The sequence below is a fragment of the Myiozetetes cayanensis genome, unplaced genomic scaffold (genome assembly GCF_022539395.1).
Source record: "Myiozetetes cayanensis isolate MyiCay16 unplaced genomic scaffold, myiCay2020 scf3, whole genome shotgun sequence".
NCBI lineage: Eukaryota > Metazoa > Chordata > Aves > Passeriformes > Tyrannidae > Myiozetetes > Myiozetetes cayanensis.
Window position 1 is genome coordinate 46,243,994 of NW_026087521.1, and position 144,179 is coordinate 46,388,172.

Consider the following 144,179-nt stretch of genomic DNA (forward strand, 5'->3'; position numbering starts at 1 on the left):
GTTGTTAATTTGAGATCTGTAATTTTTTTTGCAGTTCATTACTTCTGCTATTTTTCTGTCTAGGAAAAAGTGATTAAAAGAGACAGAGGGATCAAGGTGCTTTAGACTTGTCCATATGAAGAAATGGACTGTCCAAGGAAGGGTAAATGTACTTATATTGTCTATTCACCTTGTTTTAAAAGAATTAATGTTATAGTTTTCTGACTTGATTTTTTTTTTAGAGAATCAACATTGCTACTCTTGTGAATCTGTTTTAAATGTGCAAATCATGATTCATAATTAGGTAGTATGCTTGCTAATGCTGTTTTCGTAAGTAGAGATCTTTTATTAAGGTGTATTATGAATTAAATTTCTTAAATTTCAACAGAATAGTGGTGTTGCTAAATTATAACCTCCTATACTGAAAGCAATAATACCTCATATCACTATTTAAGTATGTTGTACTATGCAATTATAAGGAGGAGGAAGCTGAAGAGGAGATTAAGTACTGAGAAAATACTTCTGTTTTACCATATTCTCTATTAATTCTTTATTTGTTTTCATCAAACCACATTTCCTTTTAAATGGACCCTGAATCCAAAGCGTTGGTCATGTTGTTTGCCTAATTCTACAGAAATTTGCATTGTATATTACTCATGTAAAATAATCCTAATCTCAGTCCTTAAAATGATGTGGAATTTTTTTCATCTGTTTTTTCTTCAAATTGGTGGAAAATATTCTTAGATTTTCCTATGCTGTAATAGATGTGAAAGTCCACCTTTTATATAGACTGCAATTAAATAGAGAGGACACAGGGTAGGATTATAGTATGTCAAGAGGACAGAGAAGGGAGTTGCCTACCTGTGACCAATGAATAGCTTGAGTGAGCTGAACAGTATTACATTATATCTAAAGACAATGGAGAAAAGTAAGTGATCCTTAAACTGGTAATAAAGCACTTGTTTCTGAAACTGGTGAGTGACAATTTAAAGGCACAGTGTGATGAGGAATAGGACTAATTTTTTTCTCTTTATTTTGGTCTGTGGCTTCTATATTCTTATGTGTATTATGTTTCTTTTATGTGAATTATTCGAGTTCTTGCTTTTTGTGTGTATCAAACCTGTGCGTGTTTGCACAGCACATGTGGCATGTGCTTTTGTTTGCCATTTTTCCAGGAACCCCTGATCGTGAGTCACAGAATCATAGACTATTCAGATTTTGAAGGGACTCCAGGATCATAAAAGTCCAACTCCTGGCTTCACATGGGGCAGCCTCAAAATTAAACCATATATCTAAGAATTTTATCCAAACACTTCTTGAACACCATCTGACTTGGGGCCATGACTTCACTGGGGAGCTTGTTTCAGTGCTTAGTCACTTCTTCAGTTAAAACCTTTCTCCTAAAAGTCATAGAATACCAGGTTGGAAGGGATCTCAAGAATCACCTGTTCCAACCTTTCTTACCAAAAGCACTGTCTAGACAAGATGACCCAGCACCCTGTCCAGCCACAGTGTCCAATGCTGTGAAATCCACCACTTCCCTGAGGAAGTTATTCCAATGGTTTATTGTTCTCATTGTGAAAAGTTTTCCTCTTGTGACCAATCAGGATCTCCTCAAGAGTAACTTGTATGCATTACCCTCTGTCTTTTCCATGTGACTGCTTATAAAAAGTGCTATATTTTTTGTTACATTTTAGCTTTCTTTCACAATGGTTTAAAAAACCTGATTGTTTCTAGAAATGCTATATTCTTATATTACAGCACAAACAGCAGATCCTTTGGGTAAGAAAAGATGAAGAGTTTGAACTTGCACATATTTATCTGCAAATGTGTGTGTATATAAGTATTCATATAAAACACAGTTTTATGTATATATAATACTTATATCATTAAAAACTGATAAATATAATACTTACGTCATGAACTGTGATGATAAAAATGTGCTAAAACCGGAATGGAGATTCCAGAATAGCCAGGTAACTTTTTGTCCTTAAAATTCTGGTGGAAAAGCTACTATTTTACCATTTTCTTTACTGCTACAAATTCAGTAGAGCTGTTTTTCATTAAAAGAAAGAATAAGGGAGAAATAAAAGTAATTGAACACAAACCCTTCTCAGTGGGATTTTTTTGACAGGGCTTACGGTTAGATTTCAGCTGGCACGTGCATTGAGATGTTGGTTTGTATTCTGAGGTGTGCTCTCTGTGCTTACCATAGTAAGCTATTGAAATCAAAAATTGCTTCTAATACTGTTTAGACATGAGATAACTATCCCACTCTTAGATTTGGCTGAATTTGGTCAATGAGTTAAAAAAGTCACTGTACCTAGAAAAAAACCATGATCTTATTAAGCCTAGTTTCCTCAGAAATCAGGCCGAAGTGTTAGTTTAAGACAAAAAGATACAATGCTTTTAAGAAGGAAATGTAGTAATATGTTTAGCATTTAGATCAGTGTTTTCAAAAAGAACTAAAGATTTTTCTTGGGCTACGAGTGAGAATTGATTGCTAGTGGATCTCATCTATAATTTGTCCGTTGTCTTCATTTATTTTGATACTTGTGAATTTGTAACATAGGCAATGACACTTTAAAACAAAATGCTTCTCCTCCTCTTCTTTTTCTCACTGATTTTGTTTAACTTCAGCTGTGTTGACAGAAAGGAGTTGGAAGGAAGGGAATTTGGACAAATTTATCTCTGTCATAATGGGAGAAGAAAGGCAACGAAGAACTTCTAATGTTTTAACATGCATTAGAATGTTAATAGACAATTATCATAATTCAGTGAAAACATTCTGGTTTCTAAGTAGTGTGCCAGTTTTCAAAAACCAAGTATTCCTTGTTGTCTCTTACTTGAAAGATATAAATCAATTTGTCTACTAAATCCAGGAGCTGCCAAAGCACATGTTTTATTTATCATGATATATCCATCTATTTGTCTTTTCTCTTACTGCAAATGTGGGTTGATTTGAGATTTAAAATTGTTAATTTTCTACTCGCTCTCTCTTCACTTGAATGTTCTTTATTTTCATGTGCAGTCAAAGAAGCATGAGTATAGGCTTCCATGCTGTGCGTGTAAATAACTCCTCTAGCAACTGGAAAGAATTAAAACATGGCATTAGCAGCAATAGCTGCATTAGCTGGAATGGTATACCGAGGATATGTTAACTGATAAACTTGTATCTATTTAAGAAAGATCTAATTAGATACTTTTGTTACATAAACTAAACCATATTATTATAATAAACAATATATAAGATAATGAATAGAACAGGATTTTTTATAGTGTCATTCAAATAAGATGACTTGAAGGTAATTTCTACATTTTAAGCATTTAGTTTCATGAGATTTCCTAGCAATTCACCAATTATACTGCCTCAAATGTTTGCCATTATTAAGAAGCATTTAATGTACGATTAGATCAGTCATAAATATTTTATATGGAGAAAATATATGATTTCAGGTACTTCCCAACATCTTAATGTCTGTAATTCTGTGCATCTGCATACAAATAAAAGGAATGCTCTATTAGCATATTGCACTCCTACTGCATCCTTCTGTTTTGGGTGAGCCAAAGTCATCTAGAAAAGTTTTCGGTGGACTTTCCTTCTCTTTCGCTGCTACTGTCATCTCAGCAGCCTTTAAGTCAAGTTATGGCTGTTCTCAGGCACCTGAAGAGCTGCCCTCGACTGTTTGTAGCGTGGTTGTGCTTGGCACTGTGAGGGACTGGTTCTGCAGCCTCCTTGTTGTTTTTCTAGGCAGCAACCTAGAGAGACCGGGCCAACAGATATGGAGACCACTATGACAGATAGGTTTGGGGTTGTTTTGTAATGAAAAACCACAGTGTTAGGATGTTCTAAGTGATGGTGTGGGACTTTGAGGTGTTGTGGTTTGGAGGTGCTTTTGCTCAGTACTTAAATCACCTTTTGAACTATTTCACTGTCAGTGCATTCGGTGTTCCTTCCCAGGGAAGACAGGTTTTACACCATGGCAGTCCCATATGAGTAGGGCAAATCAGTTTTCGCAAAGGGGAAAGTGGAGAAAAGAAAACTGCATTTTATCTCATATTTTACAGCCTATTATGGCAGGATTGCTACAAACATAAATATTTTAATTTTTGCGTTTAAAGGAAAAAAACCCCAAACAATGACCCTTCTGAGGAAATGAGACATATTCTACAGTGGTTTTTTTCCCCTTCATCTTCTTTGCTGTTTGTAGTCAAGGCCTCATCTCTCCTGACTAATTTTTTATGACCCAAGCAGCACTGCCCAAAGTTTCTCTCTCAGGGGCTTATGACGTATATTTGAGTTTTAATTCACCTGCAGCAGTCCAGGCATTCCATGGGTTGGTGACCACGTTTGTAAGTACACCCCATCTTACAGCACATGGACCTTAACAGAGGAACTACTGATTTGAGTCCCGAGCAGGAGCTGGCCATGGGCAGCCAGCAACAGGAGCAGCCTGGTATGGAGCTTCCAAGAGAATGGTCACTGTTTTACGAAGAAATAGCACACCTCAGAAGAGATGCTTGGTAAGATTGCTCTGCTGTGTGCTTTAGGGCTGTTCTTCACTGTAGAGGTTTCATAAACTTGAAGGAATCATAGTGTCTGCTCTGTAGCCTGCCTGCTCCGTTAATTCTCATGCTGTCTGAGAACAAAACAGTGGTGTGGGTATATTCTGTTGGGATCATATGTTAACTAAATTTCCTTCAATGACTTAAACCAGAAATAATGCTAGCTGTTAAATGGAGGGAAATAGTATTTCACAGAGCCATTTAAAACTGTTTAACCAAATGGAATTAACAATAATTTTTTTGAAGGTTGTTTTCTAATTTAGTTCTATCCTCTGTTTTCTGCAGTTTTGTGCATCTGTAAATTCTTCCAAGCTTTTTTTTTGTTGACAGGCAATATTGGTCTTCATTTGAAAGTCTGATTAGTTTCCTATGAGATTTCTTGATATATAGTAAAAGTGTAGTTATAACTGCAGCTTAAAAAATCTCACCTTGACTGTTTCATTGCCTCAGAGATAACCTTAAAAATCTGTGTGATCCACATCCTACCACATGGGTGTTGAAGCAACAGCACTTTTTAAAAAAATTAACACAACTTTTAAGAAAGATAAGGGACTAAAATAATAAAAAATAAAATCTTCTTATGCAGAACATGGGATTCTAGTGTTTTTAAAATAGTTTTAGCTGTATACTTTGCAACAATTTCTTTTAAATTTTATTTTCATTTAGCTATGGATTCCCCTTAGATGTCTATACTAATACAAGCAGCAGTCCCCATTCAGTGAATACATAGGAGGCTATTATTAAGTTTAAGGGTATAAGTGCTGCCTTTGCTTTTTTCAGTCTCCTTTTTTTTGGCAAACAGGAATTGGAAAGAGAGAGAGAGAATAGGCTGTCAATATCCTTTCCTGATGTTTAATGAAAAGCCATTAAAAGTCCCCAGCATGACAGAATTTATTTCCTTCCAGCACATACAAAAGAAACACAAGGTTGTTTACAATACCACCATTTTACCATTTACCTCCCATTTTTCTCTACAAGATAAACACAGTATTTCTTGTATAAAAAGACAATTTCTCTTCTTCATAAACCCCATAAAGTAATAACAGCTATTAGTTCCACTGGTACGAGTTCCACTGGTACTAATGAGCTTCTACTGATTTCATCTTGTGGTTAATTTTACTTTGGAGCCTTGGAAAGACATAAAGTTTTCACAGGTTTTGTGCCTGAGCTCTTTCCCCATGTTGGCTTCTCTGGTGCATATATTCATGCCACAGCCTGTCCCTCTTTAGGGATGTGTACTTGAGGTCTCTCCTTTTCACCAGAAGTCTCTTTTGACAATACCTATGGCAATAGTGTGTTTAACCTCTCCACCCCAAAGTTAAATTTCCTCAAAACTAACAGTTCACGAAGTGATTAATGAGAGCAGGCTAAAAGAGCAGATAGTATCAACTGCATTAACCTGTTTAGCTCAGAAACTAGGTTTAAAAAACCCATAAAAATTAAATATAACCTCTAATGCTTCTTTGCCATGCAATATAGGAAGTGGGAATAGTTCACAGTAAATTATAGTTCTAAGGAAAATGTATGCCATTATAATAAATGTGATATAAATAGGTAGATAGGCTGGCTTTCAATGCTGCCTATTACTGAGTCATTGTCCAGCCCCAGATTGGCTGTACCATAGTGAGTCACGAATGAGCAAATTCTGGTGGGTCTCAGAAATTGATAGTACAGCATGTTTTTAAAACACTTCTTTCTTTCTTTTAGTAAAATGGTAGAAGCTGAAACTAAAGCAAGAACAGAAGTCTCCTCCTTTTCTCCTTGAAATTCTTTTGGAAAGAACACTTTTGACTCATTTTACAAAGGTTATGATGAGGCAGATGCAACCACCATCTTAATTAATTAGAAAAACTGGGGAACTATCTGGGTTTAAATGTTGTTTGAGCCAGAAGTTGGAGATCAGCAGTCTCATCTGTGATGGTGCTTGTCTGCATGTTGGAAGAGCTCGTAACTTTTGGTTTAATTTTTCTAATAAAAGAACATCTTTTTGAAACTCAAGTCAGGAAATGGAAAAGTGAAGGTTCTCAGGGTAACACTAGCTCAGATTCTTTACACAAATAGATTTATTTTTTTTCTGGTAGATCTCTAATGCTTATTATATTACCATTTGTTTTGCTGTGCATGGAAGAAATTTCCTTTTGCAAGGTATACAGTGCCTTCTGTACACTGTCAATAGCTAAACAGTACTAACAGCAATGATTAAAGGATCAGATATACAGCTTGGCAAAGTTCAATTAGTAGAAGTAGGTTTTCATTTCCTGAGTCTTGATTGTGTGTTATATTGATGTAATCCTTATTTTAACTGTGTATATTTTTTGAAATGTAAATATAAACCAACACATCCAGAAAATGTCATCAAGCGTGAGTGAAATGTGCTAGACTGTGTATCCCTCCAATGCAAAAACAAAAAAGCAAGGAAATAAGCAGCTAAGTCAATTGATACCCTGTGCTTCACTCTGGTCTGCATCTCAGCCTTATCTTCCTTCCATCACACAGAGCTCACATATTATCCCCCCTCCCCTCCCCAGAAGTACTTTTGTAATCACCTACAGTTATTATTTGCCTACATACTGAATAGAAATTATAGAACTGACATTTATAAATTAAAACTGTCACAGAGTTATACTACATTTTGTGTAGTTCTGCTCATGAGTTGTGCTGGCTAGTGGAAGCTAGACAATGAGATCACAGAGGAGGGCTTTCTAAAGTTCCTGTTGGTGTTTTTCTGCACTTTGAGGACTGAAGATTTGTCCTCAGCATTGAGTGTGCTGCCCTCTGCTGCTGCGTCTCTGCTCATTGTAACCTCTTCTTATGGGGAGCATTCCTCATTCGGGCCAGGAACCTCTTTGCAAGACCCGGGCTGATGGAAATGAGGTCAAGCCAGGACCAGTGGGTGAGGATCAGCAAGGTCCAGGTGTACCTAAAGCATAGCATAGGAACAGGCCAAGGGCTGCAGCTTAAATACAGCTCCTGAGCTGAGGGCAGAGGCAGGTTTCTTGCAGCTCTTTTCCCAGCAGCCAATCCAGTGGTGTTACTGGAGCCAGCCTTAAGCACAGGCAGCTAAAGCCCAGGACGGGTTGGGGCAAAGGTTGCAGGATGCCTCTGTGCCTCACTCAGAGCTGTGACATAACCTGTCTCTGCAGAGAGGGGTGTATTGATGTAAACAGAGTTTAATGACTGTGTCTTCCTTCCCTGCTGAGAAACAGTGAGAGAATGGAACAAGGACACGTGGAATTGGCACCAGTGGGAAATTCTCCCAAATAGCATTTGACTCTTATCGGTCACCTTTGCAACCTATACAGTGAGATTTCCTATCATCAGAAGAGCAAACATGGGTCTGAACATTGCAGATTTGATGATAATTCTGATCTTAGTGACTAATTCTGTCAGAGGAAAGGGAGGAGGTGACGTCTTTTGTGGAACGCTAGAAAACAGAGGTGAAAGGAAACTGAGCTCGAGAAAAGTCAACTTTGAGAATGCTTTAACATTCTCAACTCTTGCAGTATTATAACTCAAGAAATTCTGCATTGATTTCAGAAAGTAACCTCCCATCCAGTATTTGACACTTTTGCTGCTCCCTGAAATCGTAAATTTTCGCTTCCTGTCTTAAGCTTAATGAACTGCAATAAACAGCCTAAATATTTCACCTTTCTTTTGTCATCTGTTTTCTGTAGGAGTTGGGAAGCTGTGGAAAAGTGGATAATTGAGAAACCTTGCTTCCTTTGCTCATGAATGTGAATGCCAACAGTAGCTAATCAATGAGGAGACCAGCAGACCTGCATCTGTGGATTTTTGTTAAGCAATGGAAGGAAGAAAAGAGAAAAAAGTGGTTTTCTCCTTTGTTTCCATTGGAAAAAGAGCATCAAGTAGGCTGTGATGTAACATTATTAATATCAGTCATAGAAGAGGATATATTAAAACAACGTAATTCCTGATGTTCAATGAAGATTGGCTAATTGAAGGTGCAGTTGTTAAAAAATGTGCCCTCAGGACTCTCTTTGTCGCTGTAGTTCATCTTATGGGGTGGTAACTTTTGTTTCTTCTCAATATTAATACGGTGATTCATTTTATTTCCTAAAAATGAGTTAAGGGTGGTGACTTTCTCTTTTTAAAGCAAGAAAGCAGAAAAAAATGTTAGAAAAGGACAGGTCTAGAACTGTTATTTGGGTATCTTTCAGTCTTTGAGGAGGACCCCTGCGGTGTTATATTCAGAGACATTTATTCACTGTCTCTAAGTGAATCGTTTCTCAAAGATCTAAATTTCAGTTGTCAAAACTTTCTCCTTTTAGATGTAGCAACAGAAGACTTTAAGGCCAAGGGAATAACCTTTGGCTTGAATTTAAATGCATATCTCCAGGGCTTATAAACTCAAATCAGGCTACTTTCTGCCCAACAGATTCTGCAGGTAATATAATTTAGTTTAGAAATTCTTTTCAGAGCCAGCTTTGCCTGATCCACCACCACACACATACTAAGGTGAAAGAAGAAACATCAGTACTCCAAAATAAACCTCAGTACTCCAGACAGAAACTTACAGCATTGATTCCTGGTTTTCTCCCTACATCAGTTTTGCTTGTCTTGGGCAACTGGTGCTTGTTTTCACCTCTTTTGTAAACTGAGTTACTCATAACTGTCTGTCTTGGTTTCATGGTAAACAAAGCTTTCACTGCAACTTTGCTTCTTTTGCTTTGGGGGTTTGGTTTAGAATTCTTAAAGTATTTTTCTGTTTCAGAAGAGGAGGTCTCTGAAAACATAGGCAAGTCACCACAAATTGATGCTGAATGACACTTTAGCTGGCTGTGAGTATGCTGAGGAGCTGTAACATTAGGGTTGCATTTGTGTGTATATCTCTGTATAATATAGATCTATGTATAGAGTCCTGGTTATGGCCGGTGTGCGAGCATGTGCATACACACACGGTCTTCTCTGTGGGGATGTTTCTAATTCATGAAGCATAACTTTTCTCCTGCACAAGAGGTTTCTGGAACCATGCTTGTTCATAAATATCATTAAACATTAAGGAATGTTAACCAAATGTCCTTGTAGGCATTTATTATCATTTTGGTTTCAACTGTGTTGTGCATACGTTGTGTTCATCTTAATGTAAGGACTTCTGTAGCATTGGCTGGTGTTAGATATCAAACAGAAGATGACCTTCCCAGGTGATCTGCTTCTCTTTCTCAGAAAGCTAATGTTCTGAGAGAAGCTTTGCTCAGAGTTCCAGCTGCAGTGCCACAGCAGTCACATAATACTTTCAAGAAATGGAATACTGTGGGGAGCACGTGTTAAAATGCTTATGAGGACGTATAAGTGCCACTAACTGAAAGAAATGGATCAGTTCTTTTTACGTATATTGAAAAGGAGCAGGCTAAAACAGCAATTCATCCCATCATGGACAGCACAACCGCGATGTACTATTTTACCAGACTGGAGAACTCATCCTATCCAAGTCTTTGCATGTGTCACACTGTGGAGTATTTTTTTATCCAGCATACACATTAAAAAGGAAAAAAAAACCAAAACAAAAAATGCACAACGCTCAAGGTCAGTCAGTCCAAATAATGACAGGCAATACAAATGCATTTTTATACATAAACAGAAAAGGAGTGGGGAAGGTCTTTCTCATTATGCCAAGTAGCAGTCTGGCTATGATTTAATGCATTTGAAATTAAGTCTGTCTCTTCATCTGTACATTTTTACTGGGTCTGCAGAACAGACTGGCAGACAGGGTGAGCAGATGCTTCTGGTTGGATCAGGATAAAATTCTTTGTGCTGGCTTTTTGGTCTGATAAAATCTTTTGAATCTTTGTGCAGGATGACAGCAGCAGTGTGCTTTAGGTGTTTTCCAGAGGAAGCGTTGGACCAAATAAGTCTACTGGTGTGTTGTTGTAGGGAGTCTGTAGAGGCAGCTTCTGTTTAAATGTCTCTGCTTACTGCATAGGTAAAGGACAATTAGGAATTCGTGTGACTTTAATATCGTTCTCCTTCTTTCCATTTCCTCATGACCCCTTAAAATATGTTTAGAGAATTCTTGTCATTTTTTCATGCAGTCAGTACAACATCTGGTCCTTTGAGGATTTACAGTATGTGAAATCAACACCTTATTTCATAAGTAATTCAAAAAAAGGAGACTGTGGTTTGGTGTTTTTTCTTCAGAATTAGAAGAAGTGACCTACTTTCACCTCCTGCTGTCTTATATGTGTGAGTGTTCCTGGACAGTTCTAGTGGTAAGAAATTTTATCAATAGTCAGGCTCATAAAATCTCAGATCCCTGTTTCTATTCCATAAGGAGGCCCTGACTGTAATGACCCTTTCCCAAAAAGTATAGAAAACGTGTTTTGCAACCCGCTAGTATGAATTGGCATCTATCATACTTCAACAGGTAACAATAAACACGTGCCTCCAGAATTACATGAGACACAGTATAAACAAAATTGTGTTTGGAATTATGGCTGGATATCATTGACTGAAAATATTAGAAGTGCAGTTCATTACTGTTGATGAGAATAATTCAAAAGTTTAAATTTTTGCTTTAAACCAGAAAATAATCTACAATTCCTGAGAAGTGATTATGCTTACTTTAAAATCAAAATAAATTTAATTTGATGGAAAGGAGCAAGGAATTAAAAAAACAAAAAACAACAACAAAAAAGAGTTTAAAAATGCCCTTCTTGGTAATTCTCTATATGCATGATTTATCTTTGTTCCCCCTTTTTTTGTTCCTTTTTTTTTTTTCTTTCTACTTAGAAGCTTTGTTATCTGGATCTTTAGTTCTTTCTGCTCCTTTCATATCTTAGATGCTCTTTCAGCAAGAGTTTATGGCCTGTGAGCCAACTGCCTTTTTCTTCTTTAATTATGGAAGCTGAAGGCCACTTTGTCTGCCCTGAGTGCTTAATTGAAGGAGGACCATGCATGCTTTTTTGTTCCTGACTAGCCTGCCAAGAGTATGGTGCACTGCATAGAAGGGACAACAGCTTCTTTGGTGATTTCTTTTTAACTAGCATCCTGGAGTAAAGAGGGAGCCAATAAGGTGATTATAGTACTCTGTCCCTTATTTAGGAAGGATTGTGATGGCCTAGTCTAGGTTAAGTATATGTAGAACATTCTTCAGTTTTAATTTTACATTTGCAGAAGACAGGGAAAGTACTTTTTTTTTTTTTTTAAAGAAGTTCATTTAACATCTCCTGTGTCTGTCTCTCCCATACTAAAAGGGGAAAGAGGTTTTATTCATGAAGAATTTCCCAATTCTCTACTCTTTCATCACTAAGTGGTATTTTTCTCATTAATTTATTTTGAAAGAAGTGTATGTGTGGTCACTGCAAGCTGGTTGTTTGGCCTTTTATATGCCATCCCTATGAATCAGCTGGAATATGACTTTGAACAATTATCTCTATTCAAGTTATATTATTTATTTGCCTTTGGTTAGGATATTTGCCTGATTTGATATCTGAGTCATTGTTTTATAAAAGGCATGTCTTTAAATAAAACCATTAAATACAGTGATAAGATTTCTAAGCAGAGAACCATATTGGAATTATTCTTACAGTATTTATGCTAAAATGACAATTAGACACTCTAATTCTACCCTAAGATACTTGCTAAATTGTTAAGATTGAGCTTAGCTCTGACTTTTCAGAACATACAGATCTTACAAGTGAGTCATGAAGGGTGAACTGTCACATATCAAAGCTGAATTATTGCATAAGTTTATCCTTCAGTCGTTCTCTTCTGATCTTCTCATACTAAGTCAGATATTTCCTGTTGTGATGCCTTTTATTTTCCCAGGAACAAACCCAAGGATGCCAAAGGAAGCTGTGGTTGCAGTTTAGTGACAGAATACAAAAAAAATGTGATAATTAAGTTATGTTATGAATATTGGTTATAAATTATGTTGTCTCATGTAAGCACTTGGGGCTTCTGTTGTCTTTTTCTTTCTACGGTATCATTTTTTCACAATATTGGAAGCTTGGCCGTGTGCAGAGATTTTCTTATCTGAGGATACCAGCTGTTTACTGGAGGTTGAAACTAGTTGTTCCTTTCTCAAGCAGTGTCTGTCACAAGGAGACAAAAATGTGTGTATGACTAGATTTGTTTTCATAATGACAAATGTAGTTAGGAAATTGATTATAATAATAGAAACCTGGCTTTGAAAAGCAACTTGAAGATGCGGTATGGATCCGTTATGATTATTTTAAGGCTACTGAGAGTATTTCACTTATGTAGATAATGTTTTCAGTGTCTAGCAGTAATGTTAATGTGAGAAGCCAATACTGAGAGTAGGGTGCACGCTTTGCTGATATTCACCCAAATTATATGCTAACTACTTAATGTATTATTTCCATGGAATGAGTACAGAGAATGCAAATGTAATATAAAGCTGAGACATTAATCTTCTTCAGAATATACAAGTTTCAGTACAGAAGTGCAGTAATCTCATTAGACTTTCTTTGAATAATGTTGAGAGAAGATTTTGAATTGTTGCTGGTTCTTAGAGGAATGAACAACAGTTTGAGAGTCAGCTTCTATCAGATTTGGGCTATGCTTGAACTGTGTTTCAAATCCCAGCCTTGAAATATGACCAAGTCTATGCTGGAAGAAATCTTCCTTGTATCAAGGGAGCACTACCTTAGTATGACGTAGACAGGGACTCGACTGTGTGTCATGCTATTCCTTCACTCCTTCAGGTGGTCACTGTTGCTTGCTGTTACTCTGTATTAACTGACCAAATTAAGGGAGCATCCTCTCTGTAGTTATGGAAGAACTCTCTGTCTCCTGAAATCACAAACTACTTGGTGTTTATTTTACACACTGTGTGCATGGTACCTAGACAGGTCAGTTACTTCAAATTCCCTCAAGGCTTTGATTATGTTTTCAGTACACTGCTACCATTTTTGACAGTCCTTCCACCAAATGAGGAAATGGAGCAGGTGTCATTTAAGCAAAAATAACTCAACCCAAACAAACAAAAAAAAGTATGCGACAAAAGTAAAATTATCTTGGTCTGCAATTATGTTAATTTGCCTTTTAGCATACCAGATTTGTAAACTTTCAAGTTCTCTTGGTTCAGTGTGGCCTTTATACATTCACTTATGTGGTTGTTTTGCTCTCCTGACAAATGTAAGAGGGAGGCAAGAGAGGCAGTGAAAACAGCGCTAGGGAGGTGACAAGTATATTTTAGCATGAGGTTTGCTTTCTGTGATTTAGTTTAATTAAAATCAGTAAGGAAATCTCTTTTGCTGCTTTGGACATTATTAGCCCATGCAAAACTTTGCCATTTCTTCTCTTTTCTTTGCCTGACATATTTAATGGATGTGGGCATAAATGATTCCATATCCTCAGGAGAAGGAAGTGTTGTTGATTATTAGAAGATCCAATTTTCCCTGGAAAAAACCCAGACTGCTCCTTACTTGATCCTAATTCCTAAGTATGTGTGAATACCTTGAAAGAAATACCACTTTATTTTAGATGAGAAGACGAACAGAATGTCTTCAGATTCTTTGCAAGTTGAGTCTCTCTCATTTTAAGAAGACCCCAAGACTTTGTCAGGTCTCTGCTCTTCTTAGGTACTGCAACATCAACTTTCAAGGCACTGCTTGGGATATTTGGATACACAGTCTTGGGCATGTAAGACCTGAGGTACCTTATGGGTTTGTTTCCAATTCTGTAGTCCTGTTTTGCCTAATGAGTATAAAGCTGCTTTGGAAGGAAGATGGGGGTGGCTGTAGGTAGAGTTATAGGTGATTGTCTGTGGATTCTTCAACACTGGTTCTTGCAATTCTTTTACACAACGATGCCTCCAAAACGCATTGAAGAATTAAGGTAATATTACTATGTTTAGCTTTGCATGCAAGGGGAGATACAGTTGTATATAAAAGAATTCAAACAGAGTTGTTATACTAACATTTAAATCTTTTCTTTTCTGCACAGCACCACTGTGGGTGTGTTACATAAATTGCCACAATGGAGTGTATTTCAGATCCTTCATCTCAGAGGGCATCTTGTCATTGAATGTGACACATTCACCTGCCCATCACTTCTGCAGCAGCATGTGTGCTAGACAGGGTACATCCCCACGAAGTTAACAACAGGAACAGCTCTTTATACAACTGACTTTGGAAAGACTTAGTAATCAAGTCACTCTTTCAGATGGGAGCAAATACCACAAATAGATCATTCTTTCTGTCCAAGAGAACACCAAGTGCTTTCCGCTTTGCTTCAGAAAAGAGCAAACTAGTTCCCTGAGGGATATTTTTCTACTCAGTAGAATCCAGCATCGCCTCCACGGGCACTTCTCTATTCTCCTTGACCCACAGGTAATCACAGAACTCTAATATTAAAAATTATCCTCAAGTTCTTGAATGGATCTAGAGAGGATTCAGCATTTTTATGATTATCAATACTTACATATGTCTCTTCCACCTCTGTATTTTTTTTTAAGTCTGAGGAAGTGGAAATAAGACAGGTGTTCTGTTGACCATTTCTAATATTGTTTGTCTAGAGTGTTTTTTTTTTGTTTTGAGAATATGTTCACATTTCTGTAGTTGCCTAACTTTTCCTTGTTCCAGTTTAATACAAACTCTGTAAGTTGTTGAAGGAGGAACTTGACAGTGTGGATGTGTGCTTGCAACTTCTCAAAAAATTCCAACTATGGGTCAGAGACTTCTCCTTCTAATCAGTGACAATGTACATAACCTTTCTGTCTGCTCTAAATGTTCTTGTCTGCAAAATGAGGTTTTACGTGCCTGACTCACAGGCATGTTGAAGCTTAATAATTGTAGGTAATAAATACTAAATATTATTTTAAGAGATCTATTGTTTTCTAAAATGATCAAGTTTGGATCTTATTTCACAGCTTTATGCGCTAAGCTTCAGTATTGACTACTTTAGATTTTCATGAAGCCTCTCCTGAATTTAATAAGGGATTTAACAAAATAACTCTTGAAAATACTTAGGATTTGTCTTAATAAAAAAATAACTTGTACTTGCATAAAACTCATAGAGCTGTGCACATTATCAGAGTTTTCTTGAATGACATAGTCTTTGAAATGCAAATGTTGTACAGGTCTTCCTCGTCCAGAGAATATATGGTTGTTGTTTTATTACCATATGTAAAATGTTTTTCTGCAGATATTTTCTTAAATTATTTTCTTCAGACTCCAGCATAAAGAAAGAACATCATTTAAAATTACACTCACGTGGCATTCTTTCAGCATTTCATAAGTAAGAATAAATTACACAGTTGAAATGGGTTCTATTTTTTTAGGTTGGGAGTGCAAAAAGTAAAATGTTGGGGTTTTGGGGTGCCTGGCTTTGCCCCTCATAGTGTTAAATCATGTTTCATCCATTTCTCAGCATTCCTTGGAAGATAAACATTGCATTTCTTTGTTTTCTTGTTTCAAACCTGCTACAAAGAGATCACATTTTTTAAAAAATCAGAGGTATTACTGGAAAATTTTATCAATAAAATTAAAATATGGAGTATAAAAACAAGGAACAACATGTGTTCTGCACAGTTTAGAGGACTCTAGGAGGAGCTTTCTGCAGATACCTTATGTATGTATATTTTAAAGTTAGCCATGTTTGTATGTGTTTGTTTTGAATGTGATTTTCCTTTTTCTCTAAATACTGTTCTTGTACTTTTTCTCAAGGCCACTTCTTGCTATTGTAATATCTAATTAAAATAACCTTACTTGAGTCAGGGATTCTGAGAAAGTTCCTCCCATGAATTCTTCCAATCTAAAGGTTGTCTAAAGCTCCAGGATGAAAATGTGTTTGAAAGTGTCATTCTGTCATCTGCTACAGTATAAACTTCTTTGGTAGAGTCAAAAATCGTCTGTGTAAGACACAGAACAATCTTGGGGTTCATGTCAATATTCTGGGATTCTCCCAAGAGCTAAGAATCATCACAAATCTTGTTTTAATGTCTGCTTTCATTGTTAGGAATGTTTTTGACCTTGCCTGTGTAACTACACAACCATATATAGAAAACAATAAAATAAAACCCACCACAACTCCCTTCATCGTAATCCTTCGAACACTCTTCTCAGGCAGGAAAAAGGGCAGAGGACCAAAGAACATGGTATGTATGAATCGTATTTCTGGATACCCTTTTAGAAGATGCTCAGATGTTTTAAGTCAGCAGTTTAATGTGTGGGTACTTGTGCCAAAATTGGTGGTAGTGGTGATTGCTTTTAATGCATGCATTGTAGTAACTTCAGATAGTTGTATTCACACCTATTGTAGATGAAGGTACAGAAGTAGTCATGCATAAGCACACACTCATGTAATGTTCGAATAGACATGGTCTAAAAAGGGTTTATCTCTTGGTAGTTGTTGATTCCCAACCATGATGAGGTGCCCTTGTATCTTGGTGCAGTTGTTAGGTACAACAGTAATGGAATTAAGGTTAGTTGTCTTCTAGCAAAAATTTGTAATGTCTGAAAACAGTCCTTCTAAAATGAAAAATAAAACATGTTTGAGGATTTTCTGTGTAGCACAGTTCTGTCTCTCCATCTACTTGAAGGGAGAGATCTGTGTGCAAATTTTCTACTGAACTGGCATAGGCAGTTAGTTATGTCCTTGACGCCTAGCTGGCACTCTTCGAGATGCATCTGATGCTTACATTCATTAGGGAAGATTTTCAGCAAATGGTTTTATATCCACATATTTTAGCAAGTTGAGATGTCGCTGAAAACAAAGTGGTGAAGGACTTCCATATTCTCTGACACTGACCCAAATAAAGTGAGTGTTTAACTCTATGAGCTTCAAACTAGCTCTGAATGATTAGTCTGACACTTTGTGCTGCAACTCCTGTACTTTGGTAATTTCTTTTCTTGTTAGGAAGCAAGTGACTTCTTAGGCTTCAATTACTGTACAAGAGAAACATCTTTGTGATCTTAAAGATAGTATAAAAGGCTGCTTTATTTCTCTTTCCAAATATATGTTTAAAGACCTCAGTGGAGAGCTTTGGTTGTTCTTTATCAAGAAATGGTGGATACCTTAACTAGGGAATTCCTGATGCTACTGGCTTTGATGCTGGTAGGCAGAAAATACCCTACTGGCTTCTAAAGCTGCTGGGTAAATAAATCAAGAACTCATTTAGACATGAGAAAATGGAATAAAGATGCATCAGGGGAAGTTCAGATTGGGCATTGGGAAAGTTTCTTCACCAAGAAGGTGTTTGGTCACTGGAATAGGCTTTCCTGGGAACTTGTCACAGCACCAAGCCTGTCAGAGTTCAAGGAACATCTTGATGAAGCTCTTAGTCATCTGATTTAGTTATAGGTAGTCCTGTGAGGAGCAGTGAGTTGAACTCAATGATCCTCATGGATCCCTTCCAACTTGAGATATTCTATGATTTAAGACTGCAGAGTTTTTGACTGATTGAACTAGGACTGTACATTTTAAAACATTTTATATTCATGTATCATGGTAGGTTGCAGATTTTCAGTCTTCAGTTAAACACACTTTGTGTGGAGGATAGTCTTGAAAAATGAGAGAAAATAGCAAATTGTTTTCCCCAGAAGGAAAAAATAAGAAAACACTACATGAGTGAAACAAGGGATGTTTCTTTTATCTTTTAAAGGAGAATATGATCCCTCCCTATGTGTCCAGGAAAAATATTTTTTATTTCTTTTGGGGGTAGTTTGCGGGCTGATACATGGAAACTAGTAATTACATAGTCTGTTTCTTTGGCTACCTAGTCTGCTGCCCAGCCCCTTACCCCTCTAATCTGGAGGACGAGAAAAAGGGTCTCGTTGATGAAGAACAGTTGAGGAAGAGGAATTCCCTTTGGATTTTTTTTTCCTGTGTATTTTAATAAATAAATGTGAGATCTAAAAATGTTGGACTCTACTGCCTAAGCTAAAAGACAAATAATGTCTGCATGATGTCCACCTGCAGAGTGTGACAGGAGGAAGAATTGTCACACCCTGAGCTTGACTTGTTTTTCTTATTTGATGAAGAGAATGAGTGAATGTCCTGGATGCCCGTCAGCTGCATGATTGAAGAATCATTTATATTAAAAGAGATTTAATCTAAAGTGTGCAGCCACAAATATTTACTTACTTAGATAGCACGTTCCTGTTGTATTTAAGAGTTTTCTCAAAGGAGAATGTGCAGAACTGTGTGCAAAGAACCATGAAATTCTTTTTTTTTAATGTAAACTGTTAGCTCTGTTTAGTCCCAAACAGTTAAAAAAAAAATACTTAGCTTGTGTTTTACTTCTAAAAAAATATTTTCATGAGGGTTCCTTAGCTCAGGTGAAGACTGTGGATAAATTCATTAGTTTTATACAATCCCCATAAAGTCAGTTGCCTTGTGAATCTTGCTGGAACTATTTGAATATCTTATATATGTAAAGTTTGGAAAGAAAGTACTGTGAGAATATTACTAAGTGTTCTAGGTAGGATGAAACTTGATTTCAGTGATTTTTGTTTTGCAAATGACATGTTTTTCATCCTTACTCTAAAAAGGAACAAAATCTTTTTTTTTTTTTTCCTTTTTAATGAGTTATTTTTAAGGAGCAGGATTCCCTACTTGTTGCACAGAAATTCTCCAAGGTGATTCACGGTTTCTGTTGAGGTATGCAGGCTTTTAAAATAACTACAATGTTTAAAGGGACTGTAAAAGTTGTACTCCTATTGGAAAGTCAGAGTTCTAGTCACTAATGTTTAGAACGGGTTATTTTTTTCCCAATGCTTGAAAAATCTGCACCAAGACAGTATTTCTCATCGTAAGTCATATAATGTTGATTACTTGAACACAGTGCTTAATTCGCCCATTAGATGGCCCTTGAGATGGTTCTGATGGAAAATAAGTATGAAGCGTAGGTTCAGATTTCGTTGGGTTTGCTACAAGTGACAGTTTGGTGGCTGCTTGCCAAGGGGTAACAGGACCTTCGGGAGCTCAGCTAGCCCATCCTCTTGTCCCAGGGCAGCAACAGCTGTGTCTGCATCTTTCCAAAAACTGCTGCATCTGTGTGTATGAGTTTTGGCCAGGACCACTTGTGCAGTATGTTAGTAATCTACATAATCTTAGTAACTGTCAGCTTTTGATTTAAAATCCCTATTGGTAATTGATTTACATTTAGTCCTCCACTTACACCATGCTGCTAACTCTTTCTTCCAATAAACTTTTCTGAAAGTATTAACATACTTTATGCTCACAGTTAGTGCCTGTTTAGTGGATGCAGATGCCTAATGGTGAATTTTAATATCCCAACAAAAAAAGTCGGTTGTATAATTCCCCGTATAAATGATGACAATAAAATAGTTTTCTGTAGATAATCTGTAGATAATACAAAAGTAAGTTGCCTGCTTTTTCTCCCCTTTTTTTCCCGATCAAATTAAAATATCTGCTAATCCCTAGTGTATTCTGTAGGTTTTTAAGATATTTGTCCCTGTAAATTTTTGCATTAACTTAGCCAATTTTGTATGAAAGTAAGGAAACTCATCATTTTTATAGTCATCTGGAAAATTTCCAACTCAACAAAAATTTAATATTTTTATCTCTACATGTTAGGAATTCAGTATTTTGAATAAGTTAGATCATTTCTGACTCACATTATAGAAAATCCCATGACAGTGAAGCAAATGGCTAGAGTTAACCACACACTCAATTCCTGTTAAGCTGGTTGAAAAAGGGGTAGGGGAATATTGTGCTTGCATTCTCCAATCTAAAGACTACATTTTTAAAGGCATGATAACTGAATAGAGGTGTTTACTTAGCTGAGTTCTGTTTTGTTGAGAAGATGATGGTCTCATTTGTTTAGCAAGGGGTTAAACAGAAACTAATCCTTTAGGCTTAGTTTGAAAGGTGGTTATCTTTCCAGCAAGAGAAAGCATTGTTTGCTTTGCCAGAAACAGTGTAATTGTTTCTTAAACCATCATGCTCTCTAAATGGATAAACTTCTTAGAAAGAGGAAGGATATAATTGGCATAAGCAATGTCTTTAGAAGATTCCAAAAACTAATAAAAGTGCTTTCATTTATGTCTGACAAACATAGGCATTTTGTGTGATGTAGGTTGTACTAAAGCTTTTTGTGAAGAGATTATTTTTTGTGTGTGACAACTGCTCTAACAGAAGCATCATAGGTTATGGGGAACGGAACCGTAGTATGGTTGGCTCAAGTTAATTACATTTATTCAGATGAAATACTGTTCTACTGTACTCTTCGGGACAAGCAGAGAAAATACAGAAACCTTTTTTAGCCAGTATTTATCTATTTCAATTCTTTTTGACAGTTTGTGTTGCATGTGTGCTTTAGCTACAGTGCCTTTATATCGACAGTTGGTAGCACAAGCCTTTTAAAGCACAAAGGGTAGCAGTACTTCAGCCAATCTGTGATAAAAGAGAAAAAATGAAATCACTATGGAAACTGCAGGAAGAATCTAAAAGCTTTCTTTATAAAGTAAACGTCTGATGTTTGTGACTGCGGGGGCAAAAAATTCATAAATCTGTACGATGCTATCATCTCTGATTTGTTATCGCAGCAAATGCCAAGTCTAAGCAGTCTGACCTTAGCCTTATTAAGTGCTTTCTTTTCAGATACAGTTATTATTTGACAATAGAGAGACTGCAGTGCTGCAAGGAGGAAAACTAATATATTTAAAATGTGTGTGTGTCTGTGTGTCATGTGCGTCTGTGTGTGTGTATATATATATAACTATCCATCTTTTTTACCCCGTGAAGCTTCTGGAGTTGGGAGGGCTGAATGTTGGAACTCAGGGACTACTATTCTGAGCACAATTGAGAAAACTATGTTTCGTCCCATTGCATGCACTTGTCTTTGATCTCAAATTGAAAATCTCTGAACCTCTTCCTTCAATCCGAAAGCAAATAAATACTGAGAGAAAAAAAACCTCTCTCCTCTCAGCACATAGGGCCTTTACTACTGAAAAATGAAGGTGGGTGTAAGAACTCTGATGAACCTGTTTGGACAACAGACAGCAAAAAAATACCTGTCTCGGTGGAGGAGTTTAAGAGCACTGCAGAGATCATCAGACAGTGCAGAATATCTTGGCTCACACAGGCCATTCTCTTTATCTCAAAACAATACCAGCCAAGCTCCTCTGTACCTAAAACTGAAGAGCTGCGGGAGCAGAAGGACAGTAGCTAATACAGCTTTTAAATGTGAATCTCCTTATCTTACTAAGAAAAATAAAAAGAAAAAAAGAAAAATAAAGATAAATACATGAATTCAAAGCAAGATAAGATATCTGGTGAGTATTTTTATTCCATTTGGTTTCTTTAGATGTAAGATTTTTTTTTTAGTCATATGTATCTGCTCTAAACAATTTTAGGGCTTGAATGAGTGTGCAGTTTTTGAGAAGTTTTCTAATTATGGAAAAATTTCATGCCTGTTTTTGCATTTACAACTTCGATAGCTTTTGGATTTCTTTGTTTTGTTGTTGTGCTGTAATTAGTGTGCAAGCTTTGCAAGTTTGATATTTCAAGATGCTCTAAAGAGCACTGTTGTTCCCAGGCTCTTGGAATATAAACATACCCACTGGTAATACATAGTATTGTATTTTATATATATATATATATACACAATAACAGGTTTTAATATTTGTTTTAGTATGACAGTTTTAAAATATACTGATAACTACTCAAGCCAGGCAAGTACTTTCTGACTGTTTCAAGCTCTAAAAACAGTGTGAATATTTTAGCTCTTATTCAGTAAGTTTATATACAAAAATTTAATCTGTGACAGATGACAGCATAAAGTTATTTGTCCATGAATGTAAGAGGCCAGAAGAATTCTTGATTATATTCTGATTTTATTGGTGAATGCTGCTATAGTGTGTGCTTATGCTATTAACAGATTTCAGGTTAACAGTAGAAAAATACAGACAATACAATTCTGTCAAAAGCAGGTCAGTCTTTCAGTAATAAATATAAATCTAAAAAAAAGATGTATTTTGACTTATTGGCTTCATTGCAGCTTTTTATGTGTACAATGAAAACCAATTATCTGTGGAGGAAATTTGACTTTGTGGAATGGAATTAAATTGCTTTTTAAAGGCTTCCTTAAGCAGTACTAGCTGGAGGGAAGTCCAATAACATTTTAGCTCTGAATTGTAATGACTTTGCTACATTAATAAATCAGGTTGTGTTCTGACTTTTATCAAAAGATTCCAAGGAAGAAAGCTATCCACAGCAGGTTGAAGCTACAGGGGCAGTCCTGACTTGTTTTTCTCCATCAAGCTACTTTACTTCAGAAAGTGGACCTTCAAAAACAGCAATTCCCATGGATCAGTGCTTAAAACGGTAGGTCCAAATCCATCAAACATTATTAAAACAATTGATAAATATTAACTCCTGCTAACGAGTGAATTGTCAAACTGGAATATCTGTAATGCAGTCTGGCTATTTAAATCACTGTTCTTAAGGAAGCAAGGGGAAAAATTCTATTCATGTTCATCACATTTGGGGTGGTGCTGGTGTTGTTTTGTGGGTTTGGCTTATGTTTTGTGGGTTTTTTGTTTCTTTTATTATAAAGAAAATACCTTGTTCTGTTTATCTCTTGTCTTAATATGGAACTGGGCACAAGATTGATCTAAAAAGTAAACTTTTTCAAAAGAGATGTTTTAATTCACTCTACATTGTGTGAATATGTCCTGTTGCTGCAATTCATGTACTACTGGTTAGCTAGGCAAGCATTTGGGCTCAGTGTTGAATGCAGTGAGGTTTTATAAAGTATGTATTTGGGGCTCAGAATCTGAAGCGTTTGCTTGAAAAGTGTTTTGGTCTGTTGATATTAGCTCTAAAGTAATCAGGGAGGAAAAAAAAAAAAGATACTGCCATTTTTCCCCAACAGAACACAAATCAAAAGTAGGAGGAAGGTGAACTGGTGAAATGCACCTCTGATATTGGTTTCCTATGCTTTTATGCAGAATGTTTGTAATTATCTTGCTGCGTCGTAATCCCTGACATTTGCTTTCACAAAGCATCTAGTGGAGAATGCAATACCCTAATTATGTTTCTGTGAAAGAGTTGAGAGGAAAAAAAAGTTGTGCTCTTTAGCACAGCATTTTAAATGAAAGCAATTTCATTAATAATATACATACAAAATTTTGGGAAGGCTAAAGATACTTTATCAACTGTAATTCCAGGTTGTTTTATATTGCAGTGTACAAACATATCTGAACATATTTTAATTTTAAGTTCTTTTCTGAACTGTGTGCTGTAGTTGCCCACATCCAAAGCAAAACAGGCACTGGCTCCAGACTAAATATTTTTATATCTTTGTGTTTTCTCTCTTACTTTTCCCAGTATTTTCTGAGATAAATGAAGTCTAGTTACCACATTTTAAATAAACTATCTTGATTTTAAAAAAAAATTAAAAAATCAGTGCTTTCTCGTATGATGTTTTACAGTAACTTTTACATTAAGGAAGCAAAGATTAAGAATAACAATGAGTTAAATTTTGAGTTGCAGCTCATGAAGATCACCTCATGTTATGTTCTTTTATATAGGGAAGTAGCCATAAACAACGTGAAGTTGTAAAACTGACTTTTGATCATGGGGAAGCTCACTTTTTATAGATAGGTTTCTCCACAAACTGAGGCAAAAGGTTAATTGAGGTTGCATATTTGAATACATTATGAGCATTTCACGTCTATTAGACAGTTACTGAATATCTGGTATGAATAATTTCTAAATACCAAGTTATTTACTACAGAACCATTAAAATGGAATCTACAAAGGAAAATGGATACGTGATACTGGTATGTGTCTTTGTTCACAAAGTGGGACTGTGTGGGTTAGCTGAAAGAAGTGACTCCAGCAGTCTGTTCTCAAGCAAATTTCTCAGATGCAGTATTGTTATGCAAGACGTACCTGGCTTTCTTTTTGCTCTCCTTTTGGGAAATTCATTAAACTGTTCAAATATCTTATGGTACGTGAGATTAGTTATCCAATATTGTGCCCATAATGCCTGCTTCTAGTAGATGAGCAGTACAATGAAAAAAAAAAAAAGAAAAAGAAAAAAAGCCTTGCTTTTCCTCCCCCTTAAGCAGCCCCTCTTTTCCATCCCCCACTGTACTTGTGTGGGGTTTTGTTGTTTTAAAAAAAAAAAAAAGAGAGAAAAAAATCAGTGCCAATTAGTGCCAATCAGTGTAAACAAACACCACCCTTTACATAAATCCCATAAATATGTACTTTATAGCAAGACATCTGTTACTGGTGACTTGGCTAGGAAGAGTGGCCATTATCCCACTCAGGGGTGACCTCCAGAGATTTTGAAAGCCTTTGGGCAGAATACTTCTCTCCAGTCTTGCCTCAAAACCCGAAAAAAGTTGTTTCCCTCACGGATGCAGCCTGGGGATTGCTTCAATAAAAGCAGGGAGAGTTTCTGAGGAAGAAGAGGAGGAGATCATGCCTTCATAGCAAGCACCAACTTCTCAAACTTCCCAAGAAGTGCCCAGCTCTGACATAGGCTCCTTTCAGAAAGTTTTCCTTCTCATCCTCCTATAAAGTGGTAATTACTAATGCTGTGTTGTTTTTGAATGGTGTGCAAATTCATATAGATACCAAGCCAGCAGCAGATGAGGACGTACCAGGATAACATGGCACTGGAAGACACGTGGGACCCTTGATTCAAGGAGAAATATCCCAAGGTTATCACATTAGAAAGGCCTAACCAGAGGTTTAAATCAAATATGACCAGGAGCTTGTCACATGGTCCTTGCTGGGGCTTCATACCACGCTTTCCCTGGGAGTGTTATTGGTGGTCTCTGTTTTTCAGTGGTATATGTGTGTGGGGTAGAGTAGATGTTCCCAAGCACTAATGTGTACTCCACAGTCTTGTGTTATTGCAGCTTCATGACCACATTCTCACCTGCAAGGGCTGGTACAGCTTTGTCATGCTGTACACTAGCAGCAGAGGATCTTCCTGGCATGTATTTTCCTAACTTCATTCAGTGGCAGTAGTTTGTTGCCAGTTTGCTCAAATAGAAGGGAAACTGGTGCATAATGCTTCAAAATTCATACTAAATTAATTTTTTTATCTAAGAACACTATTAATTTGTAAACATACTTATAACTGAAAGGTTTTTTTTCCTACCTAATGCCAGGCATTGACATAAACTGATGAGTCCAGTGAATGTGTCTGTCCTTAAAGACTGATATTACAGATGATTTGAAAGAGATACTCTGGAATTAAACAGCAATGAAGTTTCTAAATGTAAAGTCCTGGTTCTTTACAATGCCTTTGGTAGTCTAGAGGTATTCTGCCACACAGGACTTGTTACACTGAGTAACACTGATTTGCTTTCCTTTTTGTCTGCTTGTTTCCTCGCTGCACTGGAAGAATTTTGAAAGGCACTGGATGCATGGCATTTTTGTTGGAATGTGTGTAAATTCCCATATATACAGAAAAGATTGCTTTGAAATTCTCTAAAGTGACAATCGTCAACTTTCAAATTAAATCACATGTAGTTTCTTTAGCATGTCAGTTGAAAGTTGCTGATAAAATGATTATTTATTTGTAATGGGTGGGGAGGCTTCTCTGAGTTGATAGGGTCTGCCACATTAAAATGTGGGGTTTGACATCATGTCTCTAATTTCCACTTGTGTTAACAGTCTCAATTCTTTATTTTTTTAACTGTGCATTTTATAAATCTGATTTTATTGCCATGTGAAATTTTTGCTGGTAATCTTCGACCTTTACACCTTAAAATTGCCTTAAAACAATACAACCCACACACTTTAAGGCAAGTATACCCATGCATATTCATATCCTACTGCAGCCTGCTTGAAATGAAGTTAAGACTGACTTACACAGAAGAAGGGAAAAAAGTGTTTTAAAGCTGAAGTCTAGACCTGGGCTGAACTTATACAATAGTTATACAGAATACAGAGTCATTAGCTTTTCATATAATAATGCTAGACTTCCTAAAAGTCAAGCACAGAGTGTAAATGTCAGGATATTTTGTCTAACAGCTTCATTGACTCTGTCTTTGCGGATAAATACTTAAACTCTGTCATATAAAACTAAGAAAAAACCCACAACTTTTTGTGCAAGTAAAATCTCTATATGAAAATATAAAACTGCTATGAGACTGAAATGAGTATCTCTCTTTCTTATGCCAACTAACTGGCCAACTATGTACTTGCTCTAGCACAATTTTCTACTGGAAATGCTACCTTCATTTTCAGTCAGTGCTTAAAACTGCTGTCTGGTGGAAAAACTGCTGAAGCTTTTGTACTGAACTTCTCTGTGTCTTAATACCTAGAATATTTGAGCAAAGATACATGTTGTCTATTCAAACTGTTTTATTTCCCCAAGAATTATGAGAATTCAGAGCAGGAATTATTTCCCTTTCAGGATTAGAATCCTGTTTTACTGCTGAACTGTGTTATTGCTGTGTTGTCCAGCACCAGACTAGATGAGATTTCAAAATGAAAGTCAATACTCCTAAATTTGCATAGGATTACTGCCTATGTACATGAAACATTTTTCTTAATAAAACCAGAACAATTTACTGATTTTTTTTTTTTTTCCCCTTCCCTGTCCCTCCCTCTCCAGGGCAAAAGGAGATCTTTGTAAAAAGTGAAGCGCTAGTAAATAAAGAGTTAAATTGAAGGCAGGCTCACTGGTTTGTTGAGATCTGTCAGAGTCTGAGTGGCTGGCTACATATCTGTCTCAGGAACAATAGCTACCTGTATTCTGCACAGGCTGCTGGGCAGGCACTAGCAGTCTGGAGAAGGTCTGCCTCTGTTAGAGGCTTTTTAGTGGGAATCCCTAATGACAACCCTACTTCTCATTGGGAGGGGGGAGAGAAATCTTGTCTACTCTGTTGATGAGGGACAGAGCTTTGATCATTTTCATTCAGCCTTGACTTGGCCCGAGGTTTAGGTTCCCAGTTGTGAAGTCAGCAGGCTCTCTTTTCTCACACGCACACACACTCGCACGCTCACACAGACCCCTTTGCTGGTCTGTGCAGGCAGATTAGTGTCACGGCTGTAACTGAGGCACAGAGCAATAAACATAGCAGAACCAATCTCCATGGTGGCAAGAGGGGGCACTGGAGGTGACAACAATGGAGAAGGATCTTTCTTCTGACAAGTTTTAGGTAAGAGAGAATATTTATACCCTCCGCCAACTATTTTATAGCCTTCTAAATAAGTTAGAATTTGTTAGATTGCAAATGTGCCTTGTTATAGAAATATTCTAGTTTACTGCTGTATCCAGGGTGTTACTAGCGTTTAACCTGTAATTGCCGTGCTTTGTGTTACGAGAATGTTTGCAGAAAACAGGCAGGCTTTTTTTGTGGAAGTGGTGGCTAGTATAGTTACGTTCTTGAAAATACAATATCTCTAATATTTGCCTTTTTAAAATTAACCATGAAGCTTCATTTTGGCTATGTTAAAATTATGCTTAGCTATCATAAATATCCATATCTGATAAAATGTTGTGTAGCTGATAGCACACATACAATATTAAAACGGTGCTCCCTCAACCCTAATTTGTAATTATTTTTACACCCTTAACTGCACTGGGGTCAGAGAGTTTTAAAAATTAATGAGGTTCCCTGCTGAGTTCACATAGTATAATCTACATGAGTTGTTGCTGCAGAGGGTTGAAATTATTTCTGCATGTTTTTAATTAGGGTAGAATTTTTTTCGATGTATTTCTTTCAAACACTTTCCTTTAAACATCAGTTTATGCAAACTGCAGTAAGAAGGGAAGGACAATCCATTTTTCATAATGACAAACTGAGTGTGGGAAATACATGACATGCACTGACAATACAACACAAACATTTGCTGGATGTGTTTTCTGATTTCATGTGTTAGATCTGTGTTATATTCCTGCAGATATGATCAGCTTCACCTATTTACAAATAACTACTGCTCTAGGGAGAGGAAAAGGAACAATACTTAGTGCTTTGTGTGAGATTGGAGTAATAGGTTACTGATGCGTTTGGAACATTAAAAAGAATTGTTGGAGTACTTGAAAAGATATATAAAAGAGAAGAGGAACGGTGCGAAAAGAGGCAGTAAAAATGAAATAATGTACTATCCCTTTTCCTGGAAACGCTGTACAGATAGTATCATCCATGCTCCTGAAAAGTAGAATTTGCTGAATATCCTCAAATGGAAGGACTGGAAAGGAAAGGGGGAGGGAGTTATTTATGATGAAATTTCCATACTGAAATAATGACAAAGTTTCATATCACAAGATTTAAGGTGTTGTTTATTATTTATTATAATCTACAGTGCCTTATGTTTAAATGGTAAGCATTTTAAAGCTGAGCATAGTGTAATCAGCGCTAAAGACACGTCTTCCATTTGCAAGACCCACTCTGAGCTTCCTGTGATATATTGTTATGTAAATACGGTGCAGCAAGGGAAAGCAGCACTATGGAGATTCAATTTACTTTGAAAGTTGTTCATTATGGAAGGGATGAATGTTATTTATTGGATGTGAATCAAAGGCTAGAAATGACTTTTTCACTGTGAAGTCTATTGTGATGGGTGCAGCGTGATCTAATCTTTTTAATTTTGGCTTTCACACCAGTGGAGATGAAAAGACATCTGAGCTCATTTATTGGTTGCTAAGTCTTACTGAAGGCCTAAGTACCATTCTTGGTTGCTATGGCCAATCTGACCTCAATCTATGCAGTTTTAGGGACTTAAGCAATCCCTTTTTTATTTAGGAGCATGTACCTTGATTTATGTCCAAAATTGTGCCTGAATGTCTTTGTCTACAAGTGATAAATGGTGGTGTACAATTCATCAGTTCTTACAAGTAAACACTGCTGTCCCACTAAAAATATGTTTTGTTCTGAGTTAATGGTATGGAACAAGCCAGTCTCCACAAACAGCTATCTTTTATTGTAGAGAGCCACTGAAACTTGGAGCAAAGTGAAGGAAATTGGCATTCATCTTCTCTGCCATTAGCATTTCATTTGTGCTCTCTGGTGATGAGACTGTGTGTCAATGGACAATGAAATGCTAGCATTGTGTTTCCCCGCTTGAATATATAATTGATCAATTATGAATTTATTCATTCTGAAAGGATGTTAAAAAGTCAGGAGTACGATTTCTTATGCTATGTGCCTGCTACTTTCTTAGTGCTAACTCTAAAAGTATTTGCATTCAAATAAACTGTGTCTTGGCTGTAGGAAATTTCAAGTTTCATAGGCAAGTTCCTTGTATTCAAGTAATACCAGATAAATGCTACTTCCAGACATGTACTACTTGTGTTGTTCTTAATGGTGCTTAGTCTTTCATCTATATTAGAAATTCTTTCAGTAGGAGCTGTCCTAAGTAGTAATTGAAAATATAGAGTGGTTTCTATATATGAGTAATAATAATTTTGTTGCATTGAAATTGCTGGTAGTCATTCAGGTTGTACATACAAAGGGCAAATGTGATACAGAATACACAGCAGAAGCAATACTATAAAATTTTTTTATTTTAAAATTTATGGGGTTTGGGGTTTTTTTAGATAGAGTAATATTAAATAAATAAAACTATGTGGAGCTGTATGTTAATACAGCTCCTGCAAAATTTGCTACTGTAGCTTTACTAGTCCATAGAGGGAAAAATCAGATCAATTGTTGGTCTTAGTATTCGACAGTATTATAAATGTGTTGTTTAAAAAACCCAAAACTTTTGCTTTTTAAAATATAAGGAATAGCTTGATATAATAGAGTTCAGTATAGCTGTGGAGAAAAAATAATTCTTCAATTGCATACATTTTTAAACTGGTGTACTAGAAGAAAAAGTAGCATTTCCTGAAGCTCAATTTCTTTTCTTAGCTTATTTTTAATACCAGGTTATGTTGAGTGTTAGTATTTTAATTGAGCCAATTTTTAGTCTTCCTGAGGTGAATTTTTAAAATTTGAATCTACAGTGGCAACAGATTTTCCCAGTATACTGAGTAGATGATAGCTGCTACTAGAATCAATTCTGAAAAAAGTGGAATTTACAAAGGTTTCTGGAACTACTGAGCTTCTTTTCAGCATCAGATTGATAGCAGAATTTGCAGAGGCAGTTCCTTGGGGTTAGTTCACAATAGTGCTACTGCTTCAGGGCTTTTAAGAGTAACAGTTATTAGCAGCTATTGCTAAAAATGGTCTGAGATGCTAGTTACAGAACTAACCTGGATTTTCTTTTTGTAAGCATGCTTTGTAATAGTCCACTGTTCAGCTACTGTCTGCTTTATACAATAAGAAACTCCTAAATCAGTCCTGCACACTTGGAAGTGGATTTATGGTATTTAATGTAAGCACTACCAAACAAAAAGACCATGTTTTTTTAAATGCTTTTTATAGAGAAATGTCTTAGAAAAACATTTAAAAATACTAATCAGAAGCAATTTTTTGTGACTATGATGTATTTCATTGTTTACTATTTGTTTCTACAAATGTAAGGAAAAAATAGCTAGTTCGTTAATCTTATGAAAATTTTTCATTTGATAGCACAGCAATTAAGCTTTGTTGAAGGGTTTATATCTTTTGTCTTTTGCACATCTGTATTTAAGTTAACTGGTGTCTTCATACATAGGCAGAAATTGCTTTTGGAGTAAGGGTTTGTAGGATCAGGACACACAGTACTTCCTTATTCCTGTTCTTATTACGGTTTGGTCTTCTAAAATGCAAGTATAATGTGAAATACTCTCTTCAGAGCTACAGAATCCTTCTTAAAGGAAGAGAATGCAGACATTCTATCTTTTATTTCAGTAGTGCATATACAATGGTGTGCATTAAGTGGCAAAAATCTTACCACCACCTCGGTGTAGTACAAAAGTAAGAGGGAAAAAAAACCGCATTACTTTTTTTGGGAGTTCCTTCAGCTTATGAAACAAGTTTCCTTTACTTGTAGTACAGTTTTAATTTTTGTAGCAGACTTTCCATTTATGAAAAAATATAAATAAGATCCAGCAAATTGTTGCAAGAAAACAGGAAAATTTATAAGCTTATTTTAATCAGTGGTCATCTGTGAATAAAGTCATTATTCTTTCTTGTCAACAGCCACCTTATTGGCTAATTTATAGTCCAGGTTTTGAAATAAAGGTACAACAGCAGAAAACCCTGTATTTTTGCTCTATAAAATGTGTGATTTTGCATGTAATCTTGCCAAAAACAGGTGCATAATTTGGATATATTCACTGTGAACTCCATTAACTAATAGTCCGTTTTGAAGAAGAGGCAGAAGAATATCATAATATTATGTATAAATAAGTGCATAAATCTTGCTGGGTTTCTTTCTCTGCCTCATGTTTTCCATGAGATGTTTGCGTATTCTCTCACATGCATACAGAGTAAACAAGATGTGACATGTAAAATCGATTTCCACGATTTTTTGCATTTTGGATGAAGCCAAAGCTGTATAAGAATTTCTGGAAGGTGCACTTAGTTTTGACTAGGGTCTTTTTTACACCATACTGGGTGACAGTAGGTCATACACTAGTAAAACAGTGCAGAGGAATTACAACTAAACATGGGAGGTTTTGTAGCTTTGAATTTTCTGGCAGCTTTGGCACAGTTCACATGCTGGGGACACCAACTGAGGCAGCTTCCAGATAAGGTCTGGCTTATCCAGCCTGCTCTTGCCCCTGGCCACAAGTGATGAGTGAAGTATCAGTGATTTATTAGTAGAAAAGCCCTTGGCTCCTATTCCCTTCTTTTGGGACAACTGAGTCACCCACCTGAGCACAGACTGGGGGAAACACTCTTGCTCTGGTACAACTAAACACCGTGTATTTGTCTCTATCACTGTTCATGTTTGTTGTCACACATGCATTTGTATTTACCTAATTGATCTAAGGCTACTAATGTATTCTTATTCTTAATTTCCTGGCGTAATTTGCCATGCCTGTGCCTGACTCTCCACAGGACTTTATATTCTTGTCTCTTTCTTGGGATGTCTTATTGATTAAAGATTTGTAGAGGATGGAAGCAGTGTCTAGGTGGCTCATGTTATTTTGGCTACAGAGGAGGACTTTTAAATTTGATGATGAACAGTAATAGAACAAACGCTTTTAACATCTGGTGGTTGACCTAGGTATCATCAGTGTGCCATCCCTCCTCTCCACTGGACATCTTTCCCATCTTGGCTATTGTCAGTATATCGCTCTGCAGACCAAAGATGCTTGAGAACAGAGTAATTTGGTTTAAATAATCCATTACTCAGTCTCCCCGTACACTTAATGAGATAGAGGTCCTATCAAAAAGAGAAAAAAGGTGGTTGCATAATTAAACATAGTATCATGACTTTCAGTTCTGAATTCAGCACCAGCCTTAATTTTGGTACCTCTCCTATTGTTTGTTTGATAATTTCGTACCTGCTATCATAATCCCTAATATTGATCTCTGTATGTTTGTGTATAAAGAGTGCGTGTGTGTGTGGTCAATTTAAAGTTCATGAGAATTACAACTTTGAATAGCATTCATTTTTTTGAAATGAAACAACAACCAGAATAAAACCGTAAGGTTGTCTAAATATTGTTTCCCACATTGTTTTGTTTGCTGTAAATCAATAGATTCTACCAGAGCCTGGCTGAGCAAGAGCAGTTCTCTTTGTCTCTCTCTATCAATTTCATCATCTTCAATCATCTTGATGATACTATTGACCAATTATATAAAACATTTTCAGGCTCCAAATACAGGGTAACATCTCGTTCTATCTGTATAATGCAAGGAAGAAGTAGTTACCTTTTTTCTGGAGATCTTTTGGGCCAGTTGGTCAGTAATTTGAGTTTGCCCAAACTGAGGGCTAAGCTGTTCTCCACTAAACTAAATACCTCTCTGATGGGAATCACCTGACGAAGGGTCACCTGCTTAGCAGTGTGGTGATTCTGCACATGAAGGAGTGAGCAGGAGCCTTTGCAACAGCTTTGCTGACCTGGGCCAGCAATGCCAGAGAAAGCGCTGGTCCTGCCTCCTCTTTGTTGTAGAAAGGATTTATAAAGCTTTGTTGATCAACTGAAAACTAATCTTCCTTTTCTTTTTTTTCCCCTGGTAGGGTTAGTTTTCAGACAGATCAGTCACCTGACCCAGCTGACTGCACGGCTGCTCACACTCTGGTGTCCACTTTGGAGAGACAGCTGTGATGTGGCACGAAGCTGGAGGGCACAGGTCAGCCCTTTGGGTAGAGTCCGTCTTGGGGCTCCAGCAGGAGCTAAGACAGTGTTTGTGGACAAGCATCTCTGGCACATCACCCTGTCCCTCTTGGTCCTACACTTTCTGGAGCAAAAGCCATCTGCCTTAGTGATTTTGAGTGTCAGATAATGTCGTGATTAGGATGCTTTTCTTCTCTGCACTTGGCATCTTGAAAGGGATCGGATGTGGTATTTCTTGCTCCACACTTAGCATAATTTCTTGCAAAAAACCCTGTGTATTAGTCTGTTGGTCAATCTGTTAGGCAAAGATTTTATACTTTTAAAGCTAAATGAGAATGAAGACCCCCTTGCATTCTAGTTTCAATTCTAGTTACAATGCTGTAAATGTGCAGTCCTCAGATTAAATCCCAAGTGCGTTACTAAAATTGCTAGGTTACATTTTCCAGAGGAGTCTGTTACCTCTGTAGGTTTTTCTCTAGCCCATCAAGGTATTCCCTTTAGCTTCTCCTGCTTTTGTTCAGTCCACTGTTATTGATTACATGGGTTCCAGTCCTCTGCTTTAAAGAGGTAGGAGAAGTTTGCTCTTTCATTTCTTGCTAGTAATTCCTCAAGCACTTGTGCAAAATCATCTTTATCTTCAATAACAACTGTCATCTCCCTCTGGACCTGTGGCATCAGAAAATGGTGGCAGTGCACTCATTGCTGATGGCATTGACTTGAATGAAGAAATTAATTTTTGTAATGTTATTCTTAGCTTTCAGCATTCAGTTTTTCAATTTTGCTACAGCAACTATATAGGCAGCGACATGATCTCTATAAATAGCTTGTCTTCTTAACTCAAAAATCTGAATTCCTGTTTTTGTGACAGGGCCTTTGCATCTAAGAATAGAGAACTGAGGCCTCCAAGACTTTCACTTGGCCATCAGCTGGAAACTTTAGATTTGAAAAATTATCTCATTGTTGGAAACCGACTCAGCCTTCATTTTGCTGTTTAACATTTGGTTTATGTCACTGATAAAAGTATGGCAAAATGAAAGAGAGTGAGTGTGATTGTGGCACTGTAAGATTCTCTGTCAAATAAAAATATGAGCTTGGCATGTCTTGGTAGGGTTGCTGCATTGACACAGATGGCAGTTGTACTTTCCCACACGAAGAACACTGATTTGATAGGACTACTCTTTCTATGATGAGAAACCAAAGTCACACTTAACATGCAGTGAAATGCAACAGACATTAAAACAGATCCATAATACTGAATATTATTCCTCCATAAATTATATATTTGAAAAGTTTTGTTGGAAAACAAATTATTTGTTAGTAGATTGCATTGCATGGTTTTAGAAAATTGCTCTCTGGAAGAAGGAACAATTAAGTGGTTTGTACACAGAATTTTGCCAATCTAAGTATATGTGTACTGATATTGCAGAAATAACAATCTTCATGACAAGTAACTTGTGATTACTGCTATCTGCTTTCAGCACATTGGTTCAAAACTGTTATTGCATAAAACTGAGATTTCTCCTTTTAGTTCATCACCTTTCATGTCCATGAAATTGACTTAAAAACTAAGATTTGTCATTATATATTCTTCATATTTAGAAATTCTTCACAACTCTAAATATAATAAAAGTCAATTATGCAAATACATTCTTGCACCATGATACACATTTGGATTGTCAGTATGCTTTAGCATTGGATTAAAAATAATAGATAAGGAATATCTATTACTTACTCATTGTGCTAATATATTCGTGTATGTCAGATTAGTCATGTTAATTGTGTAACCTCTGGATCTACCCACACCCACCAAAGCTCCAAATCTGTTCTGTAATGCATGGTTTGATTTTTTCAGAAATGCATATTTCGTATAGAGGTTAAGACTTTAATACATTGGAAAATAAAACAAAAAAACCAGTTCTGTTTATTCTAGTTTGTTAGGAGATCTGGCACACTGTGCAAACATCTCTTGGACAGAAACTGTCTGCAAGTCCTAATAGCTACAAATAGGAGGAATTCTGTTCATATATTATTGCAGTAGTTCTCAGACATGTGAGGATAGCCTCTTCTTCCTCTGGATTTTCACGGGATACATTTTACCATCTCTTACTCAGCTCTGAGTTTTTCCCAAGGCTCCCTTGTTGTTAGCAAGTTTCTAGAAGTCTTTATTGTGTTTTTGTTTCCATAACCCACTTCTCCCTCTTAGTGTGAGCCTCAGAGAAGAGAGATGTATTTTAAGATCAATTTACTCAAGCTGAAATGAGATTAGCTGGGCTTGGCAGGGGAAACCATTCTGAGGGACTGTCTGCCTGAACATGCCCTCTCCGTTTGATGAGAGCAATTTCCCATCTTGAGATTTTTAGTAGTCCCCTTGGGCAGTCTTTAATCAGTAGTAACTTCTCGTGCATTGGATTACCCAGTTTTGGTCACCTGGTGACTCATAGCTCTAAATGTCACTTTTTTGGTATATTCCAGTTGGGATAATGGTGGTAGAAAAGTTGCAGCAGGTAGAAAAAAAATTAGCACATTATTCATGGCAGACCATTCAAATAATCAATAAATAAATAAATACAAATTAGTTTTCAGGACCCTCTCTCTCTAGAACAAGTGATTGACACTAGAAAAAAAAGCAGCTTTGTTCCTAGATAAACTAATTGAAGTGGACAAATACCATGGACGAAAGACTTTCTAAGTGTGTTTTTCCACAGCACAGGTGGTGTTACAATGTGCCTCTGAATATTCAGACTGACCTTTTTTAAAAAAAAATCCATTTCCCGATGCTGTCCACTACATTTTTCTAGAAACAGGGAAATAGGAAAAAGAATTGGAGTAGTCCCCTGCTTAGCAGTCAGCTGACTTTCCCTGTGCTGATTATGCAGTCAACATCCCTCCTTTTCACTTGTTTTTAAACCTTTATGGGATTTAGTTTATGAAGACTAAGGTGTGTCCTTCTTCCCAGTCCATGTATGCATCTATCCAAGGGTGATGGAGTAAAGAGAAGGAGCTGGGATATAGATGAACCTTCTGCCCCAGTCTGTGCAGTGTTGTAGACGTGGCTTCTCTGTTTTATACATGTGATCTCCATGCAACAGGAGGCCAGCAGTGGCAACCTCAGCACTGAAGTGGTGCTGCCATTATTCTCCACCAGCTTGCCCAGCCAGGTTTGGCACCAGCCAAGTCTGAAGACTTCAGGTTAGTGAACCAGGCGATGCTGCTGCAAGGTTTCTATGGAGACAGAAGCGGAAGACGAGACAACTAATAAGAACTCAAGTCAGCCAGCTTCTGGATAGTGATTTAAAAATATGGATTTTTAAAAATAACCCTTTACCTTATTTCCCCCCACCTAGTCTTTGTTTCTGAAGAAAGGAATCAGAAAGGCAGTGGGTTTGTAACAGCAATGAATGAGAGCTCTCACTCACCACTTTCATCTGCTGGCTGTCATGCAAGAGCTGTAAGTAGCAGTTTACTAAAACTGGCTGCAGGCTTATAAAGTGTGTAGTAATTGTAATTTTGGACTAGAAGAAAACGTGAAATGCATTTTAAAGGTGTTCTTTCACTCCTGTTTTCATCATTTTGAATGCAGTGACTTCAAGGATGGCACAAAGGCACTTTCTTAACCATGAACTTGCACTTTACGGCATGAAAAATACTCTTTGCTGTGTTGTACCCATATTGCAAACAAGATCTAGGTTTGTTATTCCTTTTAATCTGTTTTGTTTCTCTTCATCCTTCCCAGCATTGTCCCTACACTGACAACTTCTAATGCAGACCTACAGTGTTTCAAGAAAAATTTTATGAAGTTTTTTCCAAGAAGGGTCTTAGAAGAAGGTCATTATATGTCAGTGGAAAAGGGAATTCTTTGCCAAGCTTCTGTTTCACTTAAATTGCTTATCTTTTTTTCTTCTCAAAGGATTTAAGAGGTAGGAAATTGTGACTGTATGAATTTCTTACATAAAATCGAAAAGTGAAACAACAGGCCGAAGCTGGTGTTGTGGCTGAATTTAGGGCTTCCAGTCTAATGCTGGATTGATTGTTGCTGCTTTTATGTTAATGTGACACTTAGATGCTTGTATTTAGAATACAGGAACTAGGTTAGATTGAGACTCAACTCCTTAATACATTTTTGAAAGTCTGTTGAGAAATTAAAAAGAAAAAAAAAAAGGACGCTCAAGGGAGGTGGGAGCTCCACAACTCAGTACTCCACAACTCAGTATTATATGGCAGTTCCCATCCATGCCGACACTAAACCAGAATGAGAAAGCCAGACAGTTGATAACCTTGTGCATCTTTATGCCTCTTCTCAGACTGAAACATCCTGTCCTGGCCCTCTGAATGATGTCTTAGGCATCCTGGAAAGCCCAGGGCAGAAGTAGTGGGACTCTGCCTTCTCAGTCCTGTCACATGTGTGCAGGAATATTCCCACTTTTCACACTGTACCCACAATCTGATTTGCTCCCCAAGGCTGCTTGTGTATCTGATGGGCATGTCTGTGAACATGTGGTTGCGTGATGCTGCTGAGAAAACACTCCAGAGAAACGAAGTGGTGGCAAAGGTCAGAAATCAGCAGTTTGTGGAACCTGGGAGCTCTGTTGGGTGATCTGGGTAAAGTTCAGTTAGAATAAACTCCTGTGTTTCATACCTCAGTTGAGAGGCACTTTCAGAATTTTAAAGAAAAAAATCTGTTTGTATGGACAAGTGGGAGCAGAGATCAAAGTGTCTGATTAAGTTGAGTGAGAAATGTTATTTTGCTGGAAAAGGCCATATGCATAGGGATGGCATCTAAACACTGTATTTAGTAAACGTTTATTCTGAAGTGTCATACAAAAATTCAGTAAACTTTACAAAAAGTTGCTAAAACTGAAGCACCACTACAGGGTAAACCAATGAAATTTTAATTCACCTTTAAATGCAAATTTTTGGAGGTTGAGTAAGTTTTCATTACACAGGCATTTCCATTTTTCTCAGTCTTATTTTGGGAGCAAAGAGAAAAGGAGTAGGGAGATGAATAAGGCGTGGCTAAGGCTTATTTTAATTAATAGTGATTTAAATGTAAGCAATTATCAACATCTTAGTATTTTTTCCAGAAAACAAAATTCTCTACTATGAATTTTATTTTTCCCTTTTGATATACTCTCCATTCCTCCTGTTGATCATAATATACTTAACAGTTGTGCTTGCAAACTTGAAAATGTAACACATGCTGATTTGTCCTCCCAGAGGCATGCTAGATTTGACATGCACTTTTTGAAATACTGTATTTGTCACTGTTGAAAAGCTTCTAAGACTATAAACATCATTAGTTCATAAAAAAACGCCAACAACAACAACAAAACAAAAACTGAAAAAACAAACCAACCAAACAAAAAAAGCCTGTAAAATGTATCAATTGCTGTGGATTACTGTGTTTGCACATACATGCAAGTGTAAGTTTAGAATACTCGTAAAAGTATTGGGTGTTGATATGGTGTAGATACATAATAAGTAAAAGTAATTTTCAGTAGGTTTTTAGTAATCACTCTGTCCCTAGAAGTGTGTTGACACTGTGCTGACAAGTACTTGTTATTTTGAGTATCTCTTAGAGATGTCAGGGTAAAAGTAGGGTTATATTGCTGGTAGTACAGAAAGCAGGTCACTTTCCAGGGATAGTCAATGGAATTTGATCTTGTAAGTGTGGAAGTTCCCCTTGGACTGTGATTTAGGCACTTAAACACTTCCTAATATTTCTACCAAATCATAGACTTTCCTGGATTGCCTTTTAAATCTTCCACCAATTGACAGCAGTGGAAATGTTGCCAGAAGGATTGATAAATGTACCTATCCATTTGTGGAAAATAATTGAGAGTGTATGTAAGTATTGGTGTTCCTAGGGTAGCACCTGTCACCACAACCTGTGAACATAATTTATTGAAGTATTTTTTCTTCTTGTTAACTAGCCCTGCTGGCACAAGTTAAGCTTAAATATAATATATTTAATAATGTTTAATAATATTTAGACTAGTCCATCTGGCATGAGTAACACTAAGGAGAAAAGGCTAACAGCTTTGATATAAGTTGCTTAGATACTTGTGATAGGTCCTAACACGTCTGTAGAACTGGAACACTGTTAACTTATGGTAGTGCTATTGCAGGGCACTTTCAAGGTGGGGGAAGAACTATTAGCATTTTCTCTTCTTCTGGAAGAGAGAGTTAGGAAGAAATTTTACAGGCTTGGTTCTGCTACTATTCAGGGCTTGGAGTTTTTTCAATCCATTCATATATGTTTTCCTTCTGTTGCTTTACCAATTTCATTGTTCTTCTGGAATGTCTCACTCATGTGAGATAGTGCCCTTGGAGGGAGAGAGAGAGAGAAAGGGGCTTTAAAGTAACTTCAACTAATCCCATTCTTCCCTCAAATTATCCCTTCTCCACTCCCTTCTCCACAGGGCTGTCTACCCGTTGAGTATATGATAGCCATCCATCAGCATTTGCAACTCTGTAGAGGTTGTTTCAGACTGAGGTCAAATTTGTACAACTTTTAGTAAAGAATCCCTGGTAATACAGGGGGAGAGCAACATGCTAGAAATCTGTTTAATTTTTATTTTTCCTCTCCATGTGGAATTATTTCTACAAATGTCTTTTCTTTCTATCTTCTAGCTTTAAATATTCTCAGAAATGTTTAAATAGCATTAACAGTGGGGACCACCTCTTAGCTTAACAAAGCTCACTAACTGATCGTGTTTTCTACTATTCAATCTTATTTTTTCCCTTCTTATGTCATCACATTATAGATATCATATCTTCCATATTACACTAAGTGATTTACTGAATCTGGTGAAATAGAGACAAATGTGTTCCCTTGGTCATTGGTTCAGTCAGAGAAGCTCAGTTAGCGTCAATTCGGTCTAATTGAAAGAAATTATGTCTTTTTGTTTGAACTTTATCACCCCCATCCGTTTCCTTTCCCTCCATTTAATTCCTTTTGGTAGGGCTCAGGGTAAATGCACTGTGCCTCAGAGGAGTTCTGAGCAGGTCCCTGAGCCTCCAGTTTTCTTGGGATTGTGAATAATGTGACAGTTTTGGGCAGGTCAAGCATTTGTTAATATTAAGGAATCAGCTAGCAGGTCAGAGTGCTTTCCTGTATGGTGATTTTAATGCTCACAAATATTATGGCTAATTTAAATACAGCCATAACTAGATATAGATGCCCGCTCAAGAAACACTCATAAAGCAAAATAACATATCAGGGTTGATTGCTAGAGCAGCCATAAACCTCCTTACTGCTGTGTTCCCAACAGGGTGAACAGGTTGAAATAAGAATTTGGGGGAAAAGGAAGAGTAGTTTCTCTCTCTTACAGTACGATTAGTTCAGAGTTGGCTCCCCTTACACCAGGACATGTGCAGAGAAGGCAACCAGAGAACAGCTAGATAATGTTACTTATGCAGCCCAGGAAGAACAAGTTTTAAAACCCTTCCTGGCAGTGTGAAACTGGGTTGGGTTGTGGAACTCAGTGCCAGAGAAAATTAAGGAGGACAAAGTTATAAATAAGTTAAAAATGGAATTAGGGAGATCATGGAGAGTAGATGTCATGGTGACTATAAAATCTAACTGTCCTGATGCACTCTGCTCATTCAAGTTAAGTTTTAATCTCCAATTTAACCAGAAAGTAGGTGGAATATGTCATAGAGTTATACTCTTCCTTAATTGTCTACTCTGAGCCATGATCAAGGACAGTATTCAGGGTACTGGCACAACTATTCTTGCAGTTAGGGGCCTTGAATTTTTTCCTCCAGAAATATGAGATGCTTATTTCAATGTATAGTTCTGTATTTTTTAAAAGTTGCACTGAAAATAAATTCTCAAACTATATTATCCAGGCTTTGCTGTGATTTTTGTAAGGAAACAATGCACAGGTGGTCATTAGGAACCCATAGTGATCAGGGAAGTTGGATCTTTTATAGTGTATTCTACATTTTGTGCAGAAAACTTTGTACATTAAGTCTTGTGTAGGAATTGAATTACATAGTTATCATTACGCTCTGAGTTTACAGAATGGATCCAGCTGAGGTTTCACTTTCATATTTGTACAAGTTGCATGCTGTAGTGTACTCTATTGTGATGGTTTGTGTTCTTTAAAATTATACCATAAGCAGCTTAATTTTTTGTTAAGACAAGCTAGATTTTTACACACATGTAATTTTCTGTCAGACAAGATAGATTTAATAGATTCTGACTCTCTTTCTCTCCCTGAAAAGGATTTTTTTGTTTGTTTGTTTGTTTTTAATTTCATATTCTGGTGCAGATAGAGGACTTTGGTTCAATAAAATATTTTTAAAGTTTGATAACAGATAAATAGGGAAGAAAAACCACCAGAAAACACTTATTACGCTAATTATTTTTTTCCTGTAGCTTCTTGATAGATGGAAATCTTCAAAATGTTTGGAATCAGTTCGCTAAAGCGAAAGCGTATTTGAGGCTTTCGTTCCAGGTTTATAGTAGTATGCTGATTATTTCTGAAAAAATGTGGCTGGCACATAGAGAATTGTCCTGTTGCGTTCTTCAGTACTAAAACAAAAGCCAAGTCCATCTTGGCCCATTCCTCTGTTTTTCTTTCATTTTTCTATTCTCTGTTCCTGGAAGAAGTAGAGGTAAGACTGGGAGGCTGATGGGAATGGGCTGAGGTGAGTGGGAGAGAGATTAACAGTGCTGAAAGCTGATAACTACTTTGGATTCTTAAAATCCCTTCTTGGGCTTTGAAATTTAGTATATGTAGTAAAGAAAAAAATGCTAATGTCATTAACATTTTTGTGTATGGATAATTCTGTTTTAAGTTGTCCTTTCCCAAGAGTAGTTTAAATATTGGTGTTATCTGTTCCAAAAGAAGAGAAAGCGAAGATTGCTTTTAGATTGGGGTTTGGGAATTAACTTTAACATGAATCCCTGAAGAGGAGAATCATTTTTCTGTTTGCCTCTACCTTAATTGTGTTGAAATGTTGCAGGAGATGGTTGTATGAAATACCATCCATCATTCAGAAATTTGTGGGAAGTGATTTTAGAGTATGACTAGTAAGAGTCATTTGAGTTACTAGTTCACAATTTTGAATTGTACAAAAAATAGTCCATACATTTTGGGATGAACGTTAGTTCTCTTGTAGCTAACTGGATTATATTAAAACACATATATATAATTCATACTGCATCTATACAGTATAAGAACATTTTAGTGAAATTATACCACTTAGATCTATATCTCTTAGATACCTGAATCCTGAGCTCCTGGAAAAGATTTTATACTTATATTAAAGTGTATAGTGATACATATTGTTAAAGCCCTGGGAAGCCCATGTTTTATCTTTATTGCAAATCTTGTTGGCATGCAAATGCGTGTGATGCCATGTGCATCCTTTGTCTTCTAGAATTCCAACAAGCTTGCACAGCAAAATTTAAATGATTGAAGCCTACAGATTCAGAAGTTGTAAGCTTATATTTAATATTTTTTTCTTGAAAATATCTCCTTTTCCTGGAAGAAGATCAGAGAGGATGTGCATTGATCATAAATAGCCACAAGTTCCCAAGCACCAGAGATCTTAGTATTTCATAGCTCTTCCCAGCTCGATTTCAGCCTAATTTGGCACACAAATTGTAGTTGACCTCAGATGGAATTATTCAGATATTTGAACTTCTCAGATGTGTAGCCAAAAGCGAATTGTCTTGTAGCATGTATTTTTAAACATCTGCAAGCTGAGCTGAGAAGTAGAATGCAAATTGTAGGACCTGAAGATACCTGTGAGGTTCTGGAAATCCCTTTGGGACTGAAGGGAATCCTGGAGCCTATGAACACATGTGTTTTTTTCTAGGCATGCTCTGTTTAGATGTTTAGTATTTGCTTTAATTTCTGGTAACTGAAGTACAAATGACAATAGAAGTAGCTCATCAGTAATGAAATGGTAGAAGTACAATCAGAGACAATAACTTTTGTTGAACCTTTTAATGCATGTTCCATGAGACTGGAGGAATTGTTTCCACAGTTTGTATTTATGGTCTATTGGGGTAGAAGAATAATTTGTTGTTCATGCATGACAAAAATGTTTTATGTTGTAGCCAGTTAACACTAGCTGAATTGTTTCAATAGCTTTCTTTTACTCACATAGGTACCAGTACATAGGCAAATGATATTTTCAATAAACTGCAGAGGAATTCCCATGCCTCTTAGTCAGGAGTAAGAAAGAGCTAACTTCTCAGCTCATGATAAGTGGGGTTTAGGTGGGGAGTTTTGATCACTTTGAAACCCTTTGCTAATATAAAGATGTGGCGGTTATTTCTCTTAATTAAGTGTTGCATATATCTGTATAAATGCTCTATTTTCATTATAGAGTACTTTTCACTTGAGATATTCCATTTTCTGACCCTGTTTTTTTAAAAGTAGTGTGTGGAAGCCGAATGTCCTACATTCACAAATTGACCTTTGAAGGAGAATTACATCCAAGCATTGCTTTTTGATAAGTTTTTACAATCTGCAACCATGGGTTTGATTTCAAGGGGGGATTGTTTGGTCTTTCACCATTATAAAGACTATAATGTGGGCTCTGGTGAGGTTATTATCATAAGCACCTGTAATCCAGGATTCTCTTGACTACAAAAGACATTGTGGCTCTTCTTGTAATGATAAGGTTTTTGGCCAAACTCCTGTTTAGTGATAGGTCCCACTTCTACTAGCCATACTGAACAAAGCTGCATGTCGGTGGTTGGTGGAAGATCTTGTCTGTGAGCTGATTCATAAGATACTCTCAAACCTTTGAAAAGCTGTAATCTGGTTTCAGAAACATTGCAAGCATTGGTTAAACTAGAAAAGATCTCGTGATAAGGAAACGGGTGTGTGGTAACAAGTTTTAGATGACTTCGCATCATGTGTTATGACTCAACAACACAAATTCAGTAGGTTCAAAACTTGCCTTGGGCTTTGTTAGTTCGTCTGTACAGTTCTTGGTTGTAAAAGCTGTTGTGTTATGAAACTAAAGGCAACAAGCTACATGGACTTCAACTCACAAGCTACAGCTTTGTGAGTTCATTTGGCATCCCCATAGAGGATCGCTGGTACGCACTCACAGATGAGACCAAACATGCTGTCATCTCTCCACAGAGATCCCTTTTCTTCTGAAAATCTTGTTATAAAAATGTTAGACAAAGGTGTTGATCCAGGATAATAAGTTTTTTTGGCTTTGAGTAGCAGTAAAGTGGTGTGAATTTCTTGAAGAAGCAGTAGATAGAAATTAGCACATGTGTTTCCTGTGATATTGGGGTTGTGTTTGCCTCCTCATCTTCAGTAACGAGGTGTGCAGGAACTGCTTTTCTGAATAGTCCCCTCCCTGATCTTATTTTGCTAGATAATATCTTGAAAGTGATAACTGAGTGTAGTATCTTTTCCAGACAGTGATGGTGAGGAGCTGTGGTTATGATCTTTTTCCCATCTGTGTCATGGAAATTAGCAGTAGTTTTCTTCCATGGGCCTCAGCAAAATGCTTGCCTTAGCTTTGGAATCTTGAGAGGGAGAAGAAGGAAAGGAATAACTGAGCTCCATTCCATAAAGCAAAATACCCAGGAACAAGATTCAGATGGGAATTCAAGTGTATTTCTGAACATTACAATAGCCATATTTAGGAGGACTGATTTGGTACATTAGCATTAAGGAGTAGACAGTAGCCTTAGCTGGTGTAATTTCAAGAGAGGATGATCAACTATTGTTGTTTTCTGTCTAAATACATACTGACTATACACAGGTTCATGTACAAATACCTGATCTAGAAGAAATGTGTTAGAACTGCACCCTTATAACTCGAGTACCTTTTAATGCATATAGGAATCTTCTCAAATCTGGGTTTGAAAGGTGCCAATGACTCACAGGCATGCACATTGTCTGGGGAAATGAAGCTCCTCTGAGACTGGCAAGGTTGGGATATTTAGCTGAGAAACAGCTGCCTGAGCAGTGTTCCAGGAGAGTGTAAACAAGGATGGAGATCTGCTACAGGATGTTTGAAAGAAACTAGTGTGATGTGGTCTTCTGGAGCTTTGCTTCTCTCGTAATTTTGATACTTTTGGTTAACTCTGGGTTTTTGTGATGTCTGATTATGAGGTAAGCTGAAGTGCAGAGCCTGTTAAAGACCTAGTTTAGCTCTAAAATGAAGAGAAACTTAATTTGTAATGAGCTCAAAAGAGAACTATGTTTTTGGGGAAAAAATAAAATTTGAGATCTATCAAATCCAGCTTTTATGTGAGTCTAAGTGTATTTGGCAGGATGGCTGTTCTTGTCAGTTTATTTGTCACGTCTTGAGACTGGGCTTGCCACAAAGCAACTCCAACTGTATCATTTCAAACAAGGATGTCATCTATATTGTGGAAAACAACCTTTATGCTTCCTGTTTCTCAGGACTTGCTGACAGAGCAGCAAAGTTACCAGAAATCGTCTTTGTCTCACCTTGCACTTTCCCTTCACAGATGTCAGGGTCTTGCTGAGCTGTTGTTGACCCCCTGGGCAGCAAGGTCTTGCCGAGCAGGACTGCAGTGAACCTCTCCCCATGTCTCGGGGGAGCCCGGTGCTGAGTGTGGAAAACCCTCCGGGGGCCCATAACACAGGTACGTGAAAAATGTTGGGAATGTGGCTCTATATTGATTTTATATTAATGTTTGACATGTTGAGTGGGGATAATATTCCAGTGGCGATTATTCTCAAGACATGCACCATTATACAAAATAAATGTCAGTGCTTGCCCTCTGTAATGCATGCAGCCTTCTGATTCCCGCAGTTAATTTGAAGATTTTGGAATTTTAGGTTGTCTGCTTCTCTCTCTTGGTAGAGCACAATTAATTAGTGTGTCCTGAAATAATTATTAAGAAAATAACATCAGAGTTTTGGGGTTTTTTTATACTCCTTCTGCTCTTCTTTGGAGTCTTAGAGAAAGAGTGAATCTTCAGGCTCACCAACAAAGATAAAGGTCTAATCCATCCTGCTTTCTCTGGCTCTCTCCTGCATCTTCCTGTATCTCCCAGGATCAGCCTTTCTGATGACTTATTAGTAAATGTCCCATTTCAGATAGTCAGTGCTGCAGAGCACAAAGAGAGAATGCTGATGTTAAGCATAAATATATTCTGATAAATCACAAATCAGTGATTGGTAAAAATAAAATTTTAGTAAAAAATTAGTCAAGTTCTGGTAAAACATAAGCCAGGCCTCACAAACAATTCTGATATTTTTCTTGACTATGCTATTTTATAGCTTCTAAGCTATTAAAATTATGCTCAGGTGCAAACTGGAGCTTTTAAAATTTTATTGTCAGTGAAAAGTGCATACTTTAGAGCTAGAGACTGAAATCCACTAGTCTTTTAGTAAAACAAATGTGTACAAAAAATGGGAAAAAAAAAGATTTCCGCATTATGCAGTGAGAGAACAAAGGCTGATGTTGTGGGAACACCCCGAGCTTTGCATAGAAAGGTTGTTCATTTTTTTTAGTCGTCTGCTGAGAATGACAACTGTAAACATCGCAGTGGAGAAAAGTATACACTTTGTATACACAGAGAGAAACATTTAATTAACTTATTTTTTGCCTGAGAAATAATTTGAATAACGTGAAATAATTTGATTGTTGCTATTCTGAACTGAAGACGGAAATGCAAAAGTCCAGGGTGTGAGTTTTCCATGGTAACTGAAAGCAGCCAGATTGGTGGAACCTATGGAACTCTTGCATGTGGCTCGTACCTTCTGGGATGAAGACTTGATTCCCACTGTAAATTTTCTGGAGCTGCCTTTTCCTTTCGATGGACTTTTAATTTCTTTTAGATGGAGAAAAATTAAAATGTGTCAATTATCATTTTGGTAGGTTTTAGGAAAGGAAACACAGTATTTTCATTAAACCAAACTTTCTCAGAGGAAATACTTTTCCTTTGGTTGGAGAAAGGATTGTGTACTTCTCACTTTGACTTTTCTCTTAAGAAAACAAACAAACAAAAAAAGCGTGTTGATAATGTTTGCCTGTTTTAACATTAAAGGTGTTACTTAGTCCAGTCACTATAAAGTAGTAAGAAACAGTAGGCACCATTTTAGCTGCTTAAAAAAATTCTTTTTAGAAAACACAGAAACACTGACTCGTTCCCTTAAGCTTAGAAAGGAATTACCTTGTGGTCTTTTTCCCAAGTTTTGGCCAGGTAATACATTCAAGGCTTAAAAAATAAAGAAGCTTAAGCTTCAAACATCTCATCTCCTTATATTCTTTTGAATTACTGTACAGTAATTTATGTAAGTGGCTTCTGTTGCTCCCTTAATGATTAGATTACCTAATGTTCTTACTGTGTTTTCTTGCATAGGATCACAGGATGACTACACAGCTACTTCAGGGATATCAGTAATGGAGTAGATAATGCCAGATTTTTATACTGAAATAGCTCCACAGAATGTGAAAAAGGGGAAAAAAATATTATGCTTTTCATGCTTGGACAAACATAACACTGATGAGAAACTAGTTGTTAAGATGAAGGAAGTGGAGAAGTGTTGCTTGAAACCGTGATAGCTTTTCACGTCTTAGTTTTAAAATGGTACCACAATACACTTAACAAAAAAGATTAATAAAAATATGACTTTTGACTGGATACCATTTTCACTGCTATTTGATTTACAAAGGTTTTCATTTCTTCCTTAGTAAACTACCAATTCTAGACAAAAATAAATTATTATTATTCATAGTAAGTTTCTGTGCATGCTTTTAACTGGATATTATCCATAAGTATTATTTCTTTGCTTACTGGCAGTATACTTAAGCATAAATTGTATACCAAGTTAATTAAAAAATATTTTCATATCACTTAACCCTTTTGAGTACATAAGCTTTGTTCAACAAGATAGAAAATGTCTTTCAACTTTCGTTTAGACAGAAAAACTCATACAAATTTTGTTTTGTGACACTCTTTTATTAAAATGGTTTCTAAGAAAAAAAAAGAGGACTATTAATGTTTGGTTTGGTTTGGGTTTTTTCTCAGCAAGGAAAATAATACTGAGAACAGCAGAAATTGTTTATCTGGAGTATAAAATGCTTCTCTGCTCTTAGGAGATGTAAATACCTTTTGTTTCATCATATCAACAAATGTCTCTTCTCATGTTGAGAAGTATAGGTTCACTTACAGCTTCCGGTGCAGAAAATGATTTTGAGATGCTGTTTAAGCAGTAAGCCTGTAGTAGTTTATGATGTTGTGAATTTCCATTGCTCATTCCTCTTGTGCAGGTAATGACTTTGGGGGTAGAGAGTGAAATAAAATTCCCCATTGAGTAGATAAACACTCATTTATTACTGTTTCTCTGGGTACCAAATTATAGTTGATAGTGAGAACCTCCATTCGTTTTTAGCCTTTGACTCCAGATGAGAGAGGTAATCACATGACTCATATTGCCTCTGAAGGAAAAGCTCCTCTTCTAAAAAAGTGGTTGAAAGACTGTTGCTGCATTATTAATAAAAAACAGAGGCAACAGAGAATCCCTGATGTCTCAGGATGATGAGGTGAGACTTTGAATTGTCCCGTAGGAAATGGTTTTATTTTATTTATTTTCTTCCAACAAGTTTTGCATTTCCTTTGTTGCCACAGGCAGCTGTAAGGCTTTCACTGTATAGAGTACAAAATGCAAATAGCAACTCTACAGTTTATAAGTGGTTGGAAATATTTAGTGCCACAGAATGGCAAACCTACTTGGAATGTGTTATCTCATACATACATTTTTATTTCTTAGTACATCTGCTAAGGCTTCCTGGGTAACTTTGACTAGTAAGAGTGCTTGTGCTCTGCTAATGTCACAGTGATGGCAATATGGTATGGTAAAATACTTGGGAGAAGTATCAAAATAGAGTAGTATTGCTTAAGTGAGAACAAAAATCACTGATGCCGTTCACATAGGTGAAGGGTACAAAGTCATAGGCTCAGTGTTTCATTTGATGACGGATGATGTAATTAAAAAATGTAGCTCAAAATTAACACTAAGGACTCGCCTATGGTTAATGTGTAATAACTTTTGTTTTAATGATTTAGATTCAGTGCTTCAGCAGCCCTGCCTAAGGAACACTGGCTAGCAAGTTTACCTGGTAATGTTTAACAACAGCCAGGGGAGCGATGACATCTAACCTCTGTGAGATATGAGGAGAAAGAGAATCCTTCTAATCCAGAACACCCCTGTTGCTTATAACTCACTGTCACAGTCACCTCTTTGAAAAGGAACTATTTATCTTCATAATATATTGCATTTAGTTCTTGCTTAAGTGATTTACCTTTTTTGGGGTGTATGAACACATGATGTTTGTTTTTGTGCCTCCTGATTTTGCACAGCAACTCAGAATAGGTGTATGTGAAATGTCTATCAACCTACTAAGTACTTAGTTAATGAAATAATACCTTTTAGGAATAATATGCCCTGGATAGCTGATGTAATGGTGCAAGATTAAGTCATAACACAAAATAGAGTGCAAAATTTAAATTAATGATATTTGGGGTTAGCAAGAACCAGTTGTGTAGGTTGGCAGTGGAGAGAATAGCTCTGTGAAAGTTATCATCAGTGTGTTTATAGTTCCTTGTTATACCTTAAGTGATCCATGATTTTCATGCAAGCCTGAAGTAAGATCAGCCAGGAGGACCATGATCCTAGAAAACTTTACCCAAACCCATAATTTAAAAGAATCAGTCTGTTGAAAAAAAGATTTAAGATTGAGATTAAAATACATGAGAGGTTGATGTGAAGAGGAAAGTAATAAACTGTCCTCTTTGTCTATGGGGAACAGGACAAGAATAATAATGCTTTTAAATGCTAGTGAGGGAGATTTAAATTAGACATTAGGGAAACCATTGTAAATGTAAGGTTAGTGAAGGACAGCAGCTGATTGATTAGAGATGCTGCAGCATCACTATTGGGGATTCTGGGAATGAGTTAGGCAAAATTCTGTCAGAGGCAGGTTAATGATTGTTGTTGGGAGAAGAGGGGTGGCGAAGACAGGTTGTGGTATGCCCACCCACCCTGCCTAGGCCAGCTCCATTTTAATACTGTGCATGGGATGCAGTAAGGTTAAAAACTTTGAACTGCAGGGGCTTCTTTTCCCTAGTCTGTTTTAAAATTGTATGTCTTGTTTTACTGTTGTTAGGGTATAAGATAAAACTTAAATATACTTTTGACCAGCAAATTTCCACAGCTTTCTTTTCCTAAGGAGGGCATTAAAAGAAAATGTAGCATGTCTATTTAATAGTATATAAACTCTGGTTTTGTGTTATTTGGCAGTATTCTTTCTTCATATGTTGTGAATGAGGTATTTTTCTAATAATTTGAAACAAAACTTGAATATTGTCATTGAATAAAATCGTATGCCAAAAATTTATGGCTTAACTTCCATTTTTATTTAAGGAAGATTTGTGGAAATTATTTAAATAGGGGATTGAAAAATGCACTTCTGGGTTTTTTGGATATAGGAGCATAAATAAATAAAGTATCTTTTATTTTGAGTCTACACAGCATTACGTAATTTGCCACATCACTTTAAACTTCTGATCTCTAGGGAAGTTGTTATTTACAGTAAAATCCTATGGTATTCAAAGTAATATAATGTGTCTGGTCGCAGCTGATGAAGACATTGTTTTCTAGAATAGATGGTAAAGTTCATCGCAGCATTAAAGAGGGTATTCTTGGTATCTCACATGTAGATACAGTCTAGACGCTTGAATAATCAGCAGAGTCATTAGAATGTCTGGCTGTAAGAACACTAGTGTTGGTGGTGAGAAAAATAGAAGTATTTCTTACTCATCATTGTCTTTCCTATTTTTCTTAGTATCTGACCTTTCATGCTTAAATACTAATTTGCCTGATTTGTAGTTTGCCTTTCCATTTCTTCTTTTTGATTCAGTTCAACAGCAGGAACAGGCAAATAATATTGGAGCCCCACTGATGTATTTTCATTGAATGATAACAGAATTTAACTGACTGATATTATGCGGTCTAATGAATTTTATTTACAGTACTGGAGATTAGAAAAGCACTTTCTAACAAAAATCAAATTATTGTTTTTCACAAGTGCATTGTTCCAGTGTGTTCTTAAGATTTAGAAAGAGACCAGTGCAAAGTTCTATCAACATTTTTTAATTGGGAAAAATTTTAATTGTGATTTCAGACTTCAAAAGTTTCATGATCTTACTGAGAGCTAAAATAGTGGCATATATGACTTCTGCATCTCTCAGTCTCTTCTTTGAAAAGCAGAATCAAAAGTGTATTTTTGCTGCTACTGTCACAACACTGCAGTTCTACGACAATTTTAAAGGGGGAATTTGCTTTGAGTCCAACAGGATGGGGCTGAACTGCTACACATGAGAGAGAATATATTCTAGTGGGTTTTTAATAGATTTAAAAAAACCACTGTTTGTCTTACAGAAACAAGTAAAGGGCCTCCTGTGACACATAAGATTTTGTAAGCACACTGAACTGGCAATCAGCTAATCTCTAGTGTCAGAACGATATCAGTAATTGGATCCCCTATGAAACAACGGGAGTCAGTGGTGGGTGGATTGTTTCTTTGCAGTGCAGTGCAGGCAGCTGAGTGCTCCCGTGCTCAGCTGCGAGGTTGTGGGAGCATGATTGCCACGGTACCAGGAGAATTGAGACAGGTTTTTAATTACCGCTTTATTGAATTATTTGGTATTATTTCTTGCAAGTGCGCAATGAAGCACCATGTGAGAATACTAATTTCTACTAGGTTAATCATGGGTAGTAGCACTTCTGTTGCATACTTGTAGCCTGCTTGTGTCTTTTAGTTTTATAGTAATCATGAGAGATACCACTTTTGCATTTCTATATTTAACTAAGGTAAATCTTTGAGTCAGAAATATTATTATTAATGTACTAGGGATAATATGATTGAAAGTCACAGGAGAGATTTCAGCTTTTCAGGGTGTAACCATGGGAATGCCTTCTTGTTTGAGAACAACAAAAAAAAAGGCAGAATATAGAAGGCTAAGAAACTAGTAAGAAACTAAGAAATAATCTTAGTTTCTGTTGTTTGTAATAAGTAGGCCTGTTTTGACTCAACTAATTATCAGAAGTCCCTGTTCTGTTGTGAGTATTTTCACCAAGAACAATAACTCCTACAAGACAGATGTCCTGATATTTTGAAAGACTAGTTTAAATATGTATGTGTATGGGTTTTTGCATCTATTTGATGTTTAAATTAATTTTAGAGACAGCCATGATATAAGATGCTCTTTTTCTTTTTACTGCTGCAGTCTGTACTTGTGACATATTATAGGATATTTTTGAAACCATTTAGGGCCCTAAAAGGCTAATTTTTAATCACCAAAGTACCAAATAAAGCAAAGCCTTTGAAACAGTACAAAACCAGTTACTATCATTATATGTTTAGCATACTTGAACAACAACTTTAGGTGTCTGAAATTGATTTTTTTTTTTCCCCACCTTTGGTATAATTTTCCTTCATTCATCACCTGCAATTGTTATTGATGCTTAAATGAGTAAAAATACTTGGATTCTGTTTTACTATGGTATGCTAAATCTGGAAGACCTCAAAATCAGTCCCTATGCAAATTGTTTCCATTGAACAGAATTGGAAATGGAGAATGTCACTGTGGGGAATAAGGAATATGTAGGCAGGGGAATACATAGAAGGAGCATTCTAAGGAGGGTTTTATTTATAACTGATATTTGTGTGTTCTACATTTATATTCTATTTTTATAGCTTCTTCAGAAATAAGCTTAAGTTCAGCTTTTATCGTCCTTCCACAGTGTTAATTTGCAGATGAAAATCAGGCAAATAGCAGGAGAACAGCATTGTGCCTTTTCAGTCGTGTGCCATTGCTAAATACACTGTAACAACAGTAAACTGTTGTTTCATGCAATTAAAGCAGGATTATAACTGGCTTTGTAAAGAGATCAAGGTAGAATGTTTTAAGTCCAGTAAGTTCTAATAACTTCTCAGAGAAAGGCAACATTTGATCTGATGGGGGATAGAAAAGAAGTGTATGTTTTTTCTCTTTGAAATTAATTACTCCTTTTCGAAGGACTGTTTAATGGAAATTAGTTATTTAAATGAAAGTATTTATTTACTACTGGTGAAATAAAAAAAAAGTCAAATGACTTTTATTATTTGCCTGAATAAATGTTACACAGAGTAGTAAAGTGTCCCTTTGAAAAGTTCTTAAATACCTGAGTATTTCTTTGCGCTAGGTTTCTGGCCTGGTTCAAAGGGGAATTTGGATCTTTTCCTCTTCCTTTTCAAAACTGCGTCTCTGGTAGTCTCGCACACACTGTTATGTTTTGGATTTTTTTATGATTGCTTCCCAACCACTACCTCCTGCCACAATTTTCCCAGCCTTAAAATGTTTTTCTTTGCTATTGTAGCTATTTGTGAGAAGGCATTATGTGCACTTTTCACTGCCACTTTTCACATTGAGAGTACTCCCTTTTCAGCTTATTTTGGCAGATTGAGAAAAGTGATAAGATCACTGTGTAGGAAATTTAGACAAACACATCAGTGCTGTCCTTGGCACTGATACTTTTCCAAATACCCTGTTTTCTTAGTTATCTTTTTCATATTCCCCACAATCTCAGTATCCCAGTTTCAAGGTCTTAATCAGATCCCAACTTAGTGGTTAGCACTTCTCTTTTTATTCATGTTTGTTTGTTGGTTGGTTTTTTTAACAACATACAAAAAAGTTTCCTTACCTCTATTTTCTTTATTTGAGAAATGCCACTTAGGTTTTACTTTACTTGGCACAAATAGACATTTTTTTCACCTGCTGTTTCTGTGGCTTGGTGTGCGATGAGGCAGCTTCTTGGTTCGCAGTGCTGGGTTGCTGTGACAGGCTGTGTTGACTAATTGGTCTCTGCCATTTTCTCCATCTCTATCTCCTTTCTCTCCTCTACCCGATTAGAGCAGAGCCTCACTGAGAACAGCCCACAAGAAAGCGCTCTCCTCGAGCTTATGACAACTACCTCGTCTGTCACTTCATGTTGTTACTAGCGAAACAAAGGCAAAAGTCCTCATGTGGCCTTCCTGCAAGTAGTGAGGAATCAAACTGTGAATTAAACCTGTTTTGCCTACATTGCAGTTAGGAAAGAAACATACGAGTGATGTTTAAGGCACAGATCGGTAGGCTTTTTCAGAATACCTCAGAGTCTGCGAGTTTTTGATACTATGTTTGTGTTTATTCCTCTCAGAAGAAGAAGTAATCGTATCATGTCACATTTAGTAGGGAAACAGATTTTAGAATCACAAGGTAGGTATAGTGTAAGTACAGAACTCCATTCTCACACACTATATAGAAACTTTGAGCATCCTTCTGCTCTTCAAATTGAATAAGCCCATACAGAAATGGATAGCTTTACCAGTGTTCAGAACAATGAAGGAAATTAATGCTGTGATTTAATAATATATTTGCCTGCTTCACTAGAATTTTAATTCAGTTTGAAAGTTATAGAGAAGCTTTCTATTCATGGTGTTTCATGACATCATTTTAACAACATTTTCTAGTAAACTGATGCCATGATAGAGTAGAACATTCAACTTTTTAATGTAGAATTCAAGTTGGGAATTTAAACAGAACATTTGATGTATTCATGTTTAAAGTTCTACTTTTAAAAAGTGTATTGAGCAGAATACAGGAGTTTACAATTACAGCATCTAAACTGTTGTGATTCTGTCAAATCAAAATGCTCTGTAAGTGTAATATGATTTTGTTTAAAAAATTCAGTATTCATGATGTGAAGAAATTAACAGCATATTAATTTCTGGTTTTTCATAAATTTTTTTAAAAACAGATAAAAAGTTAGAGCTTTGGGGGCATCTTAATTACATACTTCCCTGTTTAATCTCTTCAGAGCTCTTTGTCCTGCTTTTTTTCTGAACATCTTAGGTCTATGGTTCTGGACTAAATTGTAGTCAATTTAAAACCTATGTATATATTTTTATTTCTGATATAAAGTCAGCCTTAATTCCATGGCAAAGTATTTTGATCATTTTAGGATTAGGATTAGATTACTCTTTGCTACTGTGCCTTCCTGATGATCTGAAGGCCAGTACTATCATTAAAAATTAAATCTTATATGAACTATTACTTTCCATCTTAGGTTAACTCCAACTTACACCAGGGTAACATTGGTAATATCCCAAACACCTCTGTTAGAGTGGCACAGTTGTCCAAGTGCAGAATAAACCAGCCTTGAGCTACTACAGGTTCTGCAGTTGACTTGTTGGAGGATTTGCTTAGTAAAATCTGTGTCAGTGTCCCTAGATATGAAGGGTTTTCCTCATACATCAGCTTCTTTTATGTCCACAGTGGGTAGTCCAGCCATTGCAGCTGCACAGCGTGTCAAACACCACCAATAACTGTGGTAGATGGCCACCGAAGTTGTTGACCTTCAGGCTAAATACTGAGTTAACTTTAATTTTTGACTCTTGAATCCATTCTCCCTTATCCTACATACTTATAAAAATCAATGGAAATCCTCCACAGAGGTTTCATTTAATCCTTTTTGACCTGATTTCAGGTAGCTTGCGTGTGTATGTTACATATAGATAAAAAAAATTCTCAAGGTATGCAGATTCCCAAGGTTCATCGATAACTTGATTTAACTGCACCTTTTTCAAATTTAACTTTGCAAAAGATTTAGGTTGAAAAATTTGGAAAGTGCGCACAATTAAATTTTAATTATGGTCACTAAGGATTAAATCTACAGGTGCTAAATTCCTTAGCTATTTTAAAACATTTTAATTATTAAAATATTACAAAACTATTTTTTAAATTAATGTGAATCTGCAATTAAAGGATAAGGTGTATTTTTCACATATTTCAATTGACTAAATGTCTTATAGCAGCTTACATTGTTGTACAACACCAAAAGTAACTTCATAATTCTCTCAATAATATTTTGTCAACGTTTACCAAGTTGTGGGTTTATTTAGCATCTCTGTGTTTAAGGAGTTGTTTAAGATCTGAAATCACTTTCTTCGGAAAGTGAGAGAGGTGACAAAGTGCCAACATTATCTCTGACCACCAGTGGCCACTCCTCCACCTCTAGGAGGAGCTGAGGTTGTGCTGACGGATCCGGCTGGATTGACACAAGGCGGCAGCAGATGAGCCCTGTCCCTCTTGTTCAGTCATGGTGGTTGTCTCCAGCTCACCTCTGTGATGGCTGGTGGGAGCAGAGCAGGACAGAGCACAGCGAAAAGCAGGCCTGGACTTGACAGCAACCATCCTTTGAAGGTTTTATGTGAAGTCAAAAAGAGAAGCTCAGGGAAGAGACGGGAGTGTTGCCTAGCCCATTTTGTCTACCGACAAATTCCTTCCTGTATTTCTAACTGGTCAGTGCAGGGAGTTTCCTTAAAAATCAAAATGGGTAACACTCTGGTGTACATCATAGAATATGCAGGAGACAGATATCTTTCAGGACCTTTTGATTTCAAATCTCTTAAGCAAATGAGAAGTGCTAGCACACTTCATAGGGGGAAGCAAAACAAACTAGGGTAACTTATTCTTTCCTGGAGGTCATCACTGTTGCCTTTAATCGCTCATAGCTGTGCGTACGTGTGATCACCTTTGCTGTTATTCTGTAAGCAGGTTTAAGGTAATGTCCCTCACAAAAAACAGAATAGAAATAAATCCTAAATGAGGATCCATGCAAAGATTTCTCTCTTAACTAAATAATCTAGTTTTAAAAGGGCATGTTATGCAAAGTGCCTATCGTAGTTGTTTTTGGAAATGAAGGTAAAAATTTGAGAAGAAACTAGATTGTTTATATCGGTGATGAGTTTTTCTTCAATACTGTATGAATCCTTGTCTGCTGATCAGTTGGGTTCACTTGCAGATGTGAAGGGAGGGGAACAAGATGATTCAGAAGAAAAGTTGTATGGTATAAAACCTTCTGTTTTATACTAGAAACCAGATCCAAACTCAACTAGTAATGATTCAGTAGTTAACACTTATTTTTGGGTTAATAGCAAAATGAGAAATCAAGATGATACCTATTTGGTTTTTCTGAAAGAATGTATTTGCTGTTGCTAATGAACATTGTAGTTGCAAAGGAAATGAAGCTGGAGGCATTTTGTAAGGCATTTGATTTGTCTCTATTTAATGGTCATGACTGGCACTTTTGGTAAATGAGGCAAGATGCTAGATGGAAAGTCCCTTGTTCAGGCTGCATCTAATTTTTGTTCTTAAACTTTCTTCCTGTATTGTTTATGCCAGTGTACTCTTTTTATAACTTCAGTGGATATAGGATCATGACCTTGCATCATAATTTTACTGAGTCTTATTTGAAAAAGTGTTTGCATAGACCCTGAAAATGTTTCATATATCAGAGGAAACACATTATATTAAGATTGTGTTTAGAGAATAAGGAAGAAGATTTTAAAGTGTATCATAATTCCTACAGATGGCATTTGCATTAATAACAAGTATTAGAAATGTTTGCATAGTATAATTCTCTCTTGATGACTGGGGAGAACAGTAAAGATGGAAAGTACTTCCTAGTCATCACTGTTACTTGTTACTCCATTCTATGAGTACAGTAGAATTTGTGGCTGGTCATATGGAAATGACTGAAAAATGTCTGTGAAATTAGGAAAAAAGATTTGAAAATTTACCATGTTCAGTAAAAGCTCATCTAATTTTAATGTATGCTGTGTGTTCAAATTTATGTCCCTTTGTCAGTAAGTTAATCTGAAAGAGTTTAATTGGGAAGTACCTATTACCCTTTTCCTCAGTGGGACTGAGCTTTCAAACCTATTCAAATTCATCATCAGTCTTATACAAGTTATCTTAGAAAGCCCAAGGAAAAATCAATGGGAGTATTTCCCTCAGGGTCCACCATACTGATTACAAAAATATCCATGCTTAATACTGAGTTTATGCTTATACCTTCACAACTGATCATGAAACAGATTCATGGTATACACTTATGTAGAACCAATGATGTTGCAAGGGCTTACAGTGGTGATAAATTTTGTAATGGCTTGCATTTACATCAAACTGTGCTTTGCACTTCTGATGAAAATACGTATATAACTTCCAGGGCATAACATGTGCATTTATTTTTTCACCACATGTGCAAATCTGACGTATCGGACTTGATGGTGTATAACAGAACATCTCCCATTTTGAACTAGCTCTACTAACACTCTGTCATATTCTATGATAACCCTTTACCTTTCCTAAGGTAATCACAAATGCTTGCAGTCATGCAAAGCATAACTGTAAATGTTGACAGTGTCGTGCAACACTGATATCTTGTCATTCCCACCAGCTGCATGATCTTATAATGTAAAATAGCAGCTGGAACCCATACAGTTGGCTTTTGGGATCTCCTATGTTAGTGTTGCAAAATTCCTATGGAGTATGACATCCCTTTTTTTATTATTATTTTTTTAAGAATTCAAAACCACCTTTCAGTGTTGCTGTTTGCCTTTCAGTAGACTTGAAAATTGTGAGTGATAATATCTCAGTGGAGGTTTGTTTTCCTTTTCTGGTTTAACTTATTTTTTTCTGTGGCAGAAACTTGACCTGATTCTCAGGTTGAAGGTCAAATTCTTTTACAAATGAAGACAAAATTAGATTAAGTTCCCTATTTTTGGAGAACCTCAATAATGTTAACAATTATTCATTTCCTATCTTAAATTTCTGATGCCATCAGAAAAGAGTGTTAGCATCATTGCCATCAGAAAGGAGCGCAGTAGTCACACTGCACTCCCAGTAGTCACAGGGGAGACTTTTAATTCACAAGGGTATTTTTTAATACATGACAGAATGATGAAGGCAGTAGGAGACAGAGATTTTCCCCAATGTCCTCCTTATTGTAAACCTCAGTTGCCTGGTCTTATTTCAGTTTTACAGGAAAGGAGGTGTTAAATTTTGTCACTTCTGTTCTCCTATGTTTGAACATGGGTGTGTCTATGTAAAATTATTGACATCTTTAGCATCTCATTCTTTTGCCTAAGAATGCTATTTTGCACATGATAAAAAACTGTTCCTGTTACCGGGGCTCATATGCCAGGCTTGCTCGCAGTCTCTGGAATTAGAGCATGAACATATCACCACAAGCAATCAGCTGGTTGCCTTCTTAGGCATTTAGGCATGTTTGCTTCTCCTTGGCCTGGTACCTGCGGTACCTGAGGTTTTAAAATTCATGGTCTTAGCGCTTGCTGGGAACTGCAGGCAGGTTGCTGAAGAGGGTGTCCCATGTATGTCCAACCGAGAATTATGAGGATTTCTTAGGAAGAACGGAATTCAGAAAGTGGTGCAACAGAAGTCCAAAGCTGGGTGCCCTGTGCTGCTTCCTGCTGTAGCCAGCGTGTTGTCTCTGCAGTCAGTGGTGCTGATGCTCTCCTGCAGGGATGGATAACTGCAGCTTACTTGTTTTGGATGCTGGGTTTATCAAGCCCTGCTACTTAAAAGCATTGTTTATTAAACCAACCAAACAAGGGAATTAAACAGATTATAGGCTTATCGTAGAGCAAGTAAAAGACAGAAAGCATGTAATTGGAAGGTGGAGTGTTTTGACAGCTTCTGCAGATGGCAGTAGACAGAAGGGAGGATTGCTTTCCTAAAGTGTAACTTTCATTAATAAGACTCAAATAATTCTAGCAGCTCTTTTGAGGGTATTGTATTCGTCCTGAAAAGTATGACTGGATTTCTTTCTAGGCATTGATATGAAAGTCTTAGATGGGCTTTTATTTTCTTTCTACTCTTGAAGCAGAATGTCTTCTGAGCAGTACTATTTCACAGTTTATGTGGTAATTTTTGAAGCAATGCTCTGATTTGTTTTTGCAATGCAGTGTTCTCCAGAAGGATCAGGAATTCAGTATTGCCTCAGAGACTTTGCACTATTTTATCACTCAGCAGTGTTTTCATATTCAGTATCATCTCTGAAGCAAAATATTTAAATAGATTGTTTCAGAATACTTATTTTTCAGAAAGTTATATAAACATAAAAATATTACAGTGAAGAATTTATTGTTTACATTCTTTTGGCTTTTACCTTTTAAAAACCAAAAGGATTTCCTTAGGGATATGCTTTTCTAAATCTCTTTTCTCTCCAGCATATGAAATGACAGGCTATACAAAGTGCCCAGATATTAATTTTTGTGACATGTCTGTATATTCATCTGTCAACCTTCAGTGAATTTTCTGTTTTTCTATTAGCTTGTCCCAAACTGCTGGCAAGCTAAATTTCTCTAACAGACATCAATTCACTGCATTAAATTCCTATTCTACCCTGCAAGGCGTATTGATTATTTTTTTCTTAGCAAAGTGACAAATACCATTTTCATGACAATAATAGAGATTGATTACAATTTTATGGAACAGAGAAGGAGCTGATATTGCTGAGAGAACCCTGGGGCTTATAAAAAATTGGGGAAAAAATCTTTTGAATTAATAAAGAAATTAATTATTTTATCTGTTGCTGATAAAGCTGAAGCATTTTTTATATGATGCAAACTACAGTAAATGCACAATCATTGCTGAAGTGAGGCAAATTTAAATGTATTTATAACATCTGGTGCCTGAAATCGCTTGCTAGTAATCCATTTTGAAGAGTTTTGACTATGAAATCTAAAAGATTTCAATAACTTTTTTAATGGATTTGGGTATGCATGATCACATATGCCTGATCACACTGTGCTATCTTGATCAGTGGAAGCTGAATCTGGAACCTGGAAGACTGAGGAAATATTGTAGGGTTTTTTGTAGTTCTTTCTTTAGGTTCTTTTTTGGTTCATTTTCATTTGCATCTCACATTATCTCCTTTGCTGGAGTTATAAACTGCAGGTTGAGCTCCTTTACTCTTGCTCTCACACCTTATCCACTCTTTAAATGAAGCTGGATGGAGAGACGGTGAGGTTTCAAGATAAGACTTGAATATTTAAATTTGCCACAGAGTTTGTCTATTCATGACATTGTATCAAAACAAATTATAACAATGGAATTTATGCAGGGTAAACAAACATATACAATTAACATTTTCTTTTATATATTGTTTATAATTAAACAAAACAAAACCGGTTAATGGACACTTTCATATAGGCAGAGTTTTCTGTGTGTGATATGACTGTAAAACTCACCTCACATTCAACCATCTTATATCAATTTTAATACTTTTTTTTTTTACTTCAGATATATATATATTTTCCGATTGATGTATAATTGAAAAACTAAGGTTAAAGTATGATGGATGTTAGACTTTCAAACAAACTGAAAGGTAGAACAGAGAAAAAAACCATCACATGGATAACTATAGTCCCTGAAATGATGCTTGATTTTGCATTCAGTTTATTTTCTGATTTTCTCATTAAGAAATATGAAGAACTACATTTTTAGTCTAGGAAGAGATATTCAGCAAAGTTAGCTTACAGAGATAAACCAGAGTAGTATGCAAAACTAATTAATTCTATGGCTCTTGTACGTGTAACATGTCAGTATGACTCAGAAAATTTTAGTCCTTCCTCCATAAAAAAAGGTGTAAATAATCACAGTTCTTATTTATTATTGAGCTAAGCATAAACCTGGTTTAAGGCCAGACCCAAAGAAGTGTTTCAGAATCAGGTACAGGGGCATTCTTTTTGCCTTGTTTAGCATACTTACAAAAAAAATTTCAGATTTTTTTGTTTCTTGAAATTCCGGGTTAACTATAAAGCTTAAAATTAATTTTTCTTGGTTTTTTTTTTTTTTCTTGAAAGACTGAAACAATATGTTGTTTGCCTTCTGCTTGTTCTATATACACAAAAAACGCAGAGCAACAGAGCTGGGGATGTAGTATTCAAATAAAAAAGCAAAACAAATAAATCAGTACCTACATCCCACTGTGAAAATTGCATAGGAGCTTAGTGCTTAAAGTAACAACAGAGACAGTTTCTGCATTTGAATTATCATGAGCTTCCAAACTGTTCACATACTTATCTAAAATTTTCGACTGTAAACTTTCAGTGCAAAACTTATTTCAAGAGTGTATGTAAAACTGTCCAGCAGGAGAAAGTAAAATGATGCCCTCATTATAAAAAAGAATGTCTATGACCTTTTAAATGACAGCTGTAGGACCAAAACAGCTGGATAAACAGATTGAAATTTTTTGAGGTGGCAGTTGTGTCTCAGGAGATAAGTCTTTGAAATGCCTCTGTGAAAATAGTTGTGATTTGGTCTGAAGGTACTGTGATTTGCCCACAGGCAGTAAAATTTCAGTGATAGTATATCCACCAGGTTACTTGGAAGAGCAGTTGGCTAATCTCTGCTTACACATCTTAAGTAATTTTTTCAGGATGTGCACATGAGATTTGCAGAAGTCATTCACTGTTGGCTGTGAATTGTAAAACATTGGGCTTCCTCCTGGTGTATTTACAGTATGCTAGCAAGCATATTTATGCCCCAAGAAGCCAGGCAATTGGCATTGTTAATGACTTAGGAGCAATCCCAATTTTCCCCAGGATTTCTTCTTGGAAAGAAAGCTCTGTCCAAGTGGGATTGAGGAGCTGCAGTTAGACTTATGTGGAGCTGACGAGGATCCTATGATTCCTTAAAGCAGCAGCCACAGTGCTGCACAGGTGTGGATGCTCTGTCACTAGTGTCTCCTTTGGTTCCAAACAGGTGGAACTGCATTTGTGGGAAGCTGCTGCTGTTCAGCCCTTAAGCACCCACATTACTTTTATATGGAAGCAGTGGAGAAGTCTTGGTGCAGCAGCCCCCCAGAGTAGCCTTGGGGCAGAGAATGATCAGGGATAATCCCATTTCCTGCTGCATACTTCAACCTTGCTCCTTAAAGCATGGTGAATGAGGGCTCTGTGGTAGACGTGGGCATGGTGAGCTCACTGCGGTACTAGCTGGCTGGCCTCCTGCAGTGTGCTTTAGCATCTGATTTAGACTACATCCATGAAGGTGCTGTCTGGTACTGTATAATATCTTCAGTGATGTATTTCACTGCTGTTTTCTGGTGCAAAATGCTGAGTTTAGAGGAGTTGTGCCAACAAACGTTGTGCTTATTAACAGTGTTGTGCTTCCACACCATTTTGTGAAGCAGTAGAGTTCAGTGGCCGTAAAATGGCATCAGAAAATAGTTAAAATGCACTCTGTGACTTTTTGCTGGAACGGAAAATTAGCCTGACTTGTTTATAGCAAAGTAATTCTATTTGACTGCGCAAGGCTAGGCAAATGCTTAGAAAAGTTGTTTTAAATATTATCCACAGCTTGAACATATGCAATCAGAAGTAATGTATTACCATTGAAACAACATATGAAATTCCTCATAGGAATGATGGCTGAATTTTATTATAGTGTTCTCATTTTGGCTTAGTGTTCTGAAAGCAGCATTGTAAAACTTCTGCTTAAAACTCTACTACACAAAGTCGTATTTGTAACTAATTTTGGAAATGTAACAGGAGAACATGCTTGTTTCTTATTTTAATTTCCACTTTGAAATATGAATTGATCTGAAATCATTAAAACTGAATATAATACTTGAATGTGATTGATGATTAAATTATCATTGCATTTGCTAATTTTTTAATATCCTGTTCTTGTAGTGAAATCTTTAGGTATTTAGCCAGATTAGGGACTGTGGGATGAATCCCTACTTTCATGCAGTCAGTGAAGGACTCTTAAATCAGTCTCTGGAGTTATTTAACGGTTACCAATTACTCCTGCATTGTAAACAATCAAAGTGCTTGTATCTGCAGGCAGTAGATAACCTGAAAATCAAATAGATCAGCTCTGCCCAGATCCTTGAGGAGATTGTCCTGTCAACTAAAGCAAGAATAAAAGATGTGATTGTAAATAACATTTGTGGGACAAACAGGTTAGTAACATTAATTTGAAAAATAAATAAAGAACCACCTGTAGCAGGCAGTTGACATTAGGTGTACATCTAGCAGAAAGCAAAGCCTTAAGAAACTTGCAAATACGTATATGGTCAATTGGCTTTGCTTCCTGGTTGTTTTAGGTTACAGTTTTCCGTCTTCCGATGTGAAGGCTTCCTCTATCTGATCCTTGCAAGGAGGTGGAGTGTATAACACTGATCCTTTCAGAGGTGTTGAAAACCTTTGCAGTTTGGCTTCTTTGAGAAATGAAGTGACTGTTAGCCCTACATTTTTTTTTCTTGTGAAAGGGTTGTGTTTATGGCTAAATGCGTGTTATAGGGATTTTCCTTTTCTGTTACTAACACCTTTTTTCTAGTTTTGTTTCTTGTAACAAATGATAAAAGAAACTAATTATTACCTAGAAATTTTGATTGAAATATCTCCATCTGTGTCTATTAAGTAAATGAGAAAAATGAAGATTTTTATATAACATTAGTTTAAATGCCATCAGTATTAGGAATAATACAACTTTTAGTGACCATTACAGTTATTCCCACAGCACTGAAGCTATTAGGGATTTGGCCATTTAAGGTAAATGCTGGAATACAAAAAGAGCTTCCAAACCAGTAATATTGTGACAGATACTTTCACTGAGAATACTGGACTGACGCCACTATATATGGATGGTTGTGTTCATAGTTTAAATGCTAAGCTTTTTCTTTTATTTCAAGGGAAAGGATGGTGATAACAATTTATTTATAGTCATTTGTGATGGAAATATTTGATAAATAAAAGAAATGGAGGGAAAAGAGCAAATCTGTTAGCTGCTGTTTGCTTGTATCGACTTTTTTTTTTATTTTCCTCTTAAAGATAGCTATTTAGTCCATTAGTGGGTTTCTTTCCCCTTCCAGGCTGGCTTCCTGTAGGTTTCACTGTGGAGTAGCAGGTGTACAATTCCAAAGTGTCTTTACAAGTGGCTCAGCAGGGCTTCCTGTGCCATACATTCACTGGAGACAGCTCATCTGTTTAATCCTTATGTTTTAGTCAACCTTTCTTATTATGCGGACAGGGCTCCCATGCTCAGCTGGATTTTGACTCTCAGAATGAATTGATGGAGCTCTTTGATCTTTGTTGTGTATTGCATCTGTTTCATCTTTCATCTTAATGCGTGATCTTCCTAACTCCTAGCTAGCACTTTATTTTGTTTATTTTACTGTTTTCCACCGAAGTCCATCAATTTTATTTTGTTCTTTTTTGGCATGCCTTTTTATTTTTAATGAACTTGATTGCACAGCTTTAACATTATGATAATTAAGTTGATATGGGTATTTAAAACATAGGCAAAGACTCAGGGAGCCATGTTGTTTTTTGGTTGGCACTTTGCGTTTTAGGGCCTTGATCGGAATGTGTAAAAGCATTTAATGTAATTTCTTGCAAACTTATGGATTACTGCACTTGGTATTTGTGATAAATAGTAGAAATGCCAAAGAATCATAGGATATGACAGTACATACGTTTGGAGTAGTTTGCTACTGGGTATTGACACCTGAACTAGGGGCATTGAGCAGTAGTTTGCCGAGCTGGTAGAATGCAGAACTTTCTTGAGGTATATCACCTTGACAACCTGACACATGAGCATATATTTTAGTTCATCCTTTCTAAATTCTCGTTCAAAATTAAGCAACTCCTTAGGGATTCTTAAGCAGTAATACTTTTCCTTAACTATGAGTTTATTCTGCTCTAGGCAGTTTTGGTTTAAAAACATTCAAAATTCCATATTCTAACTCAATTAAATGCTGAGTTACAGTTACATTTTGGTTATCTTTTTTTTAGTTTTACCACCCCTAAGTTTTAGTGTGACAACCAGCAAGGGATTACTCCTTTTCAAACAAAACCAGCGAATGAAGAATTTTGGTTATACTTTTTAGTTGAAACTATCAAAACAGCATTTTCTGGTACCATGATTGATTCCTGTACTTATACAATAGAGTTTAAATTCTGTTCTCAAAAAGATTTAAATCAGTGTTCCGTTTTAAGTGAGAGTAGCAATTTATTTTTTCTCACGATCAATAATGCTAGATTGGCAAGACCATTTTTGAGTGAGCAAAGAGGTCTGCAACAGCTAAAATCTAGAGTCTTTGCTCATAAGAGATTTGATAGATTTCAGTGCAGTCAGGCACCTTACATGTATGGCATACTCAGAGCTATACACTATTTTACTGCATATACGGGTCATATTTTTGTCTTAGAAACCCTTTGGGGGTACACAGCATCTGGACATAGAACATTTAAAAAAAAAAAATTCTTTCTCTGGATAGGGCTCCTTATGCAGAACTTCCACCTCCCTGTTTGGTGTGGTAAAGCCTGGGGTAGTTGATTGTTATGTAATGGGGAAACCTTCACTTAAAAATGGAGACACATCCTCCAGTGATGCTTCATTAGTCAACTACATATGACCCATTCAGTCACATTACAGGGGATTCTTTTAATAGCTTTTTACAAATACCATCCTTATAAGTGAAAAAAAAAAAAGCATAAACGACTAATTTTTGGGAAACAGCAACATTTTTATTTTTCAACTTGTTAGACTTGATTTAAAAGGAACACAGCACCATTACCTCACAAAATTACTTACGTTAGGCTTGATTTCACTGTGGCATAGGTGGATAACACTGTTCCTAATGATAATTTCTGTGATGAAAAAGGAAAAGGATCTCGAACTGATATGATGCAGTTACATCTGCTGCAAAAAAAGCGCTAATTTGATAATTTTTGCATGGTATAATAATTATCTTCCCACAAACAAATAAACAAACAACAAAACCCCAAACCCCAAGCTATGGTTTACTTACTGTTAGGTTTCTTCTTTTAGGTAGTGCTTGATATAAGACTTTGTAAGGCATCTCTGTCCTCTGATAGTGAAAAAAATAGATAACAGCCGTTGATGTGGAGGCCAGTTTTAAAATGTATAAGAAAGAAATTTAGAATTTGAAAAAAAATTATTTCTGACCTGGCTTCCTTGGCCTCCTTGTTATCTTTTTTTGTTTTTTACTTTGCCTTTGGAGCTATTGCCTTTTTAGTCTCTGAAATGAATCAGGTATAAAGTATTATCTGCTTGGAAATTAACTAATTGTATTGAAAGAAACTCATTAAGTGAATTTATATAATTATTAAAATCCGGGCTGCCTGTGTTGGGCTGTTTCACAATTTGAGACTTATTGTCATAGAATGCAGACCCAAAATGTAACTATATTAACACCGTGCTTTTTTTCTTTTTTGTTTTTAAATGAATTATAACCTGACAATTTTGGTGTTTTATGTTGCTGGATTTTTTTTCCTGTCAGTTGGGTGTTTTGGCTTACATCACCTTGATTGGATCACTGAAGTTACAAACTCTCTAATTGATCACATACCAGAATTTGTTTCTGCTACATTGTTGGTATTTTACATGTTTCAATTTTATTCAGACAAAATGGATAATTTTATGAGTCTACTTCAGGTGTAAGTGCAATTTTTATTTTGGAGAAAAATATAAAATGACACATTAAACATAAGTACCATATAATCTAAAGAGATTGTGTTGCTGTAACATGGCAGTATGTTTTCTCCAACATATTTTTTTACTGTCTCCAGAACAAGCATTTTTTAAATTCAGTTGTTATTTGTGTTCTATGTACGTGTGTGTCTGCCATCCCAGTTTCAGTTTACTGCAGGTGAGAACTTTGGCATAGGAAATGCCTTCAGGCTGTAGAAAAGGCTTTTTAACCACAAAATTGGGAAGAAGTTTCCTGTAAAATAGTGCAAACCTTGCCTTTAGAGAAGAACTATTGCTAGCTCCTGGAGCCATGGTGCTCAGATGTCTCACTTGACCGAGTGTGGGGCTCTTTAGGTAGGCACTTTATATATCAAAAATATCTTTCCCTTAAGACAGTGCAAGTTTTTTTATTGTCTCATGTTTACAGAATGATACAAATCCCGTGTCCCCCCAGTCCAGAATAATTAGTCTGAATGTTAATGAATTACTTGCCTTTTTAAAAAATAGGCAAACTAAACAAAACAAATTAAAGTAGAATTATTTTTTTTAGATTTCAGCTCAGTCTTAGTTTCTTATTCACACAAGCCTTCCTGTTTTACAAATGTGTTATCAGTTATTTAACTGCACACCCTTGGTACTGATTTTTGCCGTTCCGTTACATAGGATAACTGTATTAAAATTTACAGTAAGCCATCCTGACATTGTTAACTTCCGTGCCATGTCTGGTCAGAAGTTTGGATCGTACATCAGGAAAGAAATAGCTCCTTGCTTGCCCTGACATTTTTCCTGGACACCTGCTACTGGCCATTGTCAGAGGCAGGATGCTGGTATCTGAGCCAGTGTATATATTCTTACTGGTCAGTTTAAGAAGAGGTATGCTTGACAACTAGTGTAGGTAACAGAATAGCGGAGCTTTGGTGCAAGAAAAAGGGAGTAGCAAGGAAAAACAGTTCGCTGCTTTCAGGCTCATCTGTATCTGGTCATATCACTCCTTCAGTTCATGTCTACTGACAATATTAAAGTGGGATAAAACCAGACCTGTTTATCATGATCCGGGTGGAGAAATGTCATGTTTCCCCTTCTTCTTTCTTTGTTGGTTCCTAGAACGTAGGCAAGATTTTTTTTTCTTGCAGTGCATTAATATTTCACCTCTGTTCATTCTGTGCTGAGGACTGACACAACATGTGGCCTCTTAACATCTGCCTCGTGGCGCTTCCCTCTTGAGAAGATACGTGTGACCTTTGCAGACATTGTTCTGCAGTGTGAAATTTTATTATTTCATTCTTTTCAGTGGAATACACATGCAGATTATGGTGCAGGCTAAGTCTTGATTTGCACTGCTAAAAATAAAATAAAAAAAAATATCCATGACTATTTTAGATGCATGCGACGTGCCAAAATGAGAAACTATACCATAAGCTCTCTGTCTGTAGTTACATATGCTCTTTCTTGGAGCGAGGGAGGAATTACTGAGTAAGAGGGTCAGTGTGTCACCAAGCCTTCAAAGCTCCTGATTTCAGGAAGAGGTTCACTGCAGGCAGATGTCGCTCCTTGGACCTGGGCTCTGGTACGTGTTCCCCTAAACCTGAGGACTGGTATCTGTGCACCGTTTAGCACCGGCTTTTTGCCCTTGTGTTGTACCTTCCCTTCTCCTAGTTTGTGTGTTGTAGTACAGTCAAAAGTGTAGGCTCCTTATTAATTAGCAGCTGCTGAGCATTAAAAGGTAATTTAAAACCCACTGGATTGCAATGTGAAGAGTGTTCCTTTCATTACATTGTTCAGTATTTTAAATTTATAATTTACATATATTATTGTTTAATTTCACCTAATGTTTTGTAACAGGGTACTGAATGGAAGATTTACAGGATTTATAAGAGTACAAATGGAAGGTTTATTAGATGGACATTTTTAAGGTTAAGCTTATGAATAGGTATACATAACTGAAACTAAATGTGTTTATGTCCATCTGGGCTTGTGAAATACTATTGTGACTATTGATCAAAATGTTTAAAAATATTTATTTTTTTCTTCTTTTTTTTCCTTAGATAATGGATCCTAGTATTTTCTATACTTGCTTTTTTATGTGTGTGTATGATTTTTGTTTTTTGCTTTTCTTTGCAATTTTTTGTGTTCTCAGAATGTAGCAAATAATGTGGAAATCCTGTAATAATCCTGAACCTCTTGTCTCAATGGACAAGAGAAAAAAAACATTGAAAAAGGCTTCTTTTTCAAAAGGTTTGAGGAAGGTGGGGGCCAAAATACTCAGAGGAGACACCCTACCCTCCTGAAAAAATGACATATCTAATTCCTGTAATATGGATCATCTCATAAATGTTACTATTTATGTTGCTTTTGTCTTAGACAGTTCATGGATGAATAGAATAATTCAGCTTGGAAGAGACCTCCAGAGGTCAACTAGTGTAGCCTCCTGCTCCAAGCAGGGCTGAAACTGAATTCAGAGCAGCTAGTAGAGAGACAGTACATCCAGTATACGAGTTGTTCCACCAGTATCCAAGTATGGAAATAGGTATAATAATTCATGCTCAGCAGATTCCTATCATGCTCTTCTTCATCCTAGTTATGACAGAGGAGAACATAGTGATCAGCCTAGTTGCCTTGTTTATAATAGCTGAGGGTAGATGGAGTTAATTCTATATTTGTACACAGTGAAATTTGAAGTAACTGAGAAGAAAAAAGTGTAAATAAGAGAAAAACTGGATGTAATTATTGAAAATGGACAAAAGTAAGTGCTGCTGAGGTGCCAGGTTTGATTCTCCTTTCATACTTCTCTTCAATAATCAGTCAGGTCAGTTTGTGTCTGTCAGAGGCCATTATTCTTGTTTTCCAGTTTTGCCAGCTCAGATCTCTTCTGACAGCTTAGAAACCTAGTCAGGTCTGTCCTGGTGGCTGAGTGGAGATACGACTGTGGATAGCCTTATGTATCTGATGATTTTGGTTCACCTTCCAGAAAAATGAATCAGTAGGTATGGCAGCCTCCTGTTTTTATGTCCTTCCCAAGTCCCTCATTTATCTGTTGTGTTCAGTTATTTCCTCTTGCCTTAAAGCTCTATGCTAGGATCAAGACTACTTCTTCATATTTAACAGCTGTCTAAGGAAAGCATGATCTGATTTGAGTACAGCAATAGAATTGAGATTGAATAGTTCACAAAGGGCTTCCTTAACTTCCTCTTGGTGGTAGATATTTTAATAAAGTGAATTGATCGTTTTAGTTGGGCTATGACTGAGGTTTTTAACAGCGTGTCTGACATTGCATTGGTGACAATGTGTTGTGGAGGTACTTGAGCTAGATCTCAATTTGTTAATGATTTGGATATAGGTTGCAGAGTGGAACTGGTGTAGTCTTCAATATCTGCCTGAGAAGCTGGATGAATATTTCATCAGTCATCCAGAATAAATGAAATTATGACATTAAATTTCAGGATGTGATTTATTTTCTTGTCCTGATCCTTTCCAATAAATATCAGAAAGCGATTAGTTGTGTTTAATAATGAATTATGAACACCATAACACCATAAACTTTCCAAATAAGAGAGATACATAAAAGAAAATTTGACTTCTGAAAAGCAAAGCAGGCAAAGGTCACACTGTAATTTCAAGGGAGTGAGGTCAGGGTGTAATTGTTACTCCCACAAGCTGCTGTTTTCTAACTGTCAATATTTTCTGTTTGGATTTCAAGAAAATGTGCAAATTTTAGCTGAATTGCATGTGAAAACTTTCAAGAAAAAAAAATGTTGTTTTCAATGGGTTTACTAAAACCAGATAATTTTATGCTGTGAAGTCCAGAGCATCTTCTTCACAATTGAGACAGTATTGCTGGATACCACCTTAAATATTAAACTAGCTTTCAGTTAAGGAGAAATAAACATAAGATCATATTTTCTGAAAATATATGGTTTCAGAAAAGCAGTCTTTGGTTCAAGGGCCAGGGCAGCCAATATACCATGAATCCAAGACTGATCATAAAAATTTTTGCATGCCCTTATAAATTTGTATTAATTGATTAATATATTCTGTTCCATTTAGTTAAATGGAATGGTCAGCAGGCATTTTGAAATGTATCAAGTTAGTTGATGGGTATTTTTGTACCAGAATGCATTACTGTGATAGCTTTTATTCTATTGTAACCCTTGTTTCTACTTCACATGAACTACCTTTCAGTACTTTGCAACATACTTAGGTTGTAAAAAAAGGTCTTGGAGTAAGAGCACATGATTGGCCAATGCTGTAAAGGAAAAAGTTCAAATATATTCTTGTTTTCTAGAGCAATGCTGAAATTCACTATCAGCTCAAATTCTGTTAGGATTCTTTTATATTTTGAGCTTATAATATATTTGAGTGTTTAACCTTCTAGAGTGTAGTCTTCACTAGTGGGGTTTTATGTACGATCAGACTAGTTGAGAGGAAGATGTATACAGAGAAGCCTTTAATGGGAGCTAACTGCTTCTGTGGGCCCAATTAAGACTATCCAACTGTGAAACAGAGTCCCCTGAGAAACGGTGTGGTCTGCTTGCCTGGATTTTCTGAGGTGGGGGAAGGAGGCCATGAATAAGAGAATATCCAGTGCAACTGTGAAGAAAAAAGTATTTTAATAGTTTTCTTAGAGAAACAAATCAAACCAAACCAAACCAAAACAAAAAAACCCCACAAATTCCCCCCGAAACACAAGTGAAAAACCCAACAAACCCAACCCAAAACAAAACAAAAAGAGCAGCCCTAAAACTTTTGGTATGCAGTATTAACAAAGGTTGAGGTCAGCTTTACGTATGCACTGCATTTGTAGACTTGATACTGTAGTAGCTGTGCCTGAGATCTGGATGCGTTGTTGGTCCAAAATCAATCTTGTTGCTCCTCAGAAGGCAATGAGAGATAATAAGTACTATCCACCTGATTGCCTTCCTGTTCTGAGACAGCTGGTGACGCTTGTCTTCCTGATAACCAGGAGTTTCAGATCTAAGGCAGGGATAAAGAAAAGCTGGGAGCTTGCTGAATCTAAATTTGACAGTCGATGGCTGTGTAGAGGGTCAGGAGGGATAGAATCTGTGACACGTATAAGAAAGGAACAAAATTTATCTCCTCTGGTTGCAATGATTAGATGTCTCTTTGTCTGGCTTTCTTACAGTGGATGATTGATTGTATCCGCCAGCTGGCTAATATCATAATTAACAAAGTTGCTACCATGTCTGAGAAGTTTAATCGAAAAAATTGCCGGCAGTATGATGCCATTGTCACAGAGATCAGAAGCGCTGCAGTGTTGACTTTTGTACTGGTGGAGCCGCAGGACTATGTAGATGTGCTGAAAAGTCTTTCACTAGGATAACTAAAGGTATGTTTCTTTCCCTATACATTTCTTCACTGTTAGTTCTCTTGAAAAATGAAATACATGGTCCTTTGATGTTACCTTTCATTTCAGAGTGCCACGTGAAGCTATTCTGTCGTATTTTAAAGCAGTTGCAGTGGCAATCTAGAATATGCTTTATCAATGCGTCAAAAGGTGAATAATCAAAACTGTAGTTCAGTGCTACTCACCCTTTCTAAGTGGTCTTCGGTGTCTTGCCAGATGCTTTTTGCAAAAAATATGTATGTAGTTGTTTTCAGAGCTAATTTCTCAGTTGGAAGGACTACAAATGCTGTTGACAGTCTATGTTCTAGGAACTTGTAGTTGTTTGGGTTTATGTTTTGCAATATTTATTTTCATTCATTACTTCAAGTTAGAATGTAATTTAAAAGGTGTAAAAAACCCCCAACAACAGGGAAAAACCCGTATTCTTGTGTCCATAATTCAGTGTTAGAATGTCTTAGTAAAATGCTCTCTTTTGTGTATGTGTATTTGTCTGTGTGTTTGTGTGTGTAAAAGGAGAGCAGCATCGGTGCTTATAGCTCGAGATTCACTTCTCAGCATCTTTGTAAAATATTGGCTTAGAATCTCATTCCTTTTTTATGTTTACTTAGTTTCCCAAGTTAAAAATTATTCCACTGAGCTCTTTTTCTGTGCAATTGTATTTTTACATGTGTGTGTGCGCTCTGTGTGGTAGTTCAGTTATGCTCTGGAGTGTGTTGAAAATGCCAGCCTGACATATTGCTAATGAGTGTGCATATTGACAGTGACGAGGGCGTGTGTCTGTCTGTGTGCCATATATTAAAACAAAAAGAGGAGAGAGAGACGGAGACAGAGAGACACAGAGAGACACAGAAGGAAATATTGGGATGGGAAAGAACAGTTTATTTACATTACGGTATGTCAAAATGTTATTATGGCTAAAAAATCCATTTTAAATAGATGTGAGATTTCTTCCTCACAGGAGCTGATATGGCCATGGTAGGAGGATAAGGGAAACCCATTTATTTTGGTAGTATTAGTATTTTTCAGCCCAAGTAATTTTGACTTTTTGGTACCAGTTTCTAAAATTTGGGAAATGAATTGTTTGCATTGTATTTCAGTACCGTAATGAGCTCTTCCTGAGTTTTCTGTTGCTTTTCTCTGTATCTTTACAGGTAAACTAGTTCTGAGCATTCAGATAGAATTGTTGCAGTAGAATTTTGAAGGAATGTATTGTTGTATAGCTGAAATAGCTGATGTATTCCTAAAACCAACTTTTTGCTGAGATGTGCTCATTTCTATTTGATAATTTTCTGTTTCAAGTGAAATAATTTTCAAGTTTTGAGATGATATTATTGCAATGGTAGTTTAAAACTAATCCTGACTTGAATTTTTTCAGAGAGATTTTTCAATTCTCAGTCAATTTAATAGCAGATAAATTGTTCTTAATTATTAGACCAAACTAAGAAGACCAACTATATATAATTTTTTAAAAATTTCTTTTTTTGCTAATGGGCTATTCCCCGAAAGAGTCTTCTGTTTTGTGAGGAAATACTTCTTTGCAGGCCAGAAATATATTCCTATCATCATTATTATTCCTACTCTTGGTAATGGATTCTAGGTTTTAACTTATCCCTGTAAATCTACTGCTTTTCAAAGATTTGCTAAGCAAAATTAAAAATCTATATTTTGTTTTGAATAGAAAATGCTGTGAACAGTGGCAAAATAGATTAACATTATGATTGCAGACAATAGGGAAGATTAAGTTACTAAAACAGTATATTGTTGTTCTAAACTAAACCCTGTAATATTTTGTGTAATTGAGACTTCGTGCATTGTTAGAACTCGGCTGGAGTATCAAACGGTTGTGAGGATTAGAGCAGACAACTAAAGCAATGTCACAGTAGATGTGGCTGGTTTTTAACAGGATTATCTTCTGAGATGTGTAGAAATGAGCTCTTGTAATAGTTTCATAGGAATTAATAATTTTAGTAAAATGTTAATGGCAAATGTGCTAATGTAAAGAATTAGAGGATTAGTGATGCATTCTTTTGCATGGAAATAAGAATATAATAAATGTCCTGCAGGTGACTGAAGCTACTGCAATTTTATTGGAGATTAAAGTTTGATTGACCTTTGCTGAGGTGATTAACCCTTCTGAAATTAAAAGCCAGCAGTAAATTATTCTGTCCAATTTAAATGCAAACACGAATGACACAGCATACTGTTCTAAGTGTAAGAGAAAAAAACGTTTTAATTTTCCTTTTGCACTTAGTGAGATGTGATTGCAGACAGCGCACTGGGCTGTGGTAGAACTGACCAGTGGCACCTTGCCTTTGCTCTGCTCATTCCCGCCGGAGCAGCTCTGCCACGGGGACGCTGAACTTGGGAGCAGCTGCCTGCAATGGACCTTCACATGCAGGAATGTCGGCAGGAGCGTGTGGAAGCACATCAGCCAGGTAAGCAGTACAAATCACGGTGGATATGCTTTATCTGCTTGTGTAGACCTTGAGCCAGCCGATGCATGCACAGGCAGGCAGCGTAACACAGGTGAGGGTCCCTGCCTGGCCTCACAAGGCAGCTTCTCGAAGCTGGGCTGCTTGGATGCGAACCATTGCAGAATTAGAAATAAAGCTACATGTATGTTGTTTGAGGTTTTTTTTCCTTTTCCCTAATCCTTGAAACTCAGATGAATGAGCTTCCAAAACTGCACTTTTTGACTGACAGAGCACTTCCACGAGTTCAGGCTGAGTGCGTGTGAATTGCTGTGCTGCTTCAGGGTTGTGATTCCCATCCTTCCAACAAACATGAACAAGGGGTTTTTTTTAGATTGGAGCTAGTACATCGTGCTGGATGTGTAGGATCAGGACACTATCTTAGCAGCTGTCTAAAGCCTGTGGGATTACTTGCATGTGTAAAGTCACGCAGATGATCATCGGAGTCACAGTGGCTGCACTACTGAGCAGCATTTGAACACCTAGAAACCAAATTTCAAATTGATTTTGTAATTCTGAGTCACATTACAGTTGGTATGTTTGTGTGTGAACCTTATTACTTCATATTAAATTGGAAAGACCACAGCAATACGCTTGTTGCATTTTTTATAAGTCTTTCATTAGAAGTTGAACACTCAAAATTCTTCCCAGAGTATCTGCCTTGCTCTTTTTTTTTTTACCAGACAAACTAATGTTGGGGCAGTGATTTGTTTTATAATGAATTACTCTTAATTTTCCCAGTGTAAGAGATCAGTGTGTTGCTACAAAACAGCGTACTGTCTAAAAGTAGTTCTGGAGGACTATAACGACTCAGAGCATTTAAATTTACGCTGACTACAACCATTATAAATGGATCCAGTTCGCATATTTTTGATGCTTTTTTAAAGAAATTACGTATTTGTTAAGAGCACTGAAATAGTGGTAAATTAGAAACAGTTTAGTTACCTGAGGTTGGTTTAGTTTGCATAAACAAGCCCTTGAAGCATTACTGTCTCCTTCCTCCACCTGCTGGTCCAGGGGAGGGAGACAAGTGGGTCGGGTCTGCACCCAGGACTCTTCACGGTCCTTGGCACTTTACTGGATCTACCATGGATTTTTTCTTTTTACTTTTTTCTTCTTTCTTTTTCCTTCCTCTCCCTGAGTCTACCTCTTCCTGCCCACCTGAGAAGAGATAAAATGGCTCTTTGAAGGTTTTTCCTTGCATGCCAGCAGCAGTAGTACTGGGAATTGGGCTGAAGGGCAGAAGGGCTACTGCAACTGTTTGGTCTCGAGTGGACTTTCTGCCCAGGAAAATCTCCTATTCTTTCATGCAGCTGCAAGGCATTAAAATGATAATGAATGTGCTGTCTGCATTCCATATTCAGTTTTTCTCCTCACTTTTCATCATGGAAGATTTCGTATTGCATCTGTCAAGGTAGGGAAGTCCAAGGAATTGCAGTTCAGAAATTAAGGACCCTGAGATACCAGCTCACTTCTGTCTCGTCTTTTCATTTACACTTTAAACAGCCTTCAGAGAGATGGGTTGCTGCTTCTGGGACCCAGTGAAGAAAGTGAGGAATAGATAAAAGCTAAACTTGTGGTGGAGTGACCTAAATGGAACAGCTGGCAAAAGTATAGAGGGGATACTCCAGGGTACTGAATTATACCTTCAGGCTTGGATTAGTGGGATGTTTAACAAAGAGATCCATTTGCCAAAAGGATCTCTGCCTGATTTTTAATTATGGAACTAACGCTTCCTTCAACATTTGTAAATTATTGAGCTTTTTTTTCCTTATGTAAGGTGTAGAGTACTAATTGTTGGCTTTTGGCTCTTGCTTTATCTTTTCTCAAACTAAACATTTTTGCATGTCCTTGAATTAACCCTATGAATACCAGGCACATGAAATATTTCAACAGTTTTTATGTTATGAATAATGAGTTGCATGCTCTATGGAGAAAATAAATATGAACTTGAAATATTTAATTATTTAAATATTTATTGTTTTTCTTATAATTCTGAAATGCTTTTGAGTGCTTGGAGTAGGATGAAACTTTTCTTTAAATTGAGGAAAACAATATTTATAGGTTCTTTGTAGTCATACATATTCATGTTACTTTAGTTAGCGATAGTAGGTATATAGCATCCAATATTTTTTTTTTTTTAGTATCAAGGTACCTCCATCCTTTTACATATTTTACCAACCAACTTTTGTATATAGCATTTTTTTTTTGAGATAGCCATTATACCCTAGTCTGTTATCAACTAATACTACCATATATTTATTAAACCTCAACATCAAAAATCCCTTTCAAATTGTGTGAAATAATGATCCTCTAGCATGACATAAAATTTTCAAATGGAAGATGCATCAGGAAAATCCATGATGAAGTATGATGTATCCTATATACATATATGGGTTCAGTGAAGAGATGCTCCTAACTGTGTCTGCTTATATTTTCCAATGTGGTCAGGCAGAACAGACAGGGCAGCATAGTAAAATATTTCTGGAAAGTCTGTTGGAATACTTACTATATCTGACTACTTCAGGCTAAAAAAGTACTAGCAATGTGGGAGGTGGAGGAGGGGGGAGGCTAGGATGTTGTCACTATACTCCCTTCCTACGGACTAAAACATTTAAAATAAACACTGTTAGTCATTACACCTTCTGTTTTGCTCTTTTGAAAAGCATTTATCAAGCAGGGCAAGTTCTTTCAGAGGCAGGTCACATAAGACTGTTTTGATGATCTTCACTGTATGTCAATGTTAATAAGTCACATGAGAGATTGGACAGCTGCTTAGCGTGTGATATACATATAGGTGAGTGTTTCTCTTGCAAGGGAAGAATGGGAAAAAGGTGAAGTTATAATGTTGTTTCCCTTCACCAGTGCCCCTAGTGACAAGGGCATAGGGAACTGCACGTGTTTTTAAGTTGGTCTGATAATTGTTTAGAAATTATCTTGTTCAACATTCTACCATTAGCGGTAGTCATTGAGAGTATTTGAATAGGAAATACTTTAAAATTTTATTCCTTCAACAGCTTTATTTTCCTTTTGAACTCTTTTGTCAATATTCTTTCAATATGCTACTCTACCAATAACTAAATGAAAATTGGAGGTTTAAGACCATTTTAACTGCAGCATATGTTAAGCATTTTTATAATGGAACAAAACAGTTTTCTGTATAGAGAAAACTTTCTGAACAGTGATATATGCACTCTATTATGTATGATAGCAAAACACACTGCAATTTCAAGAGCTATATAGGGTTAGATCTTAAAGTTGTAAAGGATTTTTTCTTTACAATGATGTTTTTAGCAAAACCTACATATTCCATATTGCAAATCTGCACATAATGAAAATTTATTATATATTCCTCAGGCAAAGTTAGCCTCAAATCAGGAAGAAGATACAAAATAGTAGATTGATTTTAGACTTCTGTTAAAAATCAATAATTGCCTAGGTATTTCTTTTTACCCTGGAAAATTAGCTTCAAGTTGATAATTGCATTTTTTGTCCATCAGACTTGTGTAGTTTTCTGAAAGTGTGCATAACAGAGAATTGAATTTGAATAATTTGAATAGCTGCATGTGAAAACTCTTGGAGCATAATGTTACAATGAACATTCCTTATTTCCGTTTCAATAGAAATGAAAATTCTCTTATGAATATACAATTTCTTATACTGCTTAAATGTTGGGGTTGGGTTATTTTAGCAGTGTTTGGAGGGTTTCAAATTTTGATTTGGGTGAGGGAAAGAGAAGGAAAGAGTATGAAACTCTGTAGGTCAAGGCAGAATATTCTTGAAGTATTTCCTACTTTAAATTCTTGAAATGCATGGTTGTAGAAATGTCTAGAAGTTTTTCTTTAAAGTAAATGAAAATATATCTCCTTTGAAGAAATTAAATTGTAAATTAAGTGAGGGCATTTTCATTAAAATTTGTCTGACTGAAAATAAGAAGAAGTTGGACCATCATGTTCAACAGTTCAAAAACTGCTTGAGGAAACATTAACTTTTAAATACACTAAAACTTTCATCAGAAATTATTCCATTATTCCATGCAGAAACACTGAGGAAAACATTTATATGAAAAAGTTATTGTCCAATTGCTGAAAATACAGACCAATTAGTGAGATTTAATTTAGGTATTTGTCACTGAGTATGCATCACGTATATGTTAGAGCTGATTTACCATTATTTCCTTGCCTTATTTGCAAAAAGAGACTCCTACTTATTGAAATATTACTGAAGAATCCAGCTTTCCCCACAAATTACACACTTTTTGCATAAATGTGCCTAATTACCTGAATTCAGTTTTGATTAGCAGTGTTAATTGATGCAGCTGTGGATGGGCTCTGTTTACCTAAATTACCATGTGCAAACAGCAATACGTCTGAAAGTGAATATGCTAAACTGAAAATACTAATTAGCTAAGACAGATTGTTATTCAAGTCACATCTCAGAGCTTTTTAATGAAAGCCTGAATGTGTCAGAGCTTTATGATATTCAGACAGAAATGTCTATATTACATATGAATTCTAAATTTAATTCAAGTGAACAGATGGGATGTCGACCGTGGTTCTTCTCCATCGCTTCCAGTATTAATGTGAATATTTCACTCTACTGGATACATTTCTGAGTGTGTGTATGTGAGAGAGAAAAAAGTGTGTGTGTGCATGTGTGTGTGTGTGTATGTGAGAGAGAGAGAGAGAAGGGAGGAATTCATTGTGTGCCTTGACAGTGTGTCAGCCAAGAACAGCTAGCTGGTCTATTTTTGACCGACATATTCGCAAATTGTAGGCACCTACTTTGCCAGAATGAAGATAAACAAACTATTTTGCAAATTTAATAAAGCTAAACTGTAAATGCAATAAAGTCAAGTAACGGAAAGGTTAAGTAGATCTCAGTAACAGATCTATTGCCACAACAGAGATTTCTCCTTTTGCAACAATAAGAAAAATATATCAGTTTTTTATGTAAGAGGACAATTGGGCTATGTGTTTCAAATTGTCATTGAAAGGATTTTAATTACATTAATCTGTGGAGTGAAATATAAATACAAGGTCTTTTCTTAATTTTATTTAGAACGGTACAGATTTAGGTATTCTATTAATACACTTAATCCCTCTTAATAGTTCAGTTGGATGCAAAACTGTAAATAAGTTTTAAAGTAGTACAAAATAATATCTACAGCAGAAGTGTTCTTAATATAGATCAGCAGCCATACAGCATATACCCAGTCTCCAATCCATTAATTCTTTTTCTTAAGAGCTTAAATATTCAGAGGTCAGCTCCCATGTGAAACTCAGTAATTCCATCAGAAGCTTTTCCCACAATGTCTTGTCAAAATGAAAAGCAAGGGTTGTAAGTACTGTGCCTAACTATTTGTACCAAAATAATAATTACAGTTGTGATGTTCTCATTTTCTTGTTTGGACAGTTTCTGCATAAATGTTCTCAAGATATCCATAATGGACCTGGTTCAATGTAGGTAGCTATGGTTATAGTTGTAAAGTGTCAGATCTTTTGATCTAAATTGGTAAGAATCTATTTTCTTCTATGTGTTGCAATGGGAGAGAGAACTCTTTTGACTCTGTTATTTCATAGTTATGCTGAATAGAATTTGGCCTGGTTACTCTAGTTTTGTGAACACAATACTCCTTTTTCAAAAGGTTCAATAGTTCTGTTTTTTGTGTAAGTTGTTGGGTATTGAGCTGATAATATTTTCTGCAAGTAATTATCTGAGCTCCTAAACTTTATACCTGAATCCTTTAGTCATGCTCTCTTATACTCCATTAGTGTAGGCTTTACAGATGGAACATATTCCTAAATAAATTAGTCCCAGGTACCTTCATTGTTCAGCTGACAATTAGCTCAGGCTGAAGAGGAGGACAGCAGTAGTGCAAGTCAGATTTGGACCACTATGATAAAAGAATCGCTTCATTCCTATTACAATTGCTAAATATGAGTGATCCTCTGTAATGAAATGTCTCTTCAGTCCAGACATCTGACCTAGTAGAGAGCTTTTATCCCTAATAAATCACATTTATCAGATGCTCTGAGTCATAAAATGTTATACTAGACCATTTAATGTCAAGTACTTCACCACCCTCAATAGAGCTTGACTTCCTTATGCAAGGTGTAGCTGAAAGAGAGAGAAGCATCACCTTCCAGATGGAGTACAGAAAGGGCAAGAGGCAAACAAATCCAAACTAGTTTTAAGATGGAGTTTGAAAAAATAATGAAAAATTGCATCCAATGATTGTTCTCACTAGCAAATTTCTGAAATAAATGTTTCAGAGACAAGCTCTTCTAGACAGGTGATGATCTTCAAGTAGACTGGAAGATGAAAGCCTTTTTTTCAAAGAAAATGAGGTTTTAAGAAAACCAGCACCTGATGCAGAAAATCTCTCCAAACTTTGACCTTTACTCAATCATCATTTGAGAGCAAAATCAGTGAGAAAAGAGTCTGCAGTATTTGCTTTTGGCCTTCAGAATAGTTCAGGCCAGAATCTGTGGCAGCAATAGCAGGCGAATTATTTGTGAGAAAATACAGAACCTAAATTATATTTCTACCTCTCTGTAACCTTTAATTCAGTTGGTTGATCAGCTGCTACTCAGGGCGTCTACAAGATACAGCTGCAAAAAGTGACTTAGCATTGCATCAGGTTTTTGTTTCCATCCAGCAAACTAAACATGTGTTCGATGTCTTCTGACATGGAACAGCTGTCACCTGCTGTGTCCAAACTATGCATTCTATAATATATGTACAAAATTGCTTAGTAAAGAGATACAATAACATTAATAAGATTATATCTTACTCTCGGCTTTGCCTCTGATTCCAAAATTAACCAGTTTAACCATAAATTAACCAATTAACCAATTAACCATAAATTAATACTTATGAGGTGTGCAGTCAACCCTCAGGTAAGGACACAAAAAATCATGAAGGAAAAAGTAAAGTAGTGTCATGACTAATTGCCTGTTTTGTTATTATACCTCAAAAAGAATTTGCGTCAATAAAATTGAGTGACCATCAAATTCCTGTGGAAAATAGATCTCTTTCAGTCTATTGGAACTGAAACACTTTAAAGCAGGAGACGTGAAAGCTATGGATGTGAGCACCATCCTAAAAACATCTGAAGTACCCAGGAGATTTGGTTCTGATGAAATGTACCTAACATGAACTGCAGACATGAACCGAGGAGAAAGAAGAGAAAAGAAAAAGAATCTTTCTCCTCACTCAGCGCCACCTTTGCAGGTTTTACATGCATGCATAATTTATTGACATTACATCCCTGGATAGGGGAAAGCCCATCTAAGAATAGAAGTGGTTTCTAGCACTGATTATATGTATCTTTGATTTGAATTCACCTGTCTTGCTCTTTACTTGACCATTCATGTTGTATTTCCCTTCATTTTCCTGCAACAGAAAGACCAACCTGTTGTAATGCAGAAAATCTCTCTTCGTCCATTTCTTAAATACTTATGGGCTTTTATTTTGCTGTGTGCAGTCTGCATTATTGTAATTCTTGTCATACAGGGTTGACTTGGGAGGAAAGATGAGACACTGTGTTGTCTTGGGTTCTTCTCTGTGAATGAGTTGAGTGACTACATATAGTCATCCCCTCTGTTCTGATATTTCCACTTGATTCCAGCTCTTTTCTCTTGCAAAACCAGTGCAATGTTTCTGGTCTTCCAAGCAATTAATGTGTCAGTATTGGCTCTGTGGGCTACCTCTTTGACTTGTCAATGTACTTTTCAAAACAAGAAGAATGCTACTGCTGTATTGGAAAAGTCTTTTATAAAGTACAAGTGAAAAAGCATCTTCTGCTTTTATAGATAATTTTTTACATTTCCCACATCTATTCCAATTTGCAATGTTAAATTTTCAAGATCTAATGTGTTCTGAGCTAGTCCTTTTGTTATACATTTTCAGGAACACCTTACAGTTCACTTACAGAAAAGAACTTACAGCTCAGTTACTCATCTGAACTTTTTTAAAAAGTCAGTTTTTGTTTAAATCTATTGCAAAATTGAATGTTTCCTATTTTTGAAGCTAATTGTATAACTGTATGCAATTAACATTCCCCCCAAAAATTGGAAGCATATGTAATATGTTCATTCTCCTTCATGTTCCAGCTCAAAGTATCCATTGGTGTAAAGGGTTCTTCAGGACCCTTCAGGAAATGAAATCCTCTATCTCTTCCAGGCTCTGTGTGTCCCCCTTCTTCAGGCTCTTTTTCTCTTATAGTCCAGTTGCTATTTTTACTTTCGATCTGACTTCTGTTTCTGTACTGTGACTGTATCTTACATCATCATTTACCCTGATCCTCTTTCATCTCTGTCCCTTTCTCCTTATGCTTGGTACACAATTTGGGTAATTTTGATTTTTCTTATTGACTGTATTTCCCTTCTACTTAAAGATTTTTAGGCTGGCCATGAGTTTTTCTCTGGTCTTTATTGTATTACAATTGCTGTTTCTTTCTAATAGAGTATGAAAAAGGCTATGCTCCTAAAAAGAAAGGGTTTTTTCCCTTTTAAAGGTAAAACCAAACTGTTTTAATCTAGTAGGCTACTCTAGACATCCAGAAGTACTATCACCAATGGTGAATATTTTTTCTGTCTTGTGTCAGCATGGATTTCAAAAAGACTTGCAAACTCCTACTGGATCAACTATTTCTGTGCTGTCACAGAATCACACTCACTTTGTATGTGAAGTTTTCCATATGCTTTTCTCTGCTAGATGCTGTCATCCCTCTTCTGCTCAGATGCCAGCTTCAACCTACAGTTTTTCATTCATTAATTTACTTCATGTCTATATTACAAGCCACTGGCAGGTATGTCAAAAAAGCAAGAGCAATAACTGTGTGTTATCTGCAAACTTTCATCAAATCAAGACTGATAACCAAAAATTTCTTCTTTTTCTCATAATTTGTCTTTGCTAATTCTACTTTTAAATTAAATTTATTAAATTTTCCCTATTCTTCAAGACAGACTAAATTGTTCCTATTGTATTTCCCTACTCAAATTGCAAACAATCTGCTTTTAGTCTAAAATTATTTTCAACTATATAAAACTACATAAGATAAAAGAGAAGGAAAAATAGAGGAGGCCAGTACTGTCTTCTCTGTCACATCAGAGATACTCTGCTTTTTGTGTAGTTGTCCATATCGATGCAGAAAAATGCCCAGAAAGAAAGACTCAAGCTATGTAGATAACTTATCTTCTTAGATTACTGTATTAGCTCCTTTGTCAGTCATGTTATATAGAGAGTTCTTGTCTTCTTTTAGTCCTTGCATAACTTCATTCTTACTGCATCTCCTCCGATAGTCCCTCATTTATTTCCTCCATTTACACTGGCCACTGATGGTAGTGGTGCTGCAACCCTCTCTTCTAGTAGATATTATGTGTGAGTGTTTGTGTGAGTGTACCCGTGTGATATTTTGTGCCTTTGTGGTAGCTATGAACCAATCTGTATGTTGACACTTTTATGTTGCCATAAACGTAGAACATTTCATTTGGGTGAATATCTACTGTAAGAGACACAATTTTTGAATAATAGCTTTTCCAAACCTACAGATTCTCAGGAGGAAAATTGCATGACCACATAAAAATATGCCTAAGTGCATTTAAACTAGTGGAAAGGCCTCTCTGAATGTTGTGGTTTGCATAGTGTAGCAAGTGTGTTTCTATCTATATTTGGCATAGTCATGTCTATGCATGTATGAAAACATAGCCCATCAAAGTGGCTGCAAAGATCACACAGGAAATTTATCAAAACTCTCACCATCTCTCTCTTCTTTTTCTTGACAATTCCACTTTGGTTGACCACTGTTGGGGTATTTGGAGCATTTTCCAACAATTACCAGTGTCCCTTTTGCAAATAGCCTGGAAAAAAAATTCTCTTTCTCTTAGATGCAAATTATCTATATGCTTATTAGTCTCCAGAATAGTATCAGACTGTTTAAATAGAAACTATTTTTATTTTAATTTTCTCTCCGGGTATGAGAATAGAAATTGTACTTCTGGAAAGAAGGAAGAAGACTCAACCAAATTCGCAGTGGAGCCAAATATTTCCTTCCAAGCACATGAGTTCTCAGATGTGTAAAGTCAAATCTTGGTATTATCATTACCTAGCCTTTTCTTCTTTCTTTTTTCCTCTTTTTTTTTTCTTCCCAGTTGGATCATATAACTTTAAAATGGTTTTGTTTTGATTGTCATTTTCTATTTGCATCTGCACAACTTGAGTCTGCCTTCAACAGTGTGAGCGTGCTCTAAATGTTCCGCATAATCTTAACCACAGTCATAACTCTTTCCCCATTTTCTCATTATAGTATGAACTTTGATTCCTTACTTTTACAATTTATTTCTCCGTAAACTGACTTTAATCTCTTTTAACAAAAACTGTATGTCCATGCATGGGTAGAGGAGGGATAAAAGACAGTTTTTAGGCAAGTCGCTTTGTTTCTCTTTCATTTCCATCTTCTGTTTCATCTGGATCTACTATAAGGCCTCTGAGGGAGGAAGGTGAAGAATGTGGTGGACTGTAGTCTGGGCTGCAATGAGCTGGGGGCTCCAGTTACTTACAAATAAAGAAAAAAAGAATACATTCATATAAATAGCATGACATACAGGAGAGGCGTAACAGTACCATTTTAACTGTTGTGCTGTTTGTCAAAGCCAAGTATATCATAAGTGAACAAATAAGGAAATGTTGCAAGGCTGTTATGGACAGCTACAAAATAATCAAAACATTATAGTTTTTAACTCAATGAAGACTCTTGGGCAGGTGTATATACTTTACCTTGTACGGTACAAAGTAAAGTAACTCCTTGGTCCTGGCCATTCACTATGGACTTTTGTAAAATATGATGTACTTACAGATGTATACCTGTTTGTATATATATATTTAATGTAATTGAAAGGTTATTTTCACTTGACAAAAAAGAGAATTCAGCAAAAAATAAAGGGCATATTACTGCTGTCTAGCTTTCACGTGGCTGGAGAGGGGTCAGTGCTCTGTCAGCACAGAAAGCCAAATGCAGTCCTCCAAAACTGTGTTAAATAAATGATCAACCCCCTAAATTAATGGTAAATGTTAAAGAAAGCCTTGCCTTAAAAAGAAGTTTTCTTACCAGAACTACTAGATTTAAATAATTTTAGAGTTAAATTTTTGGAGTAGAATCTACAGAGAGTGAACTTCACTCTGAGTGAAGTCTGAGGCCTAAAAAAAGACACTAATCTTTTAGGAATATAAAATTTGAAAAAGAAACCTGTGGTATCTGAATTGCATTATATCAACTCTACTTTGCTTGATGAGATTATGAACAGCATGAGGAGAACCTTGGCTGCATCTCCATTATATTTTTGTAGGACAGCCAAGCAGTTTACTCACCCATATGTTTTGGGTCCCAAAATCAGTTCTAATAACAAGAAACAAATGTACCAAAATCAAGATTCAGTTTTGTTAAATAATTATTTATAGTGACTACGACTTGGAGAGGATTCAATAATACACTGAATAGAGATGCTTTTTGACTTTTGATTGAAATTTTACTCTTGAAAAATAAGTAAAAGGTTTAAAGGTCAAAGTGTAATGCCCAAATCATTAAGGTCTGCATTTCAGAGAATTCTTTTAAAACAAGTACTGATTGGAAAGATATTTTCACTTTCCACCTTAGAAAGACAGAACTATTCATGTGATAGCAACTGTTGATTATGCAAATGTTCAGGTTTGCATTCTCCTTGTGATCAACCAACATTGAATTTTTTGTTGAAATTGTGAGAGAAAAAAATTGGTTATAAATTTCTTCTGTATCTGTGTATATTTTTTGAGATCCTTTAATTAAGACTTTAATAACAAGGAAGGAATTTCTCTTTTTTTCTTCCCACTAAACATACATAAAATGTTATCTCTTTCTGCTGCAGTGCATACAGTGTTTTAATTGCATTTCATTGTTCCTGAACCTAATTTGTTGGAAGTTAAATTTAACGATATTAGAGCTGGAAGCTGAATCAGTGTTCAGATGAAAGAATTTGGCAAGATGGGCTATTATGCATAGTAGACCCACAAGTCCTTTTTATTTTCCTTTTGTCTTTAAGAAGGTCTAATTTATTTTAAGAATGAGTTGGTATTCAAGACATAAACATTACACCTAATAGGTGTATTGCAGCCTTTTTTGAAAGTGCTGTAATTCTTCCATATAACAAAAAATTCCAATTACACACATCACAGAGTGCTTTTAACATGAAGAAAATGGTTACTACATGTTTAACTGAAAGAGAATCCTCGAATCACTTAGTTTGGAAAAGACCTTTAAGACCATCCATATTTGGACATATTCCAAAGAATGAAGAACAAAAAAAAAGCAAAAGAGCCCAAACAAACAAATAAGCTTACCAACCTTTTCCAGTAGCTAGTCCATTCATAAAGGAGAAGAGTTGGAGTACTTGGAAGTAGTAAAACTGGTAGCTGCCACCTAACTTTGCTTATTGGAGTTAATCTTGGTAATGATACTCATATCCATCTCTCAAGTCTTTCCTCCGTATCTGTAAAATAGTTATCTAATTCTGTGTGAGCTATGTATAAGAACAACATGTCCTGCTGCAGGTTGAAGGGACACTGGAGCTCATTTAAAACCAGGATTGTGTCTGGGACACGCTCTGTAGTCAGCTTTTTGCTGTTTTTTGTTGTTGTTCATTGTTTGTTGTTTGGTTTTATTTTATTGTTGTTGTTGTTGACTGGGACTTTTTCCTCTTAGGAAGGGTGATACAGCTAGGCATGTCTGTTGATCAGAACAAAATTGAAGAGTAGATGGGCAACATCTAGACATGGTAAAACAAGTATGATCCAGAATCCAGCCCTCCCTCAAGTCCTAAGGGGATTTTGATTGTTGATCAGGACGGACAAATGGCATTTCACTTTGCTATCAGATGTGTGGGGAGGAGGGGCTTTTATCAGAAATGAAGCCAACTAATGAAAGACGTACATGGAATACCTGTCTTGTAGCTCTCCAGGGTATGTGCTTCCAATAGAAAAATGAATTACTGTGTGGAATCATGTTTTTTTAGTTGGCTAAAATCACATGCTGAATGGGTTTCAGTAATCTAGTGTTCACAAAACAAATAAAGACCCAAAATTTTGTGTTGTAACAATTTCTGTCATTGTTACAACATAGAATTTTGGGGTCTTTATTTTCAAATTTCTTATATATAAAAGTTGCAGTCTCCTGGCCACACCCATAAAGACAAAACTAAAGAAATCCTACTGGTTTCTGGGGTGAAATCATGTTACACCAGTTGTCATTCCACTTGGGTCACAACCCTATAGATTTAAAGGCTGGAAAGGACAGCATTGGATTTCTGCACCTAACCAAACAGCTTGTGGTTGAACTGTGAGAATATTGTTTAAAATTAAATCCTAATTAGAAGAAGCTGAAAACTTCTTGCCTTTCTGAGAAATCTATTTCACTGGTTAACTAACCTTATTGTTACAGTGCAAGTTAGCAGTCATTTGAATTTTGTGCAGTTTTACTGTCAGCATGGCAAATAATCAAATGGGAAGCAAACAGTATCATAAAGAGTATTATAAAAAGGGAGAGTGTTGTCACCTCTGTGTGGGGGCTAGACAGGATCAGCTTTTCCCACATGTTTGTTGGCTCAAATAGAGTGAGAAGGATGTCATATGGAACATCTTAAAGATCTATACTTTCTACATCTGGGATGATGAATCAGGGTTTAAGTTACTTGTCTGTTAACATGTGCTGCTCTTGAGGAGATGAGGGGAAAAAAAGAACAGGAACAAAGGGAGTGAGGGTCTTGCAAAGATGGAATGATGTGGCATTATGTTACTGTGTTGCAAATGGCATCGAAATACATTGATGGAAGAATACTTTTGGAAAATTGAGTCTCTGACATTAAATGATTGTGTCTTGAAAATTCCCTTTTTTTCATGATGAATAAGAACAGTGTTCATCTCTGAGCTTAGATCAGGAGGATGACAGAACTTAATTTCTCTGTCACTCCTCCTGTTGGAAAAAACCAGAAATAAAAATCATAATGTTGACATGTTGCCACAGAAACTGGAGGGTTCCTCTGTAGTTACACATCTGTGTTCTTACAAAACTAAATTCCTACTTCAGTTTCCGCATAATCCTGAAGCTAACAGTGGGAGTCTGATTAAAAAAAAATAAGGAGTTGTAGAGTCCAAATAAATTGTTGTAAATCTAGTAGTGATTACCTCTCCCCAGCCTCCTTTCTATATATACAGGTGCACATGTTTTCTTTCAAAAGCTTCTTAAATTGTTGAAGAATTGTTACGTTTAAATTGTCCATGTATCTTTTCTGTCTGGAGCAGTCCATTTCAATGGAAAGTATCAGCTTCCATTAGTGGAACAATTCCCAATGCTTTTTGTTCCTCACTGCAGCTAAGCCTTTCAGAGGTGTAAAGTTCTGGAGGAATGAATATATATGCAACTCTTTTGCTGCAATTTCATGTTACTCTCTGATGTACGGGGCTTGAGGGGAGGGAATATGACCAGATGGAAATGGCTTTCTTATCCAAGTGGAAAAGGTTTAGTCAGCTTGCAGACAGGCTCCATAAACATAATACAGTAGAGAAACTCACAGAGCTGTACTTTAATGGCCATTAAAATTGCCTCTGCAATGCATTCAGAGTCAGGATACAGGGAATACATATGCTTGTATTATGAATAGAAGACAAATGTCTTCTGAGCAAAAGAAAAATCTAATGTTAATTAAACTTTTCCACAGTTTGGGGTAGATAATTCTGCTTTTGTGTTGTTAAATGTCTTTTGATTTTAATTGCATGACAAAAAAATTGACTGTAAATGTAATGTTAGCAAATATTCATATTTGATTGCAAGCATCTGTGAATGCTAAGTCAAAGAATTAAATGCTTTTAATTGGGGTGGGTTTGTTTTTTTTTGGTTTTTTATGAGTTTTTCCTTTTGTATGTTGGGGGTTTTTTTCTGCCAAGACAGCCACACTGATAATAAAGCTTGTACTGTCAGTTATGCTGAAGGTCATTCCTATAACCTGTTCAGTGAGATCTGCTCCCCTTTGGGCGAAAAAAAAATCAACAGAGCATATCTAAAAATGTCTAGGAAATCTTATTACAGTTACTGAATTTCAGTTACATATTTCAGATTCATGTGGAATTCAATGAATGCTCTGACCAAATATGAAAAATTGTAGCAAGTTTCCAGTATTATGCACAGGCTTCCTCTCCCTCCCCCCTTTTATGGCTGTCTTAGAGAAACAAGGCACATTCTCCTCAGAGATGGCAAAGGATAAACTGAAATGATTAACATTAAAACATACCTAATAGTGTGATATGTTTTAGAACTGGAAACAAAGGTAGGATATGTCTTATCCATCTGTCTTGACTCCCTGTGCATCTGTCTGTCCCTCTAGAGCAAGTCAATAAAAATGATTAGAGCTGGCATCTCACAAAGGCACACCCTTAAACCATGAAGCAATAATACTGTGAAGGAAATTTTTTTCTGACCTTTTCAAATTACATCCAACTGTCTAGGGAATTTCTCAGTGACTAGAGGTAATAAAGTTCAATCCGTTTTGCTGGTTGGCTTCAAATTCAGCTCCTCAGAAGCCCTAACTTATCTTTTCTTTTTATCTTGGCCTTGGCATCTATTCAGTACAATAATCCATGCATCTAATCTTTTTTTTCTCTCCTCTCTCAGGTTTAGCTGGTGGATCATATTGTGAAATCTGCAGCCATGAAAGGCCCTCCATTTACTGCACCCTTCAAAACGAAATGTTAGCATGGGAGGCTAAGCTGGTATGTTGCCTTTGAGAGGCTCTTGTTGAATTTAATTAGCTTTTAGATTTCATCTCCATCTCGCATCTCAGCTTTCACTATTGTGTGTGATTTAGGCTTCAGTGCTTTCATTATTTGAAACTTTTCCAACTTGACTGTGCCACATTAGAATACCGAGGGGGAAAGTAAAGTTTAAAATTCATTGTCTTAAATTGATTTCTACTTAGTTTTTATGATGTGAGCTCAGAAATAATAGAGACGCGGCCTCCCAGTAAGTTAGTGAATCATTCAAGTGATAAACAGGCATTTCTATATGTCTTGTTTCTCACTGTACTACATAAGTACCTGGAAACAGGTAAAGAACATTTTTAGCAAAATATTTCTCAGATTATTTTGAAAGTCATAAAAACTAGGCTTTGCTACTGACACTTCCCTGAAATATTAAGTCTGTGTTTAGTTATATCTGATGTGCTATTGAATGACCTGTGGAATATTCAAAGTGCATGCATATCTAAAAGCATGTGTAAAACACTTACTTGTAATCATGGAAGAAATACACTGGAAGACATATTCAGCCAATTTACATATAGTTATAACTGAAAGGAGTAGCTGCAAAATGTTTTGGTAAAGATGTGAAGCTGACTTCTTTTTTTCTGAATTAATTTTTTTTTTGATTCTCCCTTCTGAAGTGTAGGGGAACCTGGTCAGATAGATAAAGTACAAAACTGGGAGATTATAGATCTTGTCCTGTATGTAAATGAGCCTCTAGTAGGGCGATGTTTGTCAAGTCACTCAATAATTTTGCTCCATAACCTTGGCTTTTGTGAAGTGCTCAGCAGCTGTCAGTGAGTGCTCAGCAGAGGATGAGCACAGGGTGGAATCTGACAGTTTCGTTGTCTTTAATTCAGCTAAAATGAAAAAGTTAATTTTAATAATTGTGACCATTGATACTAGCAATGTTAATAGTGGGATACTCAGTAATCTGAAGGCCTGTCTTGTGCCTGGAAGAATGGCGTTCTCAACAAAATTATTAAGGATATCTTTGAAATTAATTTAGGAAGAACAGTACCTCACATTGGTAAGCCTTCTTGCATTAAAAGTTATTTCTTTAGTGTCCTTACTATCATATTATGAAAATATTGCTAAATGGACAGATTCAGATAAAATTTAATCAAGCAATAATAAGCATTTCAAAATTCCTTTATTATTTTAGTACAAAGATAACATACCTAAATTGAGTGTACACAGACACTGAGCATGACACTAAAATAAAAAATTAATGTTCATGTGAATGTGTTCATTTACTCTCACATCTTGAATGCTCCACTGATACTGGTAGAGTTATTTCTTAGTAGAACCTACTGTTCTTCAGCCTACATGGATTAGAATATCCTGATTCTCCAGGATTAAGGTTGGTCTCTAGATATGGAGACAAGCAACCCAAAAGTGTTCATAGTTTGCCAAGTGTATTGGAGGACTGAGAAACACCTCATGGAAGTAGCAAGTTTTAACATCTCAAAGCAATAACACTGTTGTTGGCTGCATGTATGTATCTTCTTACAGTAGGTACTTGAAAAATATACAATGAATATCCCCTATAATATTTCAGACAGAAATACATAGGAATGGGATTATTTTGAGTGCAAGTAGGATATCAGGATGATGGCAATGTGAGGGGTTTTTTTCACTAAGCAAGTTCTTCAGGATTCTTTCTAATTCGTAAGATGGGCAGAAGCAGTTCTGCTGGCAGGTCTTTCTACCATAGTGATGGTCTTCAACTCATAAGTATTGAAAATGAATTTTAAGGAGAAAATATTTTTCTTATTTATGTATTTATTTATTTATTTGAATTCCATTCATCACAGTATATGTTACATAAAAAGAACTATGTAGTAATATCTAAATGCTTGCAATCCATTTACTGGGACGTTTGTGTACCAGTAGTTATGAGCTGTGGACAACAGCTGAACTAAATGTGTTGTTGTCCACTTGGAAAGTATTCAAGTATGTTTTACATTGTCAAAACCAAGCATTATGGATCACTGAAGGCTCTGACGTCTCAGAAGTATATTCTAGTTTTTGGTATTACTGAGAAATATCAAATTCTTCTTTGCAAATTAATCCATTCTTTAAAGTAGCTAATTGAAGGAAAAAAAAAAAAAAAGGAGAACACATGTATTTTTCAAATCAAAAATACTATGTTATGTCTTATGGTGGGAAACAACAGAAGATCAGATTTTCTTCTTTAATGTCTTTATAACTTTGTCTTCTATTCCATCATTTCTAATTTTCATAAACTGGGAGTCCAATTATAGGAAAACAAAATGGGTACCAGATATAGGTATATGAAAAATGGTGTTTCAGTTTTGCTTTTTTTTCCTCCGTTCCTTGAAAATTTCTAATTTAACAAATCTTTAGGAGAAGAAAATTCTGTAGACTGAATCAAAGCAACTCCCACCCATGCATCAGTGGGGTTAAAATGGTAGATTGGATTGTACATGTCAAAGGGATTATGTGAATGTTATCGATACACCGTTGTTCTGTGTTATTTATATTTTCATCATTAGTCCATAAAGTCTTAATAATTAGCTCTCTAATTTCCCAGAAATCATGCTAATTTGTTGACCTGGTTGAAGGAAAAAAAAAAAAAAAAGATGACCAATCTGGCATGGTAAGTTAATAATATAGAACAAAGCATAGTCATAATTAGTTGAGAAAAGAACTTTCCATGTTCATTCCAGTTCATAATAAAAAGTCCCTCACCAAAGTGACTTAGAAAATAATGCATTCAGACTGAGCAGAATTACCGCCTAGCAGATTCTATTTATCTGTAGCTTAAAAAGCAGCTGCGTTTTTGTAAAAAGCAATGAATGTGGCAGTCCTACTTAAAGGTAGAAGAAAAAGAACACCCCTTGTTTTGTAATAAGGGGATTTTCAATTTAAAAGAGAGAGCGAGCCTGTTGTGTGAAGTATGGTTATTACATTCACTGTATTCTATCTCACCCACCAGGAGGCTAATAACGAAGGAGTCAGTGAAGGAGACCGATGCCACGAGGGTTATCTCACAGCCCCAGATGCTGGATAAGTTGAAGGAAGCAGAATCGCTTTTGGATGACATTCAGGAAGGCCTTGAATGATTATCTGGTGAAAAAAAGACTGTTCTTTCCAAGGTAAACAGTCCATTTTGTCTGTATGGTGTTGGTGTAAAATATGTTTATATAAATACCTCTAAAGTTCATTTTTTATCATTTTTCAGGTTTTTTTTTTTATCTCTCAATGCAGCAATGATCTCTCAGGAATCCTTTTTGAGACAAAGGATCACTCCACATCCAACCACACCTAAGGAAATGCTTTGAAGGAATTGAGCAGCTCACTTTTAATCACAAGAGAGAAATTACCCACATGGAGTCAGCAGAAAATGAAAAAGTAGAGCTCGTGCTGTGAATAATTCCAGCAAGTGCCAAGGGGCTAGTTGAGAAATGACTTCATGAGGTGAATATCTTTAGCTCTTACTTACGGTTTAGTTACTGTATGATCATTTTCTCTTTTAGGAGCAATGACTATCATAAGTGTATTTCCTAACTAAATAGCTCTCTGAATATTTGTCAAGACTTCAACGTTATTGTTGTTATTTATTGCAATGAATTTAGCATCTGCAAACCTACAGAAATCAATTCTAATAAAAAGCTCTCTGAGTCAGGCTGTCAGTAGAAGTCGGTCTGTGTCTGAAACCATATGTGTGAATATATGTTTGAGTCTACATGTATGTGTTTTTGTGCTTTCATGGTGTAATGTCTGTAGTTCAGGAGGATAACACGTAAAAAATAACCAGAGAAATGTAAGATTTTGAATGTTGCCCCCACCCTCCAGAAAGTGTGTCCCATTGTGTTGGAGGGGTTTAATATCCAATCATTATAACAAAAGGAAAGAGAAATTATGTCACTGATAACATCCTAACCTTTCCCCTTTGGGCCTCTCATCCAAATTCATTGGTTTCAGTATGAAATTAGTTTGGTGACCTTTTTTGTCTGCTTTTTTTAACCTTCCTCCCCCAGTGGCTGGGAATGGGACTTTCCCTTCTTTTTTCGTTTCTGGGCATTTGTCTTCCAAGTGCTTACCTTTCTCCTGGGGTAGGATCACCCTTAGGAATGCCACTTCCCCTTTGTTCGCTGTAGTTGTGGTGCTGATCTTGTCCTCGGCTTTTTCCTGGGTACCCCCTAGGTAAGGGCAGTGGCAGGGAGCTGCACTCAGCTCCAGTGGGAGAGGGAAGGAGAGGCTGGGGGGCTACTACTTTTATATTTGGATAATTTGGCAGAGGCTGTTGGAGAATCCCTGAGCAGTGAAACCCAGAGCAGGTGGCAGGTCGAAGACATTTGCCCCTGTTATGTATCATGTTTCTGATGGCTGGGTGAGCAAAGCTGGACTGCTTAAGTCGGCTTGTGAATCCTGTTTCCCACCTAATGGGGCTGCATGGCAACAATGTGCCAGTCTTGGACTGAGCCCCTTTTAGAATTGTGACTGCACACAGTTTAAAATGGTCCATCTGCAGCATCATTCAAGGTAGGGAAGGAAGAAGAAGAGGGCAGGATTTAGGCAAGCCCAAACACTTCCCGTCCTGTTCTCCATGTCAAGTCACTTGGCTCTTTTTTGGAATAGTTTCCAGCACAAAGTTATCTCTCTAAAAACGGGGGGAAAAAAAGGAAAAAAAAAAAAAAAAAAAGAGTGACAGTGGGTAAATGTCAGTCCTGAGGATCCCAGGGAAAGCCCAGATTCTCAAGCCTGCAATATACTTTTTAGTTTTTACCTTCTTCCACAAAAGAAACAGAGCTGGGGGAGGTGAGCAGCTGTGTTTATTTTAATACATCTATTTTAATCCTCACCTAAAAACAAATTGGAAGGTTTGGGAGTGCATTAATCTGGATTCTATTAGTGTCTCTTTCTCCCTCAAAAGTGCAACCTGAGATTAATTAATATAAACCAGAGTTTCATATGCAGTCTTTAAGTCATTTGCATGTTTTATGCATGATAATTGAATTTATTTATGCACTTCCTTTCATTTAATGATTTCTCACTCTTTTCTATGCTATCAACATTATATTATGCAAGATGTAGGATTTGGTAGGCAAGAAAGGATAGCAGTATATAAATCAAATCTGAGGTAATTTTTAGTTCTAGTGTCAACACTAGATCAGAATTAATATTGGTCCCATGCCAGTGGGGTTGCATGGCTGGGAAAATGTTAAATATTTTTGGTAAAGCATAGACTCTTAGCTTAATGAGACATTTCTGATGCAGCCTAGTTTGCTTGCAAGTGTACAAGCAAAATTATTTTTGAATGGCAGTTAAATTATTGTATTGACTTTTCAATGACCCTAGAGACTTGTGTTTCTACTTGGCCAATTAGTAGTAATAAGAAGATGAATAGTAATTACATTAATAAATAACTGTGTTCAGACCAGGACCTTGGTATTATACTCTGGCTTAGAAAATAAGGGTATATTATAATTTGTCTCATTTGGTCATCAGGAGAAATATGGACTTTGGAGTTACAGTAATTTTATCATAGCCAGGAAGGTAAAAGTCCTAGGGGCGAATGGGTCATATGAGATAGCAGCTCTGTGGTAGTGGCTGTTTCAGTGCCATAAGCATGGAATCTTGCTTTGTTTCTGCAATTAAGCTCAGACGTCTTAAAGATGTCTTTAGTGATGTAGTCTGATTTTTTTATAATGCATGCCAGGAAACCACTATGGAAAACAGTTTTAAAAAGATGCTGGTAGTGGTGCTTTCATAGCATTTATCAATGCCAGTTTCTTTCGTGTCTCTTGTCTTTCTTATGTCTTGAAAGATGTATGTGGAAGTGATATTTTTCTGTGGTGTCCTGTCTTTTATCAGTGAATTAAATGGTTGTGTCTTGTGATCGTTTCTTGATTCTTGTAGGTAGGAACGTGTTTAAAGGCTAAAGTTCTTTTAATTTGTAGTGTAACCATTTTGGTGTCTTTCTTGTCATTGAAATGTAGTTTAAAATGTTCAGTAATGTAGCATGAAATCATTGGTTTAGTTTTGGAATGGTGGTGAAATCATGTGAAGAAAATAAGTATTGCATCTGATCAAGATAAATTCACTCTAGTGTTTTATGGCTTTTTATTCCTATGTGATAGTAATAAAGTCTCATGTAGGGATGGAAGCCATGAAATACATTGTGAAAAATCATCAACTCAGATGGGGCCATCAGGATAGCATGCTGTAGTTGTAGAGTTATTGAGAATGATTGGAAGACGATTTAGTATGTCACCACTTTGACCATGTTTTTGCATTTTGTTTCTTCATCCTTCACCCACGTAGTTTGATGAGAGGAAATCAGTTTGTAACGAGCTGATCCAATTTTACATCAGCGTTCAGTGTTTAAATTGTTCATACATCTTTCATTTTCTGACAAAGATAACACTGTATATGAAACCCTAAGCTGAGAATTTAATATAGCTAATAAACACATGCCAAAATGAAAACAAAGAAGAGTCAATGAATTTCTAAATGCTTGGAAACTAAGAAGGAATCAAAGCAAGTTTTACCTTGTTAGCAACTGGTTCAGCTTCTTTATTTTCATGTTTGAGAGCAAATCTGAGAGATGATTCGGGGATTTAATCCCTGTGCTCTTTTACATGGGCTCCTGTACTTTTCTCCATTTCCCTGCTTGTGTGTCTTTCTGAAAATTCACGTTCTTTTGCCTCTCTGGAACTGAGATAAAGGCTGACAATGTTGGGGTCAGAAAACAATTTCTGACAATGTCTTTACAGTGCTGCTGTTCCATATACTGCCTTACTGCTTTGTCTTCTTTTCTTTTGGATACCAATTTCCTTTGTGAATATTTTGGAGAATGTTATTTATTTTACAATTTTCCTGTTGTATTATTTCTCTGAAGCCTATGTTAATAAAACATTATGGATTCTTTGGTACTTTGACTCCTTTATTATTTCTCTAGGGTGTGAATTTTTTCTCTGCTAAAAGGTACTTTCTCATTATTGTAACTAAGGACATCTTCTGGTCAAAAGCCCCAGTGATAAGTAGGCAGGATATACATTTCCCATTTTATTATAAATTTAAATTTCTTCTTTAGATCAAATAGCACAGAGAGAATTTAACCATGTTTAAATTCACAAATGTTGTGCGGCGATTATTTCAGTCTTACATGGGCTGAAAAAGATGGTAGACATATGTTTGCTCCAATGTTGCCATGTGAAAAGAACTTATAAAAACATAGAAAACATGTTACCTTCGGACTCCTATTAAAAGGAAAAGTATTTTCCTTCTTATATATTAGAAAAATTGTTTTCAAGAGTGTCCAGGGTGTACAACCAAGAGAATAAACTGGGTTTATTTTTCCAATTTTTATTTCACTAAGATAATTTTTATTGTCATGTTTTCAAATCTGCATTGGTGGCTAGTTTACAGAGACCTAAAAAGAAGTCCTTTAAATAGATTTACATGGGCTCCTGCACTCTTTTACATGGGCTCCTGTACTTTTCTCCGTTTCTCCCAGTTTAATGTTGAATTGCAGTTAAACTATTTTGTTGATAAATGATATACAATTCATCTTTACTGCAAACTAGACTTTTAAAAGTAGTCTACAGTCCCACACATAGAGCATATTTTCTGTACTGTATTTTGTCTCCAAATTACTTCAAGATTCAAATGTTTTCAAAGTTGGAGTAGTTCTTTTAAATGCCAAGGCAAATGGTTGAACATGGGACTTTAAAGGATAGTGGAGCTCTTCTCCAGTATGTATGGAAGGGCCCTACTGACCAAAAATTAAGTCCTCAGTTTAAGCAGCACCAACCTATTAATCTAGATTGCTTCCTTTGCAGTACTTTTATTTTCAATAAATTTACATAGATGTAACTGGAACTTACTAAATAATGTTTTATTTTTTAACAGTTGAGGAGAATCCAGCTCATTGTCCTATAGTAGTTCTGTTTCTACAATGGTCAAAGGAGTACTGTGTGTTTTTTGGGGGGCATCTAGTATTACAAACTGGTGTGATACATTCACTCCAAGAATGATATACTTGCTTTCTATAATATGAAGGTGATTTGACCAGTAAAATAAGTTATTCTCACCTTCCAATAAATTATATGGAGTCGATGGCTGAGATGGGATTACTGTGACTGTGTTTCTGTGTTGAGGTGCTAAAAATATTAGATTTGATTCTGTCATGCAAATACAGCTTCATGTCCTTGTGTCCACTGAGAACAAACCTTTTACTTGGAGTGAGAGCAGGACCAATTCATGTCTGCCATTACAAGGCCTGTCAGCATATCAGTAGGAGTTTTTGTCTTGCCAACTTTATTTGTCCCATTTGCCTAGTGAAATATAGGATAAGAGTAAAAATTTAAGCATGGCTTTTGTAAACTGCCTAAATCTGTTTTTCCAAATAGAAGTCACAAAGTGGTGAAATCAAAATGCGTGCAGGGAAATGCTAGGAAAGTTATAGTCCTCTGAAATAACACCAGAGGTGAATACATCTCTGTAAACTAGACACTAGAAAGGCCTAAATGTGCTTTGATAACTCTCTTCGTGGCATGTATACTGATCTAACTCCATTTACCACTTCAGAAGCAACTCCAAGTGTCATGAATGTTCAGCCCTGGAGTTAGTGAGCAATGACTTCTCCTGGAGTGGTCACACCTTCAAGCACATTTTTTTGTTTCTGGTGTGTGTTTCTTTTTTTTTAGTGGAGGAGGTAGTGTTGCTGTGGGATATTTTTTTCCTTGTAGTAGTTTATCCATAGATGTTGCAGATACCCCCCCCTTAGTCTATTCTTTCCTGAAAAAATGTTATCATTTCTATCCCAATTATTTTCTTTTCCCTCTGCCTCCAAGGTGGGGCTGATCTGTTTACTTCCTTCTTTTTTTGTTTTTTCTTTTTTTTCCTGAGCAAGAAAAATGCTCTCTTATAAATCCTGGAACATGACTTCAGATATAGCTATTTAAATTAAGCATCGTAAGAACTTGACAATCAAGTTTTAAGTGACACCTTGCCAAAAAGAGTATTTTTCTTGTCAATGTCAAATTGAGTAAGAAGTGTGTATGTTTAAAGTGAAGTCACTTGTCAGAAAAGAAGTAAGATCTTGTCACAGAGATGAAACGTTAAAGTTACCACATTGTTTAATATATTGTAAATGTTCATATTGCACGTGTTCTTAATTAATTAACAGCCTTACTAAAGAGCAAGACAGTATTCTACTTATACCTTCAAAATACTCTCTGAGGTAGCGTACATACCAACTTTCAGGAGAAGCAGTGTCTTGGCAACCTGAGATTCAAGCAGAATTTCCTAAGTCTTTCTAGGACAATGCAAACAGCTTGAGTGTCACCTGCAGAAGGGACAAGTCTCTGAAAGCAAGTGTAATGTGTTTTCCATGACCTGGAATATAAAAACAAAGGCAGTTACTGTTTTCTTCTGGAGGTAGTGCTTTAAAGCAGTCTTCAAGGGTAGCATCACGGAGAATAAATTACAGCAATTTGGTCTGGATGTAAGAAAGGCTTTGTTAATTGTTAGGAAGGCTGTGCCATTGGAGGGAGAAGAGAGGTTTGGAATTGCTGTATTAATATAAAATTGAAAGGGCTATTTCTGGGGACTGCCACTTACATACTCTACTAGCACTGTCATTATCTTGCTGATGTAAACATCAGTTCACTGTTCATCCACAACCCCCTGCTGGGTATTGCAAAAACTGGGTATGACATTATAAGACAAAAAGTTGAGGTGCTATTTCATTTTGTGGGGTCAGGGGGTGGAAAGATTTACACAGAGAGAGAAAATAAGTTTTCCTGATCAAAATTTTCTGTGTTATTTGAATTCCTAGGATTAGCTTGAAAAGTGCCTTATCAACTTGCTGCTTCACTACCCTTTGCATTGCTGCCTTTTCTAATCGTGGGTTTTTTTTTAATTTCTTAAAAAATATTATACACATTTTGTTACTTTTCATTCCTCTTCCATACAAACTTTTTATTTACAAACTATGACCCAGAACTTGGCTATCTGGCAAACATTATATGAGTTTTGTTTATTGTTTTCTACTCTTCAACAGTTATTGCTAAAATAAAACTCGCATTTTCTTTCCATGGAAAAAAGACACATGGGACCAGAACTTTGTCCATTTTTTTCCATCTCAAGCCGGTGAGATACTTAGAGATATTACGTATCCTTACATATTTGCCTTTCATTATGCCATTACTCATATTTCTGAATAGAACTCAGAATCCTTGTTCCTAATTATCTGCTTGGGCAGCTAAATGTTTTGAGAGGATTATTTTTTTCATCTTTGAGATCAAACATTTTGGCTGGACATAAGTTTTCAATAGATGTGGTGAACCTGAAATGTCATTTTGAATGAATTAACTTGGTTACTTTTAGAACCTCAGGAAGTAGCGAAATTCCAAGAATCATTACAGAGAAAATAAGCTAGCTCATAAACCTATTTGGGACAAATAGGCTTTTATTGTTATATCACTTATGCTCCCTTGTGCTTAGGTTAATTATTCCTACCCCCCACAAGAAAATACAACATGGAGGGTGTCTCCTTGGTACTTCAGCCCTGGAAGCACTTGTGCATCTGAAGAACATTGGAAGGGGAGTTGGGAGGAGATGCCCTGACCTGATAAAATCCAGAGACTAAGAATACTCAGAGGTGATACAAATTTGGTACTTAATCTTTGGCCAAAGTTCTTGCAGAATTTTCTGTGAGTGCAAGTCTGGTCATGCTGACGAGCTCTTCACTTATGGCTCATTTCAATACATTTCTGTAGGATATTTTTACTGTCTTCATTGTAGTCTTTCTCCATCGGCAATAAGACCAGACCGGGAAATAGGGTGTAGGGGGATAGGGAGAGGTAGATAGGCAGTGGAGATGGGGAACCAAAGAAAGGATCAGTGGGTTAGTGAAAGCTGCATGACTCTGGATTCATTCCAGCCCTCTTCTGCAGAGAAGCTTTTGTGAAACTCACTGTGGCTTCTGAAAGGAGGGTTCCTATTCATCCAGCCACTGAAGGAGATCATGCTAATAGGCTCCAGGATCACAAAGACACTCCCCACCTGCTGTCATGAGTGCAGGTCTGGCTTTGTTTGCTGTCCTGAATGCTTTTTTTCTTTATAAACTGAAGTGTAGGTATATATTTGACAGAGTTTATGATTCTTTCATGTCAGCATTTAAAATTTTAAAAGATAAGAAAACAGACATTGTCCATGTCGTTACAGTTAGACATAGGATGTGTCTCTTGCCACTGACGCAAGGTAGAGTTCAGGAAAAATTCCCGGAATATGCAAATATGTAAATAATAAACCCAAATCTAAAATAGTTTGATTTAAAATTAAGACCTATTAAATTTAAGCTGAACTTCATTTTTATTGAGCAGTATTATTTTGGTGAATATTAGTATGCTCAATTTTTCTAAACTAACTGTCTCTAAGTGCTTATTGAAATTGTACTTTAATAAAACATATTTAATTTCACATTAACAAAATGGATCAATTATTTTATTAGGCTTGTTAGAAGCAAAAATCTGCATTTGTGGCCAGCCTGTGAAATTTGAGAGAATAGAAAATAAGTCGTCCATAATATAAAAAATGTTAAATGTAGCCTGTTTTACATTTCCAGACTTTAATTCATGATAATCCAAGATTCCCAAGAGTGTTAAACTTTGCCCTGAAATAAATAACCAAATGTGAAATGTAAATATCATGAAGAATCTGTATTTGAAATTATAGGAGTTTTTTGAGTAATGTCAGAGGCTTGTAGTGAGTCTTATATGTGAAACAATAGATAGTGTCTCCTTTTCTAACGTGATCTCATGTACACCCATTTTAAGAAATCAATTTCTTACTGTGTTGAGATAATAAGAACTTTTTGAAGGATATGTTGTGATAAAAATTGAATTAAAGCAGTGCTTGAAGCAACAAATGTAAACATCTGAGGTATTGCATGCTTGATCCAAGTAAGAACACAGCTGCAAATAATTTGAAAACTAAATTGTATTTTTATATCAACATGGTTAGACAAAAATGACTTATTAAGTAATTGCTATTGTGACAAAAACTTTATACAGTAGCTGAAATTACTTGGCAGACGTAAAACGTCAAACTACCTTGGGAATCTACCACATTCTTTAATTTTCTGATTGATTAAATGGATTATTTGACATTTTGGCAGAGCTTTGAAATCACGGCATAACAATGACTCCTTTCATTGCTCATTATTTGCTCTCTCTAGGCTTAGTGCAGATTCTTTGAAATGAAAGGTTTAAGGTGCTTCTTTCCTGGGTAATTTTTGTTCCAGTTCACATTTTTGCTAGGAGTGTCACATTTCCAATTTAAATTCCCTACTGTGTAAATACAGTTCCTTATAATGACAATATAACCTATGGAGAGATGTAATCTTGAAAAACACTTTTACAGACCTCACAACAGTGGGACTGAAGAATTCAGCATGACTAGTCAGCTATCAGAGAGGCTCTTAACCCTTCCACCACTGGCATTTTCTGCAGCGTGGGAAGCTGGGCAAAGTGGTGGGTGTCTGTGTTCAGGTTGTGACAATGCTCAGTTTTCTTCTGCCCTGGGTGGAAGTAGATAGTGTATTGCAGCAACTTTGGGGGACAGTTCAAAGATAACCAGGTAGATGGGAGGTCATTTACCATCACCAGTTTGACACTAGTGAGAAAATGCAGTGCCTTACTGCACTTAATGGCATTAATGAGCAACTATTAACTGCACAGTTCTCTCTATCAAAAAACAACTTAGTGAAGGTGTGCTTTTTTCGTTCTCCAATTTCATGAGAGGAAGAAATGCTAGTGTCCCATTTGGTCTCTAGGCACTTACAGATGTATCTGCAAGATACAAAGTTCTGGTTGCATGTCTAAGAATCTACATTTGCTTCTAGTTATTAGGACTCGTTCAGAGATGGTGTACTTACCTCCTACACTTCCCTTCCTGAGTAGTGGAATCAGGATCACAGTAATTAACTATCTTTTTCTGGGGCTATAGCTTGAATTGGAATTTGTATGGTAGCCATCTGTCCTGACTTTGACAATTTTTCTAGCTGAGATAAAACCAGTGTTTCTGATAGTTCTCTACTATAAGGCAGTTTTAAATTTAAGGGTGAAAACCACTGTGTTTTATATATGATTATAATTTTATTCATCTAAAGTAGTGATTCTTGAAGTCAAGGTTGTGCAGTGCTGTATGTTGCAAGATGTTGCTTTCAGTTGTCAATACCTTGATAAGACTAAAATTTTCTACGCCTGAAGTTTTCTTCAAGCAGATTACCAAAAAACAAAACCCACAAAAAACCCCAAACCAAACAAAAAAACACAAAGCAACAACAAACCCTCCCCACCCCAAAAAAATAACAAAGCAAAACCCAAACCCAAAAACCCCCAGCAAACCAAACCCCCAGAACCCCAATCCACTTAGAAAAAAAAGTTTCAGCATTGCTGTGATAGTTTGAGCTGAGGCTAAATAACTGGATATAATCTTTCCACCACTACTAATGAAATGTGTTAGTGCATTAGTTCATCAGCAGTATATGTGTTGATATGATAGAATTTGTGGTTTAAGAACTCATGAAACAACATACACAAAATCAATGAAGAGCAAGAAGGCATCCAGTTCTGTGTTTAGGAACATAGGAACTTACTGATCTCAAAAGAAGGGAGATGCAATTTTACATGCATTTTGGACGAAGTCTTCAGTTACACATTAATAGTATGTCCCAATCTGCATAACAAACCCAGTGGAAATGGACACTCAGTTCTTAGCCTTCTTCATGGCTACAAAGACAGGTAGTCACCTGAAGTGGAACAGTTGGACAGGCTGAGGAGTTCCCACTCTAGATATCTCAGCTCAGGTATCTTATGTGAGTTCAAGTTTTAGGCAAAGCCTAGAGCATCATAATAACTCACCACCTGGATAAGAAAGTATGAACACCATCAGTATCACATCTGGAATAGGGTGTTTTTAGAAGTCAAAGGGTTTAGTATGTCTAGAGTACATTTACCAATTGTGCAGCTGAGGCTGGGACATATCAGAAGGAAAGAGTTAATATGTGAAGTTTAGGAATTGGTAGGCTCACAGGACCAGAAAACCAAAGGTATTTCTGTGCCTAATTCCTGGCAAGCCATGGAATCAGAAGTGAGATTGGCAGGGGAGGGAAGGGGAAATGTGGTTGTCCAACTTATAAATGGCAAGGGAGTCTATGCATAAAACATAGCATGTCTCTTCATGTGGTCCAGTGGTTAAGGTTTTAGACATGCGCCTGAATTATGGCTGAGGTAGCTGCAGAGTGGGTGTTTATAGCATTATAAGTGTCCATGAACTTGCTTTTAGTCTCCTGCAAATGGGAGGAAATATGACTTTGCACCACAGTCATTTCAATTTGCATTTGCTGAGGGCTGGCAGCAGTTCAGGTGATGTGTGGCAGCTGGATTACGGGGCTGAACCCAGGGCCACAGCAGAATATCAAATGCATGCATAAATCCTGCATGTGCACCTGGTTCTAGCAGTGACAAAGTCATTACTGACTTGATTTAAACCGAAAGAAACGAAATCCCCAAAGGTTTGACATCTTACCTATAATGAGATCATACAACAGTTGTGTTTGTGTAAGACTATTTAAGCCATGGCTCCAGAGATAGAGTCATCGCCTTCGGGTCACATTATCTGCATCTGATACACCTCAGCTCTAGAAAGAGCAATACCATCAGGTTTCATTGCCCTCAGAGCAGTTTCATGTGTGTGATCTGCTGTGCTCTTTAGAAAGCCCTTGTTTAAGCACTGGTCCTAGTCCTTTGGGTAATGCCACCTTGTTGTCAAGTTTTAGTTTTCGTTTTGCTCTTTTATCCCTGTATGAGGATAAAACTGTCTACCACCATGCAAGTAGCTTATAGTAGGCTGTAAAGTTGCTGAATAAAGGCTCTGATTTGAAACCAATATAGGCACGCTTGTATGAAATTTTGCTTGAATGTTCCACAGATCAATTTTCTTCAACTGCAACCCTGTGTCTTAAGCCTAAGATTCACCCTGGCTGGTTAGGCTTTGGTAGAATTTCAGTTCCTTTCTTATGCTTTATATTGCAGTATCTGTCTCTAGTTAACTCAGTGTAGAAAAGCACCCTGTTCAACAAAAGTATGGTCTCAAAAAGAACTCCGCTCAGCATATAATTTAGGTTTTATTTTAAAATGGCTATAATGTTTGTGTTGTATATTGCATTGTGAATATATTTCAGAGTGAAAGCTCAATGGGTTAGTTCTATCCAGAGTAAGTGGTAGTTAATGAAACCTTTTATTAATAAAGTTTAGATAATTATCTGGGTAATTGTACAGGCAAATAATTCAGTAATTTGGAGTGATTTACTCTGTGTATAATGATACTTTACTCTGTTTAAGTGCAGCTTAACATGTTAATTATGGAGACTCGAGGGACTGGTTAAAAGTTATTCTAGTGATCATATTCTCCAGGGAGACTGCTTTTTGGAACAGCACCCACAGAAAGATACAAACCTCAAGCCAAAATACAATATTGGCATTTAAAGATTTAAAAAACCAATAAAGCAAAACCCAGTCTTCAAGGTGGCTGAGTTTTTTTGTTCGTTTGATTTGTTTTTTTCTTTTTTTTTTCCTTGTACTGTTGAGGCCACTTGAGTTCTCTTAACAGTGATACTCTTCCTGGAATCAAGGTAGATAAGGAGTGTCTTTCTAGAGCACTTGTCAAGACATAGTACTATATGAAAACACACCCCATCATTTTATCCTATTTTTCCATGTAAGTTGCTAATATACCTCATACCTCAGCCACGTCTTTTTCAAATGCAGAACACAAAAACCTTGCAAGCACTTGTTCACTGGGAGTAATACTGTGCATCTGATCCTCAGGTGTGAGAACATCATCCCCTGTGACATTAGAACTCTTGCTGTCGGACAAAAACATCCATTTTTTTGAATGAAGAGGTTTGATTTTTTAAATTTTTGTTTCTTTTAGGATTTTGTTTTGGTTGCTTGCTTTTGTTACTTCTTTGATTTGCTTTTGGTTTTGTTTGCTTCTTTTTGTTTTCTGTTTTTGACAAATCTCTGATTAGTTCAAGGCAGAACTTCCTGAAAACCCGACTCATTCGTGATGGCTTGTAAGAGATGGCACAGTCAGGAGGTTTGTCATCTCTGGGCAGTTTGAGTGCACTGGAGCTGTTATGGTCCTTGTTTTCATATGTGGTTTGAGTACCAGCATCATGCCTGGCAGCTGGGAGCTCCCAGGATCTCAGAACCCTCAGGTGTTTTCTGTGTGGCTGGGAGTGTGGCTGCATGGGCATTGTTGTGATAGACATGTCAGAGACCTTGCTAGGGACTTGCTGCTGAGTTGCTGCTGGGCAGGAATAAGTCTTGAAGCGTGTTGTGGTTCTATTCCATGTAAATGTGAAACTGAATAATACCAAAACAATCATGATTACTATTCATCATCCGTGCAACCCATGATTCAGACAATTCTCCTGAGGAGTTATTTGTCAACAGTAGTATGTCCTGCCATGTCATATTCTACACGTGAACTGTGTGAGTTTGAATGGAGGCAGATGGAGGGAAAAGTGCATGCACAACAGAGATTCATCCGGTGAGACTGCCACCTCAGTCCTATCATATCTGCAAATCCCACTGATCTCTTTTCAGATCAAGTTATAGGTAGCAAGTTTAAATAGTTTATATTACTCGGAATCCCCATGTGATCTTAAAATTGATAAGAATATAGATGCATAGAGCAGAGGAAGCATCCTCTTCCTTCTACACACAAATTCTTCATCCACAATGTTTAGACCTATATATAGCTATACAAAAGACACTGATGTTCAGAAACATTCAACCTACTTGAGAAAATGTGCTTTTTCCCTTGCTAAATTATCGTAATACAGGATTGTCTGCTCCCAGGTTTCACTTTGGTGGAAATTCCAGCTCCTCTGGATAAAACATGCAGTTCTTAAATATGACGTGTATTTTATAACTTCTAAGAAGTCCAGCTGTATGTTTTGCTCTTTACACAGTTATAAACAATATTTAGCATTGTGTAGCAAAGATCAGGGATTCCAGATAGAACAGAGAAGAAAGTGACATTAGAAGATATTTCAAAAGTACAGCAAGAAAAATGAAGTTCCATGAAGTAGCAGCATTAGGAATATATGACATGACATTTATTTAGTAAATATGTAGATCACCATTCAGTCAAAATGTAGTAAAATGAGAATGAATGTAGGACTTATGTTATTAGAAAACCTTAGTAAGTTTGTATATGATGGTTCATTCAGGATTAAACCAGGCATATGGTTTATCCATATAAATGTGGATATTTATCATGATAGTACTGCATATATAATGCACTAAAGTGATGTATATCTCATTGAGTTAGGAAAAAACTTTAATAGCTGATATTTTATCTTTAGGGCAATATGTAAAGGGAGCCCCTCTAGCCAAGCATAAAAGTTCAGACATTATAACATGTGCAGTAAAAATATTGATCACTCAAACTGATGCCAGGTGGGAACAGCTATGGCAAAGCAGGACATACCCAAAGGGATGAGAATTGTAACAGGCTTCCAGATCTCGCTTACAGGTATTCCCCAAATCTATTGGCTACAACTGCTAAAAGAGGGTAGAAATGTGGTAAGAATTGGCAGAGTGCAAATTCCTGAATCAAATCCATGAACTTTCAGTTGGTTTGTGAAAGGATATGCCTAAAACTGAGTGAAGAAATAAGTAAAATATAATTTTTAATATGTTTCAGTACAATGTCTTGTTTGTGGGAATATGCTCAGAGCTACCAACATGGGAGTGAGAAGGAGAGGTTGCCCAGAGGACAAACTGCTCCTAGGTTGTGTTTCCCTGTGGTTCACTTGCTGTTTTTCCCCTACAGCTGTGGGGAGCTCATGAGGATTCCCTCGGCATGGGGAATGGATACTGAGCATTGAAATAAAGAATAAATGAGGAAGAAGGATTGCCATGAACTTATGTCAAAGCAGATAGCAACATGAAAGGTGAAATTAATTGAAAGCTGATGTACAGAAGTACAGAGAAAAAAAGTCTTAGAAGTAACTTGGAATGCAAAATAGCCAGCACCTTCTAGGAGGATATCCATATGTGTAGGATGTTGGATTATCCTTTTGGGCACCTAACAATATAGCATTACTGAACTATGCTATTTTCTCATGAAACTCTTAGGCAATATTAATGAAGTTGGATTTTAAAAAAAAATTAAAAAAATAAGAAAGAACAGAAAAGCTTCTTGCACCTATTTCTCATCTCAAGGCCTCACTTTGTTTTTGTTTTTCCCATTTTTTACAGTCTCCTCTTCCCCTGAATTTGCTTTCAAATCAGGGACAACTTGGAGGAGATTGCTGAAAGCAGTAAAAGTACACAGCCAAATGAAAACTCTAAAGCAAATGTTGCTTTTCAATATGTTATTCTCATTGAAAGCCTCTCAGGAAGCAAAATTAGATTTCTTTAAAAAACATTTTTGAACACACACAAAAAAATATCACCTTTTTCTCTTATATTTGGCAAATTGCCTTCCGGCAGTCTAATAAACAGAATTTTTTACTGAAAACTCAGGAGAGGAGTTGTTTGTTGGCCAATTTACCCATAAAGCTATTAATTCTTCTGACCTTGGAGAAGAAAAGTGGAAATAGATATATGACATCTAAACACCATTTCAGCTTGGAAAGTTAAAAGGAAATTTAATTTCTTATTGTGAAAATTACCATCCAACCAGAACTTTCAGCCCCGTGTCTTACTGAGTGTGATGTGCATTAAAATACTCTGAAAAGGAATCAGTGTGATAGGAAGAGTTCTCCGGATAGGCACCTGCAGAGTTACTCCTTGTCTGCATTGTGTGAGGCCCAGTAGTGCTCTCAGGACTCCAAGAGCTATAAAACAAGTTCTTACAGAGCAGTTCCTTTGCATCATCCTGGTAAGAATTTCTGCTAAGACAACAAGTTTCTTGGTCACTTTTATATTTGTGTGGTGAATATTATTTTTTCCCATGGGTCTTATATATTTATAGTAGGGATAGAGAAAAAAGCCAGTGGTGAGGTTGGTTAAACACCTTCTGCAAATGTTATTAGAACTTGTCCATAATTTTTGCTCTTTCTGCTTTTTTGGAACTTCAGTTGCTGTGTTTTTTACTAAGACCTTTTCCCCTGCTTGCTCCCACCACCATGGGATAGTGTGGCTGTTCTGGTGATCATTGCAGTCAAGTCCTAGGAAAACATTAATAAAAGAAAAGTAGATTTGCCATTTATGAGGCAAGAGACCTTTACTTCTTATATAAGCTTTTTCTGCTGCTAAAAAGACAGGAACTAAACATCTGAGGTTTATCTTCCAGGGATTTCTCAGTAAAGATTTCACCTGTGCCATGCAGAAAAGCTGCCACCCAAGGGATCCTTCTCAATACCTGTCAGGAAGAGGAAGCCTGGAGGAGGGACTGCGCTGGACACAGAAGCAAATTGAGGCAAAACTTTAGCACACATCACACCTTTTGGCTGTTCAGGTTGCTTCAGGCTCCAAATCCAGTCCTTCTTTAGGATGGTACTCAGGTGGCTTAAACTGCATCAGCATCCGTCTCAGGTGCGTGGCATCTTGCCTCGAGACCTGTGGCCATTGTTTGGGGGTGTGTTACAAACCTGACTGGTACCAACACACTGAACACAAAGACTAATGTGTTTTTGAATGTTGATTCAAATGGAAATCAAAGGAAAGGTAGCCTCTTGCTCTCACTCCTGCCCTTAGGTAGTGCTGTGAAACAAGACTGGTCTACATGTTTTTGTCAGAGCCTGGGGAAAAGGAAATAAAGCCCTTCCCACAAATATGTGAATCACTCTCTTCCCCAGCTTACTGGTGACAATATTGTTTCATTTTGGTACTTTCCTTTGTAAAGGTACCCTGGTAGCTTATGAACAATAACCCAGAGTCAGGTATTGTGGCCCTTTCAGCAAGGCTTCTGTGCTTTCACAAAAAAAAAAAAATCTTCATACTTTCTGAATTTATTAGGTTGGGAAAGAGGTAAAGAGAGACACCAACATGTTTAGAGATTTTTTTAGTTTGAAGTGGGGTAAAACTTGAAGTAGTGGGATTTCATAACCATGATGCAGGGACTTATCCTTCCAAGAGAGACAGGATATGAGTGTGATGAAAACACTGTGCTGGCCTTCAGTAAAAAATCCCCCATGGTAAAAATTACCTACCCTAGCAAATACTGAATTTGAAGTCGTTTTTACAGAGGAAGTTAACTATATGACATTGTTATTATGAAAACACCTCTAAAATATTTTATTGGAACAGGAATTTTGCTTGAAGAAGACTGCAGAGTTGAACAAAGTATTGGTTTGCTTCTCTGCTGCAGAAATATAGATGAGATTTAAAAACCACAGTAATTTATGAGCTGTACTTAGAACCCATGAAGGGATGTCTCGGATTCAGAATTGTTTCATTCCTGATGTGATTTAGAAGATTAAACTGTCATATTTTAGCACAGATAGATGGCCATCATTGATATAATTAATCATGTACCATAAATTCTATTATTTAGAAGATACTTCATATAAAAGTTGGAAATACTTATTATACAATGCAAAATTAAGTAGCCTTATAATTATATTTTATACATATATGTTGATTTGTTTCATATGCATAGGCTATTTGCTTTACCAAGTAATCCAATACACTAAATGCATACTGCAAAACAATACAATAATGGAGTGTTTGCTAATGACTTCAATTTAAGGACAGTCTGTCTAATAGGTGAGATGTTACCAAAACAGTGTGCTAATGATTTGAAAATTATTACCGAAATTGTGTTCAGTCTAGGACGGGTTGCACACGTAATTGCGCTAATAAATATCCAAGTCAGCTCTGATTTTCAAGCTCGTATATGATTACTATGAGTTTTAGGAATCAGACAGAGCTAAATCATGCTGTTGTGCTCACATGAATAGCCTCTCTGGTGGCACTGCTCCTTTGAGTAAAGAGAGCAAATACACCCTTGCTAGACAGAAATGCATTAAACATTCATAAATGACTGGTCAAAATTGCCTAACTGTGCATGTTCCTTGAAATTCTCTGTCATGAAATTTGGTCTATATACATATATACAATACTGGATATAAATTCATATGTAGGTATATAGAATTTCAATGTGGCTAAGACAGGATTCCATTTCTGTCTATACCCAACTGTAAAACACTGTGCATATACTGGTGTCACTGTCACCTTTTTATGCATTTCTTAGGTGTTCAAAGCACTCATCTACGACAAGGCAGACCTGAGTTCAGTTTCTTCTCTGCCTGCATGGCACTAAAGCTAAATCTTCCAGCTTCTAAGAAAGTGCTCTAAAAAGAGGTAAAAATCATAGGTCCCTGTGGGAGGGAAGATGTTTTGCTTGACCAGGGGCCCAAAGCATCTACTTAGTTTCTGGTCTCTACTGTGGGCTGCTTATGTAGTTTACCTACCTTAGATAGGAAGAGAATAAAATACATTAAATAGATCTTGGGACAGAAACTGAACAATAATCTACTGTTTTCTGTGAGCCAGTTTCAAATGATGAGCCTTCAGTTGAGCGATTAGCATGTGAGAAGAGAGCTGCGTATTTGTGCCCTCTGAAGAGGCATGAGCATGAGATGGGGTTATAGCTGGACTGTCTTAGCAATACTCAGATATTTCTGGGAGTTGCCTGATGCAAAATTCTGCAATCCCAAAGCAGATGTTTGAGCAGCTATGGTACTATTTCACAGCTGAATCAACAGTTTATAAATCAGAATTTGGTGTTTAAGTGGGAAAATCTCTGTGATTTGCAGCCCAAAGCTTTCGCACAACCTTGTATTTCAGTGCTGATAATATTTCAGCCCATGTTCTTTAAAAAAAACCCTAGGGCTCTGGCACAGCAAATTTTAATTTTTTTTTTCTCCATTCAAAAACAGAATTAAAACCTCTGCACAGCTGCTCACAAGGCACAAGACTCGAAAGTGTTAGTTCTAAAGTGAAGATGTGAAAAACAGTTTGTCCGGCATTCTTCTGACAAGGCACGGATTGTGTGTTTCTTCTGCACCCCACTGCCAGATGAAGCAGTGAACCAGCTAACCTACTGGTATGTCAACCCCCTTGCTGTAAATTGATGGCTGAGGCTGACTCCTAACATACTTTATTAGGACACCTGCTTTAAGAGCATGAAGTCAGTTGTGTGTGCTGGAGTGGACTCAGAGGTAAGCTGGGAAGGATGCCAAGGAAGGCAGATGTGTCTTTGAAGGAGCAGGTAAAGGGGCAGTACCATGATCTACCTGCCTTGGTATTGTAAATTCCCTACTACTGGCCAGAGGAGTGTTAAAAGACTACTGACAGCCTCAGAGCAGTGCAGCTGCAAGCCATGAAGAACAGTGGTAAAAGGCTGTATTCAGTTGTAGGTCAGAGAGAGAAAAGCAAGGCTAAGCTAGGAACATGGGAGGCTTCATTCGCTTAGCTGCCTCCCTTCCCGTTGCAGCTGCTCTACTTCAGGTTATTTACCAGGCCTGGATTCTTTCTCTATTCATCATTGTTGACTGCAGTTAGCTTGCTTTGGGGTTGAAAGGAGCTGAAGAGTCAATTATGTGTCTGGGGGCTTTTGAACGTCTTAAGTGTGGTAGATGGCTGCAACCCCTACCGCTCAGGTCTAATGAGGCAAGGCACAGAGCTGCAAGCCTCTGTTCTGACGTGGACCCACTGAAATGCTCCAGAGAGCCAAACGAAAGCAAACAGGAAGGGAGGGAACCATGTCTGCACGGGTTTGCAGGGCATCTGCAGCTATAGCAGTGTTCACTCTGCCTCTCTGCTTGCTCCGGAAACGTCCCTGTGCTGTCAGGGCAGGTGTGTTGCTCTGTGCCATGTGTTCAGCGCCACCTAATGCAGATGGACGCTCTTCAGATGGCTTCGAGGTTTTGGACAGGTAAATGTAACATGGTGAATGACGTCTGGTCTGCAGATATGATGCCATGTCAGAGCCCCAGCTAGTGGTCATAGGGTCTAGCATCACTTGCTACTTGCTCACTTGCTAGGTTCTATCTTGCATCTGTTCCCAAACACTTGCATTTATATAGTGGTGGTTACTGGCATAGACTTTACAGCATCATTTACCTCACCTCTGCTTGTAGTCCCCAGTCTCTTGGATTTAGTCTAGAGAGTTCACTTTGCTGCTCACCTCCTCTGACTCCTCTGCCTCATATCTTAGTTAATTATCTGTAGACAAAGCCACACTTGATGCCTTATCAACTAAAAAGACTGAATTAATCAGCTTTGTTAGGCAAAGGTTATAACAAGGGGGTTACCATCCTATCCGTCTGTTCACTTGTCTCCTGAAAAGTAACCATAACAGAACTCTAAAAAATCCTGTTAATGGATTATAGGTCAATAGCCTAGACACTCTGATAGCTCTGCAAGTAACCATGGACAAAATATCTGGGATTGATGGATTTTCTGAATACTTTTATAGGGTCTTTAATAGATGTTTCCCTCTCAAATGCTAATATGTTCTGCTAGTAGAAAGAAAATGGCTTTTTACCACTGTATTCCCTTGATGTGGCTAGGCAAAGCTGGGAGGTACCTAAAACTATGTAAAAGGCACTGAGTTGATCAATTCATATGTAAAGTTCAAGGAGAAAACTTTGGCCTTTTGCCTTCAGAAGTAATCATCCAAGTCACAAAATTATCTCATCCTGACGCACGAGGAGTCTCATGCATTGAAATCCAAAAGTTCACCCAATTTACTACTGGTGATCAAACTGGCAAAATGTACTGGGGAAGCATCAGACAATTCACTGTTCAGCGTGTCATGCTGAGGCGAATCCAATCTCATTCAAATTCTGTCTTCTAAAAAAGTGTTATACAACTAGGCTAAAAATTCTGTCACCTTCTTTATCTTTTAATTACAGAAACTTTCATTTGGAGGTGTATTGCAACCTATTCAAATGTTAAAACTCTAAATATGGTGTTTGTGCTTAGTTTGCAGTAAGCACAGCTGTGCAGCAGGGTGACCATTTATCTCTGTTCTTTTTTGCCTTGACAGCTAGACTTGACATCTCCAATTGCTGCAGCATAGGAGGTACTCACATCCAGAATAGGGCAGCAAGTGTGCAGAACTGTTTTGTCCTGATCACATCTTTTGTCCTGATGTCCATTAATTGAACAGAACAAAATTACTAAATATGGGAAACTGTAGAATCATGCCATTGTAGGGATTTGTTGTTCTTATCTCCAATGCTAAAATATTATTTAAAGTTTGCACCTTCCTGTGTTATTTTTCCACAAGAAGGAAGGGATCTGCAAGGTCTGAGGATTACTATGACTTGGTCTCAACTAAATACACAACCCACATCTTTTCTGGAACAATGAGTAATGGCAGGTGTTTAAAATATAATATTTACTCACTGGAAATAATAAAGGAGGTTTTTTCCTGTCTAGAATTTTTTTCATTTGGGGGTAGGGGGAAGGGAGGAGGCATTTATTAAGATTTCTGATTTTAGGCAGGGCAAATTTTGCTGTTCAATATGTCTGCTAGTTTCCCAAGACCTCCTTGTGCTTCTTCCAGGCTTGCAAAAAAGGATGCAGAATCATATCATGCTTTTCAATCTCTCAGGATGAATGTCTGGGCTTTTGCAGAGAAATTTTTCTTCTTCCTTCCTGAAGCATATCCCAGAGAGTGATGATGTTAAGATCCCCTCCCCTCACAGGACTGGTGCTCTACAAGGAGCCAGTCTGCCCAAGTTGCTGAGGTCTCTTCTGCCACCTGCAGAATAAAAAAGGTTTACAAAACAGCTCCCTCCCTATCCCTCAAGAGCAGAGAGTTCAAGAGGATCCTGGAAAGTTAGCCAGGAAATGCCAGTTCCTCTTCCTTTCCCTGAAGGGGCAATATCAGAGAACTGATTTTCTTTATTTTCAGGAGCAACCCTGAAAAAAATTGGCAAGTAGAGCTGGAACGAAGCTAAGAAAGTGGGGACACGTGTCTTTAGTAGCCAAGGTCCTTCTCAATAGCAGCAGCAAAACCAGGGCAGCCACCATCTCTCAGCAGCATGCTCCCAAGGTGCTTCTGGATGTGTCTGACCCAGGAACTGACCAAGACTGCTGAGTTTGGACAGGATTCAAACACAGAGCTGTATTGTGCTGGCAAGTTGTGTTTACTTATCACCCTGGCTTAAATGACTGTCCAGTGAGATAGGCACTTAATTCCCTTTATGTCACATATTACTTTGAAAAAAAAAAAGAAAAAAAGAAAATTGACTTTACAAGACTACATTTTTGTGATGTATATATTGCATACAAATTTTTCTGAATATCACTAATTCTTTCCTGCCTTCTCATTTATGGGAAAGCAGATGTAAATCTAGGGATGAACAATATAGGTATTGTCTAAACAGTTCTGTATAAGCAGTTCTGTGTAAATCTTCCTTAAGCAGTTCCCTAAAAATTGTGACAGCAAGATGTTTGTTTTGTTTTTGATATGAGCCCACTGATCTGATGTATCTTTTTTCTGCTTTCACATCTTGGCTGTCGTCTGTCACACATTTCTGGAAGCATTTAAGTAGCAGTTTAGTTACAGAGTAGGACAAAACCAGAAACAGGCTTGTAAAAAAAGATAATTGACACAGTAAGAGGTCAGGCCAAATCCCTTCCACAGCCCCACTGTAGTCACTGTGACTAGTTGTGTGAACAAGGCAAACAGGATTTGGCTTTTGCTGCAGTTCCAGCCACCTTTTATCATTGGAGAGAGAGCAAAAACACCATAAAATTAAATAGGTATCATCCTCCCTGCATTCCTAGTGTAACTATTTTAACTGGAATGCCTCATAAACAGATAAAGGCACTCCTGAGCTTTGGGATGATCATTTTTTAAATGACCATTTAGGACTGGATGATGGTTTTACATTTTCACCTTAGAGCTTTTAAGGGCTGTTTGGGACATTAGCGCTAACATATCAAAGCTTAAACTGAAAGGCAATGTTGCTTGTGGTCATATTGCCCAGCAAAATAATATAGTTTTGCTGCTGTTAATAGGTAAATACTTTCATTTGTGGAAAGAAAATGGTGATTCAAAATCGTTTGATGCCCCTTAAACTCTCACAGCAGCTGGATATTTTACATTGGCGTCTATATTATTCTTATGATAACATTCCTATCCCGCAGGGGTCTGCTTGAATATCGGAGTACTCATCTTTTTTAAGTTTTGCATAATGTGAGATATTAAAATTAAGGCTGGTGTTTACTGTTCAGCTCTTACACATATATTCCACATTCACAGCTAGATATTATTTCCCTTGGAAATGCTTTCTGTCCCTGCCAGTTACCAAATGCAATCAGATAGCTTTGCATGGGCCAGCATACCAATTAAGTACTGTGCCTGGGATGCGCGCTGCTTCCTCCGTCAGAAGCTCAATGGTTCATCGGCAAGTGAGCTGTGTATTTTGATAAGGAAAAAGCCTGGACCCACAATGGAGGCAGGATCTATTTCTTGAAAATGCTTTCAGAAAGCAGCTCGAGGAGAAAAGGGGAAAGGGGGCAGGAGATGTGAAATATCTAGAAAAGTGAAACAGGAGAAAAGATTAATGGAAGCAGGATCAGAAAAATATTCAATTAGAACTTGCAGACCTGGTCACATTACTCTGTGTTGCTGTACATCTTGTCATTATCCAAATCTGTTGCTAAACTGTTGTCATTTGTCTTCATTATGCAGCAAAATGGTATAATGAATAGGTTACAAATATGATGGAGGAAATACCTTGGAATGATCACAATGCCTGAGAATGAAAAATGCCTTGATTTAAATTATTGGTGTGTAGGATCTGCCAAGTGCACAGATAGATGTGAAGAGTGTAATGTGATTTTGTTCTGATGCTACCTTCAAAGTTTCTGTTCCACTTCAAAGGGGTTTTCAGGCTGAATCCTTCTTTAAAAGCCAGTGTCAGGGATGTGATACAACAGAGAGCAGCATTTGACATATTTCTTAGCTGCAAGGAACTGCACAGCCTAATGTCTTAGGTCTGGTTTTGGACACTTCTGCAAGCAGCACTTCCCCACGTCAGGTGGAGAGCTGGTCAATGTATAAATTATGACTTTTAACAATGAAATTTAATTTGAGGTGGGGAAAAAAGCTACTATCTCAGCCAAGTTAATTAGATACAATTTAGTCTTCAAACTTGCACTGATCCACACAGACATTACCTTTCGAGCTCAATTTTGCATTTGACTGATTATTATCTTCTAGAAAGACATTTTCAAGATATTTAAACTTAACATTTGGCCTACTTTAAAACTGCAGGAGTCTGAAAATCAGTACCAGTACATAATAAAGAATTTTATATTAGGACCAGGATAAGAATGAATATTTTACTGAAAGTTCAAATAAAATCCTAAATAATATCTAAGTACTAATTCAGTAGTAGGGATCATAGCTCTCCCTTTCTAGATGTGTATTAACTTTAATAAAGCATCCTAATGAGTGCAAGGACTGTCCACCCAGGCTGACGTGCATGCTTCCAAACTCATTAGGAGGTCTGTATCATAAAAGTAATGTGTACATTAGAGAAGGAGTATAAGAAGTCACACAGTCATTCAGCAAGGATGCAAACCTGGTGCTGAAGGAAGTCTGCCAGGTTAGTCCTCTGCTAGAGACGTTTCGTGTTACTTTCAACAGGTGTTGGTAGGTGCCTGGGCGTCATGTCCCCATCTGGAAAATAGGAGTAAAGGAAAAGGAAGGAAGGTTGAAAGGGATAACCTAGCAGGAACTGCTCTGTCTAAACTAAAGTTTGTGGGACACTGAAAAATTAGAGCAATGGATTTGATGGAAGCAAACGATTAAATTATTTGCTTCCGTTTTTGAAGGCTGTCACGCACTGCTGCAGTTCGTGGCACTGCACCCAGGTAGAGCAATATACGAGAGGCTGTTTTCTACCTTGTGTATTAGGTACTCTGATGGAGATTTATACAGTTGTTCGTACTAAATTCTTGAGCTTGTGTTGATATCTTTATCTTGATTAACATGTGTTACTTTGACATCAAATCAGATATTTGGGAGATTTCACTTCTATATGAGCATCATTTTATATTGCACTAGATTTAATGGTACACAGCTCTTTGCTTCACTGTGAATGGTAGATGTATTTTAAACGTAATATGAAGAAGTTGAAATAATTTAATCTGTCTTTCAGAGGATAATTCTAGTCTTAAACTTCATGAATGCTGCTAGATTCTTCATGGTAATGTTTCACTGTTAAGTTGCACATTTTGAACCAGATGGCTCAGAAAATTAATAAGATGATACTAAATCTCTCACCTCTCAGTCACTGTTGGTTTGAATCCAGCTTTGGTTCAGAGTAACCACAAGTTGCTACTGTTTGACAGCTGTTTTGTAGCTTAGATGTTTCCAAGTGCACAGGTGTCCATCAGAAGAAAAAAAATAAATTAAAAATCACCTGCACAAATAGAGGTTGCAACAGAGGAGAGTTTATGGACAATGAAAACAGACTAACTTCTCTGATCACTGGATTAGGTGTGTTGCAAAATGGAGTCTACACCTCTTTCTAGAAATACCTAAAATGTCTAAATTCTTCTGCACCCCTTCAGTGCTTCAATACCTGTCAGTAGGCTCCTTTCATGATGTTACCTGCCAGTAACATCTTTCATGAAGTGCTGGTTGACAGCCAGCTGAACATGAGCCAGCCATGTACCCAGGTGACCAAGAAGGCTAACGGCATCCTGGCCTATATCAGGAATATTGTGGCCAGCAGGACCAGGGAAGGGATTGTTGTCATGTGCTTGGCACTGGTGCAACCCGACCTCAAATCCTGTGTTCAGTTTTGGGCCCCTCAGTACAAAAAATAAAAGATATGCTGCACTGCCCAGAGAAGGGCAAGCAAGCTGGTAAAGGGTCTGGAGCACAAGTCTTATGAGGAGCACCTTGGGGAGTTGGAGTGTTTAGTCTGGAGTAAAGGAGGCACAAGGCATCTTATCACTCTCTACAAACACCTGAAAGGAGGCTGTAGCCAGGTGGGGGTCGGTCTTTTCTCCCAAGTAACATATGACAAAACAAGAGGAAATGACCTCAAGTGGCACCAGGGGAGGTTTAGGTTGGATATTAGGGAAAAATTCCTTCAATTAAAGGGCTTCTCAGGCATGGAACAGGCTGCCTAGGGAGTGTTGAAATCCCTAGATTCTAATACACCACCTCTGGAAGTGTTAAAAAAAAATGTGGATGTGGCACTCAGGGAAATGGTTTAGGGGTAAACACAGCAGTGCTGGATTAACAGTTGGACTCAATGATCTTAGAGAAATTTTCCAACCTTAATAATTCTATGATTCTATTCTCTGAGTTATAAATTCACCTAAATGTTGTATTGGTTTTGGCTGGGATAGAATTAATTTTCTTCATAGTAGCTAATATGGGAATATGTTTTCTATTTGTGCTGAAAACAGCGTTAATAGATGTTTTCTCTGTTGGATAGTGGTTTTATCTAGCTACATTCAAGATGTATCTGCTCCAAAGTGATTGGAAGATCTGGACAGGCGAATGCAGATGACTTTAAAGATTTGACTATATGGTGGGATACAATACTAAGCTGAATGTGAAGTGTTGGGAGATAGTTACTGACTGTAGTTATAGCTTTGGTATATGGCCAAAAGTCATTGCCTCCTAGTGTTGCATTGCATCATCTGGGTGGACCTGATGGCCTTAAGTCTTTTCCAACCACCCCTATTCTATGATTCTGTGATTACTGCTAAGCAGTGCTCACATGGGTTCAAGGCCTTTTCTGCTTCTCACACTAGCCTGCCAGCGAGGAGACTGGCAGTGCACAAGACACTGGGGAGGACAAAGGCAGGACAGCTCACCCCATCGACCGAAGGGATATTCCATACTATATGGCATCACACTCAGCATATAAATCTGGGGGAAGAAGGAAGACGGAGGATGTTTGGACTGATGACATTTGTCTTCCCAAGTAATCCTTGCACGTGATGAGCCCTGCTTTCCTTGGGATGGCTGAACACCTGCCTGTCCATGGGAAGTGGTAGACGAATTCCTTGTTTTGCTTTGCCTACATGAGCAGCTTTTGCTTTACCTATTACTGTTATTAAGCTGATTCTCTTCCCTGTCCTGTGGAGGGCTGGGAAGTGAGTGAGTGAACGACTGTGTGGTGCTGCGTTGCTGTCTGGAGTTAAAGCACGACAAACGCGCATAAGATGAAATGCTATAATGTTTTCCCTCCCTTTGAAGTAAATCTCTGATCTTTACAGCTTACAAGTTAGCTCCCTGATGAACAAATAGTTCATTACAAAACTCATGTAACAGTAACAGTGTAGGAAAACATTTATAATGATAGGTATGCCAAGGCTAAAGTAGCAATAGGGGAAAAAATAGTCCCCATTATGAAGATAGGACCAAAGAGGACATGTTATGGTTGATTGGAATTAAGTGTATGTTTACTAGAAGGATACATGGTACAAAGCCTAAACTTGTGATTCTGGCAACTTACCATTAATGCCAGGGGGAAACTTGATGCAGTGATTCATGTGATAGCTTGAAACATGGGAGTCCTATGTCCTTCTGCTGCTTTTACCCACAGAATCTTTTTTTGTATCTTTGAACTAATCCCTGTACTTTGGTTTTCTAAATGTAGAAGAAGGGTATCTAATGAGTTAAATGTATTCAGATACATGTACCACACCTCAGAGTGACAGCCCTGGCAGAAGCTCCAGGGCAGCAGACAGAGCTCCTGTTAGACCTCTCAGGATAGACAAGTTTCATTAGCCTGGCTGGATTTGCTTTGTATTAGTATTTTTATTTCTTTTCTTTCTCACAAATTCATGTTGATCCTGCACAGTGTGGGGATGGCATTCCCAACCTGCCGTCACAATCTTGGACAGAAATATCTCCATCTGAGCTGGCGCTGTGAGTCTCCTTCAGGGGTGAGCCGGGAGCTGGGGTGTGTTCTTTGGTGCAACATGTTGCCCCTCCACCATCTGGAGCCAGCAACACAAGGTGCTGGTGCTGAGATGAGTGTGAGCAACAGCAGTCTGATCTGCAAATTCAAATCTCTAAATTCAACTTGGTGTCTCCTTTCAGAAGGCAGGCATGACTTTAGTACTGGGCACTGCTGGTGGACTGATTACCAAAGTGATAAATGTCGCATAAAGGAAAAAGCTGTACTCTTTCCAGCCATTTGAGAATAATTATATCCCAATTATTTAAGGAAAATGACATCTGACACTGTCAGTTTTTTGAAGTGTCACATATTAGACCCCAAAAAGTAAATGAGACACATATTCATTTTAATTAAAATGTTATCAAGAGGTGCCGTTGACCAGGAAGACTATTAACAATAATCTGCTTTAGTAACAAGTGAGGTAGTCAATTTATCGAACTGAACTAAAAAGCAAACCCTGTAACAGCTGCCCACTGAGCAAGTATTTGATCTTTCAGCTTTCTCTGATTAGCAGGGGGAGGCGTTCCCTGAATATTACACACTTTTGTCTACTTTCTCACTACTTTGTGGTTACTTGTAGAAACTGTCTCCATGGTGCAATCAGCATTTGCTCATCAAACTTAAAAGGGAGCTTTACTAGCAGATCCAACTTCAAAGACGACATTTATAGAGAGAGCAGTTGCCAGGTACCATTATGTTCTTTTGTGTCTCAGCTGTTAAAATCTTTGCACAGGATGGAATGTTTTCCTTGGAGATCAGGCTCTTTTACATAGAGAGGCTAGTGCATAAGATTTTAGGGTTACAATAGAGGCTACTTGCAATGAAAAATGACATGGTTGCACAAATTTACCTTTTAAACTTAAATTCATTAACTTCACTCTTTTGGATTGATTACTGTGTGCTAAGGAGCATTAAACTGGCCAGAGATTTCCTGAGCAGGTTTCTGCCTTTATAGGACATCTCAATATGGACATAAAATAAGTGATGACAACCAAGTTACTGCTTGTACCAGGGAACACCAGGAATTTTGGTGGGGCACACTTTGCTCTGCTGTCAGCATTGGAAAGAAGAGCAGCCATGCTGCAACCTTCTGCCTGTGCCATTTTGGGGAGCCACCACACCTGGCTGCTGCTTCCTGTGGCTTCCCTTTGCTGTGCCTGTGCAATGATGCCAATGGTTGTTTAGCCCAAGAAAATTTACAAAATCCCTTCTCATGTTCCTTTAGCTCTTGGCTGGTGATAAAGGCCAAACCCTTTGCCATGTAGGCAATAGGCATGGGAATGTACATTCCAGAATCAGTCACTATTTCAGAATAAATTCAAATAGTATCCTGCAAAAACCACAGAGTAGACTTATATGTCCAAAATAAAGTCCAAATGACAAAGGTTAGTTCTCTTTTTCACAGAAAGGAGTTCAAAGCTTTAGCATCTTCCTGAATCCATCAGCAAGCAACATGCATCAGTTTTCTTGGATGTGGGATAGCACACCAGGTCCAGAAGCCCTCCAGACACCTTTCTAAAAGCTCTGTTTTAATGGTTGTGATCCAAGAAGAAGGAATTTTTATAGTGATTCTGCCAGCTTCTGTCTGACAGAGCATTTTAGGTGGTAAAATGAATCCTGTCAAAAAAGCACTGATGCCTTTTAAGTCCTACTGTGGACAATAGACACATCTGTCACTTACTGTTCAGAGGGCATGCCATGTTGAGCAAAACTGAAAGTCAATGAGATTTCGTGTACTTCAGTCATTTTGAAAACAATATCCAGCAACTACTGGTCCAGAAGTTCACTCAGGAATATATTTAAGGTAGAAAGAACAGCAGCAGCTACTGAAATGTAAAAATATTGATGCTAAAACTGAAATTAAGGTTTCTTTCTTTTTTTTTCATGTTTAATCAGTCAATGTTCTTATAAATCTAGACATGCATGAAAGTAAACTTACATATTAGAAACTGTAGGATTCTTCTTATATTTTGTTGCAAAACATTCTGGAAGATTTTGGAGGGAAGTAGAGAACTGATAAACTAAAGGAATGGCTCCATAGAACTTTAAAGTATCTTTGAAAAAAATAAGCTTCAGCACAAAATTTTCTTACCTTTTGACAATTTAAAATACCTGTTTTGGCACTAGAACATTTGCAATTATTTCCAACAGAGAAATTGGACTGAGTAGGTAGGGGAACTCTTGAAAGAATTAACATAATGTAATCCTACTATGTCTGATCTGCTGTCCATCAAAAGGGAAGATTCTTGGGAGTACAAGACTACTTTTCTAGCTAAATGTAACAGTATCTTCAAACTTTAAATGCTATGATAAAACAGCATCTAGAAATCTATGTTACTTCCTCCATCCATTATTGTTTAGTGAAATACTGATGACTTTTCACTCATTTGCCCTGAAGTCTTTTGAAGGTCTTTTAAAAAATGTCAAGTTTTAGTGGCTTGTAAGCTGATGTGTTTTATATTGTTTTGGAATTTATGTTTCTTCATGTCACTTTCCATGGATGTCTCAATCCAAGTTCATTGGCCAGTTTATTTCCCCATACATGCATTTTATTTTTAGGACCAACATGTGGTTTCACACCTGGGATGCTGGAAGCACAGCAGCCCAGTGGGCTGGAAGCTCTTCTTCTGTTTGTGGGGTGGGCATCCAGTCCAGAGATAAGTGCCTTTAGCTTCACCAGAATAAGCAACAGGCGTGAGCAGCCATCAGTCCTGTCACAGACTGATCTCTTTTGCAGTGATGCCTACTTACCCAGTGAGAAGTGGAAGAATGAGATGACAAGGGCTGCAGTAGTCTGTGCTCCCAGTGGTCACTCTTGGCACAGGACAGCAGTTGGTTTGAACGTGTTGCAGATGGTGTTTTCCTCCTACAACCCTTTCCTCAAGAAAGGATTGCCTGCTTAAGCCTGCCTGGTTATGATTTGGAAATGATAAACAGAAATAGAGCTCACTGAGGATCCAGACCATTTACTGTGTTTTTCTGGATTTTTGCACGGTGACTCAGCTACCACTTAGCAAAAACTCACAGGAATTAATTAGACCTGTTGCTGATAATCAATGGCTGGCAACAAGTTATGTAAACTCCACAAAATATGCTAGGCATGGGAGAAGTTGCAGCTTATGATAGACTTAGCATTTAAGGGCTAGATTTCTAAATCTTAGTAGTTACTTAGTATTGCAAGACTAAGGGAACTTGAGGAGTTCAGCCAGTCATTCAGAGTGTAAGTGCCATTGATGGTAAACACATAAATGGAGGTCCAGGCAAGAGTTCTGCCTTTAGAGGATCTTCGTTCCTTTCTGTTTGTTACATAATATGATTTTAATAGCATGAATTATGTTTGGACTTTACAGGATTTTTTCCTTTAAATATAAATTAATGATAAACCATCTTAATTAAATAGCAAGGCCAAAATCAAATGTTGTTTTCTGACAAGAATTTCATTAAGAGGAATACATCTCTGGATTTTTAATTTTTATTTTTTATGAACAAGAAAGCAAACTTCAGAGCATAAATGGCCTTCAGAATTGTCATATCTTAGTGAAACCCTTACATGTGCATGCAGGAGGAGATGCAACCACTGAGAATGAGCATTAATAATTATCAGACCCTGTTTTACTGGAAGGTCTTTGAAGATGATTGTTCTTGTTCCTGCCCCCAGGTGCAGCACTGCAGTGCTAATAGTGAAATTCTCCATCTTAGTCCTGAGCACTGATTACAGCAACATGGCTGTGGTCATGCACTTATTTGCACTGTGGTAGCATGTGATCTGGTCCAATGAGCTGTTTTTCATTTAACTCCTAGAGGTAAACAGGCATGGAAAAATATCAAAACATTCTCTTCATAACATATGTTTTAATACATGAAAAATGTAGGATCTCAGCAAGAGGAGGTAATACATACTTGTTCATTGGAGCCAGGTATAGCTTTCCAGATCCTCTCTGGGGAGCCAGGCTAAACTGTACTGAATAAAAACATCCAGTACACATTAGTTGCTTTTATTATGGTAAGGTCCTATATTGCCAAGAAAACACCACCTAAAATGATAGTAAATGTAAAATTGTCAGTGTTCACCATCATTCATACAGGCTGTGGCAAGAAAACATGGATTGTTATGATGATAAACTGAAAACAACTTTACCAAAATAACTGGAATTTACCCATTACCTGCAAGAGTGTGGGTGTTATAGTCTAGTAAGATGATGTAGCTGAAGGTGTAGTCATGTTTTGAGTATATAAAACAGCCTCAAGATTGGGCATCTTGCAAACATACTTCTGAAAAAGACTTCTGTCTTAGTTTCTGTAGTAATGCTTAAATACTTTGTTGGAATCAAGATAAATATTATTCCTTCTTTACTCCTAGCCTTTTATCCAAATATCTCTTGGAAACTTGTGGGGTTTTTTTTGTGGGTTCCTCATGCTTGTCTTGTGGCTAAAGAGAGATGACATACCACTTGGTCATAATGTCATCATCTTTTAAAATGCATTCACAGCTTAGGCTGTTGGCTACTGAGTCCGCGAGTAGGCCAGTAGAGTTTTCTCCCCTCCCCCTCCCCCCATCCATTGCTTCAAATCAAGGCTTATTTAGAATTGTGGACAAGTATCTATGCTGACCACCTGCAATCTTTTGGCTGATATCTGGGGTTAATAATTGCTCTCAGTGCCAGTCTGCAGTTTTCAATTGGCACTTCTCTGCTGTAGATTTGAAGATGGAAGTGGGAATAGCCCCATGGCCCTTCTGCTGTTACACTGAAGCAACTTTGCTCATTGCCTCAAACTACTGCAGAAGATGCACTTGAGCTTCTGTTCCTAAATGTGCCAAATTTTAATTTTCCAAGTTTCACGTGCTCTGCCTGACTGAAGGGTTCCATTTCTCTAAGATAAGCTGATTTAGCCTGTCTCCTTCATAAAAGCTAATTTCTTTCAGAAAAAGTACCCTTTAGGAAAAAAGAAAATAGATTCTTAACTGGACATTGCATAAATACTAGTATTCACCTACCTTTGAGAACGATCATGACACTTACAGGGAAACAGAATCATAGAATCAAATGGGTTGGAAAAGACCTCCAAGATCATCAAGTCCAACTCTTGATCCAACAGTGCTATGTTTACTAGACCATGGCACTAAGTGCCACATCCAGCGTCATCTTAAAAACCTACAGGGATGGTGAATCCACCACCTCCCTGGGCAGCCCACTCCAATGTCTCCATAATTACTCTCTCTGTAAAAATTTTTTCCTAATATCCAACCTAAACCTCCCCTGGCAGAGCTTAAGATTGTAAACAGAGCATGGGAGTCAAGTCATAAGCTGAAGGTACAGTAAAGTCTAAATAAATTTTATCTATGCACCATTTTCTAACGTTTCTGAAACATTAGGATTGAAAAAAAGGAGTATTCAACTTTCCCTCTTATAACAGAATATATTATATTTATTGGATAGAACAATTAGCACACTTTAATTAATTTTCTCTTTTTAGAATCAAAATCACTTTGACCATGCTCTTTAATAGTTTTTTTTTTTTTTTTTTTGTTGAATTTAACATTATCTGTCACTAAGGTTAGATAAGGGAAATACTACCTAGTGGTAATACAATGGAAAGCTTTAGTCTAAAATCAATATTGTTTTAAAGACAATTTCCTCTAATTAGATTGAGATGATAACATGACTGATCTCTCAAGAAGTAAATGAACTTTATAAATGCAGAATTTTGGTAAAAGTGTCATTAAAAAGGGGAACTCAAATCAGGCAATTTAAGTTGAAAAGCCTCAGCTCCTGATGACCTGGTGATAATAGCAGTGGGTTTTAAATTTGCAAAATTCAGATTCTTCCCTAGTCTACTATTAATTAGTTAATTATTTTAGTTATTTTTTTTGTTTATGTGAGTGATGTAGATTTAAATACAATCTACTAGCTACCAAGGAAAAAGAACATGTCAGTGAAGTTACTGCTAATGTGTTTTGTGTCATTAATGCCTGTCTGGGCTGAAGAAGAATGGGAGGGGTTTTCTTGTTTTCTTTTTTTTACGGTGATTCATAACTATGTGATATAAAACAATATCATTATAGCATTGGCTATAGCAGTCTATCTCAAGGTAGGTTTCAGAAGACCCCAGTTAAGTTAGGATCATAGAATCATGTAATATCCTGAGTTGGAAGGGACCTACAAAGATCACTGAAGTCTAGCTCCTAGCCCTGCACAGGACATCCCCAAGAATCATGCCATGTACCTTAAAGCGGTATCCAAATGCTTCTTGAACTCTACCAGGATTGGTGCTGTGACCATTTCCCCAGGGAGCCTGTTTCAGTGCCCAGCCACCCTCTGGGTGAAGAACCTTTTCCTATCGCACTTGAATCAAACATTTGTTTCAAGGGTAGAAATACTGTGATAGGTGAAGGCATGATTTGTATGGATAAGTGAGGAATATGAATAAAATAGAAACATTTCAGAGATGTTTCTGGTACACTAACAAGAGATTCCTTTACACATGTGTTCCTGGAAGAAAAGAAATAGGCAAACAGCTTCAATACAAGGACACAGAGCTCACCAGAATTAATGCGTTTCTGTGGTATGCAAAACAGTGACTCATTTTCTAGAAGGCATTTCCTCTTTCACAAGCAGAGAAAACTATTGGAAGTCCTATTCAAAGCCAGGGACACGATCAGAAACTGTGCTTTAAATGAAAGGCAGGGTTTTATTTTCACTTATGCTATAGGTAACCCATATTTATTAGCTGAAATCATTGATTGGCTTACCAAAACTGGATCAAATTCTAAGCTTTCTTGTTTAGGCACAGCTACTTGGGCTACTGCAGGGATGTGCTCAGTCCTTGTCCCTCACAGAAGGAGTACACAGTATACACTTTAGTATCTTTGTGTTCTAAAGACAATTTTTTCAGGTAAATACCTTCTGCTCTGCGTGATCAAATGTGGAAGGCAACACAGAAAATCGCTAGTTTTATTCAGATCTAAAAGATAATGCTGAAAGTTGGATGTATCTATGTAATGAAAATTCAGTCAATACAAGAAAAAACAATGTACAATTGCTCACAGCATGGGAGAGGGAACATGGCTGAATTTCTTGTCTATGAGTTCTATTTGCATTTGTGATTGAGTTTCAGTAGCAGGTGATTGTTGGACATCATAATCAGCCTGTGGATAACTTCGTAAATATACTAAAGATCACTATCACATTTAGGTATGTAGCTTTTTGAGAAGATGATAAATGAGTCAGGAGACTGATAAAAGCAAAGCCCTGACACAGAAAGTGTGTGTGGAGATTTTCTTGACTTTTTAGTGAACATTACATCTGCACCTAAATATCTCTTCAATCTCCCCAGGGTCAGAGGAAGAGAATCAGTGGAGAATGGGACTCCAAATCTTCTGAGAAATGAGGTGAAAAGGGCATCAATGAAACCAATTTCAAAATCAAATTGCTATAGCGTTTAGAGATACAGATAACCTGCTAATACTCCAACAATAAAAAAGCAGATAAGCAGTGCCACTCCTTCCTGTCTTTTCTTTGTCATCAAGTAAGTATTGTCCTTATCTCACCGGATATTTAAAGTGCTTAGACATTCAGTGACAAAAACAGAAACAATAATTTAGGTGACAATCATGGTGGCAAACAGCCAATTGAGACAGAGCTTTGTCAGGAAAAAAAGATTTTGCAGGACACAGCTGTTTTTATTCCTTAATGCTCCCCAAACCTTTTTAGGTTAATAAACATTAACATCACTCCAGGTTAATATTGCTGTGACGTCCATCTACTTTCATATTGTCTCAGTAGCATTGATAATAGAGTCAGTTTAAAAGATCGAATTAAATGATGCCACCAAAGATGTCTCCTAACACATTCAGCCTTCACTATAGAGCTGTGATGGATGATGGACTGTCCTCTACGCTGCAGATGAATCAGACCTAGATCCATAATACATCTTTCTTTTGCTGTGCTGCCTTAGGGCTGTCTGCTTCAGGAACACTAAAATAATAGCAGTTTCCAGTGTAACTCCACGTCTTTGGGTTCAGTTTCCACCTCTTTGGCACATGGTCTGTGTGAAGTTGGACTTAATCTCTTGTCTCGGTTTGAGACAATTTGGAGGGGCAGAGACCTTAGACAGAATTCTCCTCCCTCAGATCCATACCCCTGGTTTCTCCAATGGAGAGAGGGAGACCAAATACAGACACAGGTAAGTGAAAAAGAATATTTTGGGAGTCTTTGACACCTTCTAAGATGTAACAGCTGCCTGTTACATCCGCACAGGTGGATCCATTATGGCCCATCAGCAGCGATGAATATCTGCAGGCTATGTGTGCATTGTCTTGATGCTTCCCCGGAGTGGAGTTATCACAGCTGATGAATTTGTGTAAGGACAAAGAAACACTACCTTGTCTAGCAGGATTTGCCTTTCTCCTTATCTTGTTCAACACCCAGCTTGTAGCCTGAAGTGTCAGATGTGCACGCACTGAGCAACTGGGTGGCCACTCTACACATTGTCAGCAAAGCACACTGCTGGTTGAGCCGTGAGTACCAATAGTCCAGTCTCTTACAGCACTGGATGGTCACTGCAGATGGTTGAATGTTTGAGTCATTAATCAGCAGAAGTTCAGTCTCTTTAAAGAAGGCAAAACACCAAAAAGCCAAAAAGGTACATTTGGAGAAAAGGTGGATATCAGAGTTTTTGTGTAACCTGGGACATCTCTGTACATTATCCTTTTTTTAACTCTTTTGTCTGTTTTGATTTTATAATCTCTAGGGCAAAGGAGCCTGTTGCTTATGACAGCAGGAGCATATCTGGCTGGCATTGTTATGCAAAGTAAATTATGAATACCAAATGACTTATACTGGTAGAAACGTAGCATTTAGTAACTGTTCCCCGTTTAAACTGTATTCTATATCCAGTTGTTTCATAGCAGTTTATGGCAAAAGGGCGTAGAGTTGAAGCTGTAGCGGAGGGGAGGGAGCAATGACAGCTGCTGGGCTTTTCAACAGGCCGCAGAAATTGGTTGGGACTGTGCCATCATAAGTTTGAGCCTACAGGTTTCACCACCTAGCCTAGAATTTAAGCAGTATCTATCTCAGTTATTTACACAGAGTTACACCATTGTCATAAAACAGTCAAATGGTGCCTCCAGGCTTACCTCCCATCCTGGCAGAGCAGCAGTTTCATAGGTCATTGCCACCTCTTCAGCCATCATCAAAAGTTGCTCTCTTCTGTTAGACATCTTTTCCTGAACTTCCAACAAGACTTGACCTTGGTTATATATCTGACTGGCAGCCTTTCATATTTCCCAGACTCTAGCTAGGATGGTGTTAGAGGTGAGCATCATTGTCTGGCAATTTGTTGGTTGCACTTTTCAGTGCCTGAATTTTTCCCTTATATCCCTGTTATTTTCCCTCATTTTCCTATTGTACAATAGAATATATTACTTTGCAGTTATTGACAAACAAATGTGTTAGGTTTGAATAAAACATCAATCTCAATATTTAAAGAAATAAATGCTCAGGCAAGTGACATTTCTTGGGGCTCTAGTGAAGTAAAAAATATAGGAAATGTTACTTCTCAGATCTAGTGATGTTTACAGCCTATCACTCACTACATATGAGCAGAAGCATGAGAAACTTTAGCAGGACTAGAGCATTGTTGGACTGGACTTCCTCAGGCATTGAGATGCACATTGAAAATAATGTGCCCTCTTAGCTGACCTGCTTAAAAGTTTTCATTGATTAATGCATCTAGCAAATCTTAACTCTTAATAACTTTCTGCTCTGCTGGCCTGTAAATGCACTCACACACATTACCGAGGGGACAATTGTCTACTTTGCAAATGAAATTCAGCTACATCTTTTTGAAAGTAAGCCACAGTAGTTTCTTAGGGTTTTTGTGTAGGTTTTTTTTTTTTTAATGTGCTTTCTGCAATGCAGCTGTGTCTTGCTGGCAGGCAGAAGTGTCTGTAAGCTACTTTTTTTTCCTGTTGTTCAAGTATTCATTCTGCATCTGCCGTCTCTGCGACAGGGACTGTCCAATTTGCAGGTGGGCACTAGTCCATCTGAACAGATGGGAAGGAGTGGAGACAGACAAAAGATCATATGGAGTAGTCATCTAAAAAGTGTGGTGTTGAACATTATCAAGTGGCATGGATTTTTCTTTTTTTCCTTTTTTGTTGTTGTTGTTGTTGTTGTTGTTGTTTTGTTGTTGTTGTTTCTTTTGCTTTGCAATTTTTGTTTTGTTGTTTTTTGTTTTAAGAAAAGCCTTCACAAATTCCTTTACAGGGCAGCCACTAACACAATTAACAATAACACTGACAAAAAACCCCTACATTCTGTATTTGGTTTCCAGGCCTGTGACTGAAGTGTATTCAGAAGAACTCTTTTCAGGATTGTGACATAAAGGCTTATACAACAGTATGAAGAACTGGTGTCTAGCTATGTAAACCTTCAAAACAAAGAAAAACTTCTAAGTTTTTAAGCGAGTTATACAGCTGATTAGACAGGAGTCTAACAGGTAATTTAAAAATCAACCCCTGACTCTGCTTATGTTACAGTATAATCTGGGCACATTGCTTAGAAAAGTATTTTTTCTGAAGCTGATGTTTCTCATTTGTTTTACAGTATTTGTTCTGAGCTTTTCCAAAACCTCTTTTGTTTTCAGTTGCATGGTGTTAAGTGTCATAGAGTACAGAAGGTTTAAAATAAAATAACCTAACTTCTGTTTCTTGCCTTTTTCATTTCCTTCCTTTTCAGTCCTAGCCAGTTCCATCTCCTCTTTCCTTTGCCCTTCACTAAGCAAGCACAATTTAATCAGATTTGTTGAGAGATAGGAAAGCAGAAATTGAGAAACAGATAAGAGAAGCAATTCAGCATGGTTACAAGTTACTAGTGCATCTCACAGCCCATGTGAGCACGTTTTAGCGGACTTGTTTACCCTCATATAGTTCTGTAAGCCATTCTATGTTGTTAACTCAAATGTCAAATAATGTTTTGGGTAGACTGATTAAAATATATCCCTTCTTCATGTTCTTTTTTTTTTTTCCTTGTTTTTGTTAAGGTTTGCTTTGTCTTTCCAGGGTTTTTGGAAGACATGCTGTTTGGTTGGTTCTTAATAACTTACAAAGCCTCCATTTTGGTAGGTTGTAATGATTAAACTCGTGTATTTCTGAATAGAATTTACATTACTAACAAAAATATTAGAGTCTGTTGTCCTCCTCTGTAACCAAAATTTGACAACTCTGATCTTTTTAAATGTAATAGGTTGTGTTGTTATTTTTAGCATTGCACAACTTTTAATCAGAATGGTTGCTGGCAAAAAATTACCTGCCTGGGTAGAAGAGAATTCATCCCCATGTGAAATCCTGTCTCAATAAGACAGATACTAGATTGTGTTGATGATTTTTTTTTTTAAAACTACAGACCCTGGTACATAGCATATAAGGAGCGAGGCTCCTATACCATACCTCAAAAGTACTTTTCTTAAAATTAAAGTTAGGCTTTTTTCTTTACCAGCTTATTTTAGAACCCCTTATTAAAAACAAACAAAAAACCCAAACAAAATCCAACCTAGGTTTCAGCAGAGTTGGAAATGCTAGTCCCTTCTTTCCTGCTAAAGTTTATTAATTAGGTGGACCTTAACACCCTGAACTGCACAGGTGTTGCCTCATTTTGTGTTGCAAATGGGGCATATTTTGAAATTCCAGATCTGTGTCTCTTTAATTTTTTAAATGAAAATCTCAGTTCTTCCAAAATCTAATCGATTTTTTTTAACTCGTCTACAGGGAGAAAATGAAAATGTAACTTGAATGCACCTTGCAGTCTTGGAAACATTACCTGCAAATAAAATCAACCTGAAGCTTTTTTAGGAAATCTGATAGAGTGGAATCCATACTCAGTTGAAATCAAATCTGCCATCTACTTCTCCGAGAATAAGTCTTCATCTTAGATGTTTAAGGTGAGTTTATGACTTCCGAAGGTCATGTATTTGTGTGTGTTTTTAGAGTGCTTGGCGCAGATATGTCCATAGTTTCTTTTAAATGTTTCCTTCTTATATTCAGCTATCTGAAAAAAGAACTTGCCCTCCACAATGAAATGTTGAAAAATATGGTGACAGCAAATACTGAGCTTAAATTCTCCATACTGGTCTCATTTTATTTTGCTTTTGAGTAGCTATTGCAAAAGGTGATGGAATTCCTTCTCTTTCACTGATACAGAGACTAGAGACTCTTTTGACTGGCAAAAGGCTCTTTGGCTGTATGGTCTGGCTACTTTGCTGAGCTCCTTAGCCTTTTATTTAATTTCTTAAGACAGCCTTGCAATTATCATTTGTAATTTTGACTATGTTTTGACATTTGGGACACTAGTGATTCTATTGTTTTTGAACAACTAGCATCAAAACTGATATGCAGGGACCATTGATGGAGATTTGAAACCTTGGTGTTACATAGCATAGCAAGCATAACTCATTTCAGATTTACATTGTATCATTCGTCTCAGCTGCTGCATCCCTTTCCGTCAATAGGCATGTAAGCAGTAAACTTCAAGGAAGATGTGTTTTTATTATATGTATCCTGGTGAATTTTTCTTTCTTCCTCCATCTTTGCATCAGTTCCACATATTTTCCAGTTGCTTCAGATTACAATGGTTTAAAAAATCCATTTTATTTTTGTCGAATTGACTAGGGAATGTGAAAAAGTTTGGCAGCTGTAATTGGGAGTTTATAGAGTTTCTTCCGTGTATGGTAGTTCGCAATGGAACAAAATAATTTAGTATTCATCATCATCATCATCATGGCTAGGCTTCAACTTGCATGATAAAACATACAGCTCTGTGGTAGCACCACTAGGCAATTCAGAGTATACATATAGTAACACAGTCTCATTTCTTAGAAATATGTGAGCTGTATCTGTTGCTACATAGAAATATCAGTAGTTTCATATATATATAACTATACAAATAAATAAAAAATATCCAGGAAGTCACGACAGATTATAAAATAACTTCTATGTAGCTTTCATTCCAGGAAGAAGTTTGTCAGAGAAGTTCAAAATATTTTTACAACCTTGCTGATATACAACCTCACTGATATACAACCTCAGAAGTCCTGCCGACTCAGGAGAGATTTTAATATGCTGTATTAATACAGGTCTAAGAAATGAGGTTTTGTTTCCCATCCACTGAAAACAAGAACTGTCTTCTTCCAGCTCAGTAGTGACAAAGGAGGATGATAAATTCTTACGCCTTGGGAATCGCACAGATACTGTCATTCTGGCGAGCACTAGGCTTGTTCTTTATGGCAGGGAACGTGCTATGACTGCCTCTTTCACTGGGTCAGAAAGCTGCAGTAAAATCTGTTGCCTTACAGATATGAAAGGGAGGACTTACACATCCCTTCCTCACTCTACATTTTTCTGTAACAAACCATGTGCAGGGGAATAATAACAGTATGCTGCATTTGTACATAATGCATAGAAGGAGGAATTCACTCACAATGCTTTTGCTTTCAGTGATGCTTTCAGAAGAACAGTGGATGATTTTGTACTAGAAGCCAGCTATTTGTATGCTTTGACAACTATTTGTATGCATTGCCAGCTATTTGTATGCTGATACTGGGCACTAAGGGAGAGGGAAGGGAAGAGCAAGTAGTTCCTGCCCAGCCTTGCCACTAGTGCAAAGCTACTGAAGTCCTGCAATTCACAGCAATACTGGATGGGTGTACAGTAAAAAAGTTGCAGTCACGTGGAAGAAATGGATTAGACCTGTTTCCACACTGAATGTTACAAGCTGAGGTGTGAGGAGTACATTATGGACCGCAGTTTTATAATGTTTGGGGCTCTTTATTATACAACACACGGTGTAGAAAGATACTTTTGTTACCAAATGGCTCGTAGTTATTACAGCAGCACACAAACAGTGGCCTCGGTGTGGCCTGATAATGTTTTAGCTAGGTTTGGGTGGGATTTTGCAATCTTGGTAGAGAAAGCGAGAAGAAATTTGATACCCTAGGTCAAAGAATGTTGAGAACATAAGAAAGAAAAGGAAGGAGAGTAGGAAGGAGGAAGAACAGGAAGAGAAGGAGGAGAAAAAACTGCAATAAGAAAGTTTCAGTTCATGATGATGAATAGTAAGACTATGGTAACTTCCACCACACTTTGGAACAGCAGCCATTTTATTTTCACTGCCTAATGAAAGTCTGAAGGGGATTTAGAGGCATGGATGTAAATATGCTTTTTTTTTCTTATTCTCGCTTTCTTTAGGGGCAAGAGACCGCCAGGTCACAGGATGTCTAGGTGCAGCATTGTACAGTTTGTTTAAGTGCCTGTCGGCCCTTAGCCCCTTTAAGTTGCTATTAGATGAAAGGGCACTGCATTGGGATCTATGGGTATTCTTATATTTATAGTGGGATATTACATGTGATCATTGGGAAGTGGGCAGGGGTGAAAAATAGAGTAAGAATTTAGGACAAAGAGGAAGGTACAAGAAAAAAAAGAGTAGCCCAAGGGTAAATCTACTGCAACTTCATTAAATGAAAGAAGCATTGATGACCTTCACAGAAGATGGTATTTTAGAAGATGGTCTGTCAGATGGTGCCTACATTATTAAAGAACTGCAAATACACTGGCATACTAATACCACAGGAGACAGTTACCATGATTGCAATTTGAGAAGAATTAACAATACAGAAGTACCCCAAGAGTTACCAAAGGAAAACAAGGTAGTATGTTTAGCAGCTGGAGTGTAGTGCTGGTTATAGTTCAAGAGCTGATTTTTGTTGCTTGCTACGCCAAAAGTAGAATAGGAAAGGAGAATACTGATCTCTTCACTCTCTGGTGACCAGTGACAAGACTCAAGGAAATGGCATGAAGCTGAGTTAGGGGAGGTTTGGATAAGATATCAGGAAAAAGTTTTTCACGCAGAGGGTGGTTGGGCTGGAACAGGCTCCTCAGGGAAGCAGTCACAGCATCAAGCCTGTCTGAGTTCAAGAAGTGTTTGAACAATGTTGTCAGGCACATGGTATGATTCTTGGAGTGTCCTGTGCAGGGCCAGGAGTTGGACTTGATGGTCCTGATGGGTTCCTTCTAACTCAGCGTATTCTATGATTCTGTGGTCTTCTGGCAATGCTGTGGAATAGGCTTTCCCTTTCTCACCCTGGTGTTTAGCACAGTGAGGATATAAAGTACTCTTCATTCTCTAACCTTTTTACTTAGTTGTTGAAACCCATTAGAGGGCTGAAATAAAAGGATAATGGGGTGGAGGTTGGTTGGCAGTGAACATATACAAAAGAAAGATGACCTGTACTGGATGAGTTGCTGCCTACATAGTTCCCACATACAACTATATCTCTAAAAGTCAGGGGCAAAGTGTTTATTCATTTCAATAGAAACATGATCTGAACTCTGATCACTTTTAGTGCCTTATATATGGTTTGGTTAACATTCTTTTAATATTTCTACCTGGCTAATAACAGCAGCTTTAACAATAGAACTTCTAAATTCTAATCTAGCTTTTATGTGCAATAAAAAGTAGCTAGAGATTATTTAATACTACTTATAAATAAAACTCTTATGTTTCATCTTTTTAATCAGAGTTTGACATGTAATGGTGATACCTTTGAAAATGTAGCAGCTCCACAAACAGCAAGTAACAATTGTAAAAGCACTTTTGGATTCCAGTTGCTCGCATTCTCGTAATTTATGGCCTGAGAAAGCAATTGCCTTGTAGGTTGGAGGAGAAGCCAAATACCCTTGAAGTTTAGCCAGGTTTCTCCTGCATATTACTTCCTTTTATTTATTTATTTATTTTAGGTATAGGCATTAGGCAGGGCTTTATTGCCTTGAATGCTACTTTCTAGGTAATGAAAAGAATGGTATAATTCTATAATTCTATTTTTTGAGGATAATGTAAGCAGCACAAGCCTAGATGCAAAACATTTTTGGATTTAAGTAAGTAGAGATTGTCTTTTTATGTGAAGACTATGTGAAGCTGATTGTTTTCCAATTTGACATGATGTATCCTATCATCACCTACCTAACTACACTGAATTGTCCCCTTCTCAGGGCATACAGACCCAATAAAATTGGTACAGTTTTCACTTTTTTTTGCTAGGCAGCTCCCATTCCCTAATTCCTTTTTCTCTTTCCAGAGTGTGTTCATTGTTGCCATTTGCTCCTTTGTTTTGTACTGCTCCGTGCTGTGGTGTGAGCCCCATCTTACACAGGGACTCAGAATAGGAAATGAGGAAAAGCTACTATGCGTAGCTGCTTTCATTGCCTTTCTCGGGCACCTGGAGATTCTCATTTTTCATTTTACACTCTTGGTCACTGATTTAAAAAGAAAGGAGATAGACTTGTCTCTAAAAGAAGCAAATAAAGAGCTTTTTCTTAAAAAAAAAAGCTCATAACAACCCAAATTCTGATACCCAAACTGAATGGCAGATATGACAATACTGTTACTATTTTTTGTGATGAATTTCAGAAATCTTAGAGGCTTTAAAAATATCTTCATTAACAATTTTAATAATTTTGACCCTCTGGTTGTGCATAAGGAAGTCTTTGCTCCTTCCAGCTGGACTCTGTGCCTGGCTGGGGAATAACTTCAAGCAGGTTGGTCCTTCCTTTGCTTACTGGAGAAGTGAGACTGACACAATTGCCTTGAAGCTGAGCTTTCTGACTTTGCACTAAAACACCAAAAGACCATTCAAAAATCTGAGTTTGGATCTTCCATGGGAAGTGGTCACCAATTGTATCACCTGCCAGTTGTGCCCCGTGCTGGCTGACACCACAGCAAAGGTGCATTGGGAAGGTCACTGGACTGAGCCCTGACACCTGAGGTGGGGCTGTACCTGCAGGATGCTCCAGTGAATGCTGGCCAGGAGTGAAAACTGTTAAGTATCTAGGCAGACTGTCAAAGGTTTTCTACTACCCTGGTCTTCCATCCTTGGCACCATTGCTTGAACTGTGGTGGCTTGAAGGTGTGTCATGTCTTAAAGCATGTTAAAGAAACAGTGGAGGAGGAAGGAGGTGCCATGAGGAGGTCAACCTTACCACTGAGCCAGAGGGAGGAAATGGATGTCTGTAGGGGTGGTGAATCAGAGAGCTTCAATCAGACACCTTAAATAGTATTGTTGATATCCATCCTATCTTCTGCCAGTATAATATGACATCCCTGCAAAGGTTAATCAATTTGAATGTTAATATCATTCTTATTTTCCAACCATTATCTTTCAGATATACGGTGTATGCTTGTCCTCATCCAGGATTAACAACATGACAAGTTTGAACTTTTAAACACAAGACACATTTTAGTTATTGGAGAGCAGAAAAAGGTCACAACGCTTCGTACAAAACAGAACCGTGTACATTTCCAGGCCCATAATTTGCCTGTTTTTTCAATAATTTATAAAAAAACATGGAGAATAAATGTGCCAATTTAGTAAGAAGAGGAACTGCTCTGCTTATGTGTACAGTGTAAGAGGAATTATTGTACAGGATAAAAGGAATTATTCATGTAGGTTGACTCTTGCAGCTTTGTTCTGGTTGGCACAATATAAGTTCATTTGTTTCCTAAGAATGATACACACTAGGCCCAATTCACCATTCTGCCTAATTCTCTGTAGAAGTTATTTTTGGTTGCCAATAATAGTCACAGAGAAATGGGAAAGTGTATTGGTGTCAGTGTTCCCTTGATCAGTGTAAGGCAAAGGAAAACTCAAGTATTTACTTTTCTGCTGTGACTGCTATTGTCCTTGGGGACTGCTGAAACTTTAAATCAGAGTCCTAATTGGCACTCGGATAGCCATGAAATACCAGAAGCTTCAAAAGGAGCTTAAGAGAGTAGCTGCTGCCTTTTCCCTGCTCCATCCTTTGCTATCCACAGCACACACATAACAAGGATTTTGGAGGTAGAGTTATCGGCATTAAATCTTGCTGTGTGACTGGCTCAGACTTTGTAAGACTGGGTACCCCTGAGCAAGGAGCTGACACTGAAGTCATAAACCTGAAGCAAATTACACTGTGCAAGTAAGTGATTGGAAGTGTGACATGATTTGCCCTGACTCATCCACTAATGTTTTTGCTGCTCTTCAGGTAAGCCTGCAATGCTTTAAAGAGTCGTGTTGTCATTTACAGCTTTTTAAAATCAAGATAGCTTGCAAAAGTCAGTATGTTCATGTGTCTGTAGCCTAAATAGTCAGGAAGGGTGGGATAGCAGCTAAAGGGATGAATGCCATTTGTGGGAGAATGGAGGCAGAGAGGCTCCCCACTTGGCTGGTACACTTGCACATTTCCTGGTTTGGAGTTTACCAGTTCAGAGCAACTTGGTTGACTAATGGCTGCCTCCAGTGCTCCCCCACCTCTGGTACATACTTTGAACCTATTAACCTGGCACCAAAACCTGCTTTTATCAGTAAGCCCCCTTCACAATTGTAGCAATCAGGGTAGTTACTACTCAGGGTAGTAGCAATCACATAGCATTAATGGAAAGTCTTGCTGATCTGCACAGTGCTGGTACTGGTGCCTTTGAATCCACTCTATTGTGCTATTCAAGCATGATGAAGTAGGAACAAGCACAGCTGGAGCCATCAGGCTGTTTCAGTCTAGCTGGATGAAGGCAGCAATGGTCATTAGAAACCAGGGAAACTGATTTTTTTTCATACCAAACATTGTCTATTCCTAATTTCATTTCTCCAGGTTAGGCCTGCTATCCAGCTGATGAGAGCTGTTCTTGGTGACCGTCTGTACATTAGGCTGGAGAGACAGCACAACTGGAGTTGCTGTTCTCTCTTCTTTCTGCTGGCATAATGGAGGAAAGTGTGAAAAGGACTCTAAATCTCATGCCAAGGCAAAGACAGTACAAAATTCACTTGAAACAGGTGAACCTTTACTTTCAGTAGAACAAAAATGCTCCTTGTGCAGTGACTGGGTGGTTCTACTGTTCTTAACAAAGCAGCTCATTGTGGGCCTGAGCATTTCGAGCAAGTTTTACTGGGTTTTAAAGAATCCTGAGCAACCAAAAACTCAAAGATATAACCAGAGTTGATGCCCTCAGGCACCTCAGGCTAGCTTATATCAGTTAGGTATGCTGGGAGGACATCAGAGGAACACATTCTTGTTTCGTTCTTTTTCAGCTCTGTGCAAAGAGAAGTGGCTGCACCATGCCCTGAACTGCCTTTGCTCCAAATCTCTGACTCCAGTTATCCCAAGATGGGCTTCCTAGAGGAGGGAAGACCCATCATTTCAAGAGAAAGCCATCAAATTTGGTAAGAGAAACCACAAAAGTTATAAGGAAAAGTCAATACCGGTTGTGCAACATTGAATCTGGACTGAAACTCTGTTACCTGGAGTAGGTTGTTTTCTTACAGTTGTATTAGTAGCTGTTTCTGTTTATAGACACTGATGGTTCAAGAGTTATATCATGGAAATGGCACTTATAGTGGAAGTATGGGATTTTGATTATGGAAGAGCAGAGAGTATGGCTTCATAAGTTCATTCACCTTCCTGCATGGGAGTGACCATTTAGGCTCTCACAGGGTCTGTACCCCCAAAAAGCCATGGCTCCACAGGTCTGAAACTGGTACTCAGAGATCCCTCTGGTTGTGCTCCCATGTCACCACTGTCTTGATCTGCAAGCTCATCAGATTTTTCTCTGAACTCTTCACTTACCCCCTTCTGCCATAAAAATGTGTGTATATGTGTAGTAGATATATACAGAAGTAATATCATCAAATATAATAATAAAATAATTAAAGATAGCAACAGTTAAAAGTGGTGGGAACTACTTACTAACTCTCACTTAGTTAGTTCTTTGTGAATTCCCAAGTGTCCATATTGTACTAGTAACAGCTGGTTCTCTGATAAAGGACTTAAAGTACAGATTCTGGACACTTGACTAATTTTGTGTGCAGTATTTTCAGCCTCCATCAAATGAAATGGGTTCTTCCTTTGCTTTTCAGCTGTGGAAATGTAGCCTAAAGTCAGCATTAGGCTCAGTTTTTCCAAGTAATATCAGCTGGCAAGCAGAATACAGTGACACCTGGGCAACCTCACTGACCATCCAGGGTTTGCTCATGCGTGACAGGCTGGAATTTGGCTAGCAATTCAGATGGCACTGTGGTATAACATGGAAAGAACAGTCCATCCATCAATCCATCCAGCTGTATGTCTGTCTCTTCAATGTTGTAAATTTGAAAAGGAAAGTAACAAGTTTTTATTTTGTGTAAGTGGAAAGTGCCCATTTCGTGTAGTCTCTTCCTGCATGAGAGCTGCATTTTGATGCCAGGTTCCTTGTTAGAGGAACTTGATAGGTGCTCAGTGTTGTGTTTGGGGGAGAGGGTAATTAAAGCATGATACCTTATTTATTTGTTTGTTTATTACATGTATCCATGCATTATACAGGAGTAACTTATTTTTACTTCCAATTTTGTTTTACTGGAAACTTAGAGCCACATTGCACAGCTGGAACGGAGAGTATCTTTCAATTATTCAGTACCTTGATTCCATCAAGAAAAATGTATACTTTCTTTCATAATAGTATATTACCTTTGAAAGAAGTAATAATATGAGAAATATTGCTTTTTGACAAATAAAAGAAACAGCATTTTATAACATTACAATTTGAAAAATTTGTACTAGGTTATTAAAAAAAAAGTTTAATACTCATTAATGCATTCCTTTACTGGAAACTTAGTTAAATACTTACTGTTTGTTGGCACAGACTGTTGTTTGCTGCTTTGTTAGAAGATATCCTTTGCAGCCACTTTAACTTTTGATGTTGCTCTTATTTTAAATCCCCAAATATTGTTGGCAGGGTTCTTTACCTTGAATCAAGGCTATTATTATAAAAATTTCACAATTCTGCCAATGAGAATGAGACAGTCAGTTGTCTTGGCACGCTAATTTAGATAACTTTTCAGGTATGCTTTTCTAAACAAGAGATGCATGAGAAATGAGAAAAATGTTATCACTTACCGGAAATGCAAATGTGGCATTTGTTCAGCCTAATATGAATGCCTCTGCACCAGGCAACAACACCAGAAGTGCCAATTAGGATGCAGTCATGGTTCCAAAAATTCACCCTTTCTTTTCAGCTAATATGACATTTACGTGTCGTGTCTTTTTCTTTCAGAGAGTAGCTGTGCTTCACCCTACTTGTACAGAAATGCCAGTTGTGTTTGAATTTTATTTTAGCTAAAAACCTGTTATTGGGCCAGGCATCAATACAGAATGGTTATGCATGCTCTGTGTTTTATTATGGCTAGAATTTAAAGACCTGTGCCATATAGGTCAATCAGTGTTACAAATGACAGCAGTCGTTATCTGCTAGTGAGGACAGCAGTATAATAATAATGTTTATTGCACATCATTTTTCAATGATTTTATGCTATCATTTAGGAGATGAATGAAATGGCTCTCTAGCTGACATGAATGTAAATAAATTAAGCATTAAGAACCAGAGAGTTCTAATCATCTTTCTTTAAGATTGCACTAAATGGTTGCAATCAGTGAAATAGATGAGAGATTGCATTAAATTGCTCTTCCAGATACTATATCATGCCAGCTCAAACAAGGTTCACATGCATTACAA

The 144,179-nt window shown here is 37.1% G+C and overlaps 1 long non-coding RNA gene across 3 annotated transcripts; it reads left to right on the forward strand.

Moving 5' to 3' along the window:
- Positions 1–14,737: 14,737 nt before the first annotated feature.
- On the forward strand, positions 14,738–111,234 carry LOC126644291 (uncharacterized). 3 transcript variants are annotated; one of them, XR_007629906.1, is made up of 11 exons: positions 14,738–14,858; positions 16,486–16,624; positions 21,422–21,767; positions 22,683–22,818; positions 46,092–46,229; positions 73,129–73,332; positions 75,602–75,785; positions 91,522–91,619; positions 94,609–94,768; positions 94,855–95,090; positions 111,003–111,234. It is a non-coding gene; the product is annotated as an uncharacterized LOC126644291 (long non-coding RNA). The 3 variants fall into 3 exon arrangements; XR_007629904.1 differs by having other exon boundaries at positions 94,881–95,090; XR_007629905.1 differs by lacking the exon at positions 111,003–111,234 and adding an exon at positions 109,536–109,657 and having other exon boundaries at positions 94,881–95,090.
- Positions 111,235–144,179: the final 32,945 nt, after the last annotated feature.